The sequence below is a fragment of the Macaca fascicularis genome, chromosome 9, assembly GCF_037993035.2.
Source record: "Macaca fascicularis isolate 582-1 chromosome 9, T2T-MFA8v1.1".
Taxonomy (NCBI): Eukaryota; Metazoa; Chordata; class Mammalia; order Primates; family Cercopithecidae; genus Macaca; species Macaca fascicularis.
Genome location: NC_088383.1, coordinates 58,770,719 through 58,905,061, shown reverse-complemented (window position 1 = coordinate 58,905,061; position 134,343 = coordinate 58,770,719). Strand labels below are relative to the sequence as shown.

The 134,343-nt window shown below is 46.7% G+C and overlaps 3 protein-coding genes across 4 annotated transcripts; all 3 read right to left on the bottom strand.

Moving 5' to 3' along the window:
- Nucleotides 1-29,691: 29,691 nt before the first annotated feature.
- C9H10orf53 (chromosome 9 C10orf53 homolog) lies at nt 29,692-45,187 on the bottom strand. Its single transcript, XM_005565135.4, has 3 exons — nt 45,049-45,187; nt 30,723-30,842; nt 29,692-30,054 (listed from the first exon to the last, which is right to left on the bottom strand). The coding sequence occupies exons 1-3, from the start codon at nt 45,143-45,145 to the stop codon at nt 29,990-29,992; spliced, it is 282 nt and encodes a 93-aa protein (XP_005565192.1). The 5' UTR covers nt 45,146-45,187; the 3' UTR covers nt 29,692-29,989.
- Nucleotides 45,188-58,817: 13,630 nt separating this feature from the next.
- On the bottom strand, nt 58,818-113,171 carry CHAT (choline O-acetyltransferase). Of its 2 annotated transcripts, XM_045399879.2 has the most exons (15): nt 113,116-113,171; nt 110,998-111,100; nt 107,682-107,873; nt 106,984-107,102; nt 105,446-105,499; nt 101,891-102,071; nt 99,753-99,930; nt 81,224-81,393; nt 78,069-78,169; nt 77,049-77,177; nt 74,648-74,770; nt 71,509-71,650; nt 71,306-71,368; nt 63,939-64,076; nt 58,818-61,935 (listed from the first exon to the last, which is right to left on the bottom strand). In XM_045399879.2, the coding sequence occupies exons 2-15, from the start codon at nt 111,031-111,033 to the stop codon at nt 61,666-61,668; spliced, it is 1,896 nt and encodes a 631-aa protein (XP_045255814.2). In that variant the 5' UTR covers nt 111,034-111,100; nt 113,116-113,171; the 3' UTR covers nt 58,818-61,665. The 2 variants fall into 2 exon arrangements, with proteins under 2 accessions (XP_045255814.2, XP_015311497.2); XM_015456011.4 differs by lacking the exon at nt 113,116-113,171 and having other exon boundaries at nt 110,998-111,103.
- Nucleotides 113,172-114,901: 1,730 nt separating this feature from the next.
- SLC18A3 (solute carrier family 18 member A3) lies at nt 114,902-117,320 on the bottom strand. Its single transcript, XM_005565137.3, has one exon. It carries the CDS (start codon nt 116,879-116,881, stop codon nt 115,283-115,285), a length of 1,599 nt encoding a protein of 532 aa, XP_005565194.1. The 5' UTR covers nt 116,882-117,320; the 3' UTR covers nt 114,902-115,282.
- Nucleotides 117,321-134,343: the final 17,023 nt, after the last annotated feature.

The following is a 134,343-nucleotide window of genomic DNA, read 5'->3' as shown; positions in this document are numbered from 1 at the left end:
CTGTTCCTTTGGTCCATATGCCTGTTTTTGTTGTTGTTGTTGTTGTCGTTTTGTTTTTTTGAGACAAGGTCTTACTCTGTCACCCAGGCTGGAGTGCAGTGGCACCATCTAGGCTCACTGCAACCTCCGCCTCCTGAGTTCAAGCAATTCTCATGTCCCAGCCCCTCAAGTAACTGGGATTACAGGTGTGTGCCCGGCTAATTTTTGTATTTTTAGTAGAGACAGGGTTTCAGCATGTTGGCCAGACTGGTCTTAAACTCCTGGCCTCAAGTGATCCACCCACCTCGGCCTCTCAAAGTGCTGGGATTATAGATGTGAGCCACCGCACATGGCCTGTATGCCTGTTTTTATACAAGTACCATGCTGTTTTGGCGACTACAGTCTTATGGCATAATTTGAAGTCGGATAATGTCATGCCTCCAGATTTGTTCTTTTTGCTTAGTCTTGCTTTGGCTATGTGGGCTCTTTTTTGGTTCCATTCATGTTAATTTTGGGATTGTTTTTTTCTTGTTCTGTGAAGACCTAGACCTTTCTTATAAGGATTAATCCTATTCATGAGATCTCTCTCTACCTTCATGATCTAATCACATTCCAAAGGTCCCATTTCTTCATACTATCAGCTTGGGGGTCAGTATTCCAACATATGAATTTGGTGAACACAGATATTCTAGCCATCATAGTGTCCTAACTTAAAAAAAAATTTTTAAACCTAATGTTAAGATTTTCTCTTGTATTTCCTTCCATATATTTAATAGTTTTAACTTTAGGTATATAAACATACATTTTGAGTTATTTTGTATATGGTGTGAGGCGAGGGTCCAGATTTATTATTTTCTGAATGATACTCAATTGACCTTGTACCATTTGTTTAAAAGACTATCCATTACTCATGGAATTAACTTGGCACCTTTGTGTACATAATATATAGTCAATTACATAGCATAAAAATGAGAAAATATGTGCAAGACCTGCACACTGAAAGTATAAAATATCACTGAGACAATTAAAGAAACTCTAGTAAAGGGAGTTATACCATGTTCATAGATTAGAAGATTTAATGCTGTTAAGAATCAATCCTTCCCAAATTGATCTATAGATTTGACACAACCCCCATTTAAATTACATCAAACTGTTTTATAGAAATTGAGAAGTTGATTCTAAAATCTATATGTAAATATTTAGCTAAAACAACTTTGAAACGGAAGAACACAGAAGACTTTCATTACCTAATTTCACAATTTATTATAAAACTACCATAAAAGCCTGATGGGATTTTGATTTGTGTTGTGTATATATCAATTTCAGGAGAAATGATACTTTACAATCCAGCAATATGTTCTATACCTGCATTTATCTATATCTTTTAAAATTCTACTCAACAACATTTTAAAGTATATAGGAATAACACATATTTAGCTAAATTTATCTGTAAACATTTTAGTTTTTAAGCCACCATCAATGGTATTTTTAAAATTTCAATGTCTAATTATTAATTGTTAGTATATTAAAATGCAATTGATTTTTATGTACTGAGAACATGCTTACTAGTTCTAATGGCTTATTAAAAATAGATTCCCTTGGATTTTCTACAAAGATAATCATATAATATGCAAATAGAGTTTTATATCTTCATTTGAAATCTTTATGTGTTCTGCCTATATTATTATTATTATTTTTTTTTTTTTTTTTTTGAGACTGAGTCTGGCTCTGTCGCCCAGGCTGGAGTGCAGTGGCCGGATCTCAGCTCACTGCAAGCTCCGCCTCCTGGGTTTACGCCATTCTCCTGCCTCAGCCTCCCGAGTAGCTGGGACCACAGGCGCCCGCCACTTCGCCCGGCTAGTTTTTTGTATTTTTTAGTAGAGACGGGGTTTCACCGTGTTAGCCAGGATAGTCTCGATCTCCTGACCTCGTGATCCGCCCGTCTCGGCCTCCCAAAGTGCTGGGATTACAGGCTTGAGCCACCGCGCCCGGCATGTTCTGCCTATATTATTATTTTTACCTTACTGCCCTGGCTAGGATCTTCTGTAATGTGTTGAATAGAAGTTGTAAAAAGTTGCCTTTCTTAGAGAAAAGCATTTAGTCTTTCATTATTAAGTATGATGTTAACCAAAGTTTTTTCTTGGATGCTCTTTATCAGGTTAAGCAAAATTTTTCTATTCCTGTTTGCTGAGAGTTTTTATAAGGAATGGATGCAGGATTTTGATAAATTTGTTTCTTGTCTATTGCAATGATCATATAGTTTTTCTTTTTAGTCTTTTAATATGGTGGATTACATTGATTGACTTTTGAATATTAAATGTATTTTCCATTCCTGGGATAAACAACATGATCATAACATGTTACTTATTTTATATATTGACAGATTTGGTTTGCTAAAATTTTGATTAGGACATTTACATCTATATTTATGAGAGACATTGTTCTGTAGTTTTTTTCTTATAATGTCTTTGTCAATTTTTGATATCTGTTGGGAAGTGTTCCATCATCTCTTGTTTTCTGGAAGAGATTATATAGACATGGCATAATTCTTTAAACATTTGGTAGAATTAACCAGTGAAGCCACTTAGGCCTGGAGTTTTCTTTGTGGAAGGGTTTTAAATCGTAAATTCAATTAAAAAAATAAATTTAGGGCTATTTGTATTATCTGTCTTCTCTTGAGTGAGTTTTTGCACCTGTTATGGGCTTGATTGTGTTCCCTAAATTCACATGCTGAAGTCCTCACTCCCAGTATCTCAGAATGTGGCTGTATTTAGAGATATGACCTATAAAGGGATAATTCAATTAAAATGAGGTCATTAGCATGGGCCTGAATCCAAAATGACTAGCATTCTTAGAAGAAGAGAAGATTAGGACACAGACATACACAGAGGAAAGACCATGTGAATGTGAAGACAGAGAGAAGATAGCCATCTACAGACCAAGAAGAGAGACTCAGAAGAAGGCAACCTTGCTGACACCTTGATCTCAGTCTTCTAGTCTGCAGAATTGTGAGAAATTGTGAGGAATTATGTGATACTTTGTTATGGCAGTCCTAGTAAACTAATACAGAGTCTTTCAAAAAATTTTTCCATTTCAGTAAGTTGTTGAATTCATTAGCATAGAATTGTTCCTGCTATTGCCTTATTATTCTTTCAATGTCTGTAGGCTCTGTAGTAATGGCTATTCTTTCATTTCTGCTTTTGGCAATTTGTGTCTTCTCTCTTTTTTTCTGACAAGTCTGACTAATATTCATCTTTTTTTTTGGCTCTTTTCAAAGAACTTACTTTGGGTCTTATTGATTTTCTCGATTTGTTTCATTTTCTATGTTACTGACTTCTGCCCTCATCTTTATTACTTTCTTCTGCTTATTTTAGGGTTCATTTGCTCTTACTTTGCTTTTCTTCTCATAAGAGTAGTCATACACCATCAATTTCTCCCTACTTTTGGTTGATCTACAGTGCCTCAAACAGTTGTTCTTTTTACATTTTGTCCAGATTTTTGTAAATGTTATCAGCAGGAGGGTTAATCTGATATGAATTCCTCTTTCATTACCAGAAGCTGTTCCCTAGAACCACCATCTTTGAAGGAAGATTTGGCAATATGTATTAAAAATTTAAATACCTCCATTTCTTGGTTTCTATCCTAGAGATATTCTTATACATGTGTATACAGAAATGAGTACAAAGATTTTTCATTTCAGCATTATTCAAAATAGTGAATTAATAAATCCCTAAATGTTCCATAGCAAGGATTGGCAAAAGTTTTCTGTAAATAGCTAGATTGTAAGTAATTTAGGCTTTGTAGGCCATATGATTTCTATAGCAATGTCTTAGTCTATTCAGGCTGTTGTAACAAAAGACTATGGTCTGGGTGGCTTATAAACAACAGAAATTTATTTCTCACAGTTCTGGAGGCTGGGAAGTTCAAGATCAAGATGTTGGCAGATTCAATGTCTTGTTAGTGCCTGCTTCCTGGTTCATAGATAGCGATCTTCTTACTGTGTCCTCACGTGGTAGATGGGGTGAGAGAGCTCTTTGAGGTCCCTTTATAAGGTCATTAATCTCATTTGTTAAGGCTCCACCTTCATGGCCTAATCAGTTCCCACAAACCCTACCTTCAAATACCATCACATTGGGAATTAGGTTTCAGCATATTTAGTGGACACAAACATTCATTCTATAGCAAGCAGCAACTCAACTCCATTGAGGTAATGTATAGATAATATGTAAATGAATATATATGTCTGTGTTCCAATAAAACTTTACCTGGGGACTCTGAAATTTGAATTTCACATAATTTTCATGTATCATGAAACATCCTTTATAAAAATTTTTTAACCACTTAAAGATATAAAAATTATCCTTAGATTGCAGATCATATAAAAATAGGTGGTGGCCAGATTTGATCTATTGTTCATAGTTTGCCAACCCCTAATCTATAGATTTTATTTAACTTTATACACAAGTAAGTGATATTTTTCTTAAATTTTAATTTTAAAATAATTATAGATTCACAAGAACTTGCAAACATAGTACAGAGTACCTTTTAGCCAGTCTCCCTGAGTGGGTATGTTTTATATAATTACATTGCAACAGTACAATATGTGTATAGTTTTATGCCCCTTTTTTTTTTTTTTTTTTTTTTTTTGAGACAGCCTCACTCTCTGTCACCCAGGCTAGAGTGCAGTGGCACAATCTTGGCTCACTGAAACCTCTGCTCGCGGGTTCAAGCAATTCTCATGCCTCAGCCTCTCCAGTAGCTGGGATTACAGGTGTGTGGCACCATGCCCGGCTAATTTTTTTTTTTTGAGACACAGTTTCACTCTGTTGCCCAGCCTGGAGTGCAGTTGGATTATCTCAGCTCACTGCAATCTCTGTCTCCTGGGTTCCAGCGATTCTCGTGCCTCAGCCTCCTGCATAGCTGGGATCACAAACACCTGACACCATGCCTGGCTGATTTTTGTATTATTAGTAGAGATGGGATTTCACCATGTTGGCTAGACTGGTCTCGAACTCCTAACCTCAAGTGATATGCCCACCTTGGCCTCCCAAAGTGCTGGGATTACAGAGGTGAGCCACTGCACCGGGCCACATTTTTGTATTTTTTGTAGAGACAGGGTTTCTCCATGTTGGCCAGGCTGGATTTTAACTCCTGGACTCAAGTGATCTGCCCGACTGAGCCTCCCAAAGTGCTGGATTATAGGCATGAACCATCACGCCCAACCAATGCCATTTTATTACATATGTAGACTTGTGTAACTACCGCTGCATTCAAGATACAACACCATCCAGCACCACAAAGATCTCCCTCGTACTGCCTATGTATAGTTACAGCTTCTCTGCCACTGTCCCTAACTTCTAGCAACCATTAATCTCTTTTCCATCTCTATAATTTTGTCATTTCAAGAATATTATATACGTTGGGCGTGGTGGTGGCATGCACCTGTAATCCCAGCTACTAGGGAGGCTGAAACAGAAGAATCCTTTGAGCTCAGGAGTTTGAGGCTGTAGTGAGCTATGATTGTGACACTGCACTCCAGCCTGGGTGACAGAGCAAGGCTTTGTCTTGGAGAAAAAATTCATATAAATGGAATCACACAATATGTTACTGGTTGAGATTGAGCTTTTTTCATTCAGCAAAATGCTGTGAGATCCCTCCAAAAAGTACCTGCTTTGTGATCAATATGAAAGCTAGGCAGCGCTAAGTTGAACACTCTGATTGTATTGACATGCTTTTTGGTTTTAAATTGGAGTTGCTGGTTAAGTTGTTGCTCAAGGAGCAACTGTGTCTATGAAGCTTATAGACAAACAGTGTAGAATGTGGATCTGAAATATCCCATGGCTTGAATGCCACTTCAGTTTGCCGATCTTCCTCCTAACTGCTGAACTGGATTTCCTCATGTAGACATTTCTAGCCCAAAGGTCCTGAGGTGCTGGGGAGTGAGCAATGCTGAGAAGCCAGCAGAAAGGGGACTCCAGTTGGTAGCATTGTCTTTCTTCCTTCCCTGTGAGCCCCATGCAGCAGCCAGTGGGCCCCTGTTGCTGGTTCCCCAGGGTGAGGCCAACTGGAGGACCACACCCGCCACCCATGTGGCGGAGGGTCAGAGATCTCTGCTTGGCAGAGCTGAGTCCACCAAGCTCCCTGTCTGCACCGTCTCTGTCGGCTAGTCTCAGCGCTGGGACCATGGTTGGGAGGGGACAGTGACCACACTTGCTGTCTACTGTGGTAATTAAGGTAAAGATGGGAATCAAATGGGGATGTATTTGATCCTGATATAATGCTTACGGTTCTTTCTAATTCTTAAATAATATTATGAAATATTTAAAATATACAGAAAAGGAGGCCGGGCACGGTGGCTCACACCTGTAATCCTAGCACTTTGGGAGGCGAAGACAGGCAGATCATCCGAGGTCAGGAGTTTGAGACCAGCCTGGCTAACATGGTGAAACCCCGTCTCTATGAAAAATACAAAAATTAGCCACGCATGGTGGTGCATGCCTGTAGTCACAGCTACTTGGGAGGCTGAGGCAGGAGAATTGCTTGAACCCGGGAGGTGGTGGTTGCAGTGAGCCAAGTGAGACTCTGTCTCAAAAAAATAAAATAAAATATACAGAAAAGTGAAGAGGATATGAGAATAGATATCAGTATATCCATCAAGCACTCATCTTGATGAAATTCTGTCTTGCTCTACATGCTTTCCGTATTTTTACAACAATGAAGAATAACAAATACAGTGGAAGCTCTTTGTTACTTTTCTTTTTCATCTTGGGTTTTAGCAGTTGTTTATAAATTCTAGAATCTGAGCCTTGACAGTTACATGTGGTACAGGTATCATTTTCCAAACTGTAGGTTATCTTTCCATTTATCCCATATTTTGTTGAATAAAAGTTTTAATTTTCTTTTTCCTTTTCTTTTTTTTTTTTGAGAAGGAGTTTTGCTTTGTCGCCCAGGCTAGAGTGCAATGGCGCCATCTCCACTCACTGCAACCTCCACCTCCTGGGTTCAAGCCTGCCTCCGCCTCCCGAGTAGCTGGGATTACAGGCACGCACCACCATGCCCAACTCATTTTTGTATTTTTAGGAGAGACGGGGTTTCTCCATGTTGGCCATGCTGGTCTCGAACTCCTGACCTCATGATCCACCCACCTTGGCCTCCCAAAGTGCTGGGATTACAGGTGTCAGCTACCACACCCAGCTTAATTTTCTTATAATCCAAATTATCATCTGCTGGTTTGGAAGCAATACATATTAATATTCATTTTAGTATCCATTCTTCTTAATAATTCTTTTGTATGCATGATTTTATTTAGAAATCTGTTTAGTATTTCTAACTTCTTTAACAAAGGAACTTGTTGAATGACTCCCATTTTAGTCTTATCTAAAAATAATATTGTTAAACACAGAAATTATATTATTTTAATATGACTATATTCTTTTTTTTTTTTTTTTTGAGACAGGATCATACACTGGCATGATCTCCACTCACTGCAGCCTTGACCTCCCTTGGTTCAAGCGATCCTCCCACCTTATCCTCTCCAGTAGCTGGGACTACAGATGCAAGCCACCATGTCCTGCTAATTTTTCTACTTTTTGTACAAAAAGTGCAAGAAGAGATGGGGTTTTGCCATGTTGCCCAGGCTTGGCTTTAACTCCTGAGCTCAAGCAGTCTTCCTGACCCGGCCTCCCAAAATGCTGGTATTATAGGTGTGAGCCCACTGTGCCCAGCTATTTTTTTTTTTTTTTTGAGACGGAGTCTCGCTTTGTCGCCCAGGCTGGAGTCCAGTGGTGCAATCTCGGCTCACTGCAAGCTCTGCCTCCCGGGTTCACACCATTCTCCTGCCTCAGCCTCCCGAGTAGCTGGGACTACAGGCGCCCGCCACCTCACCCGGCTAGTTTTTTGTATTTTTTAGTAGAGACGGGGTTTCACCGTGTTAGCCAGGATGGTCTGGATCTCCTGACCTCGTGATCCGCCCGTCTCGGCCTCCCAAAGTGCTGGGATTACAGGCTTGCGCCACCGTGCCCGCCCATATTTTTTTATTGTTAATTAAATTTAATGATGTTTTATTCATCCTTGTGCTTAGCATTGTATTTTGAATCCCACAATTTCCCTCCTAGTTTGTTTTACTTTGGACTGAAATACAACTTTGTAATTGATCTTTTTTTTTTCTTTTAGAGACAGAGTCTCACTCTGTTGCCCAGACTGGAGTGCAGTCGTATGATTATAGCTCACTGCAGCCTCGAACTCCTGGTTCAAGTGATCCTCCTGCCTCAGCCTCCGGAGTAGCTGGGACTACAAGGCACCTGTTACTACACCCGTCTACCTTTAAAATTTTTTTTGTAGAGATGGGGTTTTGTTATGTTGCTGAGGCTGGTCTCAGACTCTTGGCCTCAAACAATCTACCCATCTTGTGATCATGTTTTTTATTTTCTGATTCTTTGACATCTCTGGTCATTGCTAACCCTGGAGGGACTGCCACTCCCAGGGCCAAACAATTTTTGGAGTTAGTAAACAACTCCCCTGAGAATAGGCTTTCTGTATGCAAACCAACCAATGAAGAGCCCATTCCCCAATCACAGGCCCTAATCACCCCAGGGCCCAGTACCAGATAATTAAGGACAGCCCCTTTTCATTCCCCATGAGGATTAAAAGCTTGCTGAAACCAATCAAACCAACCAGTCCTAAGCCTGCTTCCCCTCCTTTGTCCTTTTCTTCCCATAGAAACTGTAATAAAAAGGCTCTTACCCACATTTCCTCCTCACTCCCTCTGTCCCTGACCCACCATGCAATGCGTATTTCCTGTTTCTAGCTAGCTGTGAGTAAAACAAACTTCTTTCTTCATGACAGCCGTTTCTGTGTTTGTGTGTCTTACCACACCTGATTAAAGCAAAACCCAGTGGCCTTTTTTTTTTTTTGCTCTGTCGCCCAGGCTGGAGTGCAGTGGCCGGATCTCAGCTCACTGTAAGCTCCGCCTCCCGGGTTTACGCCATTCTCCTGCCTCAGCCTCCTGAGTAGCTGGGACTACAGGCGCCCGCCACCTCGCCCGGCTAGTTTTTTGTACTTTTTAGTAGAGACGGGGTTTCACCGTGTTAGCCAGGATGGTCTCAATCTTCTGACCTCGTGATCCGCCCGTCTCGGCCTCCCAAAGTGCTGGGATTACAGGCTTGAGCCACCGCGCCCGGCCCCCAGTGGCCCTTAAAATAAGCCATGCCTTTAGTGAGAATCTATAGGTGGTAAGCCCTCTTAGTCTTTTAGTTATAAAAACTCTTTTATTACTCCTAATAAATGATAGTTATCTGGCATAAAATTCTAAGTTGACAGTTTTGTTTTTTTTTTTTTAACCCTCAGTCCTTTGAAAATTGTTCTTCCATTGTCTTGGCTCTCATTTTGCTGATGAAAAGTCTTCTATCAGTTTAGTTGTTGTACTCTTAGCAATTTATAGTTCCTTTCTGGTAGGTTTAACGTTTTCATTTCATTTCATTTCATTTCTTTTTTTTTTTTTTTTTTTTGAGATGGAGTCTTGCTCTGTTGCCCAGGCCGGAGTGCAGTGGTGTGATCTCAGCTCACTGCAAACTCCACCTCCTGGAGTGGCTCTTCTCTTGCCTCAGCCTTCCCAGTAGCTGGGACTACAGGCACCTGCCACCATGCCTGGCTAATTTTTGTATTTTTAGTAGAGATGAGGTTTCACCATGTTGGCCAGGCTGGTCTGGAACTCCTGACCTCAAGTCATCAACCCACTTGACCTCCCGAAGTGCTGGGATTACAGGTGTGAGCCATTTCACCTGGCCTAACATTTCCTCTTTTACCCTTGATGTTCTTCAGTTTTGTTACAGATTCTCTAGGTGTAGATTTATCTTTCTTTGTCCTGGCTCCATATTCATAGTGCACTCTGAGAACCCTTTCTTCAATTTTATAAATTGAATTATTATCTCTTCAAATATATATTTTTTGCTATTTTTCTCATTCCCTGCTTCTGTAACCCTTGTTAGATAGGTGTTAGAACATCTCAAAGTAGACGTCAGGTCTCATAACTGTTTTTTTCAAATGAATCTTTTAATTTCTGTGTCTCTGTGTCTTGTCATGGGTGAATTCTCCAGGACTATCTTCCAATTCAGTCATATTCTTCTCTATTAGTTTCTATATAGAGTTTATCCTATCTAGTGAGTTTTTAAAAATGTCAATGACTATACTTTTCTAAGATTTTGAAATTGTTCATGTGTCCTTGATATCTCTCATTTTAGTATACGTTCTTCATTTCTGCCTGTTTAAAAGTATTTTATTTTTCATGGATGCTATTTAAAAAATCTCTTGGAGCAGCTTATAATTATGAAGCATTTGTCAGATTGCTTTATAAACCTAATTTTGTCTGGAGTGAGCTCATGTTCCAACGAGGTTGACTTTGTTGGCCGTCTTTTTTAGTACTTGCATTCTCCCTTATATTTGGAATGTTGATTTGCCGGCTTATTTAGAATGGAGTGTTTTAGGCCTTTTGTGTGTTTTGTTTCTCTTCTCTCTCCTGCCTTGTGCATCGGTTTTTCGTGTTTGTGGTGTCTTTACTAAGCCTCATCTAATCTCATTTGGACTAAACATTATAATGAAGTTTTATGGATTCTCTTCTGTGGTGATGCTAGACAGATGTTAGGTCCAGGCAAGAAGCCAGCAGGAGATCTTGATTAAGTTCTTTATCCAGCCTCCTCTTTAGGTCCAGAACCTCAAATAAACCAGTTTTCCAGGTGGTAGGTCAGAGTTTGTTTCTGCCATATTTCCTGACCTGTAGATCCACATCCCAACACCTGGTTTTAAGCAGAGAAACTGCTGCAAGCCCTCAGCCTCACGTGGGATATTTTTAGTCCCATTACCCTGTGAAAGCCAAGCTCCCGGGTTCCTTCCCTGCCCTGGTGCCAGTGCTCAGGAGCGTTGTAGCTTCTGTACTGCCACTCCTGTGTCGGGGCTTTTCCTACACCGCCTCAGTCAGTTCCCACCACAGTCTTATGAAGAAGCACCTGAGTCCAGAGGCAGCATGGCTTACGGGCTCAGTATACGAACTCTAGACCCAACTGGCCAGGTGTGAATCCCAGCCGTGTGACCTTAGGAAAGTTACTAGACATGTCTGACCTGTTATAAATTGCACTTCTGTCCTGTTTCTGCCCCCAAATATTTTTTTTTTTTTTTTTGTATTTTTTTAGATGGAGTCTTGCTCTGTTGCCCAGGTTGGAGTGCAATGGGGCGATCTTGGCTCACTGCAACCTCTGCCTCCTGGGCTTAAGTGATTCTTGTGCCTCAGCCTCCTGAGTAGCTGGGACTACAGGCATGCACCACCACGCCCGGCTAATTTTTGTATTTTTAGGAGCAATGGGGTTTCACCATGTTGGCCAGGCTAATCTCAAACTCGACCTCAACTGATCTGTTTGCCTCAGCCTCCCAAAGTGCTGGGATTATAGGGGTAAGCCACTGTGCCCAGCCAAGTTCCAAGAGAAAATACCTGATTGGCAATTTTTTGGGGGCTATCCATATCTTTCTTGGGTTCACTTGATTGACAGTTTACCCAAGACTGTGTACAATGAATGGGGGAGGAGCCGCCAAACGAAATTGGGGTATGGTTTCCAGAAGAAGGGGATTTGGATGTTGAGCAGAACACCTGTGGAGGCCCATTCTACTTTGCTACCAGGTAGGTGTGAGAACAATAATAGCAGCTGATATTTATCAAGTAATTTCAATTCCTTACCAGGGAGCCGCCATTGTTTTCCATCCCTTCCACCTAATCCTCACTATACCTTATGAGGCATGTCTTTACTTCTATGCTACTGATTAAGATGTTGAGGTTCAGACAGGTCAAGTAACTTTCCTAAGGTCACACAGCTGGGATTCACATCCGGCCGATTAGGTCTAGAGTTCGTATACTGAGCCCCTAAGCCACGCTGCCTCTTGACTGAGGTGCTTTTTCATAAGGCTGTGGGAAGTGACTGAGGCAGTGCAGGGAGAGCCCCGACATAGTGCTTGGTCCTTGCGGTGGCTCAGTGCCTGCCAGCTCAGTCAGTGTGGGTCTGTTGGGGCTCACTGGGTTTTCTCCATAGGTGGGGGGAGGGAGGGAATGATGTGAGCTGTTTTCTCTTTAAATACACAAGGGAAGTTTCCTGCATAACGAGAAAGAATTCTCAAAATTTGGAGGCTGGGGTGGAACTCCGTTACACATTATCTGCCTCTGCGTTCTGTCACCTCTCTCCTCAGGTGAAGTGTAAGATGAAAACATCTTGCAGTCACCTCCTTCTCAGGACTGCTGGGCCCAGAAGGAAAGGCCAAAAAACAAATAAACAAACAAACAAAACCCAAATGCTGCTGCTTTATTGTAGATGATCCTAAAAACCAAACTTCATGTTTTTCATGGTGGAAAAGCAATATATGTCCTTTGAGTAAAAATGAGAACCCAAACAAAAAACCCTGGAATGATGGTCTCTCACATTTACTGCTGGCTTAACTGTGTGCCAGTGGGCTCAGCTCCTTACAGTATTTCATTTTATCCTCATAATAGCCTCAGCAGGGACATGTTATTGCCACCCCCATTTTATAGGTGAGAAAACTGAGAATTGAGAGGCTGAGTACGTTTTCAATACTACAAACAGCAAGAGGGGAGCGGGCATTCACATCCCGGCTCTGCATCTCCACCCCTGAGCTGTGCATATTGTGTGGCTGACAAAGAAGACGGCAATCTTTTCTTTTTCCTATGCCCCCCTTCCATAAAATGACACACATATTTCCATCAGAGCAACCCTCTAAGCGTTTGCTTACACATAGGCGTGCCCAAGGTTGTCTTGTGCAGTAAAGGGATTTGGGGCGCTTTTTTGCTGGGATCTTAGAGCCTGTTGAAATGTGTGCTTTGAAGGACACAGCAGCTGTCCGTGCTGGCAACTGCACACTGGGAGGGGCCATAAGTCATATAACATGCAAGTCAAGCTGTCTGGAAAATGGCAACAGTCACTGTGACAAACTGAACAACATATTGGAAAAGGGGGTTATTTTCCCAAATATTTCACAGTTACAGTTTTTTCAGGACAACCTCTACAATATAGACGTTTGTACTTTGGCTAAAAGCCCTTACATGTTCTAGCACCTTCTCCACGTCTCATGAAGTGAATCTGTGTGTTCTCGGCTCCTCCGCTGCCTCCTCTTTTGCTCATCAGCACTCTGCTCGCCCATCTCAGCTTCATCTGGCTCACGCGGACCTGGGTGTGAGCCCTGACTCTGCCCCCAGCCAGCCTTGGGGCCATGGGCAAGCGACTTCACTCTCTGAAACACAGTTTTAAGAATCTGGATAGCAAGGCCTGTTAGCTCATAGGTTGCTGAGAAATTATAAACATCCATAACGCCCATGCCATGGTTTCCTCGCTCACAGCAGGTAACAGGGTGAAGTTTCCAGAACTGTGGTCTATGCCTGCCTGGAATCAAACACAGGGAGGCATTAGCTGTGAGGAGGCATTAGCCGGAGGAGAAAACAGGAAAGTGTTTACTCCTGAAAAGGGGGAGGAGGCAGAGCCCTGGGGAATGGGGAGAAGGAAGGAAGGGCTGGGCTGGGGTGGGTGAGACAGAGAAGAGCCTGGGGTGAGGGGGAAAATGTGGAGCTAAAGCAGTCAGCTCCTACAGCGGGGTGTGGGGGACTCAAGTCCTGGACTAGAGCTGGGTGTGCCAGGAGCTGCAGGGAGCCGCCTCTTTCCTGTGTAAGAGGAGGCCCACTTAATCCTGCTGGGCACCCACTGTTGAGTTTAGTGGCTGATGTAGCAAAAACCATTTCAGTTCTTATTATAAGTGGTAGGAAGTCTAACTCACACTGGCCTAAGAAAAGCTGATTGCTGTGGCCTGGACGATGTGCTCTGACTGGACAGGAGTTTCAGCTGCAGTAAGGCAAGGCGTGGAGTCCAGGGGACCACGTAGGCTGAGAGTGGGGAGAGGCAGGGAGGCAGCGACAGCAGCAGCCCCTGTCCACCACAGTGGCCAAAAGAGACAGCCACGTCTTCCCTGCTCCACAGTCACAAGGCTTTTCCAGCCACCAGAACCTGAGAGAGACAGCTTTCCCAGCCGGTCAACTGATAATCCCCAAGAGAGATGCCATGGAAATGTCCGCAATAATTTGTAGTAAGCACTCTTCCCCGAGACATTCAAACATTTTCCAACATACTTTATTAAGAATGCCACACTGGCCCTCAAGCAACTGTTGGGTGTTGTGTCCAGGGCTGGCAGGATGGAGCATTGATTTCCATCCTTTGTTAATTGTGTGTTTGTTGAGGGCTCACTATGGGACAAGTGCTGTGCTGGACTCTAGGGTAGGAGGCACAAAGACGTGGTGGGGGGCGGGGGGAGATGACATGCTGTTGCTTTGAGGAGCTCTATGACCCTCCCAAGACCACACACACACACACACACACACACACACACACACACACACACAGAGATATAGGGTGCCAAGCATTCATCAGAGCCTATGCAGAGCGAGGCTGCAGGGGACCAGAGGAGGGAGCCCACCATTCTGCTAGGAGAGAAGGGAGGAGGGGAAAGATGATGGCAGGAGTCGCTACTTGAGTTGGGCAGCATTTACCAGGTGGAGAAGGGGATGAGAGGAGGGTAGAGGCCTGTAAATGTGAAAGGCCTGCTTAGCTAATCACTTAGGGCTGTGGGGTGGGCAATGGGCCAGGGAACAGGTGAGTGAGGCTCAGATCATAAAGGGTCTCTTATGCCTGGCTGAAGTGTTTAGATTTTCTTCTGAAACCACTCAGGAGTGTCTCGGTCAAGGTTTATAGCTGTGAGCAACAGAGCTGGCTCTGGCTGAGATAGTCTCAAAAGGAATTGTTTGAGAGGAAAACAGGATCTCAAGGAATTGCCTAGAAGGCTGGAGAAGCAGGCTGGATAAAATACGGGGACACAAGGAGAGGCTCTGAATCCAGAGGTTCAGCCCATGTCACACCACAAAACCAGACCTGGAAGGAGCCCATGGTCACGCTGCTGAGGCCAGAAATGGCAGCTTACCCCATTAACCTTGCTAGATGCTGGATGTCGTGGCTGCCATGATTGCCCTGGCTGACCCCAGAAGCTGGATGTAGCTGCCGCTGCCAGACCCACAGAACACATCATTCATTCTCTTACCATCCATGTGCCACAAGCCCTAGAGTTGAGGTCTGGGGCCAGTGCATCCCCCTGGTGGAGCGTGTGTTACTTGCTCATGTCAAGACTGTTTCCACCAAGCTCACAGTGTGGAGAGGTCCCCAAGTAGAACATGACGATGGAAAACCAAAAAATAACAAATGCACAGGGAAGAAACAGGGGCAGATCAATGCTTGGGAAAGATGATTTTAGCAGCCATGTGGAGAGTGGTTTGCAGGAGGAGATAGTGGAGACAGAGTAAAGAGATAATGGAGACAGAGTAACGAGATAGGAATCCAGTGAAACAGCCTGGGGAAGAGACGCCAAATCCCAAAGCAGGGCGAAAGCACTGGCATTGTTGAGAAAAGGGCAGATAAGTTTACTTCAGAAGATGGTGAGGCTGTCCCCAAGTTTCCAAATTGGGGAAGTAGTTAATCGATCATCACTTCAACACGGGAATACAGTTGTAGAGACTCAGAGCTGGGAGAAACGTGTTCGGTTTGCCATAAGTTGTCTGTGGGACATCCAGCTGGAGAGGTTCGGGAGATGTGGGACAATTTTTGTTTTGGGGAACTCAGTATCTGTTCACCTTTATTCTGGAAACAGACCCACCATTTTCCTTTTGTGAAATGAACCCCTTTCCCACAATCTGTCCTGCTGATTTCAGTAGGGCTGAGTTTCCCTCTTTTCTAGTTCAGAAATGAGCATGTGATCCAGGCCTGGCCAACCCAGATCACAGAGATTGGTTTGGAAATGGACACATGATCCAATTGGGGCCAATATAAAACAATATAATACAATGCAATAGTGGGAAATATTGCAAAGGAAAGGCTTTCATCCCACACGGGCTGCTAAGCTAGTGAAATGTCAGCCTGGAGCTGCTGATGGTCCTCTTGTCACTACTTGGGGTGAGCTTGCTTGAGAACAAAGACAATAGAGAAGAAAGCAGCATCAAGAGATGGAGACAGAGTCCTGCTGTCATTGACTGAACACTCATATCCAGCTATGCCTATAGCTGGACTTTTCAGGTATACAAACCGATATATTTCCTATATTCTTAAGCCGATTGCAGCTGGCTTAAACTGCTTGAAGATGAACATTTCCTGACTTAACCTTTCAGATTTGGGATCTAGCACATAACAAAGAAATCAGGGCTGGAGAAAGATGTTGGGAAGTAGAGCCAAAGCTGTGGATATGACCATAGAGTGTGCAGGGGAGAACACATGAACAGAACCAGAAGAGAGGCCAATACTTGAGTGGTGTACAGAAATACATTTAGAAACACTTAGAACTCCGGGCACTAATACTGGTACCCTTCTTATAAAGCACTAATGTATGTAGCAAATTGAGAAAAACTTTAAGACAGTTAAAAATACAATGAGGCCAATGGTTTTTTTTCCTTCCATTTCTAAGGAAAACCACTGAGATACTATTAGATGCTTTGGAAGCATTTTCAAAACAGAGGAAAATGGATATCCTTCTGAAGACAGTTCCCAAGAAGCACACACTATTCAAATGTTGCATGCTAGCTGGCTTCCATGCTTGCTTCAGAAAAGACAGCAATCAACAAGTGGCTTAAGATACTTTTCCATTATGAATTGGGTATTTAGCTCATTTAACCCATTTCCCCAGTGATGCTGAATTTCTAATGAACAGCTAAATGACTGGAACATTTTAAAAACAAGAATCAGTCAAGTCTTGGAGCCCGATCACCAGCTGCTCTGAATCTTATTTGGTGTTATTTAGGCTGTTGCCTAAGTTCTGGTGAAACCTGAGAATTTTTGCATGAACCTGGTTAATTGTATATGGGCACTGTAGTTGGTTGTGCTTGTCATTGATTATGGTGAAGTAGACTTCCTAAGGTCAGTTTTGGGGAAATTACAAAAATAGCTTGAGTCCCATTCCAGCAATGGGAAGGGATGGAGTGGGAAAGCTTAGCACTGGGGTCCATCCTGTGGATATGGGTTGTGCTCCCAGGCTTGGCCACTTCTCTCCTGTGTGAGTGAGCTTGGTCAGGTCCCTCACCTCCACTAAGACCCAGTTTCCCCACCTGTTAAATGGAGAAAACACTGTATAGGGTGTGTAGGGCTCTTGTGAGGATTAACGGACAGGAGTTACATCTGAGATGGTCCATGTGAGGCACGTGACCAGGGCTTGATCATTGATGAATGCCAGCAAAGGAGCTCAATTTTTGTTTTTTATTAGTTTTTGTTGTGTGCTAACAAAGTAGCATGTGCTCATTGTAAAAAAAATCAAACAACATAGGAGTAAAGGAGTGTTTTCCTCCTATGCTCCTACCTACTCATCTTGCTTTCAGGTAACCTTGGGCAAGAATATTCTTGCTGGCATATATTTGCTTGTGCACACACTATACACACACCAGAAAATTGTTCATGTAAATGTGATATGGACATCTTTGCAAAACCAGTACATACAGATAGATGTAAACACTGTATCCGTGCCTTTAATGTTGTTCAAATAGTTTGGAGGGAGGAGGCAACTGACTTTTTTGACAGTTAGGTATAATTCACATATGTACAATTCATCCATTTAAACCGTACAATTCAATGGATTTTACTATGTTCATGAACTTGTACAACGATCACTATAATCAATTATAGGACATTTTCATCATGTTAAAAAAAAGAAACACCTTATTCTTTAGCCCTCATCTTCTCAGTCCCCCTTCCCCCAGTGCTGTGCAACCACTAATCCGCGTTCTGTCTCCAAATGTTTGCCTATTTGGACACTTCGTATGAATGAACTTATACAATACATGGTCTTCCTTTACTTAGAATGACATTTTCAAGGTTCATGCCTGTTGTAGTATATATCAGAACTTCATTCCTTTTTATGTTGGAACAATATTCTATTGTATGGATAGACCACATTTTGTTTATTCATCATTTGGTGGACATTTGGGTTATTTCCAACTTCAGCTGCTATCAATAAATGCTGCTATAAAGACTTGTGTACAGCTTTTTGTGTCAACATATGTTTTCATTTCTCTTGGGTATATACCTAGGAATAGAATTTCTGGGTCAAAGTTTTACTTTTTTAGGGGTTGCCAGACTGTTTTCCAAAGTGGCTACCCATCTACCATTTCACCAGCAGTGTATGAGGGTTCTAATTTCTTTACATCCTCATCAACCAACACTTGTTGACTATTTGATAGAACCCATATTTGTGGGTGTGAAATGGTATGTCATTGTGGGTTTGATTTGCATTTCCCTCTGATGATGCTGAGCATCTTTTCCTGTGCTTGTCACCATTTGTATGTCTTCTTTGGAGAAATGGTTTTCCCATTCTTTGCCTGTTTTTAAATTGAGCTATTTGTCTTTTTATTATTGAGCTGTAAGAGCTCTTTATTTTAGATACAAATACTTTATCAGATATATGATTTGTAAAAACTCATTTTGTGAGTTATTTTTTCATTTTCTTGGTGGTGTTCTTTGAGAGACAAATATTTTTAATTTTGATGAAGTCCAATTTATCTATTTTTTCTTTTGTTGCTTGTGTTTTGGTTTAATATATAAGAAACCCTTGCCAAATACAAGGTCATGAAGATTTAGCCGTAGGTTTTTTCCTAAGAGTTTTATAATTTTGGTTCTTACATATAGGTCTTTGATCTATTTTGAGTTAATGTTTGTATATGGTGTGAGGGAGGGGTCCAATTTCATTCTTTTGCCTGTGGCTATCCAGTTGTCCCTGCACCATTTCTTGAGGCAAGTGACTTTTGGATCTTTCTCCAAACTGAATTATCTTATTAGTCCAAACAGTCTTCCAGTTGATTCCTGTTTCTCATATCTTCCATGGCCCTCTGCTATGCTAGGGTCTGGCTTCTTTGTCAATCTAAACACAACTGCTTTATTTTTAAAACATTATTTTTGAATGGGTAATATATACAAATTTTCAAAGATAAAAAGGATGTATAGTGAAAGATCTCCTGCTCACTGCTGTCCCTCTCCCACCCCAGGCCTCCCTCTCTAGAGGTAGCTTCTTCCTGTTTCTTGCTATTTTAAGCAGATTCAATGCATACCCATATGTTCTTTCTCATTTTTTCATAAATCATAACAGTATATACATTCCTCCACACCATACTTTTTTGACCCTAGCAATATATTTTAGAGAACTTTCCATAACAGTACTCCAAAGGTCTCTCTCATTCTTTTGACTGGACACATAGAATTCCACTGAATGAATGAACCAGGGTTTATTTAATCAGGCCCTTGCTAGTGACACAGGGCAACTTTCAATCTTTTGTTATTGCAAGCATTTCCTTGTATGCACATAAATTTGTTGTATAGATTTAGATAGTATCTTTAGAACAAATCCCTTTAGAGAGGTATAAAGATATATGCTTTAGATTTTTTTGACAATGCCAGATTGCTCTGTAGACATTTTGTCAACTTACTCTGCCTCTATCAAGCACAAGTGCCTGTTTACCATATCCTTACCAACACAGAGTCCTATAACATTTTTTGATTTAGTATTTCCTTGTTTGTTTATTTATTTATTTATTTATTTATTTATTTATTTATTTTTGAGACAGAGCCTCGCTCTGCCACCCAGGGTGGAGTGTAGTGGCACAATCTTGGCTCACTGCAACCTCTGCCTCCTGGGTTCAAGTAATTCTCCCACCTCGGCCTCCTGAGTAGATGGGGTTACAGGCGTGCACCACCATGCCCAGCTAATTTTTTTGGTATTTTTAGTAGGGACAGGGTTTTACCATGTTGGTCAGACTGGTATCAAACTCCTGACCTCAAGTGATCCACCCACATCAGCCTCCCAAAGTGCTGGGATTGTGAGCTACTGCGCCTGGCCTAGTATCTCAGCTTCAATTTGCATTGATCTTATTAAGAATGAGGTTAAACATATTTTCCTCTGTTTCTGTACCATTTATGTTTCCTTTTCTGTGAATTGTCTCCTTACATTTTTGTCTTCTTTCTGTGGGCTGTTAGCCTTTTTCTTAGTGATTTGTGGGAGCTCTCTGTAGGTTAACAATATTAGTTGCAAATGCCTTCTTCCACAAGTATTTTCACTTTTGATGTGATTTGCTTTGTTTTTAAAAACACAAAACCACTTTTCTTCTTATGAGGTTGAATTTAATAATTTTTTTTTCTATGTCTTTGGGTTTTGAGTCATGTTTAGGAAGGCCTTCTTTATTCCAAGTTTATGAAAAATTTCAAGTTTGTGATTTTCTTTATTACATGTAAGTATTTGATCCATCTGGAGTTTATAGTAGGATAGAGACAGGTGGGAATGGAGTTGCTCCTCTAGATGGTGGTCCAATTGTCCTAACCACATTTTAAGAGTGAGTGCTCTTCTCTAGTGATTTGAAAGGCCCTTTATCATATACTACATTTCTCTGTTTGTCAATTTTTAGATTTCGATTCTAGTTTTGGCTGCTATTATTCATATTTCAATATAAACTTTATAATCAGGTTGTCTTGTTTTCAAAAAGTCTTGTTGGCATTTTTATTGGAATAACATTACATTTACATATTAATTAGGGAATGTTGATGTTTTATGATGAGTCTGCCTGTTGTATCCAGCAGGAAGAAGGAGTTATGATGAGAGGACTTTAGAACAGTCTAGAAATGTCCCCAGATCTAAAGCACTCAGTTTATCACAAGACCAGGCATCACAAGCCCTTAGTGGTGACCGAGTTCCCTTCACTGCATGTAGCAGGTATTCTGTGAGCACGTATCTTGTGCCAGTGTGTGGCTGGGGCTGCTGGCCACCATGCATGGGCTCCTCCCATCTGTTTACTAACAAGATATTTTAGCGGAATGCTGCTGCTTGGCTAAACAGCTCCAATTTTCAGTCCTTTTCATAGCTAGGTTTGGTCATGCAAATGGAGGCTCTGTGAGGATTCTGATAATTCTTCTTAAAAGGGAGGGGGTATTGCAAAGACCCGTGGTGGGTGTTGACATGATATAATTTCTGCCCAGTGCTCTGAATGCCAAAGTGAAGAAATTCAATGAAATGCAGGTAAAGGAGTAACTATGACTCTCTTAAGTAGCTGAATGCCTTGTCATCTAATTAGTGATGTGTGTGAATTAATGAAGTGGAGATTCTCATGGTCCCTACCTACTCTCCAGTGAAACCACAGCCAAGGGAAGGGGCTTGGTGGAATCGGCGGGGAAAGAAGACCTTGTTGAGCTTGACTCTAGTCTGGCATGGTGAAGAGACATGAGAGGTGTAGAGTAAGGAGGAGGCCCCCGGCACTCCCCCTCCCCTCGAGGGAGCGGGGCGGGGTACACTGTCCTTGTAGGCCTCTGATGAAAAAAGAAAAAAAAGGGGAGCAAGGCAAACCCCTCTTTTTGTCCCTTCCTCCTTCCAGATACCTGCAACATATATCTGGTGGCTGGAACTTGGTAGACATCATGGACCAGAACACTCCATGCTTAGATGGTGGTTAGCAGAGGTAGTTGGAGTCAGAGGCTCTGGGACTGAGGAGCAGCCTTAATTCTTGACTTCTGTATTAGTCAGAGTTCTCCAGAGAAACAGAACCAATAGGAGATCTATATGTATATCTATATAGTCTATATCTACATCTATAGCTAAACCTGTATCTGTATGGAATTGTCACAATTATGGAGGCTGAGAAGGCTTGCTAGCTGCTGGCTGAAAGCTGGAGACCCAAGAGTAGGTGGTAGTTTAAGTCCAAATATGAAGACCTGGGAACCAGGACAGCCAGTGGCGTAAGTCCCAGTTCAAGTGCAGGAGAAGACCAACATCCCAGCTTGAGGCCAGTCAGGCAGAGAAAGCAAATTTCCCCAAATCTCACCTTTTGCTCTATTCAGATTTGGATGAGGTATGGGCTGGATGAGGCTCCCACCTTGAGTGGGGGTGGAATCTGCTTTACTCAGTCTAGTGATTCAAATAGTAATCTCAGTCACAAACATCCTCACAGAAACTCCCAGAATAATGTTTGATCAAATACCTAGGCACCCCATGGCCCAGTCAATTGGTTACATACAATTAACCACCCCAACTTCCCAGTGGTTTTGACCACTGTCCCCCCCTCCCTCTCTTCCTTTCTTCTTCCTCCCTCCTTCCCTCCCTCCTTTGCTTCCTTTTCTTTCTTTTCTTTTGAGATGCAGTCTCACTCTGTGGCCCAGGCCGGAGTGCAGTGGTGCAATCTTGGCTCACTGCAATCTCCGCCTCCTGGATTCAAGTGATTCTCCCACCTCAGCCTCCCGAGTAGCTGAGATTACAGGTGTCCACCACCATGCCTGGCTAATTTTTGTTAGCAGAGACGGGGTTTCACCATGTTAGCCAGGCTGGTCTCAAACTCCCTACATCAAGTGATCCCCCCACCTCAGCCTCCCAAGTGCTGGAATTACAGGTGTGAGCCACCACACCCGGTCGACTACTGTTATTTCTTCCACCATTATTCAACGTGCTGCTGATTTTGACCCTTCTCATCCAGAGCACAAAGGCAAAGAGAAGAGATCGTCATTGATGGGTTCATCACACAGAGTCACTGGAGAGACCAGCAAGCCAGTGTTGCCGGCATGTGATGCTCCACCAAGGTCATCTGTGGTGCCACGGCAGTGGGAGTGGTGGGAGGGCAGTGCAGGCTTCAAGGAGGGCCTGATAGGTGACAAGGGACCTGAAGGCTGGGTAAGAGTCTGTCAACCAGAGAACACAGCATGGCCTTCCATGAGGAGGAAGCAGCACAAGGAAGGCAGAGAAGAAACTATGTTTTACTTTGAGGAACTATGACAAATTTGGGGTACCCTGATTGTATGTGTGTAGAATAAGGTCTGGGTCAGTGGTCAGACTTAAAAGGTATGAAAAATCACAATGACTTGGGGAACAATTTGTAGTACAATAGTTATAGCAACTCAGAAATATACTTCTAAGTGTAAAATAAAAGTTAATAAAAAACGCAGCAATTTGTACAAAACATATAGCTCTGATTCTCAACCTAGTTTTCCAACATTTAGCACACACTCACATCAGTGATAGAGGTGCAGTTAGCTGCAGGTTCCCTCCCCGGGTGACCATATCAGCCTCTGCTGAAAGTGTCTGCAGATTGAATGAGCCGAAACCTGATACACCCTTAGGGAGCTGTGCCCTTTCTCTCAATTCCCCTCCTCTCTCTCAAGAGTCACGTTTGACTGCTGCCCTCCACTGGAGCACACCTGTCTGTAAAGTGAGGAGTACCTGTATTGCTTTGTATCCAAAGAAAAAGACCCACTAATGTAAATGCATATTTTAAAAAATAGATATGTCAATAAAGGCACATCATTTATGTGCATATATATATACACATATATATATCCCAAATGCGGCCTGACTCTTCCTGGTTCAGGGTACAAGTGGCAGATTAGCAATAAAACCCCAAGTCCTCCTGTGTGGTCAAAGGACCAGCCTGCATCATCTAACGTGCTTTCACTCTGGACAGGAGTGGTGGGGGCTGCATGCCCAGTGGTTTCCCTCGTAATTCTGGGCTCTGGGAGTCCACACTGCCTGGATTCACTTCCAGCAGGTTCCAGGGTGAGACTCTGAAGGCCATTGCTGCTGCTGCTGTGCTCACCCTGGGAGTATATTCTCTTCTGCCAGGCCTTCCTCCACCCTAGGAGTAGGTGCAGATCTAGTAGAAGAGTCGATCTCTCCACATCAGAGCTCCAGTGGTGCTGTGACTGTTAGCAAGATATAAGAATCAGGGAGAAGTTGATATGCCCATGGGGTACTGGCCATGCTCTAGAGACCAGCTTCTCTCAAAACCGCCAACCCAGAGTATTTCTAAGCCCTTCTAGTGTCCCTGGAATCCAGGCCCAAGAACATGAGGCCCAGAGGGAAGAAGCATCCCATTTCCCTGGTCTGGGTGGGGGATAACCTTCCTAGCCCTTCCCAGAATGACTGACAGAGGGTAGCCCCATTCCCCTCGGGGGGAAATGCCCACTGCTACCTACAGGGACAACATAGTCCTGTCCTGACACCCTGATGCCACTTCTTTCAGTGCATTTGGCCTGTGTGCGCTGGAATCAGGTGGCTCACATGTGAAAGAAGCAAATTCCTGGGTTGCTCCCAGACCCATTAAATCAGAACATGGGAATGGAGCCTGGAGTCTGCTGACAAGAGCCTGCCATACCAGTGCATTCCTTGGATCAGAAGCTTTGGTGTTCAGTATTTCTTATGGAGACATCAGTGGTGCAGTCTGGACTGAGCCTCACCTGCCAGGTTCCTCCCATGTGAGGAGGGGCAAACTCACCATTCTTGAGTCTGCTGGGTCTCAGCTCTTGACTTCCTCTAAACAGAACATCCACAGAACAGGGACACAAATGCTCACAAAGACCTGTGACCATGCAGGCAAAGTAGGCTCACATCTTCCTGGAGGCTCTTCCCCTCAGAAAACCTGATCTGGGGGACGAGCTCTGCCTACAGCTGGGCCACCTTGTACCTGATCACAGGAACAGTCAGGCTTTTTAGGTCGCAGCTTCTCAAGTGTCTTTATTTCATAGATCTGCAAAGAGTCTTTGCTTTTTCATTTGCATAACTAAAAGGTTGGGTCAAGTGGTTTCCTTAAAACAAGAGTAGTCTGCACACACTACAGCTGTGGACGGGAGAGCCAGGGGCCTTGTGGGAAAGGTGATGGTGGAATTCATGTGGAAAATGACTTTCCTTTGGGAGGCCGAGGCGGGCGGATCACAAGGTCAGGAGATCGAGACCACAGTGAAACCCCGTCTCTACTAAAAATACAAAAAATTAGCCGGGCGCGGTGGCGGGCGCCTGTAGTCCCAGCTACTCAGGAGGCTGAGGCAGGAGAATGGCATGAACCCAGGAGGCGGAGCTTGCAGTGAGCCGAGATCGCGCCACTGCACTCCAGCCTGGGCAACAGCGTGAGACTCCGTCTCAAAAAAAAAAAAAAAAAGAAAATGACTTTCAGACCAAAGGTATAAACTGGAGTGTCCCATGCAAGGGGTGTCCCATGCTCCTTGATCAGGAGCAGGTGATCATCATAGTAATGGGCCACAAATGTGGTTGTTCTGCTTTTTCAGTTGGCACCATTTTTTTTTAATTGAGCCACCATACTGGGTGTGGTGGCTTGTGCCTGTAATCGCAGCACTTTGGGAGGCTGAGGCAGGAGGATTGCTTGAGCCCAGGAATTCGAGACCAGCCTGGGTGACATAGAAGCCATCTCTACCAAAAAATAAGAAAAAATATCCTGGAATGGTGGCATGCACCTGTAGACCCAGCTATTCGGAAGGCTGAGGCAGGAGGATTGCTTGAGCCCAGGAGTTTGAGACTGCCGTGAGCTGTGACTATGCTACTCACTCCAGCCTGGGCAATAGAGCAAGGCCTTGTCAAAAAAAAAAAAAAAAAAAAAAAGATCAAGCCACCAAAATAAAAAGTTAACACGAGAAAAAAAATGATAAATCTTGACATATTATTGGGCTGTTTTAAAAATGCCTTTCAGTAAAATTTTACTGTTGGCTAAAAAGAAAAATTGAACAACATTTCAAAACCAAAAGTTTCTAATAAAAATCCAGATTTCCAGCTTTTCTGGAACAATTCAGAAGATTGATACCCTGCACAGCAGCATCACTAGAGCTGAGCTGCCGCCACCGCTGTTAGCCTAGCTGCCTGCTCCCCACGTCCCTGGCACTCACTACGCTGTCCAGCCTATTGTTGTCTTACACCAGTGTGGTGCCCTCAGTCTGCTGCTGTCTGACTCTGGAGGCCTCGTGTGTGTGCTCTGATTTGCACGGGGCAGAAGTGCAGTACCCCATCCTATGAGTGGGCGCATCCACTCACAGCTGCCACTAGAGCGCCTGATTACACCGTCTCACAGGAAGCTCCCTTCCACCAGCCTTTTCAATGTTCAGACAGTATGGGAAGAATAGTTCTCCATGCCTTATGTCCAAGACCTGGGCTAGCATTTTCTTGTCTTTTACCTGGATTTGGCCAACTGTTGTGTTTTTAGTGGAAATCTTACACCTCCAGGGCGTTTGTCGGTTGTCACCAGTTGAGATGTTCTCTTTCTCTAACTGTAATGCTTGCAGGGCTGGGGATGAAGGTCTGAAGCGGGGAACCAGAGTAACAAATCCCAGTGTGGTTTTGTTCAGGACATGTGTCCAGTCCTCCCTCAGCACCATGTGTTCAGTCCTCCCTTCGTCTCCACACCACTGAGACGTCCCAGCAACCTACCTGGGAGCTGATTTTTCACACAGTTCCCTTATATATGGCCCTCTTGCAAGGATTATCAGGGTTTTTTTGTTTGTTTGTGTTTTGAGACAGGGTCGCACTGTCACCCAGGCTGGAGTGCAGTGGTGTGATTGTAGCTCACTGAAGTCCTGAACTCTTGGGTTCAAGCCATTCTCCCACCTCAGCCTCCCAAGTAACTGGGACTATAGGAGCATGCCACTGTGCTCAGCTAATTTTTTACTTTTTGTAGAGATGAGGTCTCACTATGTTGCCCAGGCTGGTCTGGAACTCCTGGCCTCAAGCAAATGTCCTATCTTGGCCTCCCAAAACACTGGGATTACAGGTGTGAGCCACAGCCTCCAGCCAATCGTCAGATTTTAAGGGCAATTCTACCAAGGGAGCAGATATAGCCAATAAGGCCCCAGGCAGGAACCCAGGAAGGCCCCTTGAAAATCTGTTCTTTTTAAATTTTAGAAGTAAATGGAAAAAGTTTAGAGATTCCAAATTTCATTTAAAGACAGTTTAGGGCCAGGCTCGGTGTGGCTCATGCCACGCTCATGCTGGGCTTGGTGGCAAGTGCCTGTAACCCCAGCTATTCAGGAGGCTGAGGCAGGAGGACCGTTTGAACCCAGGAGGCAGAGGTTGCAGTGAACCATGGTCACGCCACTGCACTCCAGCCTCGGTGACAGAGCAAGACTCTGTCTCAAAAACAAAAACAAATAATTAAGACACAGCTATGCTTCTAACTTTATTCTAAAAGACACTTTCTTTACATGTTAATAATAATGACATTGACTTGGCATCTTATAAAACTTAAAATGTGATTTAATCAGTGGTATTTTAAAAGCATGAAGGCACCCGAATGTCTAGCACGTTGAAGCACAGGGCACTTTTGCCTTTGATGGGGAGCAAGCTGTGTCTCCTGCTTCTGGGACGGGAGGTGCGTGCTCAAGAGAGAGGGAGGCGAAGGAGGAGGATGACAGTACATTCTTCAGACATTTCCAAAGAGAAAGTTCTTCTTAATCAGTGACAGAGGAGGATAAGGCCACATAGACAGGTGGCTTCTATGTCAAAATCTTTATTTTCTGAGACACGGTCTCACTTTGTCACCCAGGCTGGAGTGCAGTGGTGTGATCTAGGCTCGCTGCAGCCTCTAGCTCCTGGGCTCAGGTGATCCTCCTGCCTCAGCCCCTCGGGTAGCTGGGACTACAGACGCATGCCACCAAGCCTGGCTAATTTTTGTATTTTTTGTAGAGATGAGGCTTCACCATGTTGGCCAGGCTGGTCTCGAACTCCTGTGTTCAAGCAAATCCACCCACCTTGGATTCCCAAAGTGCTGGGATTATAGGCAAAAGCCACAGTGTCCGGCCTTGATTTTATTTTAAGTTTTTGTTTGAAAAGTACTCCTAACACACACTTACATACGAAGTAAAAATCAATTCCACCACTAAAAACATTAATAATACAGAATACGAAGTAAAAATCAATTCCATCACTAAAAACATTAACAATACAGAAGGCAGAATAACCCTATAATCTCCTCCCTCTACCTCACCTGTCCCCCACACTCCCCAATCCCACGGCTCAGAGGAAACCTCAGTGATTTTTCCCAGCAATGCTGATTCAGGCATCATTTGCCTCTAATCCGAACTGAAACACAGGGCTCTGGGCACAGGCATCTCCCAGAAGCTTCTCCGGTTTTTCTTAGAATCCGTGCACTAACTCGCCTTACCTGCCCTTCAGCTCTGGTCATGAAGCGAAAAAGGGCAGGTCCTCTTCGCTTGTGGTGCTACCCTGAAGGCACAAATACAACCTGGGGTGTTGAGGGGGATGCTGGAGGAGGGCATGGGGCTGCCGAGGGAAGCACTTGGTACCAGTTTAATGCTGGGGTTGCAGGGCTAGAGGAGACAGGATTCCACAGCCTTTGGAGATGAAGTTCCCACTCCAAATGCAGACAGGGGAAGCTAGCAATTTCAGTTCTCAGCATTGAAAAAGTTTTGGCCATGAAAGTAGAAATCACTGCTCAAGGGAGAGATTTCCTGATTCAAGACAAAATGCTCAGACAATCAACAAATCACGTGGGAAGAGGCTCTATGTAAAATGTTACGTTTAAGAAAAGATTCAACATACCTGCCCATGTACCCCCTGTATCTAAAAGTTGAAAAAATTTTAAAAACTTACAAAATTGTGCACAAATCTCAAATGGATGAAGTCGATTTCTACATGTCTATCTCTTTATGAATATTTAGACATAAATAGAAGAAACCCAAAATGAAATATATAAAAATGTTACTAAAGTTATACTTTATTTTTACCTGTATTTTTCCATTTTTCTTTAATGAGAATGGATTTCTCTTGTAGCAAAATGTTATATTGAAACAAAGATTGAATGCTACATCTATAGTAACTTAAACTGGTCTTTGACAAAAAGGGACTAAATCTAGGGTTACAAAAGATATGTGAAAACCGGCACCAGATACTGGGAGGAAGAATCTTTTTTGAGCCCCAGTTTCTCAGTAAGGAGATGCTTAAATAGTTCCATAGAGTTCTAAGTGATTCACAATCCCTGAATCAACGCTGACAAGTGAAGCTTGGGCTGGGGTTTTAAAAATTATATCCCCTACTTTGTCCTGTGTGAGAAAGAACATGTGAAAGCAGTTTTATGGTCCCCGGTGGCCTTTGAAGTTCTGGGGTGCAGGAGGGTTTGAGGTTGCCTGGGGCAATGGTTAGGACTGCTCTCAGAGGGGGCAAGGCTGCAGCTCTCTGAGCGATCCTGAAGGCCCTGCTCCTTCAGCACAGGTGCCCTGGGTCCAGAGTCTTCTGTTAGGGAATCTGATTTTCTCTCATAGGTGTGAGGCCTTCTTACCATGACCTCCCATTTGACGTCTTTCGATCAGTATCTGCATTTCCCCCTCTCCGTTACTGTATAGTTAAGAATGTATATCACACATTGGTGCGTAAGAGTAGAAAGTAAAAATATCATTTTGACAAGACTGATTTTCACACTGAACATAGCGAAAACCCTCTTTAACTCTGTGGGGCGGTGTTCTACTCCAGAGGGACCAGGGAACCATCTCACATTCTGCCAAGGACTCTTTCGTGCCCTCCTTAGACAATCTTAATGCAAAAGAAGGCAGGTCATTTTCTTGTTTTAGATGAGAGTAACTGAAGATTTGATTTCAGCTAATTTTATATCAGCAATTTAAAATATTTATTCCCTCAGGAGTCGAAATAAATCTGTAGGAATAACAAAGTTTCCAAATATTAACATTTGCTTTTGGTTCAGACTTTCAAAAGCCTTTATTCCCACCCTTCCCCCAACCTCTCTTTAATTTTACCTGTTCTGAGCAATTTGAGTACTAAACAATGGAATCTCAGATGCTTCTGGCAACTATGTGTTATTAGTCAGGAATGGCACCTTGTTATTTGATTGCATTTTATTGTTTCCTTCAGCTCAATGTGTACCTGATATTGGAGGGCTCTCCCTATGGGTTGGGATTGAGAGATGTTACAAATGATGTGGTTTTTATTATTTCTGTGAGCTCCTGTGCAGCCGGGTGAGATTCCTGAGGCTGTGTAAGCTGGAGATCAGGCCCGAGTTGCCCTGCCTGACTAGTAGAGCCCAATGTCCACACTGCAGCACAGCCACTTCTCCCTGTATCATAGAATGGCTGGGGCAGCTGCTGTTCTATCAACTTGAGATGCCTGTTCCACGAGGAGATCAGTAGGAGTTCAGCACGGCTATCCTGGCCTTTTCACACAGTGGGTCTAGTTTACCATCGCCTCCTAGGGAAATAGATATAATTGTCTTTTGGTCAGCTTTATATACAATTGGTTATCATATCAGACATACCTATGGCTTCCACTCAGAGTGCATTTTCAAAGGCCACGGGCTGGTAAAATGTTAACTAGTTTTTAATAGAGTGTTAGTGGATTGCAAAGCTTTAACTTCTGAGCACAGAGAGGCATGCACGGTGCCAGCCTGCCAGGCCAGAAGCTCTCCAGGACAAAGACATCACGTGAATGTTGCTGATAGTGTCATGCACTGCTGGCATATCAACTCAAATTATCTTAGCAAGTCAGGATGGAATAAACAAGTGAAACAAAAGCAGCTTCAAAAGCAAATAATAATAGAATGTATATTATTAAAGTACAAAAAAAACTGTTATCCCTTAATTCCATCACATCCCTTGAAGTCCAGGGCTTCACTTCATTTTCCTTCCTCTGCTGTTTCCAATGTTTGGGAAGACTCAAACCATCACACACTTTACTGTGTGGTTTTGGATGTTCTCCTGTGTGTGCCACTGAAAGCACAGGGCTTTCAGTAGAAGTTTCAGCCTCAGAAAGAAACCCAATTTGAATTCAGGCATGACATACTGATCATTTCAACTAGAAATTGAGGGACTCCTCAGAGGAGGCAAAATCCTGGCTGGAAATATCGCCAAAGGGCTTACCGAACTCCAAGTCCTTAATGTTGCAGTGGAAGACGACTTCTTCATTCACCATGAGTTCCACCACATTCCAGTCTTCTATCTTCTCTAGGATTACCTCGTGTCCATCTCTGGCCAACACAGCTGGGAAGGACAGAAAAGGAGGTGAGTGACATGGGATCAGACTTCAAACTAACCTGATTGGTAGCAGTCTTCATGATGACAGTAGTTTGTCTGTCATCTAGCTGCTCATGGGTATCACTTAACTGCCCTGGTAGGCACTTTCTGGGTGCTGGTCCCAGGTGCCCTCACCTTTGCTGGGAAGCACAGCCAGAGGCCTGAGTAATTCAGGTTACAATTGCTATTTGTCCCACACCAAAGTGATCTGTTAAACAATGAGCTTTCTCTAGTAAAGGGCTATTGGGCTTTCCAGAGGCTCAATCTCATAGAGACCACACTCAGTGCTGGAGAAGACTCGGGGGAACAGGCAACTTCTTATCCTGCTGATGGAAGTACACATTGAGCACCTTTTGGAGGGCAATCTGGCAGTACCTACCAAAAGCCTCAAAAAATGATTCTAACCTTTAGTCCAGGAAATTACACTTAAAAGAAAGCTTCCCAAAGAAAAAAATAAAACAATACAGGCAGATTTTTGCAACAAGATGTCTTTTCTCTATTATTATGATAGCAAAATACTGTGAATAACTTATATATCCAATAATGAGAGGATGGCCAAATAAATGGTGGAACGTCCATTTGGACATTTATAAAAATGTTTATGATCTTTTTTAATGGCAAGAAAAATACTTGCAATATAAGCAAAAACTTAGGATACAAATATGTATAATACATGTTTAAAATATATAGTCAATATGAATTCAAATATGTATGTAAGGATGAAGAAAATAACCATTGAATATCTGTCTGTGGTGAGATTATGGGAAATTTTTTTCTCTTTATTCTTTCAGCATTTTCCAGATTGCCTATAATAATCCGAAAAAAAAGTTTTTTAGAAAAGCTAATGAAGTAACTTTTATTCTTACCTTTGGAATCTGCATTTTGGTTATCACTTACATTCAATGGCTCCTTCCCCAGAGATCAGTCATGGAATAATTGTTGGATTTAATCTTTTTATTGTGGAAATGCAAAGGTGTGTGGCTTAGATGAAATGATGTACATTAGACAGCCTACAGCTCTATTTTTTCCAATGTATTTCTCTCCAGTTTCCTGGATATATTTATCCTATAACATCAATATTAGAGTGAGTGTGCCGATCATTACCTTTGTTGGTCTTCATATGTTGGTGAGAATTTTGGTTAGGATGGAAAGAGAAAACAGACGGGGGCATACTCTTTAAAGTCTTGCCATTTCAATCAGTTTTACACGGAGTAAAGCAAACAGTTATGTCAGCTAATTGCACTTAATTACAGAGACAATTGCTGTTTCAAAATGTTGGTGTGTCCACTTCTTCATCTTTCAATCAGTTCAAGAACATCCAGCCCCAACTGTGAACATTTTAATTCTGCAATTTTAATTTCACTTCTGGAAAGGAACTTCAGAAAAAGACTCAGCAAGGATCTCCATTAACAAGACAGCACTCCCTGGGTACCCAGAGGTGGCCCTAATTGACCCGCATCAGCTAATGCGTCTCTAAAAAATGGTTGCATCTTTTTCGTTGGCATATTTATTGTATCCTGTTTAAGTGTTTTGTTCTCAAACGTCTTTGAAGAAGACACTCAGCTTGGACCCATGACTTGTTTAAATGAAGTGGTCCAGCTCGTGTGGAAAGGCAGCTGATCATCTAGGGAGACATAAAGGCAGTCCATGTGCAGAGATTTCTGGGATCCCACGTTCCCTCAGCAGCAACCCCTCAGGACGGGGGAGCTGCATTTGTCTGACGACAAACTTCAATTTGACAGGAAGAAATCAGGAGCAAAACAGCTTCTCCATTCCCACCTTACACCAGCCCTCCACCCCCACCTGTGAGGCAAGGTGCTGCCACTCTGCAGGTAAAATCCAGTGCCAACTCTCTAAGGCCTGGAGAAGTGAGGGTGCATGGACTGTGAGCGAGGAGCAGCCCTATGGGAGGAGGCCCCAGGAGGCAAGCACGCTGTAACCTGCCCCTGGCCCTCCTGCAGGGCCTGCTGACTGAGCCTCATGTGACATCTGAGCTTGGAGTTCATTTTAAGAGGACAGTGGCACTTACACGGCATGGTGTAGCTCAGAAACAGTATTTGATCCACCGAATCACTCACCCTATAGAGTTGAGGGGTGCTGAATAGTGGGGGTCCACCTCATCTTCGGGCAAATTAAGTCCAACAGGAAGAAACCCTCTTAAGAGACACACCACTCATCACTCTGCCCTCTACAGGGGCGCAAAGTACAGGCTCTCATGGTCTTAAAGGGCACGTGTCTTCCTCACTGACCAGAATTCTCTCCAAGTGCCTGGTTTTAATACAGGCTCACTGAAGAAGCAAACATAGAATGGCCCCGGGCACTGCCCATGACACTTTTTGACCCACAGAGTGACCTAAGTCTGATTCTTGCTAAAGTGACAAGCTGCCTCAGAGTCTACATTGAATATTCAGCCCCAGGACACTCCCTTCCCATCACTCTGGGAGGTGTTGAGCTGGCTCTAAGGTGGCCAGTGCAGGCTTAAGGGATCAAACACTAGACACCCCGGAATTCCTGCAGCTCATCCAAATGCCACCTCTCTAAATGGAGCACCCATTTCCTCCCATGAGCTGCTGTGGGGTTGTCTAGTCAAAGAAAGGTCAGATAAATATACTCCCTGAAACAAAGCCTGTGCAAAGGCAGTGGGTAAACTCCAGCATAAATCAACCAGAAGCTATAAGGCCACCTGCAGCCCGCCTGCCTCTTTGAAGTGGCACCTCATTCTTCAAGGGGGATCTAAATAAACGAAAGGGACATGGAAAAGGCTCCCTTCTTGCCGGTGCTGGTGGAATTGCGCACCATCTGCGAATGATTTAAATGCCACTGGTCAGGAAGTAAAGGTAAACAGACCTCTCTCCCTCCTCTACTCAGCACAGAGGCATACTCACGCCCACGAGCGAGGGCCGCCGATGCATAGCTAGCACAGGAGAATGGCACACAGGGTGTCTCAGCTACGTAGGGTGGATTCTATTTTCTGGATTGGTTTCAATTCCTTCCAAGCCCTTTGAGTGGGTCATTTGGCAAACTTAAGTACAGCATGCAAGGGGCAAGCGTGGCCAGGGAAATTACTTAGAACTTTTTGTTAAGCATTAGTTTAGCTTCACCAGCATTGAGGTCATAGTGGAAACATTTTGCTGAGTTATTATAATTCATGGATAATAAAGAGAGAACAAAAATTTTCAGATTGCTAAAGGCATGGTAAGTTCAGAAAAGATCAGGCCTATTTCTAAAGCCAGCAGGGCTTCGGGAAATGATAAAGAGCTGTAATTTTAAAAGAAACACAGAATTCAGATGCAGATTTTACAGAGGAGGGCCTGCAAAGGTACCACTCTCTGCCTGCTGGGTCTACAGTTGTGGGGGGTGCAGATGCTCCCTGCTTCGCTGCGGTGAACGCCCTGGCCCTTGTTGGCTGCCGGTATTCCATGACTTATCATTCATCGATATACAGAACTGACTTTACAAATCAACCACCTACTGATACCTTGCAACCCTCAAGTCTCCTTCAGCCATAAAAATGCTTCTCTTGCTCTTCTCCAAATACTCTTCCCCTCCTCTACTGTGGGAAGTGCCGCCTGCGCCTGCTGCCTTCCTTTTTGCTGTGTTTCTACCCGCCCACCTCCTGGAGGGAAGCCTTCAGCTCACCAGGTCCACAGCCTGCCCTCTCAGAGGTCAGGAAACCATCGCAATTCAATGGCTTCCCAGAGCTCCCCACCCCTCTTGGACCCACCTCCTTTCTTGGTTCTTTAAAGTACTTTTGATGGTAAAAACAAATATGTTTTTTGAACTCTAAATTTAAAAAATCAAGTTATCAATGTAATGCAGATTCATAGTATTTTAAAAAAAACTTTAAAATTATAGAAAAGGACAAAATTTTAAAAATCACCCCTAATTCTTCTCTCCCTCTGTCTTTTTCAGTGGCAGGAAGACCATGGCATTCAAGACCACGCTTTGTTCCCTTCGCACTGCATCGTGTGGCCCAGTCCTGTCACACACATGGAGCGGCTGCGTTCTTCTTCAGTGCTGTGTAGCATTTTACATGATGTATGCACTACAATTTATTTAGTCATTCCTTTTTCTGGTTGTTTCCAATTTTTTGCTATCACTGAGAATGTTGTAGAAAAATTCACAGCATGCATCCTTGTGTGTGCGTGAGGTTTGTTTTTTCTTTTATAAGGAAGATACTGAGAAATGGAACAGCTGGATTCTACAGTATATGATCACATTTTAACAACACTGACAAGTTGTCCTCTAGGATGACAGTTCAATTTACTCTCCTGCCGAGGGCAAATTAGGAAAATACTCTTTTTCTCAGTCTTTAATCAGCCATGAATTCTTCTCTCCCTAGAAATCACCTCTGCTCAATAGTTTGGAGCCCACTGGTCATTTTCTTCTCGAAATGCCATCACCTGCTCCCTTATGCCTCCAGTTCTCTCCTCAGTCTGCGCCTGCTCCTCCACAGGCTGCTCCTCTTAACACACCTTGCCCTCAGGGGGGCTGTCTCGTCGTCCTGCCAACTCCAGTCCCGTCTGTCTTTCCTTGCTTCCTCTGCAGTCTCGCCTCCTGTGGTTCTAGCATTCGGCTTTATGCAGGTTGATTTTCTTAACTAAGGTTTATTCTTACAATATGCCAGGCACAGCTCTGGGCTGGGACCCAGCAGAGAACAGAACCAGACAAGAACCCCTGCTCCTTCCCTCCTCAAAGCATGCCTCCAGGTGGGGGAGAAGGGTAACAAGGTATACAGGTGAGTGCGTGCTGAGGTAGGTAATCACGAGCACGAAGAAGAAATAAGGAGGGAAGGGAGAGCAGGAAGAGGGAGGCAGAGGGAAGTGTTGACGTTTTTGGTGGGATGTCCAAGGAAGGCCTGCCCATGAAAGTGACTTTTGAGGAATATCTTGAGACTGAGAGAATGAAGCTGAAAACCACGTGGGAAAGAGCATTCCAGGCAGAGTGGCTGTGAAGCCCCAAGGTGGGTGCTGGCTAGGAGCACTGAAGGACTGCAGGAGGTGGCTGTGGCTGCAGCAGCGGGCCAGGGAGAGGATAGGCAGAAGCAGGAGGGGGTGAGATCAGAGGGGCTATAAGGAGCCTGGGGGGCCATAAGGAGCCTGGAGGGCCATGAGAAGCCTAGGGGGCCATGTGAGCCTTTGGCTTCCCCCCGAGTGAGCTGGGGGCCCCTGGAATGTTCTCAGGGGTAAAGGCTGTGCTGTGATTCAGGTTTACCAGTATCAGCTGGCTGTGGTGCTGAGAACAGACTGCAAGCAGATGAGGGTCGCAGGGAACAGAGTCAGGAGGCCATGGCAGTAATCCAGGCAGGAGATGATGGCGAGTGGACAAAAAATGCAGAGGGGGTAGTCAGGAGGCCTAAGAGGGATTAATTCTGGGTGTACTTCGAGGGCAAAGCTGACAAATTGTGTTGACAGACTAAACAGGGAGTGTGAGGGAAAGAGAGGAGTGAGAGGTGCCTGCAGGGTGTCAGCCCTGAGTAACTGCAAGATGGAGCTGCTGTGAGCAGTGGAGAGGGGAAGTGGGCAGAGCTGCTGGTGGGGGTGAGTGCTAGGAGTCTAGTTGGAAATTTGGGGCATACTAAGTCTGAGATGCCTACTCAACATGCCAGTGGCAACGATAGGTCCTGATTAAAGACATAAATTTGGAAGTTCATCAGCATATAGATGTCATTTAAAGTCATAGCTACTCTTGACTCAAATCTCCTGCCTTCATCTTTCTTCCAAACTCCAGAACGTAATTTCTAGCCACTGGCTTAATATTTCTTAATAGCTCATTCCACCCCACACCCTGCCACTTCTCCTTAAATTTCTTCTTCCGAAATTGGACTCTTAAGGTACATCCCTGATTTCATCGTCCTTTAGCTCAAGAACCTTCGCTGGCTTCCTGTTGCCAAGGATGAGACAGGCTGGACTCCCTTGTTGCACATCCTCCTCCAACCAGACCCAATAGCCTGCTGCTCCCCAGAAGTGCCCAGGCTGCCTGCACCCCCCCTTCTCAATGAACCTTCCTCAGGAACAATAAGAATTAATTCTTGCAGAGCGCTTACTGTGTGTAGTCATGGAGTTCATTACTTTACATGCACTTGCTCATCAGAATCTCACATCGGTGACGCAGGGATTCACATTCCTCTTTTACAAACAAGGAAACTGAGGCTCATAAAGGTAAAACCACTTGATTTTCACCTTGACTACAAAGCTACTAAATGGTGGAGCCCAATTCAAACTGTAGGTGTTGACTTCAGAGTCCCTGTGCTTATCCTCTGCTCATGCCATCTCTCTGCCAGAAGTGCCAAGAATGTAGGCAGGAGATAAGTGACCAGGGAGAGGTGACAAGTAAAGCTGACAGGATTTGTGGACAAACTAGATGGGGAGTTTCCCCCAATACTGTTAAGTTGTATATTATAACAAAACGTTCATTTATGCATTCTGCTTTAATAAAAATTTTGGTATATAAATGATCTAATGGAACTCCTACAATCATCCTGGTTGTGGCAGGAGCAAGGAACATAAAACTTCCACAAAACAGCGGAGCAGACAGCTCCAAATTCCCATTCCTCTGAAGATACACAAAAACAAACAAACAAACAAACCCAGAAATGGTCGGAACCAACATTGTCAAAACTCTAGAAAATGGTCAAAGGTCTACAGCAACCAAGTGAATACTGAATCAAAGAAAAGGTAGCTTTAAAATGGTAGGAAAGCTTTGTGGCATATTTGCCTGCCCTTGCCGCACCTCTTCCCTGACCTGGTGGCAGTCTTGAAGATAGCAGCCTGTGTTCCCAGTATGGGACTCTGGTTCTTGATTCCAGAGGGAGCAGAGTGGACCTTATTTACAGATTACTGTGTTTGTCTGTTCTAAGGCATCTGTAGGCTTCCTGAAGAACTGAATCAAGGCACTTGTGTTTGTTTGCCTAACTTGGAATTCACACAGGGTGGAAAAACTGTGGGCAGTGCTCACAAACATTGTAAGGCAAATGAAAAACCTGCAGCTGCCTGGGTAAAAGATTACAGTTGAGACACACAACAGATCTCATAAAGCCTAAGAGAAAATCTAGACAGAGTTTCTTTGAAAAATTAGGACATTCAAAAGCACTCATGTATACTGGGGAATTTAGAAAGTCAGTACAGGCTCAGATCAAGATGCACGCTCAAAAAAGACCATGAAGATCCTGCAATTTCATCACTGGCTGATCTATAGGTTCGTGAAAGCAGGAAGTAAAGGCTGAGGCAAAATTGTAAACAGCCTAGCCAAGTTTTATAGGAGTGTCTCAAAATGGAGCAAATACACAAATAATGGGAGAGGGTTTTTGTTGGTTTGATTTTAAAGCTCCTTGCGTTCAAAACACTGACTGACCACAAGCTAAGCCTTCAACAGTTAGGAATGGCAAGCTCTGGGGAAGGAGGGGAATCTGATTTCCAGAAATTATACATTATAATATTTGAATGTCCAGTTTTCAACAAAAAGTCACAAAACATACAAAAAATTAGGAAAGTATGGGCCATGCAAAGGAAAAAAATTAATTAACAGAAACTGTTCCTGAGGAAGCCCAGGCATTGGACTTACATTAAATCAACTATATTAAATATGCTCAAAGAGCCAAAGGAAGCCAGAGACAAAGAACTAAAAGAAATTAGAAAAATGATGTATGAACAAACTGAGAATATCAATAAAGAGAAATTCTAAAAAGGAATCAAACAAGTCCTGGAGTTGAAAAGTATAATAACTAAAATGAAAAATGTACTACACGGATTCAACAGCAGATTTGAGTAAGCAGACGAAATCAGCAAATTTGAAGACAGGGCAATTGAGACTACTCAGTCTGAGGAGTAGAAAGGAAAAAGAATGAAGAAAAATGAACAGCCCTGGAGACCTGTGGGATGCCCTCAAGTATAACAACATATACCTAGTGGAAGTCCCAGGAGAAAAGGAAATAAGGGGACAGAAAGAATATCTGAAGAAATAATGGCTGAAAACATCCCAAATTGGATGAAAGACATGAAAATACCTACCCAAGAAGCTCAACCAACTCCAAGCAGAATAAACTCGAAGAGTATTATATTAAGACACATTAGAAACAAATTGTCAAAATATAAAGAGAGAATCTTGAAAGCAGTGAGAAAGAAATGACTCATCACACACAGATTCTCTGTAAGATTATCAGCTTTCTCACCAGAAGCCATGGAGGCCAGAAGGCAGTGGGATACATATTTAAAGTGCAGAAAGGAAAAAACAAGAACCTGTTGTATTGGTCAGAATTCTCCAGAGAAAGAGAACCAATAAAATAAATATGTGTGTGACTGTGTGTGTGCGTGTGTGTACATATACATACACAAATATATATATATATAATCCATATATACACATGTTCCTTAACTCACAATGAACTTAAGTCTTGATGAACTCATCGTAAGTTGAAAATATTGTAAGTTAAAAATGCATTTAGGGCACCTAACATACTGAATGTCATAGCTTAGCCTAGTCTACTTTAAACATGCTCAGAACACTTACATTAGCCTACAGTTGGGCAAAATTATCCAATACAAAGTCTATTTTACAATAAAATGTTGAATATTTTACATAACTTATTGAATACTACACTGAAAGTGAAAAACAGAATGGGGTTGTATGGGTACTCACTATTAATGTACACAGCTGAAAGCATCAGCATATAGTCAAAAATCGTAAGTCAAACAATTGTAAGTCAGGGACCAGCTGTGTGTGTGTGCGTGTGTGTGTGTGTGTATATATATATACACACAAACATACTATATGAACTATATGACTTGTTTGGTTCCTTTTTAGAATTTCTCTTTATTGATATTCTCCTTTTGTTCATATAATTTTAATTATAAATCTATCTATCTATCTGTCTATCTATCTATCTATCTATCTATAGAGAGAGAGAGAAAGAGAGAGAGAGATTTTGAGGAATTGGTTCACAGGCTAGACTACAGATAGAAGTAGAGTTTCTATGTTGCAGTCTTGGGGAGAGTCCCTTGTTGTTTGAAAAACATCAACATTTGTTTTCTTAAGGCCTTCAACTGATTGAAGGAGGCTCACTAAACGTTTCCCCCCTAAGATCAAGAACAAGGCAAGGACGCCCCACCTTTGCCACTTCTATTTAACATAGTATTAGGAGTACCAGACAGATAAATTAGGCAAGAAAAAGAAATAAAAGTCATCTAAATTGGAAAGGAAGAAGACTACCTCTATTTGCAGATTGCATGATCTTATATCCCAAAACTGCTAGTGTTCTTAAAAAAAAAAGTTGTTAGTGCTAATAAATGAAATTGGCAAAGTTGAAGAAATTAACAAAATTAACACACAAAAAGCAGTTGTATTTCTACACACTAGCAATGATTGATCTGAAACAGAGATAAAACGATTCCATTTATAATAGTATTTAAAAGAACAAAACACTTAGGAATATATGCAAACAATTAGGTGCAAGTCTTATACACTGAAAACTATAAAAGTTGCTAAAAGAAATTAAGGAAGATCTAAATAAATGAAAATGCATCCTGTGTGCATGGACTAAAAGGCTTAACATTGTTAAAATAACAATACTACCCAAAGGATTATACAGATTCTATGCAATACCTATCACATTCCCAATGGTGTTTTTTGCAGAAGTGGAAAAACCTATCCTAAAATTCATAGGGAATTGCAAGGTACCTAAAATAGATAAAACAATCTTGAGAAAAAACTAAGTTGGAAGACTCACATTTCCTGATTTCAAAACTTACTAGAAAGCTACAGTAATCAAAATCATGTGATACAGACATAAGGATAGACATATAGAGCAATGGAATAGAATTGAGAGCCTAGAAATAAATGTTCACAATGACTGATATGAATGAATAGTTGATGCTTGACATAGATGCGAAGACCATTCAATGGGTAAAGAACAGTCTCTTTAACAAAAGGTCTTGGGATAATGGATATCCACATGAATATCTTTTGAATGAATTTGGACTCTTACATTACACCATATACAAAAATTAACTCAAAATGGGTCAAAGATCTAAATTTAGGAATTATAAAACTCTTAGAAGAAAACATAGGGGCAAATCTGCATAATCTTAGATTTGACAATGGTTTCTTTCTTTTTTTTAGACAGAGTCTCTTCCTTGTCACCCAGTCTGGAGTGCAGTGGCACAACCTTGATTCACTGCAACCTCGGCCTCCAGGGCTCAAGCGATCCTCCCACCTCAGCCTACTGAGTAGCTGGGACTACAGTTGCGTGCCATCATACCCACCTAATTTTTGTCTTTTCTATAGAGATGGCTGGTTTCTACAAAAAAAGGCTGGTTTTGAACTTCAAACCAGGTTGGTCCTGAACTCCTGGGTTCAAGTGATCCACCTGCCTCAGCCTCCCAAAGTGCAGGCATTACAGGTGTGAGCCACTGCGCCCAGCAGACAATGGTTTCTTAAACAACATATCACAGGTAACATAAGAAAAAAACAGATAAATTGGACTTCATTAAAATTAAAACTTTTGTGCAGCAAAGGACACTATCAAGAAAGTGAAAAGCTAATTTACAGAGTGGGAGAAAATATTTGCAAATCATTTATCTCTTAAGGGTCTCATATTCAGAATATCTAAATAAATTTTCCAACTCAGTAACAAAAAAAGTGCAACCGAATTTAAAAAATGGGCAAAGAACAGACATTTCTCCAAAGACATACAAATGGTCAATAAGCACATGAAAAGATGTTCAACATCACCAATTATTAGGGAAATTTAAGTGAAAACCACAAGTTACCATTTCACACCTACTGGGATGGCTATAATTAAAACCAAAGAAAATTGAAATCCTTGTGCATTGCTAGTGGGAATGTAAAATGGTGCAGCTGCTTCAGAAAACAGTTTGGTCATTCCTCAAAAAGTTAAATATGGAATTACTATATGACTCAGCAATTTCACTCCCTTGAAACATAGGGATTCAAACAGATATGTGTTTACCAATGTTCATAACAGCACTATTCACAGTAGCGGAAAGGTGGAAACAACCCAATTGTCTATCAACAGATGAATGGATAAACAAAATATGGTATATCTGCCACAAAAAGGAATAAAGTCCTATAATACATGCTGTAGCATGGATAAACCTTGAAATATTATGCTAACTGAAATAAACTACAAAGTAGATTGCAGGTTACCAGGGGCTGGGGATGGAGGTGAGAGGTGAAACCAGCTGGGCTTCTGGTTTGGGTAGGGACTTGGAGAACTTTTCTGTCTAACTAGAGGATTGTAAATGCACCAATCAGCACTCTGTGTCTAGCTAGAGGATTGTAAAAGCACCAATCAGCATTCTGTAAAAATGGACCAATCAGCAGGACATGAGTGGGGCCAAATAAGGAAATAAAAGCTGGCCTCCCGAGCCAGCAGCGGCAACCTGCTCGCATCCCCTTCCACGCTATGGAAGCTTTGTTCTTTTGCTATTCATAATAAGTCTTGCTGCTGCTCACTCCTTGGGTCTGCACTACCTCTAAGAGCTGTTAACACTCACCGCCAGGGTCTGCAACTTCATTCCTGAAGTCAGCCAGACCATGAACCCACTGGGAGGAACAAACAACTCTGGACACGCCACTTTGTGAGCTGTAACAGTCACCGTGAGGTCTGTGGCTTCATTCTTGAAGTCAGCAAGACCAAGAACCCACCAGAAGGAATACATTCTGGACACAGAGGGACAGAGTGTTATTGCTTAATGAATACAGTTTCTGTCTGAGGTGTTGAAAAATTTTAAAAAGAGAGAACAGTGATGGTTCCACAACATTGTAAAGATAATTAATGTCACTGAATTGTATGCTTAACATGGTTAAAATGGCAAAATTTTAAATACATATTTTACCCACGTTATCTTTAGAGAAAGTGAACATAAACTAAAGGTGGATTATGAGGTGAGGGTGAGTAGGTGTGGCTCATCAGAGGGGAAGGAAGAGAAAAGTCACTTATTTAGGCTGTGTTCTTAGCCAAAACTTCAAAACATTTTAAACATCACCATGCAACACTGCTATGAATTGAATTGTTGCCCCCTTCCCCCAACTTCATATATGGAAGCCCTAACTCCCAGTGTGACTATTTGGAGATAGGTCCTTAAAGAAGTAATTAAGGTTAAATGAGGTTATAAAGGTGAGGACCTAATCTGATAGGATTAGTGTATTTCTTCTTATAAGAACTGATACCAGAGAGCTTGCTCCTCGCTCTCCCTAAAAAATCCCACCAGGTGAGGACAAGAGAGAAGGTGGCTGTCAGTAAGCCAGGAAGAGTGCCCAGAGCCCTCACCACAAGCTAACCTTGCCAGACCTTGATCAGGGACTTTTAGCCTTTAGACTGAAAAAATGTATTTCTATTGTTTAAGTCCCATAGTCTATAGTATTTTGTTATGGCAGTCCCAATAGATAAATACAAACATGGAAGTATTTGCAACACAAATTTCTCTATCAACTGTTCTCTCACAGAAAGCAACTTCCTCTGCTGATTGAAATCCTACCCATCCTTCAAACTCAAACTCAAATGCCATCTCCTCCAGGAGGCTTTCCCCGATTGCTCAGTTAAAACTAATTTTTGTGTCCTTTGACTTCAGGGTATTTTCCCTGGAAGATTCTTAGTTTGGGTCATATGATGGGAGTTCATCAATGCTGATTCCTGGGCCGTCATCTCATTCTATATGTTCTCTCCAAGTCAATGACTCACGTCTTTCTATCTCCATTTCAGACTTTTTCTCTGAACTCCAGAACAACAGAGCTGATTCAGCACCTCTGTCAAGGTAACTGAAAGCACATGAAGCTTAATTCAGATGCTCCTTGACTTACGATGGGGTTAGGTCCCAATAAACGCACTGTAAATGGAAAGTGGGCTTAATACCTGGATAAGCCCATCATAAAGTGGAAAAAATCATTAAGTAGAACCACTGTAAGTTCAGATTTGCCTCGACTTACGATAGGGTTACCTCCCAGTAAACCCATCCTAAAGTCAAAAAGTCTAAGTCGGGGACTATCTGTATGTCCAAAATAGACTGTTCCTCTGGAACTGTTCCACATATTCCTCCAAATTGTGGTCCATCTTTGGTGTCTTCGATTTTAGTGGACAGTACGTCCATCCATCAGCACTGTTTCAAGCCAGACGCTGACTAGATCCGGATAACATTCTTTTTACCCTTACCTCACATATCTATCCTCTCAGGAAGTACCATTGCTTTCACTTTGATCCATGGTCTCCTTTATGGTCCAAGCTACTTTCATCTCAGCCCTGGACCACCCCCAACAGTCTTGTTTTCCTTGTTTCCACTCTTGCCCCACTCTAATCTGTTCTCAGAGTGGTAACAGCTTCATCCCTGCCTAAAACTTGTCTGTGGCCCTGCAGCATTTGGCCCCTGACTACCACTCCAGCCTCATCCCCCATCAGTTTAACAAATATTAATACATCATTTGTTGAATGCCTCCAGGCATTGCCTACATTATTAGTCTCCTCTGCCTAGGAGGCATTCCTCTCTTTACCTGGTTAGTTTCTACTCATTCTTTAAAGGTCTGCTCAAATGTGGGCTCATTTAATGCTCCACTTAAATGAGACTTTCCAGACCTCTCCCTCTCCCCTCCCATTATAGCTAGTCACAGGTCCCACTATGGTTAGTTCCCATGGCACCACCCTAGCCTCAGTTAGAGCTTAGGCACAACTGTCATTTAGCAGTTAACAAGGAGATTACTTCAAAGACATGCATCACCGTTTAACAGTGTGTCCTCAGTCCCTGGAAGGGTGTCCAACACACACTGGGTGCTTAATAAAAGTCTGTTGCATGAACGATTAAGAGATGGAATCCCAGCAATGCTACTTCCCAGCCATTTGACTTGTTAAAGTCACTTAATATTCTTGATCGTCAGTTTCCCAATTCTTAAAGCAGGGTTATGTAATTTTTTCTAGGGAGGTAATTTCTGTAATTTGCTGGGCACTGGGTGGGCCCACAGCTCACTCTTGGATAGAAGAGCGTTCCCACGCTTTTAGCCCAGCCCTAGAAGCCACAGGTTGCTACATCATCCTGCGGAAGACTTCCTGGAGAGGTGGCGCTTCGTCGGAGTCTGAGGCAGGAAGGCCTAGGCACGGGGCACCACCTGCACGGATGCTCAGAGGCTGGGGCGCTCAGGGGCGAACGCGGCGGGCGGGGAGGCCCACCTTGCAGGCCCTGCAGGCGGAAGGTGTGGTGCTCCACCGGCAGGCCTGCCGCGCTGTAGGGCCCATACCGCAAGATGACCACTGCGTTCTTGGGCATCGCCAGGCCTCGGCCGCCGCAGCCAAGGCTAAGGAGAAACACACGCTGCTAAGCAACCTCTCTTCCGGCCCTGGCGGGTGGGCGTGGCTACGCGCGGGGCGGGGCCGGAGTGGCGCTAGGGGATCCTCCCCGCCCCCAGCTGCTCACGTGACCCTCAGCGCCGGGTCCGCAAACGCGCGCGTTCGACCTGCTGTGGCAAGTGTTAGTGATAAATAACAGCAGCAGCCAGGCACAGTAAGTTCGTGTCAGGCAGCGTGCTAAGCACTTTCCCTGCGTTGTCTGGTTGAATCAGTTTACCATCCCTCGTCAGTATTTTATGTTTTCTGTTTACAAAACCGAGGTTCAGGGAGGGCAAGTTGTGGTCCCAAGAGTGACAGCGGTGTAGTATGGATTGGAAACCCTTGCATTTCTTCTATTTTCTTGCCTGTTTTTGATTGATTGGGAGTATTTGTTCATCATTCCTCTTCCCCTACCTCTTTTCCCCCTTCCCGTTCTGTCACCAGTGAGGCTATTTGGTGGGGCCAAAACTGTGAATTCGTCCAATTCCCTTTTAGTTGCTCAGCTCTGCTGATTGGAATTTGGACATAAAAGACATCCACTACTTCTAGGCATGGCTCCTTAAAAGTCTCCTCCACACCTGCTGTCGCCTTCTTATCGGTAGCCAGGTATGAGATCCCAGGGAGGACCGGAGGTTCCTGGGGAGACAGACCCAAAACGTGGGAGGAACCTGGACCACTGAGTAGCTGAGCCGAATAGAGCCCCACCCATCTACATTTGTTGGTTACCGAGGCAAGAAGGAAACATTTATTCCATAACCACTGAGATTTTGGGGGTTGTTTATTACAGCAATTAGCCCAACCTAACAATCGCAATACCCTTGCAATTACAGCACTTCTTTATTTTCTAAATATTCAATTGTAGTTGATATTTTTACCCTCCTTTTGAATAGTAAAGGATTTAAAAAACCCTTTCTCACTAATTCTCCCAACGTATGCTACTGTGTATTTTAATTCTTTCCACGTGTACAGTACATTCTATGATACATATTTCTTTGACGAGAATTGGTTTATACACGATTGGTAAACAGAGGAATTATATCAGTAGAAGTTTGACATTATTATGGGTCATAAATAATTTCCCCCAACACTTAAGAGTTTTGCATCATCGGACAAGAACTACTGAATTCACCAACACAGCTGAACCCAGCAGACTATGGAGGAAGGCAGGACTGTACATGATGCCATTATTCATCCTCTTGATATACTGATTTGTTTGCTTTGGACAGACACTCAATAGTGGGGTTGCTGAATCAGATGGTAGTTCTATTTTTTGTTTTTTGAGAAATCTCCATACTGTTTTCTATAATGGCTGTACAATTTGCATTCCCACCCACCAAGAAATATGAGTTCCCTTTTCTCTGCATCCTCACCAGCATCTGTTATTTTTTATCTTTTTAATAATAGCCATTCTAATTAGGGTAAGATGATATTTCATTGTGGTTTTGATTTGTATTTCCCTAATGATTAGTGATGATGATTAGTGATGTTGAGCATTTTTTTTTGTGGGTACCAGTTGGCCATTTGTGTGTCTTCTTTTGAGAAAAGTCTATTCATGTCCTTTGCCTACTTTTTTAATGGGATTATTATTATTATTTTTTAACTATTGAGTTGTTTGAGTTTCTTATATATTCTGGATAATAATCCCTTATCAGATGAATAGTTTGCAAACATTTTTTCCCATACGACAGGTTCTGTCTTCACTCTGATGATTGCTTTCCTTGTAGTGCAGAAGCCTCATTCATATATTTTTGTTTTTGTTCCCTGTGCTTTTGAGGTCTTAGCCATATCTTTGCCTAGACCAATGTCCTAAAGTGTTTTCTCTATGTTTTCTTCTAGTAGATTTATAGTTTTGAGTCTTACATTTAAGCCTTTAATCCCGTCTTGAGTTGGTTTTTGTATATAGTGAGAGATAGGAGTTCAGTTTCATTCTTCTGGATAAGGATATCCAGTTTTCCTAACACCCTTTATTGAAGAAGATGTCTTTTTCCTAATGTGTGTTCTTCATGCCTTTGTTGAAAATCAGTTTGGCTGTAAATATGTGGATTGATTTCTGGGTTATCTGTTCTGTTCCATTGGCTTGTGTGTCTGTTTTTCTGTCAATACCATGCTGTTTTTGTTACTATAGCTCTGTAATATATTTGAAGTTAGGTAAAGTAATGCCTCCTGTTTTGTTCTTTTTGATCAAATTGCTTTGGCTATTTGGGCTCCTTTTTGGTTCCATAGGAATTTTAGTATTATTTTTTCTAATTCTGGGAAAGATGCTGATATTTTGATAGGAATAGCATTGAATCTGCAGATTTCTTGGGGTATTATGACCATTTTAACAATGTTAATTATTCTGATCCGTGAGCATAAGATGTTTTTCCATTGTTTGTGTCATCTTCGATTTCTTTCTTACATATTTTGTAGTTTTCCTTGTACAGGTCTTTCATTTCCTTGGTTAAATTTATTCCTTGGTAGTTTGGTTTCTCATAGCTATTTTAAGTGGGATTGCCTTTTCCATTTCTTTCTCAGATAGTTCATTAATGTTATATAGAAATGCTACTGATTTCTGTAGGTTGCTTTTGTATCCTACAACTTTACTGAATTCATTTATCAGATCTGAGAGGTTTTTTTGATAAGTCTTTGGATTTTTCTAGGTGTAAAATCACGTCATTTGCAAAGAGCAGCAATTTGACTTCTTCTTTTCCAAGTTTGAAGCCTTTTATTTTTCTGTTATCTGATTGTTCTGGCTACAACTTCCAGTATTATGGTGAAAGGTGAAAGTGGACATCCTTGTCTTGTTCCAGTTCTAAGAAGAAAGGCTTTCAACTTTTCCCCATTTAGTATGATGTTAGCTGTGGATTTGTCATATATGGGCTTTATTATTTTGAGGTATGTTCCTTCTACACCTAGTTTGTTGAGGGATGTTGAATTTTGTCAAATGCTTTATTTGCATCTATTGAGATGATCATGTGGTTTTTATCCTTTATTCAGTTGATGTGATGTATCATGTTTATTGATTTGCATGTTTGAACCATCCTTGCAACCCTGGGATAAATCCCACTTGATCATGGTGTACTATCATTTTAATGTGTTGTTGGATTTGATTTGCTAGTATTATGTTGAGGATTTTTGCATTTATTTTTATCAGGGATATTGGCCAGTAGTTTTCTCTTTTGGGTGTGTGTCCTTGTCTGGTTTTGGTATTAGGGTAATGCTTGCCTTGTGGCATGAGTTAGGAGGAATTTCTGCCTCTTCAATTTTTTGGAATAGTTGGAATAATTGGTATTGGTTCTTCTTTGTAATTTTGGTAGAGTTTGGCAGCGAAGCCTTCCAGTCCTTGGCTTTTCCTTGTTGGGAGACTTGATTACAGATTCAATCTCATTACAAGTTATTGGTTTGTTCAGGTCTTCTGTTGCTTCCTGATTGAACCTTGGTTGTGTGTGTCCATGAATTTATTCATTTCCTCTAGGTTTTCCAGCTTGTTAGCATATAGTTGTTCATAATAGTCTCTGATGATCTTTTGTATTTCTGTGGTATTAGTTGTAATGTCTCCTTTTTTGTTTCTGATTTTATTTGGGCCTTCTCTCTTCTTTTCTTGGTTAGTATAGCTAGCAGTTTATCAGTTTTGTTTATCTTTTTGAAAAACCAGCTTTTCATGTTGTTGACCTTTTGTATTGTTTTTACATCTCTATTTCATTTATTTCTGCCTTGATCTTTATTAGTTCTTTCCTTTTATTAATTTTGGATTTGGTTTGTTCTTGCTTTTCTAGTTCCTTGAGGTGTACTATTAGATTGCTTATTTGAAACCTTTGTACTGTTTTTAAAAATGTAGACACTTGTTACTATAATACTATAAATTTGCCTCTCAGTACTACTTTTGCTGTATTCTATATTTTGGTATGTTTTGTCTTGATTTGCACTTGTTTCAAGAATTTTTTATTTCCTCCTTGATTTCTTCATTGACCCAATGGTCATTCAGGAGCAGGTTGTTTAATTTCTATGTATTTATACGGTTTTCAAAGTTTCTCTTCTTGTTGATGTCTAATTTTATGCTACTGTGGTCCAAGAGGATACTTGATATGATTTCAATTTTAAAGTTTGTTTTGAGATTTGTTTTGTGTTTTAACATATAGTCTGTCTTGGAGAATGTTTCATGTGCTAATGAGAATGATGTATATATTCTGTAGCTGTTGAGTGAAATGTTCTGTAAATGTTAGGTCCATTTGGTCTAAAGTGCAGTTTAAATCCAATTTATTTGTATACTGAGTGTGGGGGACTTCAACAACCCACTATTACTGTACTGGAGTCTTCTCTCCCTTTAGATCTGATAATATTTGCTATATATATGGGTGCTGCAGTGTTGAGTGCATATATATTTACAATTGTTATATCTTCTTGCTAAATTGATGCATTTATCATTATTTAATGAACTCCTTTGTCTCTTTTTATTGTTTTTGGCTTAAAGTCTGTTTTATCTGCTACTTCTGCTCACTTTTTGTTTCTGTTGCATGGAATATCTTTTCTACCCCTTTACTTTGAGTCCACGTGTATCTTTATAAGTGAGTTGAGTTTCTTTTAGGTAATATGTAGTTAGTCATTTAAAAAATTCATTCAGCTAGTTTATATCTTTTAGCAGGAAGATATATGTAGGAAGTTTAATATGTTTAGATTCAAGGTTATTGTTGATACGTAAGGGCTTATTTTTTTATTCTATTAATTGATTTCTGGTTGTTTTGTATATTCTTTTTTCCTTTCTCTCTTATTGTTTATCATTGTGGTTTGGTGGTTTTCCATAGTAGTAACATTTGAGTCCTTTTTTTCCCTTATTTGTGTGTTTGCTCTGCTAGTGGATTTTATACTTTCATGTGTTTTCATCATGACGGTAGATATCATTCTTTTGTTTTCAAGTATAGGGCTCCCGTAAGCATTTCTTGTAGGGCATGTCTACTGGTGATAAATTCCCTCAGCTTTTGTTTGTCCTTCATTTATGAAAGATAACTGCTGGATGTAGGATCTTTGGTTGATAGTTTTTTTCTTTTAGCAGTTTGAATGTATCTTTACATTATCTCCTGGATTATAAGGTTTCTGCAGAGAAATCCATTGTTAGTCTGATGGCAAATCCCTTATAAGTGACTGGATACTTTTCTCTTATTGTGTTTAGGATTCTCTTTTTGTCATTGACTTTCAACAGTTTGACTATGATGTGCCATTGAGAAGACTTTTTGAATTTTATCTATTTGGGATCTCTGAGTTTCCTGTATCTAGCTGTCTAAATCTTACTACACTAGGGAAGTTTTCAGCTATTATTTCATTAAATGTATTTTCTATTCCTCCCTTTTGGTTTTCTCTTTGCCTTCTGGGGCACCAAGCATTCGTATACTTGGTTACTTTATGGTCTCCCATATGTCACATAGGCTTTGTTCATTCTTTTAAGTTCTTTTAAAATTTATTTTTGTCTGACTGAGTTATTTCAAAAGACCTATCTTCAAGTTCTGAAATTCTTTTTTTTCTTCTTGATATAATCTGTTGTTGAAGCTTTCAAATATATATTTTTAAATTTCATTCAATGAATTATTCAGTTCCAGGATTTCTGGTTTTTCCTTTTTATGATAGCTATCTCTTTGGTAACTTTTTTGTTCAAATCCTGCAGTGTCTCTCTGATTTCTTTGTGTGTCTATCTGTGTTCTCTTGTGTCTCACTGAGCTTCTTTGATATCATTATATTTTTTGGTATTTTATAAATTTCTTTTTCATTGGAACCTGTTGCTGGAGAATTATTACTGTGGTCCCTTGGACATGTCATATATTCTTGCTTTTTCCTGTATTTTTTTTCTTTTTGTCCTTACATTGATATATGTGCGTCTTCTCTAACAGTCACTTCTTCCAGTATTTTGGGTCTGTTTTTGTAGGAGAAGACTTTTTCCTGAAGATGTATCTATGGTGTTGGGTAGGGCACTTGGTTAGGTGTGTACAGAAGTGTAGTCTTTGTTTAAGTTCTTTAGCTGTACACAGTATCGGTAATGCTTGTGATTTCTTCAGTGGCTTAGTGTGCAGTTGTTCATGGAGGCCATGGTGAAGTTTTTCTGGGGACAGGAATGTAAAATGGGCCTGTCCTTGGGTCCCAGGGTGGCATACCCTAGCACCAGTGTTCGTGGGTACAGGCAGGACTATTTTGGGGCCTCCCAAGCAAGGTGACTTGCTTGGATGCCAGTATTGGCTGCGGTAGGTTGGGGAGGTGAGTGGGTCCTCATGTCCTCAGGCAGTGAACATGGTGTGGGAAATGGCTGTAGCATGTAGTGGGACCACCCTTTGACTCCCAAGCAATCCATACTGATGTTGGCAGTGGCTATGATGGGCTGAGTGAGCCAGTCCCCAGTCCTGCAGGTGGCATGGTGTGGGTGGGTGCCAGCTGTGGTATTTGTGGCAGGTTCAGTGGGTCTGTTTACAGGTCCCTGGGAGGAGTGCTTAGTTGTCAGTGAAGGTAGACTGGGCAGGGTGATCCTCAGGTCCCCAGATGGTGTGCTTGGGAACTGGTGGGGTGGTATGGAGCTGGGTGGGCCTCTCCTCAGGACCTCCAGTTGTGTGTGGGGGCAGTGGATGTGGTGGGCAGGGGTGGGGTGATCTTCAGGTTCCCAGCAGAGTACCTGTGTTTGGGCAGCAGTGGCTATGCTGTAGTCCTGCTGCTGGGAGAGCAGGGTCACTTTCAGTGGCAGCAGTTATAGGCAGATGGCTGGGGGGCATGCACTTTGCCTGCAGGTGATGGCTGTGGGCAGGGGAGCCTGTCCTTGTAGTGTGTGAAAATGCATGGGGACCCCTCTGCTGGGGGAGATAGGGTTGCTGCCAGTTGGGCACACTTTAGCACCCAGTGACAGCAGCCTGCCATGGGGGTCAGTGGCTGTGGGTGAAGTAGCGTGTTCTCAGGGTCCATGAAAATGCATGGTGGCCCCGCTACTAGGGGAGACAGGGTTACTGCTAATGACTCATGCTTTGGCCCTGACAGCAGCAGCCAGCAGCAGTGGTGACCATGGGTAAGGGATGTCAGTGGGGCTCTGGGGATATGGAAATGCAGGGGCTGTTGAGACTCCAGCAGGATGCAATATGGTGGGGACTGGGCTCTCAAAATGGTGCCTTGTTATAGCTGCTTAGAACTCGGAGAGGTGTATGGGAGTTGGCATGAACTCCCTCTTTGGAGCAATGCTGTTGTGTGGTCTTTAGGCACCTCCCTATGGTAGTCTTAGGGCCCATGGGAGTCAAGGGGCTCTTCCTTGGCTAGAATTAATGGAGCCCAAGTTAGAAATATGTACTACTGGGGATCTCTCACTTACCGCTTCCCCACACTGGGGAGCCTCTCTGGGGTCCCAGCCAATCCTAGCTGAGCAGGCTCTTTTGCTTCCCTCTCTTGGTGTTTCATGTCACTTCTCTGTTGAATTCTCTTAGATGCTCTATTTGAAGTGTGATTATCTATTTGCTATTTGCATTCTTCTATGTGAAGGAGGCGGCAAGTACAAGGTGGCTCTCGTCAACGACCTTGAAGTCCTCTTTCTATGGAGGTTCTTTTAAAAAATTAAATTAGGGATGGTGAAGTTTGTTGAATGCATTTTAATGATTAGAATGATCCCATTATTTTAATTCTTTATGTTGTCAATGAGTAAATGACAGTTAGCTATTTTCTAATATTAAACGATTTTACATTCTTGGAGAAATTGAATTTGGTCATAGATGTGTTATCTTTTTAATATCTTAACATTTGTTTGCTTATATTTTGTTTAGGATTTCTTCATAGATATGCATGAGTGGAATGGGTCTGTAATTTTTCTTTCTTGTATGTCTTTGTTTGGTTTAGGTATTAAAGTTATAGTAGTCTCAGAGAATAAATGAGAGAGTATAGAAAAAGAGAGAATACCTCCTTATTTATCTTAGATACAATGAAAATGATCACTTCTTTGAAAGGTTGGTAGAACTTGTGTATAAAACTTTGCACTCCTTTTTTTTTTTTTTTTTTTTTTTACCAAAGGGATTTTAAACCTTTGCTTCAGTTTATTTATGATTTTTAGACTATCCAGAATTTGATTTCTTCCTGCACCAGTTTTGACAAATAATATTTCCCTAAGAATGTTTCTATTTGTGTCTACATTTTGAAATTTACTGACATAAAGTAGTTGATCTTTTTAACGTCCACTTTATTGAAATATGTCAACTTTTTATTGATATTATTTATTTCTAACTTTCTTTTTATTGGTTTTATAAGACTTGTCTATTTTGTTAGTCTTTTCATACAGCTAACTTTTGTTCTGTTTAGCTTCTCTGTTTTTTTTGTTTGTTTGTTTACTCTTTCATGATGTTTTTATCTTTATTATCTTCTTCTGCTTTCTTTAAGTTTACCATTTGGTTCTTTTTCTTCCTTTTAAGTGACACTTAGCTCATCAATTTTCAATGTTTCTTCTTTTCTGTTGTGTTTAAAGCCATATATCTTCCCTAAACACTTTTGCTATATCCCAGAGATTTTAATATGAGGTACCTTTATCTCTCTGCTCTAAGTATTTTAAGATTTCCATTGTAATCTCTTCTTTGACCATGAGTTTTAGAATTATGTGTTTCTTCAATTCTGGAATATTCTTATTCACTTTCTGTTTGAATAGTCTTTTAGCCCCATTTGCTGTCATCTCTCTTTCTGGAACTCCTGTGTGTATGTTGGAACTCCTTATGTTATCTTCCTTGTGTTTCTTTAATAATTTCTTTACCGGGGCAGACTTAGTGCACAAGTAATGTTTTCCACACCCCTATGATTGCATCCCCAACCAGTCAGCAGCACCCATTCCCTTGAAAAACCTTAACCTCTGGGCCTCTGGAGAGACTCATTTGAGTGATAATTCTGTCTTATGCATGGCTGGCCTTGCTTTAATTAATTTCTGATGCTTTTCTTCAATGTGAGTTGTTTCTTGTGTTGTTTGTATGTTCTGCAAGCTCATTTTTAATGGAATGTTTTCCTATGTGGGTGTTTGGTGTGTGCAGAGTGGAAAGTGGTTTTGTATTTGAGTCTGATGAGGTCCTTTGGGTCTTACAGATCCGGGCCAAGTTGGCTTTTTAAAATTATTGGGTTAGAATCCTACTGAAACTATTCGAAAATATTGAGAAAAAGGGAATTCTCCCTAACTCATTCTATGAAGTCACCCTAAAGCCAAAACCAGGAAAGGATATAACAAAAAAGAAAACTACAGACCAATATCCCTGGTGAACACAGATGCAAAAATCCTCAACAAAATACTAGCTAACTGAATCCAAGAGCACATCAAAGAGATAATTCACCATGATCAAGTGGGTTTCATCCCAGGGATGGTTCAACTTATGCACGTTAAGAAATATGATACGTCACATAAACAGAATTAAAAGCAAAAACCATATGATCATTTCAATAGATGTGGAAAAAACATTCAATAAAATTCAGCTTCCCTTTATGATAAAAACTTTCAACAAACTAGGCATAAAAGGGACTTACCTCAAAATAATAAAAGCCATATATGACAAACCCACAGCCAACCTCATACTGAGTGGGGAAAATTTGAAAGCACTCTCCCCGAGGAATGGAACAAGACAGGGATACCCATTTTCACCAATTCTATTCAACATAATACTAGAAGTCCCAGTCAGAGCAATCAGCTAAGAGGAAGAAATAAAGGACATCCAAATTAGAAACGAAAGTCAAACTATCACTGTTCACTGATGATATTATTGTAGACCTAGAAAATCCCTAAAGACTTCTCCAAAAGACTCCCAGATTCGATAAACAATTTCAGGAAAGCCTCAGGTTAAAAAAAGTCAATATATACAAATCAGTAGCACTGCTATACACCCACAATGACCAAGCTGAGAATCAAGTTAATAACTCAATCCCTTTAATAACAGTGGCAAAAAAATATAAAATACCTAGGAATATGCCTAACCAAGGAGGTGGAAGAACTCTAAAAGAAGAACTACAATACAAAACACTGCTGAAAGAAATAATAAATGACAAAACAAATGGAAACACATACCATGCTCCTGGATTCATAGAATCAATATTGTGAACATGACCATGCTGGCCAAAGCAATCTACAGATTCAATGCTATTCCTATCAAAATACCAACATCATTTTTCCCAGAATTAGAAAAAAGGATCCTAAAATTCATATGGAACCAACAAAGAGCCCAAATAGCCAAAGCAATCCTAAGCAAAAAGAACAAATCTGGAAGCATCATATTGCTGAACTTCAAATTATACTACAAGGTGATAGTTACCAAAACAGCATGGTATCGGCATAGAAGTATACACATAGACCAATAGAACAGAATAGCAAACCCAGGAATAAAGGCAAATGCTTAAAACTATCTGATCTTTGACAAAGTGTACAAAAACATAAATTGGGGAAAGAACACCCTATTCAACAAATGGTGCTGGAAAAACTGGCTAGCCACATGTAGAAGAATGAAACTGGATCTCTCTCTCTCACCTTATACAAAAATCAACTCAAGGTGGATCAAAGACTTAAATCTTAAGACCTGAAACCATAAAAATTTTAGAACATAACCTAGGAAGAACTCTTGTAGACATTGGCCTAGGCAAAGAATTAATGACTAAGACTCCAAAAGCAAATACAACTAAAACAAAAATAAATAAATGAGACCTAATTCAACTAAAAAGCTTCTGTGCAGCAAAAGAAGGTAAACAGAGTAAACAGACAACCCACAAAATGGGAGAAAATATTTGGAAACTATGCATTCAGCAAAGGACTAATATCCAGAATCTATTATACAAGGAACTCAAATTACCAAGAAAAAACCAAATAATTCCATCAAAAAGTGGGAAAATGATATGAATATACATTTGTCAAAAGAAGACATACAAATGGCAACAAACATATGAAAAAATGCTCAACACCACTAATCCTCAGGGAAATGCAAATTAAAACCACAATGAGATACCACCTTATTCCTGCAAGAATGGCCATTATTAAAAAGTCAGAAAACAATAGATGTTGGCATGGATGTGGTGAAAAGGGAACACTTATACACTGTTAGTGGGAATGTAAATTAGTACAACCTTTGTGGACAACAGCATGGAGATTTCTTAAAGAACTAAAAGTAGATCTACCATTTGATCCAGCAATCCCACTACTGGGCATCTGTCCAAAGGAAAAGAAGTCATTATATCAAAAAGACACCTGTGTAAGTGTATTTATTACAGCACAATTTACAATTGCAAAGATATGGAACCAATCTAAGTGCCCATAAACCAATGAGTGAAGAAAATGTAATGTGTATACCATAGAATAATACTCAGCCATGAAAAAGAAGGAAATGTCTTTTGTAGCAACTTGAATGGAGCTGGAGGCCATTATTCTAAGTGAAGTAACTCAGGAACAATAACAAAAAACATGTATGTTCTCACTTATAAGTGGAAGCTAAGCTATGGGTATTTAAAGGCACACAGAGTGATATGGACTATGGAGACTCAGAAGGGGGAGTGTGGGAGGGTGGTGAGGGATTTTAAAACAACTATGTATTGGGTGCAATGTACACTACTCAGCTGACAGGTGCACTAAAATCTCAGACTGCACCACTATACAGTTCATCCATATAACCTGAAACCACGTGTACCCCAAAAGCTATTGAAATAAAAATAAATAAATATGTTTGGCAAGAATAAAAAAATTATCGGCTTGGAGTGCCTGCTGTACATATAAGCGGTATGAATTCAAGCTCCTCGTCCATGTATGGCATGAGTTTATGGTTTGACTTTCTCATGGATGTCTTTTCCCCCATCTACAGCCCTGTGGATGGCAGGCTTTTTTTCTCATCTCCTGCACTGATCAGAAACGTTTTTCTAGTTCTTGTCACATGGTCGGCATGCCTCTGGGAGGTCCCAGTTTGTGCAGGGAGTTTAGTTGCTTCTCCTGCCTTGCATGAGCTGTTATGTCTTCTCTGCTTGCAGGGACGGTGAACCCAGCTGGAGCCACTGAGGCTCTATTCTGCTTCACTTTGGGCTCCTGCTTAGTGCTGTGCTCTGGACATCTTTCTCTTTTCTGGAATGTGAGGACTTGCTTTCTTTCTCTTGAACTTGATTATATATTTTAAAACGTTTCCCTTTTTTTGTATATGGTTTTGCAGGTGGAGAGGCCCTTCTGCCTCACCTCAGCCCATATTGCTGCACCTTAATATAAGAAACAGAGACTAAGGGGTCCATTGGGATGTACACTGCAGAAATAGGAAGAGAAAGCCCAGAAGGAGCTAGGAGGAGCACACAGTAGAAGAACAAGGAGAGAGCTGGTCCCTGGGAGCCAAGAAAGAACAGCTTTTAGAAAGGTCCTTTTGCGGGATGTGTGGCCAGCTTGTCCCAGATGTGGCATATTGTTCACCTTGCAGACTCAAGAGGCTTCTTTGAAATGAAAACTCAGGAGCACAAAAACAGGGAGATAGGCTGAATTTATAAAGGGAACCCAAGGTACTGCACACTGTGTCTCTCAATCTCCCTCCCTCCACCTAGCGCTCTCTCTCTCGCTCTCTCTCTTTTTCTCACATAACTCTCCAAGGAGAACTGCTTAGGAGTAATTTGGAAACTTCTAGCTGCTCTTATGAACCTGGGAGGGACTCTTCCCTGCTTCTGTACCAACACCCACCCTGCAGGGAGCTTCCGAGGCTGCAGGAGGGTGGCGTGGTTTTGCATGCTGCGGGTCGGCTTGCCTGCTCTTGCCCTTCTCTCAGTGTCTGCATCTGGTTACTTCGAGGATGCCTGTGACATCTGTGGTAAGAGCAAAACCCACATTGCTCAGATCTTGTTCTTTCCTTTCCCCTCCACTCCTGCTGGACTACTCTTAGCCATTATCTCTTTGAATAGTGCCTTTCCAGCATCCTGAATCCCACAAACCCAAACACTTCAAGGTTCTTTTTTAGGGTCCAATTGGAAGGCATTTGGGCTTCCATTTGGAGGAATCTCAGTTCGGATTTTGTGGATTTTCATGGCTATAAGGACATCTTGCAGCTTGGAATGTATGTCAGCTGTGCAGGGCAAAAGAAGCTGTGTGCATATGTCTGTGTGAGCATGCAACAAGAAGGCTTGGCTTTTACACCACTTCCTAAGTTTTCAAACAGGGACCATCTCATATCATCTCTCTACAGCCCTGGAACTGAGTAATGCTGATATCAATATTCCCATTGTAAGGATGCGGAAACTAAGCCTAGAGAGGAGAAATGACTTACCCAAAGTCCTCAGTAAGTTAGAAACAGAGCTGTGTTTATTGTCCAGGCGTCTGACCTCTGAGCCTTGTGCTCTTTTCTCTGCTGCACATTGTCCACACATGTTTGTGCAGGCTTAACTGGAGACACCCACTTTCTGTCTACACCCAGGTTTCTGTCAACCTGATCACAAGCATCCCATGAAGCCTCCCTGCCCCTTGCCCCACCCCGTGATGGCATGCCGTAGGAGAGACTTCGTTCTCTCCTCCCTTTTCTCTCCTGGCCCCTGTGTCTTTTAGATATTGGCTACTGCTGCTGGCAGACCCCAGACAAAGGCAAATGAATTGTTGACCCAGCTGAGAGAATTTATGACGTTATATTTTAAAGCGAGTCTGGGTAGAAACAATGGCCAACATCATCTTTCTTGGCATTACTTTTTATTGAATATAGGCTTACAATCTTTAAATAATTTGAATATAATGCTTACAATATACAGTTTTTTAATCATACATATATTTCTTCAAAGCACAAAACTAGAAATTAAAATTGAAAGGCTATACGCGTATATATTGCCATAAATCTAGAACTATTTTATAAAAATAGAACTCAAATATTAACTTTATGTATTTTAGCAACTTAGCAGTATTGTAAGGTGGCCACATACATATGCATCACTGTTCCAAATGACTATCTCATTTTCCATCTCTTTGGGGACACCTGGAGCAGGCTCCTTTCCCAGGATCCCTGTAGAGATGCCCTTGGCCATGGCTCAGTGTTGCCGTTGCATAAAGACTCAGTGCACCCGTGTATTATTGGAGGGGGAAGACCAGCTTCCAGCCTCTTCCTCAGAGAGAGGAAGTGTTCCCTCCTGCCAGGCATTTACTGTTTGCGTTTCTTATAGCCCTCACAGTGCATGGTTTGATATCCGAATGTGCAGAGTGAGTTACCTTTCCGTGTGCTTGGAGCAGATATGAGTTTGGGTCTGTCATATCAGTGTAAATAGTTTAAAAGAAAACCACTCAAACAATGTCCACTGGGGTAATGTCATCCTAAAGGTAGGCCCCATGAAGCCTCCCTGCCCCTACTCGACCCCGTGATGGCATGCCATAGACTAGGAGAGACTTAATTCTTTCCTCCCTTTTCTCTCCTGGCCCCTGTGTCTTTTAAACATTGGCTACTGCTGCTGGCAGACTCCAGACAAAGACAAATGAATTGTTGACCCAGCAAGGTCCTCAACACACATGCCCTCCAATCCTCATAGTCTTGCAAGTGGGGACATTCTTGTTCTCATTTGACAGTGGAGGGAATTGAGTCTCTGGGCATGCGTGTCATTTGGCCAAGGTCGGTGGGGCTGCCTGGTCCCATAGCTGGAGCTCTCTGTCTGCCCAGACATCCATGGAGGGAAAGAAACCAGAGGAGAACTCGGATCTGCACTGTGGTCATTTGGAAAGAACAGACAAGTAGCTTTGGGCCAACTTACAGCAAGTGGGCTGCCTTTCCCCAGAAAACCGCAGGACCCTTGTGCTGCAACTTCCTAAGCAGAGCAGGAAGGTGGCTGTGGGAGGGAAGGAGCATCAATCTACAGGCCAATGACTTAAGTTTGTATGTTCAAAGGGCGGTGCCCAAATCTCTCACAACATGTAATAGAGATCCTCCATCTAAAACCAGGGGTTCAAGGGACTCACTTCTTGAGGCTGCTTGTGTTTTCAAAGAGCTGAGCAAAGGTCAAATGCCCACCCCACCTCTGCTGGCCTGTGACAGTCCAGGTCGAAGTATGGAGAGCCTTCACAGTGGCCCAAAGATGGGAAACCTATAGGATTCCTGGGCTAGAGCAGAGTGCTCAGCAGGAAGCAGCAGGATTGGAGGGACGTGCAGCAGAACACACAGGCTCTGTGCTGTAGATTTCTTTGGTTGCTTTCTCACTCCCTTCCCCTGCCCTTTAGACTTCCCATAAAAATGTGCTCCAAAGGGAAGTGCCTCTTGCATCTCTTCTATGATCACAGTCTCTCCAGACATCTCAACTCTGCCTGGGCTGACCTGTCTATCCTGCCCATGCTGGAGCTGGAGCTGGGGGTGGAGCTGGAGCTGGAGCTGGGGCTAGGTTTGACTCTGGATGAGGTTGTGCCCTCCTACCAGCCCTGCCCCCTGCCAGCTGTCCCCTCAGTCCCTGAGGCCAGAAGAGAGCCCTGCTCTAGGCTCTACCACATGGGTTTTTGTCAGAGTCCCTGGATAGCCTGCTCCAAACAAAGGAGCCCAGCTGCCTAAGGATCCTGCTTGAATCACTAATATTTTCTGAAATTAATGTCAGGGTGGTTTTCTTAAAAATCTCTGTCCTAAAACAGATAACAGAAAAACCCAAAGTAACCATCTCTCTTCTCCACCTACTGGAGCATGTAGGAGGGGAGGAGAGGGGAAAAGATGCAGAAAAAACGCAAATGGCAGGACCCCAGGAAGGGGCCAGGTCCTTTGCAAACCCACTGGCACCAGGCGCCATCTGCTTGGGGCTGTGCAGTTTACTTTTCTTGGACTGGCCCTGATGCCGTCTGCTAAGCAGAGAGTGGCAGCAACTCCAGGGCAGTCACAGGTAAATTTTTTTTCCTTTCAGAATAGCTGGACACAATTTTCTGAGCTCAACAGAAGGCTGCCCCTGGGCACAAAAGCAGAAATGTGTTTGTGGGCCCAAGTCACTATATTTTAAATGGACTTGGGCTCTGTGGTGTGTTTAGGAGGAGCGGGTGCTCACAGGACTGTACGGCTCAGTGGAGGCACTGAGAATGCCACGATTGGAATGCTCTGAATCTCAAAACACAGCCTCCTCTCCCCACAAAAAGAAAAAAGGTAATGACCTGGAGTTAGCCTCTTCCTTCCTAACTCATTTAGGTACATTGCATGTAATAAGGTGACTCATCCTTTCACTGGGCAGAAGCATCACCTGGACACACTAGGTCCTGCTGGAGAAGGAGACATGAACACTAAGCTTCCGAGGACCACAGGAGTCCTCATTGTGGCTCGCCAGTGCATCCAGGCTGCCTCCGAGCCAGGCTGGTCCCGTTTCCCAGTGCACAGGCCCAAAGGCACCTTGAAAATGACGATTCCCATACATAAAGAGGGGACCCTTTTCTCCTAACACTCCAACTCTGTGTGATCTGTGGGTTGGACTCTGAGGACAGGGAGCTGTGGCAAGCTGGGGTAAGGGATGGGAGTGGGGATCGGCAGGGTCTGGCTGCTCTAGAGGCTGAGTTTGGGAGGTGAAACCTAGTGGCAGGAGTTAAGGTTGGTGTTCCTGGCTGGGCCTCATGGCTTTTTCCTTTGTTGCCAATGGCTTGCTCTTGGCAGGTGGCGGCAGACTGCAGAGGTCTCTCATGTCAATGAGACTTTCTTCCACAGCTTTTGCAAACTTGCTAGAAGAAGTCTCTTTGCAGCTGTGAAAGCTGGAGATGCAGAAAAGGATGGTCTCTGGCTGGGGGTTGTAGCAGGCACCATACCCATTTGGGACCACAGGACCATAGCAGCAGAACATCTCCATGGTTGTGGGCACCTGGAGGAGAGGACAGGTCAGAAGCTGCTTGTTCTGGAATGCAGCCTGCCAGCGTTGACTGGGCTTGGCTTCTCTGACTGTTTTCCACCTGGGGGTTTGACTGAATTAACCAAATCAAGTGATTGCTTCAGCATGGATGGACACAGCCAGAGTCATAAAAACAGACCCATCTAACTGCATGATATCAGAGGACGAGGGGCCCCAAGCCCACTCCCTGGTGTGCAATCTGCTCTACTTGTGGAGTTGGAAGTTCCCATCATGACCTGGTGCTGGGTCTTGGGCTGAGTCTCCCCTTCACCTGGGGGCCATTTGAGGCATGGAGGCAATCAGGTAATTTACTAAATGGTCCCCTGGTGGCACCCCACAGTTAGATGCTTTCCGGAGGGAGGAATTTATGAACTGGAGGAAATCTGGCCCATCCTCTCTGTCGATTTTCCCCAGATCCTTAATTACTGTCAGTATTGCTTGGCTGCTCTGATTTCTCCCTGCAGCCTGGCCATGCCCAATTACCCAGCATTGGGTGTTTCAAAGATTGCCATCAACTGGAGTTTTACTTATGCACCTAGTATGTTTTGAATTCAGAGTGCTGAGATTTTGTAATCCAGATCACAAACCAAGAAAGTATGTTTCTGAAAGCATTCAAGCCATAAATGCTACTTTCCAGTTGGAAAACAACAAAACCCCCACACCCCAGATTAATTTTATTAGCTGGTCCTATGGAAAAAAGTAGAAAGGATTCTCGGGCAGGTGCAGGGCCTGGTTTGTTTTAAACCTACAGGTTCCTGGTGTTGTGTGCTTAGGCCTTCGGAAGTGACACTGGCTGTTTTAATGGGGCAGAACAAACCATTAGTCTTGCTAATAGAGTCACCGCATTGTCAGATAAATTTGCCGTGCAATAGCCGAAGGCCATAAAGCCATTCCAAAGCACTTTTTGCCCATGGATGATTTCCTGAGAAATTTATGGTGCTGTGTTCTGTCCTCGTTTATTCACGTCTGCACGCTCACTGCCATAATGACAACATCCAATTACTGAGTGGGCTTCTGTCCTCAAACACAGCTCATCAACCCCAGTACTGCCCACGTCCAGCTTTTCGCAGATGAGGTGGCATTTTAGTAAATTGATGGCTGTGGGGCATTTCCCCTCCTAAACCACGACCTCTATCTAATGGATTGCATTCTGTCTTTGTGGCAGTGGCCCTCACACAGGACACGCTGCCGACTGGTTAGATGTTGGGCTGGCCACGAATGTTCTGCTGTTGGTCGCGTGGCCCTTTACAATAATATCTGTGACCTATTTAGAGGGCCCTGTCCATGCCAGGCCCTGGAGTGGGCTTTCTCCCTACATCATTGAATCTGGCCGAGCCAAGACTTCACTCCAGACCTGCTGGGTGTCAGAGCCCATGGAAACCGCGGTAATAGATGGAAAGGTAGTAAGATGTAACGGTTAGGGCACCAGAATGGGTGTGTTCCTGTACTGTCTCCACCTTGGCTAAGTAGGGTCTGCTGATTACTCTCGTTTAGGAGATGGGAAACCTTCTTCTTTTTTTCTGTTTTTTGAGACAGGGTCTCACTCTGTCACCCGGGCTGGAATGCAGTGGTGCAATCAAGGCTCACTGTAACCTCCACCTCCCCAGCTCAAGCAATCCTCTTATTTCAGCCTCTTTAGTAGCTGGGACTTCAGGCACGCACCACCATGCCCAGCTAATTTTTTAAAATAGGGAGATGAGGTCTCTCCATTTTGCCCAGGCTGGTCTCAAACTCCTGGGCTCGAGCAATCCTCCTGCCTCAGCCTCCCAAGGTGTTGGGATTATAGTTGTAAGCCACCAAGCCTAGTCAGTAAACCATCTTCTAATGAACATTCAGATCATTTTGCTGACAGTCACGTAGTTCAGAAAAAGCAGAGGCAGGATTTGCCTGACTCCAGCTAGTGGGCTTGTTGTCACTGTTCTTTAGAAAGCTTACTGACTACACTACGCTTGGGCGATGGCTGCACGGGGCTGTACCTGGCTGGTGGAGAGGACAAACCGGTTGCTCATCAGGTAGGTTTCATCCATGAACATCTCGGGCATCTCCTTGCACACGGCTCGGGCCAGCTCCCGTAGCGCCAGCAGGTGGTTGTCAATGGCCATCCCTGTTATGGCCTGGGTAGTTGGGGGCAAAGAACAGGAGATGAGAAGTGGGCCCCCTGCAACTCCTTGTTCCCTCCTCTGTAGTCCACAGGGCTACTGGTGACTCCAGCAGCCACGGCTCATTCTTATCCAGTGCCTGCTGCCAACAATGTGTGTGAGTGGCTGCTCAGGACTGACCGCTGTACCATGCGGCCTCTGCTCCTGGGCCCTTGCACATTTCCACGTGCACTGAGTGAGTCCAGAGCAGGTTGGGTTCTAGCTTGAGATATCTGAACTAAAGGTTAGTGAGTCTGAGCATCCCCTACACACCTACGCCTGGCTGGTTCTCTAAGTGGAAAGAATGGGGCTGGCCTGGACATCTCAACTACCAACTACTTGGGCAGGGGAGAGAGTTTGGGAAGAAGGCTGTGTGCAGGGCTTGGGGACTGCTGGATCCTGTGCAAGCATTGTGAAGGGCATCCCAGGCTGTCCTGAACGGACTGTCACCACAATCAGCGCTGTCTCCTCCAGTAGGAGCCCAGGGAACAAGAGATGGAGGATAGAGGTTGTGAGATCTGTTCCTGAATCTTGGCTGCTATTTCATGGCTCAGGATCAATTCATTTAAACTGGATCCATAATCTAAGAAATCGTTTTGAGACAGGAACTAGACCCCTTAGCAGGCTCAGCTGACATTTTCAAGGGGAAAGAGGCAGTTGAATGATAAAAGTTCTTTTTCTTATTATCACAATATATTTAAACTTTCATCAAAGGATAGAAATATAGAGAAAGCTCCAGGATGTCAATGTAGGAGGGGTTCATGGAAGGTGGGGTGTCTGGAAGTGGGGCTGGGTACTCATTCTATGGCTCCCCCACTTGAGGCTGGGTATGTAGTATGCACACTGGTTTTTTTGGACTACATGTTTATTTGGAGCAATTCTAGGGGCTGATGGAGACTCAGGGGGCCACCCTCACCCATAACAATCACTTTTGGGTCAACATCAGGGTAACTCTTGGGGTTTCACAGTTCTCTAGGATGGCCACTTAGCTGTCAAAGCCCTGCACAGGAAGAAACTTCCCATTCACAATGAACTTGGTATAGGTTTACAAGGCACGTTTAGGGATTTGACAGCTGTTCTCTTTCGGTTGCGAATGAATGCATAAAGATGACAGGCTCTGTTCTCTATGAACGTACCCAATTAGAGGCTGAAAAGACAAACATTACACAACCACAGCTTACTTTAGATGTGCCCTGTTAGGACAGAAGGAAAGAACGGTGGGCCTATCTGTGAAGGAGACTACTCTTTTAATTTCTCTGGTTTCCTCTATTTAATTCTTGATTTGTGTTGGTTCATAGAAGCAGCTGCCCTGTGAACAGTCAACTCACCCCTCTTTTTACCACCTTGGAATAACTGTAGCAAGAGAGACTGAGTTCACAGGTTGTTTGGCTCAGAGCCATGAGTAATAATGAGTGAAATGACTTATAATTCAGTATTTCATTCATTCATTTAGGGAATCTTAATTGAGTGCCTACTATGTGCCTAGTGCCGCAGGTCCTGGAGCCACAACAGAGAACGAGACAGTTGTAGACTTAGTCCTTGTGGAACTTGTGGCGTAGTGGGGGGCAGATTTCATCAACCATGCAAAAAAACATGATCATAAACTCAAGTGTGAGGAAGGAAAACTACAGAACAGTGGGAGAGTAAGTGATGGGGGCTCTGGACCACCTTGCCATTGGAACTTCCTTTCTCCATGACCACTGGCAAATATGCTTACCAGTTATTAGGTTTCCTTGCTTCTTTTCCCCTTTCCTTATCCTCCGTGTCCAACCACACACCAGATTCACCTCGTAAGCGTCTTTGTATCTCTCCTTTCCCCAAACCCATATCTGATTTGGTTGTTTTCATCAACTTCAAATTTTTAACACAACCCTATGGCAATGCTTTGGAGGGTGTTTTCCTAGACATTTTAATAATTTAAAGTTGTTATTGTCATATATTTATATCGTTTAGAAATCCAAATAAGCCAAAAGCCAAGGTCATTTTGCCAGCACGGATTCCTACCCCAAGGAGGTAATTCCTTACAGTCTTTTAGCTATTTCTTTTGGGCATATACTTTCTTTCCTCCAAATATATGCTTAGGTTACCACTACTGAATTTCTCAGTTTTACCTATAATCTTCTTGTTATAAACAGTGAAATTTCAGCTATTTTTTTTTTTTTAATGGAGTCTCTCGCTCTGTGGTCTAGGCTGGAGTGCAGTGGTGCGATCTCAGCTCACTGCAACCTCTGCCTCCCAGGTTCATGCCATTCTCCTGCCTCAGCCTCTGGAGTAGCTGGGACTACAGGTGCCCACCACCACGCTTGGTTAATTTTTTTGTATTTTTAGTACAGACGGGGTTTCACTGTGTTAGCCAGGATGGTTTCGATCTCCTGACCTCGTGATTCACCTGCCTCGGCCTCCCAAAGTGCTGGGATTACAAGCATAAGCCACTGCACCTGGCCAATTTCAGTTCTTTTATGACCCTGCTCCCCTAGCACACTTCTACTCTCCCATCTTCCCAATAAGATTACATTTTAACTCTTTGTAGTTAGATCAAGATACAGCATAATCATGTATACAGAACAATATACATAAGTATAATTAAGCAAGTATTCACAGCTGGGTCATGTACTGTACTATGATTAGATTTCCTTTCTTACTGAATTTTTTGTTTCCTCTAGAATTGACAATGTATAAATTGTTTTTTTACTTCCTTTGCTTTCCATGTATCTATTTCTTTTATTTATTTATTTATTTATTTTTGAGATGGAGTTTTGTTCTTTCGCCCAGGTTGGAGTGAAGTAGCGTGATCTTGGCTCACTGCAACTTCCACCTCCTGGGTTCAAGTGATTCTCCTGCCTCAGCCTCCTGAGTAGCTGGGATTACAGGTATGTGCCACCACACCCAGCTATTTTTTGTATTTTTAGTAGAGATGGGGTTTCGCCATGTTGGCCAGGCTGGTCTTGAACTCCTGACCTCAGGTGATCTACCTGCCTCGGCCTCCCAAGGTGTTAGGATTACAGGCGTGAGCCACCACACCAGGCCCCATGTATCTGTTTCTAATTGATTCCTAAACATGCAGCAAGAATTTCATTCATCCTCTCACTTCTTGCTTCTTTATGGACTGATTGCTCTCTAGGTCTACTCAACAACTGTTGATTTGTGATCTCCTTTTACTATCATCCTGGGGACAACCCTCTATCTTTTTCTTGTGTTAAATCTTCTGATTTTTTTGAGCCTATGATTTCCTCTTTTATGTTTTATTTTCTCACTTTAGAAGTCTACATTCTCCAGTAGCTTTATGAGAAATGGTGCTTAATAAGTAAAATATTTGAGACTTTCTCTGTCTAAAAATGTCTTTGATCTATCTTCAAATTTAATGATAGTTTAGCTGGGTATGAAATGTGTGTTGAAGGTCACTTTCTCTCAGAATTTGAAGACACTGCTCTTTTATCTTCCACATTCCAACGATGCTGTTCAGAAATTAATTACATCTTTTTTATGGATCTTTGTATTTGATTTTTTTGTCCTCTGATAGATTTTAGAATCTTCTCTTCATCTTTAGTGTTGTGAAATTTCCTTTGCTATGAGTATTTTCCATCTATTAAGCAAGGCACTTGATGAACTCTCTAAATATGGACACTCATGTTCTTCAGTTCTGGGGAAATTTCTTAAATTATTTTGTTGAGGACCCCCTCCATCATTTTCTCTTTCTTAACAACAATTATTTGGAATATTGTTCTCCTGGACTAAGCCTCTTTTCTCTCTTGTATTTCACCTCTTTGTTGTGTTGATATTTTGGGGATATTGTCTCAGATTATCTTCTAATTCTTCCACTGAATTTTTTTCTACCATATTTTCCCCCAGAGTTATTTTTATTTCCTGAAAAATGCTTTTAGTTTCCTATCACATATAGATGAAGTAACTCCTTTATTTTTCAAAGAATCTCAATGATCACTTTTAAACTGTTCAGTTGTTTCTTGTACTTTTTTCATTTCAAGGTTTCTTTGTTTGTTTGTTTTTTGAGAAGGGGTCTTTCTCTGTCACCCAGACTGGAGTGCAGTGGTGCAATCTCAGCTCACTGCAACCTCCGACTCCTGGATTCAAGCATTTCTCCTGCCTCAGCCTCCCTAGTAGCTGGGATTACAGGCATGTGCCACCACACCTGGATAATTTTGTTGGTGGTGGTGGTGGGTTTTTTTTTTTTTTTTTTGAGATGGAGTTTTGCTCTTGTTGCCCAGGCTGAAGTACAATGATGCAATAATCTTGGCTCAGTGCAACCTCCACCTCCCAGGTTCAAGCTATTCTCCTGCCTAAGCCTTCCTGAGTAGCTGGGATTACAGGCATGCGCAACCACGCCTGGCTAATTTTTCATATTTTTAGTAGACACAGGTTTCTCCATGTTGGTCAGGCTGGACTCGAACTCCCGACCTGAGGTGATCCGCCTGCCTCGGCCTCCCAAAGTGCTGGGATTACAGGTGTGAGCCACCGCGCCTGGCCTTTTTTGTATTTTTAGTAGAGACAGGGTTTTGCCATTTTGGCCTGGCTAGTCTCAAACTCCTGACCTCAGGTGATCTGCCTGCCTTGGCCTCCCAAATTGCTGGGATTACAGGCATGAACCACTGTGCCTGGTCCATTTCAAGTTTTTTTAAAAAGATATTTTTTAATTAGCAAAAATGTTTGTTGGTGTTGGTTTTACTCTTTTGTGTCTTCTCAATGTCTGAGGGTCCATGGCTATTTGTATTTAAGGATAAAGCACTGAAAATATGATTAGAAGATTTATGTGTGAAATGTATTTGTTAACCTGAGGGCTTCACTGGCCTTACAGTAGCTCTTCTTCAATATTAGAATGGTTCTTAACTAGCAGCTCTGCCTCTTGACAAACCACTACCTCGTCTGCTGACTAGGCTCTTTCACTGTGGGCCCCAACTATCAGTTTCTGTGAGTGTTCTCTCTTGGCCCGGTTAATTTTACCACAGAGGAATCTTCTAATCTCTTGCTTGGTGAGGGGTGGTTACAGAGCTAGTTCCCAGTGTGTATGGAGCTGAGTGGCTGGAGGGCTTAGTAGTAAGTAAGAAGACTTTAATTAACCAATTAATTTCCATACAGTATTCCCTCCCTCAGCCGTGCCTAGTGTTCTCAAGTCTAGAGTCCTTCTGCTTCAGCCTCTCCAGAGAATGAACTTCTAGCTCACCACTGGGGAGAGGGGCTAGTAGCCTGGCTGCCTGGGGTGGTAGAGAGGAACTGAGGGTCTAACTGCTTTTTATATAGATCATCAACTGCTATGGTTTGGATGTTTGGGTCCTGTCCAAACTTCATGTGTTAAAGCTTAATGGTATGATAGGATTAGGAGGTGGGACCTTCAGGAGGTGATTAGGTCATGAATGGGTTTAAGGCCTTCATACAAGAGGCTGCACACAGTGTTCAGCCCTCGGCCTTTCCACCTTCCACTATGTGAGGACACAGTGCTTGACCCTTCAGGAGAATGCAGCAACATGGCGCCATCTTGGAAGCACAGGGCAGGCTTTGGCAGACACTAAACCTTCTGGCACCTTGATCTTGGACGTCCAACCTCCACAACAATAAAAAATAATTATCTGTTCTTCATAAATTACCCAGTCTCCCAAGCTTCTCTCACTGTTTGCTGAGTCAGTCGCCATGTGTTCTGCTTTCCAGCTCTAAAACGTTGCTGCCACTCCTTTCCAGTTCCCTTTGCCCTGGTGTATTTATGGCTTTCAAAAATCCCTTGCTGTTGTTTTTGGAGGGTTTCTGAGAGAGTGACAGTAACCCTGTGTGCAGTCCACCATGCAGGAGGAGTTTCTTCCACCAAGAGGAGGAGTTTACATCTTCCCCTTCACCCTGCCCCTGTCCTGCTCCAGTCCAAACACCAGCTCTCCCTCCATATTAGAAAGGTTCTTAACCAGCAACTCTGCGTCTCAGCAAACATTCCCACCCCCAATTGCAACCAGTCCTTCTTCTACGCAGTCACCGTAACACACTTTGTAACAGGGAAATCCAACATCTCCCCTGCTCCACGGTCCTTTGCAAGCTGTGCTCTGCTTTTCCTCGAATGGGTCTTATTCTCTTAAGGCTCTCAGCCTTTGCACGTGGTACCCTTCTTGAGCCATCTTTCCCTCCTGTGTCTGCCTGACAAGCCTCTCTTCATCCTTTGTGGCTCACATGAAGCACCACTTCCCCTGGGAATTCTTCCTGGCTTTCCCAAGCAGAGAAAACAGTTGGCTTTTCCATGTCCCCTGCTACTTTCTGAGGGCTCTTTTCACATGGGATTGGTATTCACGTTGAAGGGCCTCTTCTCCCAACTACACGGTAACCTCCCTAAGGACAGGGCTTATGGACTTCATATTTTGTTTCCTAGCACCCAGCACCTTGCCTGGCATAAAGCATGAAGACCAAAAAAAAAAAAAAAAAAAAAAAAAAAAGTACCCACTGAATACATGAACGGGTGCTACATTTTCCCCAAATAGAACAAGCACTTAAGTATTTAGATGAATTAGGGATCTAGCAACTGTTTTCAACTATCTAGAGTGAAATTTGTTCAGCTCCTTCTCATAGATTATATGATCCTTCAAAGACTGTATTAGAATGACTTGCAATGAAGGTATTAATGAGTAGTCCAAGTCGCTGCTTATTCTCTATTTTGCTATTGCAAACAATAGCTTTGCAGTACCAGAAAATAAATTATTTCTCTAAACTAGGGAAACATTTCCCTTACAAGTTTGATTTCCCTATTAATTTTCAGCAAAGACTTTTTATTCACAGGTAGTATAAATGAATATACAGAGAATAAGAGGCAAAAGCAGCCCTAGGTGGGAACAGATACTGCCTTGCCTGCGATTGGGGAAGGTATGTGACCCCCACCGCTTGCCAGGCTTGAGCCCCTTCCCCTCACAGTTGACTCCTCTTGTATAAACTGCAAGATGCTATACATATTAGGTGCTATTATTATCATTATGGTTGTTTCAAAGGGTTTGAAAAGTGGTAACTCATTGTATTCTTGTAAAATCCATGTCAAAAGCAGGAATGCTATGTTACTTAGGTTCTAAAACGAAGAAACAAGAGACTGGGTGGTGAAGTGGCTTTGCCAAGTCCCTGAGTAACAGGTGGCTGGGCCCTCACACAGGGTCTCATGCCATGGTGCCCATTCTGGCAGGCCCCAGGCACAGCTCAAGTGCAGTGTTGTGAGGTGGTGCGACATCACTCACCATGACTGTGTACGCAGTCTGGGCACGGATGGCATCCTTCAGGAGCAGAAGCTTCTCAGAAGCCTGTCAACAGAACACAGAGGCAGCGCAGGGTTTAAAAGGCTGCTCGGAGCCAAAGCGTCTGGTGGTCAGAGGGCTGAGCCCAGGGCAACCCACAGCAGCCTCACTGGTTTCCTGTGGCCATGGGATGGGGCAGGACTTACCAGCACAGCAGCCTTGTGGTCAGTCATGGCTCTCACAAAAGCCAGTGCCTCTGGAGTGGCTGATCTGATGTTGTCCACGCGTCCCTCCTGGAATCGGCGGATGGACGCACTCTCGTAGGTGGGCACCAGTCTTCGGTGGAGCCTGCGTGGGATGAAGGATGAATGGCACGTGGTAATTTATTCTTGGGAAATCATAAACTCGGAAAGAAAAACCGCCTCAGCAAGCTTTATTTTCACAGCCCTGACTTGACTTGTCAGAATATTTCATTTTAATATTAATAGAATTCTAGAGGGAATTCCCAAAGACGACGCTGGGGAGTCTCCCACATGGAGAGCCACGTTTGCTTGTATACAGCCGGGGATGCTGCACTAACATAAAATAAAGAAGTGATGGGTAGCGCTTCAAAAATAATTCCCCACCTGGTGGAAAACCTAGAGTTTACTGTGAGACCTGAGTGTTTGAGGAATAGCACAGAATGGAATAATTGTGTAATTAATCATTCCCACCCATGAGGGAATCCTGTTTTATTTAAACTGATTCAAGCATGACCTCTGGAGGGAGGCGGGGAGGGGCCTTAGTGCTGGTGAGCGTAAATGGCTGTCCAGGCCTTCCAGGGGCGGCTGGGCTTCTGACAGACCCATGGGCACCATGGCTGTGCCTCACCTCCCTGATGACTATGACCCAAGCAGCAGTGGCCACTTCCCCACCAGCCAGGGGACCCCTCTTTCCTTATGCATGGGAACTGGGCCAGTGTCCCTGGGCTTGCACCCCTGGCGGGCACACTTCCTTTCTCAGCACTCAGTAAGGTCCTTGGTGTTGGGAGTAGGGGAGGAAAAAAGACACAGAGCTTGGAGAGAAGCAGTGACAGCCCAGTGTCACCCAGCAAGTCATGGCCCCACATCTCAGCCCTCTCAGGACATGTCTCTCCCTCACTGGCTGGGCTCCTTGAGGTTTGGGAAGGCCGTGTCCAGTTCTGCAGGGTGTGTGATACTGTCTTGCTTGGTGAGCAAGGGAATGACCTTCCTGTACACTCTGACATATTTCCCCAAGACTCTGGCAAGGAGCTCCTGTCCTGGTCCCTGGAGGCAAAAGCCATCACTGGCCAGTCATTGACCAACCCCAATTCAGGCAGCTTCTGGGTTTCTGCTGAATCTAGGGACAAATAAAAACAATTGTGATTATTACAGCTTAGAGCCTGAAGAACGCTGCTCATGGGAAGCAGATCCTCTTTGGCCATTCGATGAACCCAGGAGCCTCTGGCTATGTCCATTCCCGGCCTTGAAACTTGGAAGTGCTCACAGTAGAGAGGTCCTGAGCAGCTGGTCTTGGTGGCATCCCCAGTCGAGGCTCCGGCAGGATGCTGACCTCATGGCCTATCTCGGCCCCATGCCCTCTGCGTATCAGAAGGCACTGACCACCATTCCAAATGCCAGGTAGGTCCTGCAAGCATCTCAGTGCTGGTGAGGTTTCTGCCTCTTCAGGTCTCAGCGGCAAGCCCAGTCCTCATATGGGATGACATTGACCTTCCCCAAGGTGTCCAGACAGGACAGACACTCAAAGCAACTGCACTCACTTCCTTGAGAATTACAGCCCCGCAGGGGGACACTGGGCTGCTGTGTCCACACGAGTGCTGCCTGCTTGTTAGTGAGAATGCCTTGCCCTAGCTTTACTGCAGGGTCACTTTATGCCTTTCATGGAAGTTGCAAACTGAAAGCAGGTTTGAGGGCAGAGCTTTACCGTTCATAGCAGGCATTGATGAGCCGCTGCTGCTGGAGCCCTGGAACTGTCAGGAGCTGGCCCCATCTCCAGGAAGATCTATTTCGAATTTTGGTTTCTTCGCCTCCTGTAAGGCTAATTCACCTCTCTCCCTGCCTTCACTCCTGATTTCCCTACTGTTCACCCCTTCACTGACACACAGCTACCTGGGTCACCAGGTCTAAATCCCAGACCTGGCCGAACCACTCCTGGCCAAACCTTCCATCTGTGATTCAGTCTCTGGCACCTACTCTGTGCCAGGTATGGTGTGGGTGCTAGGGACTCAGAGGCATGCGAGATGCCCAGAGTGTCAGGGTTGCGGGGACAGTCTAGAAAACAAAGCCAGCAAATCTGCAAACAAGATAATTCACATGAGTAACAACTGCCTGAAAGAAAAAGAAAATTCAATGTGGTATGATAGAGAATGGGTGGCAAGGGGGCCAGAGGGGGCTGCATTAGATAAGGGGGTGGGGAAAGGCTTCAAGGGATGGAACCTGGGCTGGAAAGGGCTGGTGCGTGTAGAGGGTGGTGACCCCAAGCCCACACGCACACCTTCTGTGGGTGGCAGAGGTACAGCCAGGGCAAAGGTCAGGAGGCAGGAGAGAGCTGGGGGTGTGGGAAGGCCTCAGGTGAGACCAGTCCACAGGGGGCACTTCTAAGCCAGGCTTTTGTTCTAATCCTGATGTAAAGGCACTGGGAAGTTTCATGTGGAAAGTAATCGAGTCTGATTTGCATATTTCAAAGTTCACTCTTCATGAAGACAGTATTATCAGGGGTAATGGTGGAAGCAGTGACCTTAGGGAAGTGCTGCTGTTGGCTAAGCATGAGCCGATGGCGGCCTGGGAGGGGCCGATAGCAGTGGAGGTGGAGGGTAGGTGAGAGACATTTGGAGGAGAATGGATATGGCAGTGCGTGGGGATACGAGAAAGGACGGAATCAAGGATGAGTCCAAAATCTTTGTCTTGATCAGCTGGGGGGCTGCTGGTTCCATTTCCTTAGCAAGATTGGGAAGACTGGGGAGGAACAGGTTGCAGCAATAGAGCTTGGGTGAGGTGGGGGAAGTTGGGATGGAGGGTAGCCCCTTGACTCCAACCATGGTCCGTATCCCTTCCTGGCTCTTCTCAACTCTACAGTCCAGCCCTCTGGAGCTCTGTGTCCCTGTGCCATCACCCAGGCAGTTCCCTGATGGCACATCCTTCTCGTTCTGAGGTTGGATTTGTAACCCAGTTCAGTCTGCTCCTCCTTCAGGCAGCCTCGGTCACTCTCCAGTCTTCCAGACTCACAGAACGCTGTTCCTCCCTCCAGGATGCTTCTAGACCCTAGATCCTACAGCACCGTGTTTGTCAGCCCTCCCGGGTACAGACTCACTCCTCCTTCACTCACCTGTAGAAGGCCAGCTGGAGAGCCACCTGGATGAAGGCATCAGGGCTGCATTTCTGCTTCTTAATGAATGTTTTCCCGTAGTTGTCAAACTTATAGACAATGAAGTCAAGGTTCTTTACTATTCTGAGAAAGGAAAAGAAAAGACGTTTTCATTGCATGCGAAACAGTATGCATGCACCATGGGGCTTCCCTGGGCTTCTTGAGCCTGGTCTGTGTCCTAGCATTCTGGAAGGTGAGGACTTAGTCCCTGCCCTCCAAGAATGCACTGAAGTGTCAGAGACATGCCTTGACCTATGAAAGTGTCAGAACACACACCATGCCAGGACTACCATGACCCAAGGTGAGCTCAGCTGAGCAGGGTGTCGACTCGACTCTGGAGAGTGGGTTCGGAGGTGGCCTGGCTGTGTTAGTGAGGCCGGGACTCACTGTGTCACAGGTGACATGCCCGGGATTTTGTAATTCACTGTCAGAGTAACAGGAACATTTTCCAAGTCTGCACTGAGACTCTTGAGCACTGGCTGGCACCCATATTGAATCATCTCCTCCTCCATTAGGAGTCTGGGGTCCGGACTAACTGCCCACTGGAGCAGTGTCTGGCAAGGTCTATGTGCCTCCCCACCGGAGAGCGCATAGCCTGAGTGGGCACCCGAGCCCACATGCACAGCTTCCGTCGGGACTCCATGCTCCCTGCCTGCCTCTCCTTGAAGTATTCCTCCTGCTCACAGCAGATCAGCTCTCAGTGGGGCCGGGTGCTGGGAACACAGGGGAACTTGGAGGAGACCCAGTTCCCACGAGTACTTGCCCCTTAGACCCACCTGTTGACAGACTCTTGGGACAGACTGAGCTCACTATCACCACGGCCACCTGGAAATCTCTCCCCCAAGCTGTGCCCACTCGGGCCTCACTCCCTTGTATGGGCCCCCCTTGTATGGGTCCCTCAGGACAGCCAGGGAAAAGCCTCCTGCTTCCCCATCCATGGGCCTCTCCTGGCTCTCCTCAGCCTCTGGAGGGTGGAGCTGGGGGCTTTGGGGAACATGGGGTCTGCTCAGGTCCCTGGAAGTGAGTGGACTCCTTCACCCGCTGAGGACTCAGCAGCCCACCAGCTCACTGCCCTGGCTGCTGACTTAGCTCTGGAAAAACCCTGCAAAGCTGAAATGTGAGCACCACTTTATAGAACACCTGAGGCCCCTCCATGCCCACCGAAGCCAGGCGTCCTCTCCGGCAGCTCCCGGTGGAGAGGTCCTTCCCACTCTTCAGCTTCCCAGCCTGGTCACACTCTGTCCTGCTCACATGTGCCCTTCCCACGGCCTCCTTCGGGGCGTCCCCATACCCCCTGCACAGATCTCTCCAGCGGCTCCTTACCATTGGCAGGGCAGGCTCTAGGCCCATAACAGAAGGACAGTGACACTCATCACAGTGCGGCCCAACTGCCTTTTTGTGGCCCAGCTCTGGCCATTCTCTCACTTGCTGGTCTCCAAACCAGCCTTCATCATTATGAACCTGTACAAGCTTGAAGAAGCTGCCTTTCTGCCTCTTCCCCGTCTGCTTGCACCATGAACTCCTATCCATCCTTCAAGGCCCATCTCTGCAAGGCCCTCCCTCACAGTCCTGACAGAGTTCAGCTTCTATATTTTTGTGGGTTCAGGTCAGCATGGTTGTTTCTTCTTTTGGCATTAATCTTACTGTATCACACGATTTGGCCTGGGAGTCTACTTATTCCACTCAAATATGGAGTGCAGGTCCCATGGTACTTAACTTTCTGTGTTCTCAGAGACTTACCACAGGCCTGGTGCACACTAGAGCTCTGCATATGTTTGATGAATGAATGAGCAAACCAGTGAATGAATGCATTGATGTTTGCTTACTGAATGGGAGAATCAACAGCTACAGTGCAGACATGGTTGCCAGGATGCGGCTGCCACCACTGCTCCCTGCTGCCCCAGACCCTCCTCCCTGGGTCCCGTTAGGGCCTGAATGGCCCCCTCCCCTTGGGGAAAAAGACCCCCTTGTCAAGTTGCAGTGTAAATTCAAGCAAATTGAAATAGCTTGAATTCAAATGACCTATTCAAACCAGTTGTTTTTTACTCCCCCCGAAAGCAGGGGATGATCTCCCGGCCTTGACTCTGCTCAGTCAGGTGAAACTAAAAAAAAAAAAAAAAAAAAAATAGCCCTGCGTTTGCATTTTATGGAAATGATGGATACTTCAGCAAGGTTATTTCCCCAGAGTTTTATCTCTCCTTTAGTTTGACTACATTTCCATGAGGGATGGGGAAGAGGTGGAGCCCAAGGGGAGGCAGAGGAGCCGGGGTCTTTGGAAACTTCCAGGGAGCCCTGGGAGCTAGTGGGCAGGGGCAGGGCGGTCCCTAGGTGACCCCTTGAAGGAGACTTCGGTTGTCCTTACCGTTGAAGGTTTTCTGCCGAGGAGGCTAAGTGGCCTTGAATTTCCGGGGAGCATTTCCACCGCAGCCTCCGGGGGGCGGGGAGCTCGCTGACAGAGTCTGCTCGGATCAACTTCCTGCTGCTCTGTGTCCTGCGGGCACAGAGGCAACCTCCTGAGGCTCTGCAGCCAGAGAGCTGTGGGAAGCATCGCTTCTTTGCTCTCTGCAATCATCTTAGATGTCGGTGTTTGTGGCCACGGAGTTTCAGGGGGTACGAGCTGCCCCTGAACCACTGTGCAGATGAATAAACTGAGGCCTCCACCAAAATCATTAAGTGGCAGGGCCGGGGTTCCATCCAGTTTCACCTGACTCCAAAACCCATTATTTCTTTTCATTGTTTTCCTATTAGACCATGTTACACCCTTACAGAAGACTTGGAGAGAAATTTAAGAGCAAGCTGTGTTGTTCTCATCTACCAGGTTTGTGCCTACTAGGCTTGGTTTAGATTTCAATGACCCTAGAGTTTCGTGGAAGAAATTGAAGACTTGGATGCAGGGAGAAGATTCTAGGAGAGAATGGGTAAAATTGGGAATGGAGGAAGGAACACCGTGTGTTTAAGGCATAGAGGAGCCCTGCTGGGAAGCTAAGGAGGGACCCATCCTTGGGATTTGGAAACAGTGAGGCTCAGAGAACTCCCCGTGTGCTGGGGCAGCCGTGGGCCTGGCCCTCACTCAGGATAAGCAATAGGTGTCGATGTAGGCTTCCCCTCTCTCAAGGCAGAGGTTCCTGAGAATTCCTTGCCACACTTCTCCCTGACTGCCGTAAATCTGCTGCCTCCTATCCATGGCCCATGAAGCACATGATGTCTCATTCAAAGCTGGGTTTCAAATTCATCGTGTGTGTGTGTGTGTGTGTGTGTGTATGTAGTACACAATTTTTTTCAAATTCATCTTTTGCTAAGACACTTTCCAGACTGACACAGCCCCCAGCGACCACCCATATTTTTTTCGGCCCAGCATGGCATCCCTGGGCTCCAGACTCACATGTGCTTGAGCAGATGCTCGGTGCACTGCACCAGGACGATGCCATCGAATGGGGAGTGTTCGCATACCACACCACAGGTGCCGTCTCGGCCCACCACAAACTGCAACAAGAAACAGGTAGTGGGCGACCATGGGAGAGAGTCAGCATTGCAAAGCAGCCCCTTGGCCCCAGGTCAGGCCCCTGGCTTCTCAGGGCTCCTCTCCTCCAGGGACACCAGAGTACATTATTTCCTGAAGAGAACACTGCACATGATTGCAGTGGCCTGAGAATATGAGAATCCAAGACTGCTCTGCACTCGCGACCTCTTTCCCATAAAGGCTCTGGGCAGTGAAGGTGGAGCCCCAAGCTCAATCCCTGAGCAGTCCAGGGATTCCTGAGGAGCTCATCCCGCATCTGCGCAGCTGCCCTTGGGGGGATGGGCAAGGCCCTTCAGCCCTGTTTCCCGTCATAGCTCGCATCGCAGGCACCATCCTGCAGTGCTTTATGTGACTATTTGTCTGATGGACCCTGTTTGTTTTGACCACCATTGATGGTCAATAATTGTGTGGAATGAGTGACAATGAAAAATAACAGTCTGTTTTGGATGGTAAGCAGATTCCTAGGGAGAAATAAAATATCCCTTGACAGTAGTGAAAGAAGGATGAAGAAGTAAAGAAGGTGCGAAGAAAGGATGAAGAAGTGAAGGAAAGAGATACGGAAGATGCTCCACGAGTTGCCGCCTGGGCTTCGAGTCAGAGACCCACATGAAGTTTTGCAGCCATGAGAGCCTAAACGAGACATGTCAACTCTCTGGACTTCAGTTTACTGTCCTTGAAAGCAGACCCGGTAAGGCCCAGCTCATGGATTGAGAAGCGGATTGGAGAGGAGTTGTATGAAGGATCCATAGGAGCTGTAGAGATTACTTACGACTTTTTTTGTGTGACTTTACAAAGACTCTATTTAGCTGACTTGAGAAAGGAACATACCTAGTGCACAAAAATAGTGCGAGAAAATAATGAGGACAAATTTTGTTTTTTTTTAAAGCATCATTATCTGTGAGAGCTTTATTTTGAAGTATTGGTAGGTGAAATTATTTGCTTTAACGTGATTCAGCAGTAAATAAATAATAAATAATCTGGAGGAAACAAATGAACCAAGGTTGGCAATATGTACATGCTGCTTTTGAATATGCTTGAAAATGTCCATGATAAAAGTTAAAATATCCAGAGCTTTTGCTGTCTTTATCAAAATACTCTTTCCTCTGGAAGTCCTGTGGCTTCCTTTCCATAGGCAGAAGCAGCAAGATGAAGGATTAAATGCAGAGAATATGACTTCTTGTCATTATTATTATTTTTATAATGAGGAAGTTAATTGTCTCTCTCTTCCAACAGCACACACTCATTGTGACTTGTTTACCTATGTAGATAATTTATTTTCATAATTTTATAATTAAATTTTACAATAGAAAACTTAGGAAATATTTTAAACATCTAACAGAAAATTTAGGATTTTTAAGTTTTAGAAATTTATTTTCAAGTTTTATGTTCTGTCACGTTTCTTTCTTTCTTTCCTTTTTTTTTTCATTTTATTTAAAGTGTAATGCAAATAAAGCAGGCTGCCTAGTAGCCCACCACACCCAAGAGATACTCATTCTTTATCTCTAAATGAACAAAACAAGCAACCTTTGGAGTTTTACTAAAGTCTCTACCAGGGCACCATACCATTCCACATGTCCCGAGCTGCCTCTCTCCTGGTCTCCTCTCAATCTCTCGCCTTGTGTGTCAGATCCCTGGATCTTTACTCCCATTCTACAAAGAAACTCACTTCCACAGCTTCTCCCCAAACTCACCCCTTGCAGACCCTCCCCTCCCACCCCCAGTGTCCCCTGCCTTGCTGTCCTGAGACCAGCTCTCCATCATCTTGAATTCGGGTCCATGCAGCCCTGCTGGCTTCTCCGGCTCGCCTGATAATCTGTCCTGCTGACAAAAAGAACCTGGAGGTCAGCATAGACTAACCCATGAGAGACGGTGGGGAGGGCTGTGCCCACCCCCACATTAGTACTTATCTGTGCCTGTCACTAAAAGGAAGGAAGGAAAGAAGGAAGGAAAGCAGTGTCTTTTAAAAACTGCTACCAAGGCTGAGTTCCAGATTCTGTGTATGTATTATATCGGTTCACCCCGACAGCTGCTCCGTGAAAGATGATAAGCCATTAGCACCACTGTGGAGGCTAAAACAGCTGGCCCAGCAGCCGGAGAGCATATCAGAAATAACGGAACCAGTATGCAAACCAATAAAAAGGAAAACCTGCAGAATGTAGGGACAGAGAGAAAGGAAAACGAGATGTTGTCTAGATATGCTTATCAATGTGAGCTTTGCTAACCCAAAGTAGAGAGATGTTTTGTTTTTGCGTGCTGTTTTATACTATATGGCATATAATATAAAAGTGTAGTGACTTTAAAATAAACAAGACTAGGTTCAGGATTGGCATGTTGGGGGAATAAAAGGAAGATGGCAGAACGGGAATGAATGATTTGACCTTGACTTCGTCCTGTCTGCACGGGTATTTTTCTCTAGGCCAAAATAAATTTCTTGCTTCTAGGCTGACATCATATAAATGAACATATATGAGTTATTTTATCTCACTTATGATCTTTCTTCCATGGAGATGCTGGGCTGTTCTACTTCTCAGGGACTAAGGGAGGTATGTTGAAATCGCCAGGCCATGGGGGTGGACATCCAAAAAGCTGACAGCTCTGGGCATCAGACATTATTCTTTCAGAATGCATTAAGGATTTGTTCAGTGGGGCTGTTGTACTCTCCTACTTCTGGCACACCCCCACCTGACAGGTGTGATGGGTGATGGGAAATGGGCCTCAGGTGTGGCCCAGACCTTCCTGGCACAGGCGGCAGGAAGGTTACGGAGTTTGAGTTGAGTTCAGCCACTGGTTCCTGAGAAAAGTTCTGGCTGGTCCAGAGATTGACATCAACAGCGCATCTCAGACCCCTCCGGCAATCCTGACCCTTCAGACCCAGCCTCTCGGGCAACAGAAGCCAGTGAGTGTGCCTGCCAGATGCAAGCACGTGCGGGCCTAGGCACCGAGCTGTGCCCGCTTGCCTGCTCACTCTCTTGCTGGGGGCATGGCTGTGCTCTTGCAGGGCCACCTGGACGGCTTACCTGCAAGGACTTGTCGTACCAGCGATTGGCCCCGTTCTTGCTGTACCCTCCGCCGTGAAGGAGCTGGAGTGCCCTGTGGGTGTCGCTGAGCTCCACGCCTCCTGGCGCATCCAGACACACAAGGCAGATGCAGCGCTCAATCATGTCCAGCGAGTCCCGGTTGGTGGAGTCTGCAGGGGAGGCAGGCACAGCCCTAGCACCTGTCCCACTCCAGGCCAGGCTTCCCCGCTCAGAGCCCCAGACAGGACAGGGCAGCCCCATCTTCTGGGATCACACCAAGACCCAGGTCTTGAGTGGCCCTGACCCCCACCCTGCCCCACTGTGGGTGGGCAGTGACGTGAGCCAGAGTGTCCTGAGCCTCTGTCCTATCCCAGGATCCCAACTTATTTGCATGGTCCCTGCAGGAGCCCTGCCCTCCAGCTGTGACTAGCTGTCCCCCAGATGTGTGGGCTATTGGTCCTGCATGCCAAGATGAAGTGGGATGCTTAGACCCTCAAGTCAGCCCACATCAGTGGAGGGTCCCCTAATCCCCCACCCAACAGCACCCTCCACTCGGGCTCCTGTGAGCCACATCTGTGTGTAGGCATGCTTGTTTGTGCTGAACTATGACTTTCAGACATCTAAACTGCAATTTCAAAACAGTTGTTGCAATTTTAAAATTAGGCAATTTCACATTAAAACCTGAAGGAAGTGTATTGCTCACCTCCCTGCCCTCAAGCTGTTGGTTCGGAGGCAGAGCTGTAGACAGAAGGGCCAGGCTGCTCCGAACCTGCATGTGGATGAGCTCATAGGAACAGTTTTGGACTAATGGATCCAAAGGAGCTCCAAGCCTGGCCCACAGCTGGCTTTTGTGTTAGCCTCTACCAATTCCCAGGCTCCTCTAGACATTCTCCTACAGGAAGCAGGTTTCAAAAGGGAATCCCCCTCCCCGGTGGCACTGGAAGAGTACAGACAAGGACGGTTCTTCAGGAGCGGGAGTCAGGCACAGAGGATGTGACTTCACCAAGGACACATGCGTTCCTCCCAGAGAGCACCAGAAGCTGCCCTCCCTGGCAGCTTCCTCCATGGGGCAGAGGGAGGTTCACTAAGCCCACCTGGCAGGACCTGTTGGGGCCAGGCCTGCTCCCGCTGCCTGTTCCCGTTTCTTCCAAACAGGAGTCCATTGTGCTGACGATGTTCTCTCCTCTGCTCCGTACTGGGTGTGGGAGTGCACAGCCTGCCTCTTGGTTTCAAGTTCACCAAAAGTTAAAAAATCCACCCAAAGTTTAACATATTGGTTTAAAATTCCAAGGAGTCACTTCAAGACCCAATGGTGAGGACTGCATATCACCAGGAGAGCTTGACCTTGGGGCTGGATGCTGGGACAGGATGAGGCAGTAGGGGTGAGAGTGCTCTGTGTGTGGGAAGATGGGGTGCATGGCATTTGCAGGCAAAAGTGCATTACATGGTAGAGACTCCTAGTTGCACACTACATGTCCTTTCCTTGCTCGTAGAACCCCTCCCTGGTTTTTAGCTTGGTACATGGGTAATCAACTAGAGCTATACTTCGCAGCCTCCCTTACAGCTAGGGGTAACCAGGTGTCTAAATTCTACAAGCAAGATCTCAAAAAACTACACAACAGCTTCCGGGGAACCTCCTCAAAGATAACTAGCATGTGCTCTTTGTCCTGCTTCCCACCTTCCTCCATCCTGCTGCCTGGATCGCGGATATGACGGTGGGAGCTCTCGCCTGCGTTTTGCCTTCCTCGGGCGTGTGGACAGCTCCCCTTCCCAGGGTGGTAAGTCAATCTTTAAGACTATCCCCTAGGTCTTCTCAATGCCTGCTGGGTACACAGAAGCTAACTGCACTGGTCTTTGCTCTGCCCAGGTGAATTCTCCAAGTTCACCAGGAGTGTCCACAGATGCCTTTGCCTGAAAGGAGTCTCCAGACCCCATGCATCCCCTTTCTCTCACTTTTTGCAAATTCTGGGGAACGAGATGTTTCCCACAGCAGACCTTCCACTCTGGGAAGCCAGCCTGGCCTTGGGACATCCTCTCTTCCTTCCTGTCGAGGATGAGGCTTTGGGAACCCTGTGCTTTCAGAACCCCTCCTGGTCCCTATATGGGCAGGACGCCTCCTCACTCTCTGCATGGCCTCTTGGACTTCCCTGCCTCAGTCTCATCAGCATCAAGGATCTGGCCATGCCCTGAGGATCTAAGCATAAATGAGAGCCAGCCCAGGCCCTGGTGAAACTCCCCTTCTTGTAAACTCCTTAAGCGGATGCAGTCACCACATTACCCTCTCAGAACCTGAAACCGCTTCTACTGCCCACAAGGGAGAATCCAAATTTCTAAACACGGCACCGCGGGCACCATGGCTTACCTCTGCTGCCCCTCAAGGCCACCTCCTTCCCTCCCCAGATCCCTGCATGGACCTCAGAGACAACCTCCTGCCCCTCCCTGATCCTGTGCACATCCCATCTCCTCCTCATCGTGCAGGCTGTGCCCAGGACAAGGCCCTTCTTCTCCTCCTCTGCCAATGAAAGCCCTCCCTGAGCTCCCTCATCCTCTGGCAGTGCCAGCCTTGCCCTGGAGGACTCCTGACACGCAGAGCATGTGGCCTCCACAGCTTGCTCTGTGCAGATGTGGAACCTGCACTCTTGTCAAGCTAGCCTTATATAGCACCAGAGCCCAGAGGTGCTCCCCAACCCCTGCCCACCATTCCCTGCTGCACAGCACATGACCCCACTGCCATTCCCAGACCACCATGCTTTGGACAGTCAGCACTTGCAGCCTCTGGACCCCTGGTCTGGTCCCCTTCCCCATATCAGCACTCAGCAAGGGTGGAGCCTGGTCCCTCTGCACAAGGCAAGCACAGCACATGCTGGGTAATGGACTTTAGTGTGCTTCCCTTGGCCTGGCCCAGGTAGAGTTGGGATCTGTGGACTCAGTTCACAGAGGGGGCCTGGAGGTGCCCAGCTGGCTACTGGGAAAGGGAAAGGCCATGTCCTTATGAAGGGCAAAAACCAACTACTTTGAGGCTTTGAGCTTCATGGGTTGATGTGGGAGTGGGGGTAGGGTGAGGCTGGGACAAGGTAGGGCTTCTTCCTCTCTGCAAGGCCCCCTGCTCTGCCCTTCTCCCCTCCTTAGGCATCCCTGCAGATGGCCATGGTGCTCAGCCCTGCACTATGTGCTGGGCTAGGGGTCCCTGCAGGCTGCTAGGCTAGCCAGTGCCTTCAGAGCCTTGGGGAGGCTTTGGTCAGGTCTGGGTCAGGCTCAGATCAGCAAAGAAGAAGGGAGAGGCATGCCAGGAGGTGTATAATAGTGCAGGGTGGTAGTGGGGGGTGGGACAGTGGTTTGGATGGCCAGGGAACAGATCCCCGGGCTTGTAGGCAGAGCTTGTGAGTGATCGGCTTGACCTCCAGCTTATGGGTGAAGGCATGCAGGATTTAGGTGGGGCTAGAAGAACATAATGATGTGATGCTATTAGTTAACCTTTGTTGAGCACCTACTATGTGCCAGGTATCAATCTAAACATGCACGTTGATGCATATGAGATAGGTGTCATTGTCATGCTTCCTTTATAGGTCAGGAGCAGAGAAACCAAATATCTTGACCTTAGGCCATTTATAAGGTTTCTCTTGTAAACAGGGATGATAATAATCACCCACTAAGTGGAGGGAGCTGGATTTGATCTCAGGCATCCAACCCCAATGCTCAGGTTCATCAACAAGGACTATGAATGCCCAGCTCAGTCATGTGACTTTAGCCAGCAACAACAGGGAGTACTGAAGGATCATGGAAGAGCTCAGTCTGGTCAGAGCAGAGTCTAGGATACCTGGCAGCTTGGGAGGCCAGCCAAGCCGGGGCCATGGGCAGCTTGAATGCTGCACACTTCATCCCTGTTAGTCGTACCTCAGGGTGAACTCTGAGAGCCCTGGCTCGGTAGCTGCCTTCACCAAGGGCTCCTTAAAAATAGCCCCAAAGCCAGTGCAGAGTGGGCAGACTGCAGCTCCTGAGGCAGCCCACAGCATGCCTGCTCAGCCAGGTGGCTGGGAGCAGGCCTTGATGCAGGCTCGAGGCAGGAGGGTGGAGGCCTGGCACACTCCTTTTCAACTGGGCAATGCAAGGAAAGAATGGCTCCCTGGGCATCACTGCCCTCGTCACCTACAGGCAGGAGAGGCAGATTGTGAGGAAGCACTGAGGCCTTGCCATCACGTGCAGGCTCTGCAGGGCCCAGGATCCCAGCACTGCCCAACAGGAACCAGGTCCTGGCTCAGGGTGAAATGGGAGCAGGACAGCAGAGAGGGAAGCCAGGTGGCCTTGCAAATGAACTCCCTGCATATAAGTAGCTGATCAGTCAAATGCTGACAAGTTTATCGTGTAAGGCAGAAAATGAACACTACACCCAAGCTCATCCACCATGACTGTGGCCCAAATGTAATGGAAACACGGGACAGCGGGCTGAAGGCACACGGCAGGAGCCATTTGTCTTGTGGCATCCTCATTGAGCACATCGAGGCTCCTTTAAAGTGGTGAATCAATCTTCCTCAGGGAGCCCTGCTTAACAGTGAGAGATGGGGATTGAGTAATAGGAGGAGCTTGCTCTGACACCCACGCCCAAGGAGGGAGCTGACAGCTTTGGTAGTGTGGAAATTCCAGAGGCCAGGAGGCCTTGGGGAGCCCTGAGGCTAGCGTTAGAGGTTGGAAACTTACAGGCTGAGACTCGGGTGAGCACAGATAAAACAGCACCTGGTACCTCTGTGCAGGGCTGCAAGACTCAGGTGCAGTTCTTTAATGTGCACTACTGTGCACAAGTACCCCCAGACATACACCACCCTCTCTGGGACACTTGCCTTTGCTTGCTGTGATTTATTCCCTGAGGAGTTAGCACAAGTCAGATTTCTATGCCATGCCCAGCCTCCTTCTCACAGTCCAGGAGATGGATGAACTGGGCTCTTTCTCGGGGGCTTAGACCTTCTTAACCTTTCCCAATCCCATCTGAGCATCTTTCCTCCCCAGATGAAGGAGTACGTTCTTCTTTTGGGAGGTAAATCTGCCATTGCACATCTCATATTCTTCCCGACTCTGTGGCCTAGGGGGTGATCTTTATGCTGTCGGTCCTCAGAGACTATAAGAATTCAGACAGAAGTATTTCTTACTCTTGCAAAACAGAACTGCTTTGACTTGAGTTACATCAGGCCCCTTTCAAGAGCTCTGGATGGAGAGTCTTCCGATTCCAGGAACATACACTTTTCCCCATTCTTCCCCCTAAAAACTTGGACGTTTTATTTCAAACAAAAGTAAGAAGACTCTGAAAGATGGAGAGAAGAAGGCAGACCAGCCAGAGACCTCAGAACCCAAGGAACATCGTAGCAGCAGATTCTCTGGGTATTACAGACTGAATTTTGTGCCCTGAAAAGTCATACATTGAAGCTTCAGCTCTCAGTGTGATTCTGTTTGGAGGGAGGGCCTTTACAGAGATAATTAAAGTTAAATAAAGTCTTAATCTAACAGAACTGGTGTCCTCATAAGAAAAGAAAGAGATACCAAGCATGTGTGCACAGAGAGAAGGCCATGTGAGGACCCAGTGAGAAGGTGGCTTGTAGATGTCTACCCTGTGACACCTTCATCTTGGACTTCCAGCCTCCAAAACTGTGAGAAATACATGTCTGTTGTTTAAACCACCACTCTGTGGTATTGTTATGCCAGCTGTACAAACTAATACACTGTGGGGTTTTGTTTGTTTTGTTTTTTACCTAAAATATCCAACTTGCAGTTGAAGAACCCAGCAACGTAAAAACACAAGTGGGTATAGTTAAAAACAAACAATCAACAAAAGCCTGCTCTCTCTAGTCAAAGGATCAGAACAGCAAGACATAAAACTTTTAGGTAATAACCGTTCTACTTCAGCCAAACACCATAGAGAAAAACTGTGTCATCCCTCCCTCCCCCAACACCCTCACCGGCAAAGGCCAAGTGGAGAGCCCAGATGTCTACCATCACCAGTCAGTAATGAGGCATCTCAACTTCTGGGGGCATCAGAGAAGACATGGTCTCAGATGGAAGCTGGCACTTCCATCTCCATTGGGCAATAACCAGCCCTCCCTCCTTTTCCCCACACAGCTTTAATAGAGACCGTGTAGGGAGCTTGAACTCCTCCCCCCAACCCTGCAGTAATAAGGAGCCCCCTCCCCCAGGGTGTCAACAGAGACCCAGTGAGGAGCCTGTGCTTCCATCTCCACCTGGTTATAACCTCCCCCATTCTCTTGCTGGACCTGTGTCAGAGGAAGCCAGCTAAAACATGCTTAAATAAGATCCCAAGTCTCATAACACAGTATATCCAAGTTTCAACAGAAAATCACTCATTCTACCAAGAACTAGGAAAATCTCAGTTTGAACACGGGAGGTGGAGGCTGCATTGAGCACGCCACTGCACTCCAGCCTGGGCAACAGAGTGAGACTCCATCTCAAATAAGTAAGTAAGTAAGTAAGTAAATAAATAAATAAATGAAAATTAAAAGAAAAATAAATAAAAAGCAGTTATAAAAAAGCCTCAACAAGCAATTTTAACACATTTGAAACAAATGAAAAAAGAAAAAGAAAAAGGAAGTCTCCACAAAGAAACAGAAATTCTCAGCAAGAAAATAGAAGATATAAGAAGAACCAAATAGAAATGTTAGGACTGAATAATAGAATAACCAATATAAAAAGCACAGTGGATGGACTCAGCAGCAGAACCTCGGGAGAAGAGAAAAGAATCAGTGAACCTGAAGACAGAACAACACTGATTAGACTGGGGGAGAAGAAACAGAGTCTAAGTGCCTTTGAGACAAAAGATGATGTTTATGTCACCAAATTCCCAGGAGAGGAGAAAGAGGGCAGAGCAGAAAGGACTCAGAGAAATAATGGCTAACACATCCCCAAATTTGGCAAAGGACACACATCTAAAGATTCAGGAAGATAAGTTAACCCCAAACACGATTAATTCAAAGAAATATACACCAAAACATACCATAGTCAAACTTTTGAAAACTAAAGACGAAGGAAGAATCTTGAAAGCAGCAAGAGAGAAATGAGTATATATATATATATATATATATATATATATATATATATATATATATATATAAAATATGCACACACACATATATATGTGTGTGTATTACATATACATATACACACATATATACACGCACATCCATATATATATACACACACACACACACACACACATACTATAGGAGAAAACAACTAGGACAACAGCAGATTTTTTTTTTATCAGAAACCATGAAGATCAGAAGGAATTGCCGTAATATTTTGTAAGCGCTGAAAAAAAAAGAACTATCAATCCAGAATTATGTAAGAAAAAATATCCTTCAGAAATGAAGAGGGGGAAATCAAAACATTTTCATATGAAGAAAACTAAGAGAATTTATGCCAAGCAGACATATCCTGAAAGAATGGCTAAAGAAAGTAGGTTTCTTTGTTTGTTTTTGTTTTTGTTTTTTGCGATGGAGTCTCTCGCTGTCGCCCAAGCTGGAGGGTGCAGTGGCCCAATCTTGGCTCACTGCAACCTCCGCCTCCCAGGTTCAAGCAATTCTCTGCCTCAGCCTCCTGAGTAGCTGGGATTACAAGTGCCCACCAGCACACCAGACTAATTTTTGTATTATTAGTAGAGACAGGGTTTGTCTCTACTTGGCCAGGCTGGTCTTGAGCTCCTGACCTCATGATCCACCCACTTCAGCCTCCCAAAGTGCTGGGATTATAGGCGTGAGTCACTGCAGCTGGCCCCTAAGAAAGTTTTTTTTTTAAAGAAAGGAAATGATAAAAAGAGAAACACTGGAACATCAAGAAGAAAGAAAGAACAATAGAAAGGGTAAATATCTGAGTAAGTAAATTCATTTTCATTCTCCTTTCAAGTCTTCTAAACTATGTTTCAGTGTTGAAGCAAAAATCATAAAATTGCCTGATGTGGTTCTAAATGTATATAGAGATAATATTTAAGACAAGTGTATTATAAACAAAGAAGAATAAAAGGTGGTAAGCTTTCTACACTTCACTAGAACTGGTAACATTTCAACACTAATAGACTGTGATAAATTATGTATATACAAGGTAATACTTATAGAAACTGTTAGAAAAAGCTATACAATCAGATAATACTAAAAAAGTTACAGGTAAATCAAAATTGAATTCTAAAAAATATTCATGTAACCCACAGGAAGGCAAGAAAAAGAGAACAATAATTGGAAAACAAAAACTAAATTGTCAGAGTTAAGCCCTAACACATTGATAATTATGTAAAGTGTAAATGTTCTAAATACACCAATTAGAAGACAGAGATTGATGGAATATATTATAAAGCATTACCCCAGCTATATGCTGTCTACAAGAAATGCACATCAAATATAATGATATAGATTGGTTATAAGTAAAAGGAAGGAAAAACATATAGCATGCAAACATTAATCAAAAGAAAGCAGAAATGGCTATCTTAACTTCAGGTAAAGTACACTTGAGCAAAGAAAATTTACCAGAGACATAGAAGGGCATTATATAAAAGTAAAGGATAAATCCTCCAAGAAGACATGGCAACCCTAAATGCATCTGTACCAAGCATACTATAAAATATGTTAAACAAACTCTAACAGAACTGAAAGGAGAAATACACAAATCCACAATTGTACTTGGAAACTGTAACACTGCTCTCAACAATTGTTAGAACAACTAGACAGAAATTCAGCAAGGACGTACAAGAAATCAACAGTATCATCAATCATTCTCTTCAAATACCCATGGAACATATGCCAAGATAGACTATATCCAGGGCCATAAAACAACCCTCAACAAATTGAAAAGAATTAAAGTCATTCAAAATGTGTTATCTGACCACAGTGGAATCAAAGTAGAAATCAGTAACAGAAAAATAACGTAAAAAGTTCCAAACATTTGGAAACTAACCAACATGCTTCTAAACAATTAACGGGTCAAAGAGGGAGTCTGTATTAGTCTGTTTTCACACTGCTATAAAGAACTACCTGAGACTGGGTAATTTATGAATTAAAAGGTTTATTTTACTCACAGTTTTGCACGGCTGGGGAGGCATCAGGAAACTTACAATCATGGCAGAACGAGAAGGGGAAACAAGGACCATTTTTCCATGGCAGCAGGAGAGACAGAGAACAAGGGGGGAACTGCCAAGCACTTTTAAACCATCAGATCTCCTGGGAACTCACTCACTGTCATGAGAACAGCATGGGGGAAACCGCTTCCGTGATCCAATCACCTCTCACCGGGTCCCTGCCTTGGCATGCGGGGATTACAATTCGAGATGAGATTTGGGTGGAGATTTAGAGCCAAACCATATCAGAGTTTTAAGGGAAATTTTAAAAAATACACTGAAATAAATGAAAACTAAAATACACCAAATGAAAATTTGTGAAATACAGCTAAAGTATTGATGAGAGGAAAATTTATAGCATTAAATGCTTACATTAGAAAAGTCTCAAATCAATAATTTCTTACCTGAAGAACATAGAAAGAGAAGAGCAGAAAAAAACCCAAAGCAAGCAAGATGAGGGAAATAATAAAGAGCAGAAATCAATACAACTGAAAACAGGAAAAAAATCAACAAAAAGAAAGGTAGTTATTTTAAAAGGCCAATCAAATTTATAGAGAGACTGACAAACAAAAAAAAAAAAGAGAGAGAGAGAGAAAGACACAACCACCAATATCAGGAATGAAACAAGATATTACTACAGATCCTGCAGACATCAAAAGTATAATAAGAGGATACTATGAACAATTCTATACACGTAAATCTGACAACTTACATGAAATCCCTTGAAAAGTATAAGCTATCACAATGCATTGAATATTATGATTATTTGAATAGCCCTATAATTATTAACCCATTTATGCTGGAGGTTGCAAATTTTTTTGTGAAAAATCAGACCTTGGTGATGACCTTAAGTAGTAGGATATAAATAACTCCCACAAGCTTAGCGTTCTAATAATGGAACACTAGGCATAAATGAGTTAAGGATATTGAATTAGCAACATTAAAACTCCCCAAAAAGAAATCTCCAGGCCCAAATAATTTCACTGACGAATTCTACCAAACATTTAAGGAAGAATTGATACCATATTTATACAATCTCTTTCAAAAAATATAAGAGGAGGGAACATTTCCCAATTTATTTTATGAACCTGGTATCCTGATACCAAAAGAAGAGAAATACAGTACAACAAACAAACAAAAAACCGAACCAACTATAGACTAGTGGCCCTCACAAATATAGATGCAGAAAATATTGAACTACATATTAGCAAGTAGAATTAAGCAATATATGAAAAGAATTATACACCATGACCAACTGGGGCTCATTTCAGGGATTCAAGGCTGGTTCAATATCTGAAAATCAATCAATGTAATCCACCACATTAACAGACTAAAGAAAAAAATAACATGATTATATTAACTGATACAGTAAAAACATTTCACAAAATTCAACATCCATTCATGATAAAATCTCTTATTAAACTAGTACCAGAAGGGAACTTCCTTGACTTAATAAAGAACATCTACAAAAAGCTTAGAGCTAACATCATATTTAAAGGTGAAAGACTATAATTGAGTTTTGTACGTTAATCTTTTATATTGCAACCTTGCTGAATTCATTTATTCTAGGCATTTTTGGGGTTGTAGATTTGCTACTATTTTCTACATACATAATCATGTCATGAAAATAGGGATCATTTTATTTTTTTTCTTTCTGATCAGTATCCCTTTTATTGCCTTTTCTTGCCTTACTGCACTGACCAGAACTCCAGTACTGTGTTAAACAGAGTGGTAAGAGTAGGTATCCTCTTATTCCTAATCTTAGGGGGAAAGCATTCAGTCTTTCACCTTTAAATAAGATGTTAGCTATAAGCTTTTTGTAGATGTTCCGTATCAGGTTGAGGAAGTTCCCTTCTGGTCCTAGTTCTCTAAGAGATTTTATCATGAATGGATGTTGAATTTTGCCAAATGCTTTTACTGTATTGATTAATCATATTATTTTTTTCTTTAGTCTGTTAATGTGGTGGATTACATTGTCTTCACATCTATCAAAATGATTAAAATAAAAAATAGTGACAACACCAAATGCTGGTGAAGATGCATAGAAACTGGATTATACATATATTGCTGACAGGAATGTAAAATGGTACAGTCACTCTGGAAAACATTCTAGCAGTTTCTTAAAAAACTAAACATACAACTATGGTGTGACCTAGAAATTTCATTCCTGGGCATTTTTTCCAGTAAGTGAAAACATAGGTTCACACGAAAACCTGTACACAAATGTTCACAGTAGCTTTATTTTTAACAGCTCGAAACTGGAAACAACCCAGATGTCCTTTGATAGGTAAATAATGAAAGAAACTGTGATACCTAGCACTGTGGAATATCACTCAGCAATAAAAAGGAAAGAACTGTTGATACATGCAACAATTTGGATAAATCTCCATCCAGAGAATTATGCTGTTTGAGAAAAGCCAGTCCCTGCATCATACATGCTATATGATTTTGTGTATATAATATTCCAGAAGCAATAAAATTATTGAAATAGAGAACAGATTTGTGGTTGCCCAGGAGTTAAGAAGGGGGTGAGGTGCTTGTGGTTATAAAAGAGCAGCATGAGGATCCTGGTGGTGATGGAATGTTCCATATCTTGACTGTATCAATGTCAGTATCCTGGTTGTGATATTGTACTATAGTTTTGGAAAATGCTACCGTTGGGGGAAGATGGGTACATGTGAGATCTCTGTATTGCTTCTTACAACTGGATGCTAATCTACAGTTATCCCAAAATAAGTATAATTTAATTTAAAAAAAAGAACTTAAGAAACAAGAAGTGCTCTTTCTTCTGGGTTCTAACCACTCTTCCCACAAAGGCAGAGGATATAAAGAGCTGTAATGCTTCCAGAACTGGCAGAAAGGATGGTGGGGGAGAAAGGCAGGAGATATAAAAACATAGACAAAAAGAAACCCACCTCCCAGCTGTCTTGTACCCCAAACATTATTGTGCTGCACATAAAATGGAAAACGAGGGCCAGAGAGATGGTGACCAGGAGAAGGTAAAGATAGAGGAGCCCAGTGTGTGTGCATACAGAGAGTGGTATGTGGATGGCCCAGGAAAAGCAAAATGCATCTCAGAGTTCATAGGGATTAGGATTCCATGCAAAGAGCAAAGCAGCCCGAGGGCCCATGGGCCCCTGCCTCTGACCACAAGGACAGTACTCATGTTCAAGTTCACCAGATTTTTCCAGAGGGCTTGTGGGCATTGGGCAAAGCATCCCCAGGGTGATCCCCAAATCTAATAAGAGCTACCATTTAGCCAACACCCTCTGTGTGCCAGGCGCCAGGCCATCTGCTTTACAGCCCATCCCCTTGGTCCTGCCCACAGGGCAGACTGCTATCTTCATATAGACTAGGAAGCCCAGGCCCCAGGCCCCAGGAGACAGCAGCCACGGTAAGTCAAATGCAGGCCTCTTGCCCTGGACCACTTGCCTTTCCTGCCTGGATGCTCTTGTCCCCAAAGGCCTTCATTCTTCTACTGACGGAGGGAGGCATTGGCCCAGCCCTTTCCCAGAGCAAGAAAATCACATTCAGTCTTGAGAGCTCGGGAGGTATTTCTGGGCCAATTAAATCAGGGAGGCTGTTAGTGCTAATGTGTAATTGGTTTTAAAATCAGCAGACATGCCTAGCTCTGGATGACAATATGTAAATAGCAAAATGCCCCCATCCTGAATGGTTCTTGTAAACCATGACCATGGCCTTCTGCAGCTGTAGCCGCCTTCTGTCAGTTCCCTCCTTGCAAGCAGTGGCTCAAGTCTAATTGACTGTCGGGGATAAATATTTACGGGACTGTGTAAACGAAGAGCATCTGCCTCTGAGGTCTGGTCGCAGGCTCTTCATGGCAGCACCCGGGAAAGCTAGCGGGCTGGGGGGCTCTCCAAGCGGCCATCCTTTTCCTACAAATTGACAAGTGCTGTAGTCTCCCAGACTCGGGGCCGAATGTCTAATTAAATTTCCAGACCAGGATAAAGGGTTGGCTCCTCCTGGGTTCAGGAAGGCCACAGCTTCGAGGCGGTGGGGAGGGAGGTCCTAACAGGGTGTGTAGACTCCCTCTGAGGCCCCAAGCCTGTCTTCAGAATCCCACCCAGCCTCCTTGGCACTGCAGATCTCAGGCTGTCTAGGTAGACGCTCCCTTCCAGTGTCAGACACTGCTTCACCACCGGCCACCCCTAAGGGAGACAGACGCAGCCTCTTCCTTGGTTCAGTGGGAATGAAATCCCACCTCACAGGTGTAACGAAAGACAGAAGGTGCCCAGGACAGAGCAAGCACAGAGGGGGACCTGGATGCACTCCTAATATCCGAGTAAGCAGGTCCCAGGCTGGGCTGCACGTGAAAACACCAGAGTACTATAAAAATAGACTCCTTGGCCCCACTCTGTCCCTCTGGAAAATCACTGGGGCCCGGGAATCTGTTTTATTTTGTTTTATTAAGGAATGCCCTAGACAATCCTGATGTCATCATCCAACCCCAGTCTGCAATCAGGGCTGAGTCACACTGGCCTCAGCACACCTGGCTTTAGCCCCAAGTTCCTCTGTGGACGTGGCCTCCCAGCCCCTCAGGACTCTGAATTGCTGCTTTGGTTTAGCCTGTGTAGCCTGGTGCTTTGGGCCCCCACGAGGCTGAGAGGAGCTCAGCTTGGCCAAGGCCTCCTGCCAGCAAGTGCTTGCCTGGACTCTGTGCCCATGGGCACTGTCCCTGTACCCAGGCTCCAGGAAGTGGGGGCAAGATCTTAGGGCTTCAGCTGAGAGGGTTGGGAGCTATGCTCCCCTAAAATAGACCAACCCATTCCATGGAGTTAATCAGGATACTGCTGTGGGTCAGAAAGCACCTAAGCCCCAACAGAGACAGCTGGGCAACCACTCTGGGGGCTCCCTGGCTCCCCCATCACCCCACTCCCCAGGCCACGTGTCCCCTAAGTGCACGCAGTCCTCACACCTCTCCTTTCCTCCTTCTGGAGCCCTTCATGCCTGTCTCAAACAGGCCATTCCCCTGCATGGCTAAACTCTTCTGTAGGTGTCCCGCCTAACTTTGCCTCAACTGCAGTGTGACACTTCCCGAGGGGCTGCTCCCCTGAGGTGCCCACTGCCCTGCCACCCTCTCAAGCACGCTGTTGTTTTCCTTCACACTTATGCACCCCAGGGCCAGGTGGGGTAGACAGCTTCCTTCTCCCTGTTGCTGCTTTTAAACAACTCCCCCTCCCTCATCCCACTTTGCTTTGGAGCTGGAGCTGTTAGGCTTTTACCCCCCATCACCATCATCCCCCTTGTTTCTGTGCTGCGCCCATCTCTTCCTAGGTCCCCATCATGAATATCTGGGCTCTCAGTTCACCTGCTTCCCCCATGCTACTGGAATCATCGTTATGGTAACATGAGCATTCATGTGGACACCCAGACTCCATCTTCTCCCAGCTCCACCACCTCCACACCTTTGACAGTTTCACCCCTGCGCCCATGGCCAATATCACATCTGGGAACTTCTCCCTACCAGGAGCCCACCACCTCTAAAGTCTCAGTTCCAAGCATCTCACACTCTGACCATATTCCTGACTTTCTAGTTCACATCCTCTGATACCCACTGAATACATCTCATGTCACTGAGACAGCCAGACCTCTTGGCCCTGTTATGCTCTCACCATCTGTCATCTACCCTGTCTGTCACCTCATTCCTCTTATGGGCCGAATTGTGTCGTTCCAAAATTCCTGTGTTGAAGTCCTAACTCCCAGAAGCTCAGAATGTGATTGTATTTGGAGATGGGATTGTCTTGATTGTCCCAAATTGTCTTTAAAGAGACAAGTTAAATGAAGCCATTTGGGTGAAGCCCAATCCCGTATGACTGGTCACCTTATAAGAAGAGATTAGGATGCAGATATGCACAGAGGGAAGACCACAGGAAGACACAGGGAGAAGGTGGCATCCACAAGCCAAGGAGAGAGGCGTCAGGAGAAACCCACCTGCTAAACTGTAAGATAGCAAGTGTCTGTTATTGAAGTCTCCCAGTCTGTGGTACTTTGTTATGGCTGCCTGAGCAGACTTGAACCTGCCTGAGCAGACTTGAACACACTTCCTTACTCAGCTCAGATTCCAGCATGACCATTCCCTGCCACACCTTCACCATCCCCACCAGTTTCACTCACCAACTCTGGCTTAACCTGAGGAGCTGAGCATTGGTGGGGAAGATCACATAACAATGTTAATTAGCCTCTCCTAAAATGTATCACTTTGAACCTTCATATATGAGCTCAACATAGTCCATAAATTTTATCAAGTTTTTCAAGTCTTCTTTCCCACTTTGCAAGAGGCTATTTCACACATTCGATTTTGTCTTCAGAATCCAACTCCCTGCCTCTTATCTCAAGGTAGTGATCTGAGACCAGGAGGTACCAGTTGGGAGCCTCTGCATGCCCCTACCTCTGCAGCCTCAGGCCCAAGCTTTCCATTTCACCCTGTACCAACCAAAGGCCTCTTATTTTCTGAGTTCCATCTCCTTTTGCCTTTGCAAGAATTCCACCCCTCCATTTATGTCCTATCTCTTCATCAATTTCTTTTACTAAATTCCTTCCATACATTTGTCTCTCCTCCTAAAAACACCCCCCTTGACCCTCGTCCTCTTTCAGCAACTCGCTCATTTTTCTGCTCCTTTTAGTATCAAAATGTCTGGAAAAAGTCAACCATACTCCCTGGTTCAACTCATTGACTGCCTCATCGACAATTTCTTTCTGCTGTTGGACCACTGCTGTCAGTGTGCAACCATTTGTTCTCCTGCTACTCCAGTCTGACCCTCAGTAAGCCCAGTGACAACTTCAGGGTTGCCAAACCGGGTCTTCTGTGTCCTGTTCCTCCTCGAGCTCTCCAGAGCATTCCACGTGGCTGGCCGCTCCCTCTGTCTTGAATCGCTGACTCTTCTGGCTTTCCTTTACTTCACGGGCTGCTTTCTCAATCCTCTTTGCATCTTTCTCTACCTGACCTCCAGGCCCCCTCGTCTTCTGTTTCTAGATTATCTCACCCAGGTCCATGACTTTAAGGATCATTTATGTGCTGATGGCTCTCAAATTTATAGCTCTGTACTGACCTCTCCCTTGGGTTCCAAACATATATATCAAGCTTGATGTCTCCACCCAGATGACTCAAGCAACTCGAGCCCAACATGTGTGGCAATGATTTCTCCATCCTGCACCCACTCCCCAACGCTGTTTCCCATCTTACTAAAAGGCACCAACATCCACTCATGGCTTGGATAAAAAGCCCAGGAATTGTTCTCGCTTCCGATGGCCTTGACCCCACTGGTCTCTCCAGCTTCACTCTCAGCCCTGGCCCAAGCTACCATACTCTTTGACTGGGAAAACGAAATCATTTTGTAAATGGTCTCTCTGTTTCTGTTCCATAGGCAGGACTGCTCTGGGGAGGGGGAATCTGTGAAGAATTGGTTTCCTGTTGTGTAGATGACACAGTTGACGCTAACTGGATTAATCAGATTACCCAAGGGGAGGTGCGTGTGTCCCCTCCTTTCTGTCGCATTTCCCTCAGAAACAGCACTTCCATTCAGAAAGCCAGATCAAGTGCCATTAACAAATCAATTCTGATCCGCAGTCCAAGTGCTCAGACCTCAGGGCAATCCGGCCAGCCCTGAAGGGTGTGTCTTGGGCCTGGCCTGCTAATAAAGTAGAAACTATGCTGGAGGCAGAGGCGATTATTTTCATGCCTGTCTCTGTCCCTGGAGGGGAGAAGAGTGGGATTTGATTACACCACGGTCTCCTGAGGGAATTAACTCACTTCGGAATGCTAAGTTATTAATTCTCCAGCACAAGGTTAGGTCCGGGAGGGCAGTCAGCTCTCACACCCCTCTTTGGCTCCTGCAGCCCCCTATTTAGGACAGCATTCAGGAGGTGCCCAATAATTGAATGAGAGAATAATTAATTGGTAAGTGGGGGAATAAGACTGGGGCCTGGCATTTTTAATCACCCTGCACTCTTTTATTTAATAAATGTAACTGGGCCCCGACTGTGTTTCTCAGAAATTAAACCAAACAGACAAGGCCCCTGTCCTTCTGACCTATAGGCAGGGGGTGGGAGGTGAGGGAAAAGGCAAATAATCAGCATCTGTCAAACAAATTCAAAACTGTCCTCAGAGAGGGAGCAACAGAGTCAAGATAAGAGAATGGGCCACAGTGACAGAGTGTGTGGGAAGGATGCCCAAAGAGGGCCTGAGGCTGGACACCTGGGCTGAGCTCTGCATGGGGCAAGGAGCCAGCTGGATCTGGGGGAAGACCCTTCTAGAGAGAGACCAGAAAATGCAAGTGGCTGTTGTCAGACAGCTAGGCCCAGTACATCCGGCTCAGGCCACCTTCACTGGGCAGCTGCTCTCCTCCTCACCCTGAGGGTAAGGTGGGTGTGTCCCTGCTGGGCGGCGGGCTTTGCCCAGGGTGGGTCTGCCTGCCTGGGTACCATCCTTCCCTCCAGCCTTTCTCACTCATGGCATGGGGCTTTGTTCCATTCCCACCTCTTCTAACAGAGCCTTTCACAATCCCACTCGGAAGGGCTCCCTCCCCTCTCTGAAGTCCTGGAGCACGTTTTTGGCGCCTGTCTGAAGTGGGTCAGCACTGCATGCCCCTGGATGTGAGTCTCCTCCCCGTGCCCTCTCTTCCCGTTCCCATCACGGGGCTGCTCCTGGGTTGAGGCCTCATCTCCTTTGTCTCCCATACTCCCTGGGCCAAGCCCAGGGCCCTCAGTAACAGATGTGGAAAGTCTGAATAGATTACCTGGCCCAGTAAAATTCTGAGGGGCAAATAAAGACTCACAGAAGTCTTGCTTCTCATTCCAGTATCTCTACCATGGGCAAGGAAGGAGGGCATTCCATCAGCTTCTGGAATAGGACCAGCTTTGGATTTGAAAAGTAGTTTCCAGAAGGGTGATGAGAAATTTTCAAGAATATTCCTGGCTTTCTTATGGGAATGCTTGGACACTTTCATAAGAACAGTGCCACAAGATAAGGGGCAGCTTGAAGAAAAAGAGTCCCAGGATGGAGAGATCAGGTGAAAGACACTTTCCCGGAGGCAGGCTCCATCCCACACCATCTGAGGGCTCCCCCAGCCACTCTGTGAGCGCCGCCCACCAGGAAAACACACCTGCTGACTTGCAGCCAGCCTTCCCCCTGCTAACTCCCCCGCCCCGCCCAATATTCCCAGACATCCCTAGTTTCAGCACCAGTTAGTCCCACCAAGAAAGCCAGATACTGTCAGATGGAACACGAAGGCATAAAAGGTGCCTTCAGTGGCAAGGCACCGTGGCTGGCTGCAGGACATGCTGTGGGCCCTGAGCTCCCGCACTATGGTTGATGGGGATGAGGCCCCGGCCCAACCCTGGAGGGGGGAAAGCCGATGGGCACGAGCATGAGATGGGCATGGAGATGTGCTGGGCACTGCGGCTGACCTTTCACGAGGACTGTCCTGGCCTCGGCCCACTCGCTCCTCCCGTCGGACGTCAGCAGGCCAATTGGAGGCAAGCGCTCGTCCTCGTTGGAAGCCATTTTGACTATCTTTCTCAACTGAGTGAACAGATCCCCCTCACTGAGACGGCGGAAATTAATGACAACATCCAAGACAAAGAACTGTGGGGTAAACAGGTCAAACATGTCACTTGTTGGGTGACCCGTGGCACCAGGCCTTCACTCAGCCTTCACAGGTGAGCTTGGGACAGGGATGCTCAGGCCCAAGGTTCCCAAGGTGTTTGGTGGTTCTAAGCAGTCTCAGTTTAGGGACCAAGCCAAGGCTGTTGACTGTGCTGGATTCCTCGCTGCCCCCAATCAAAAAAGGCAACATTAAACTTAGCCGAAAGAAAATGTGCTTTTATGGTTCACGGAATCCATTATGTTTATAGGGAATGGAGGATAAATTGGCACAGCTACTCTTGGAGGGCAGTGTCTATCAAAACTAAAAATGTGCATGTCTATGACTAAGCAATTGCACTTATAAATGCATATTTTATCCTGAGGCTTAGAGAAACATACCCGTGTGTACCAGAAGACACGAGGAATGTGCCTCTCAACCTTGTTTGCAACAGCAAAATGGTAGCAAGAGCCTCACTGTTCTCCAGAAGGGGAATGGCTAAGTGAAATGTGGTGTATATGTCTGAGGCATGTCTACCCAGCCATTGAAAAGAGTGAATTAGCAATAGATAGAGCCACAGTGATGGGCCTTAAACACGCTGGTGAGTGGAGGAAAAAAAGCAAGCCAGCAATCATATGCAGAGGAAGATTAAAATGGAACACCAACACACACCATGTGTGCATGTGCACCTACACATGTGTGCGTGTGTGTGCGCCTTCACATGTGTACCTACATGTGCTTTGTATGTCAGCCCTGTGGTTCTATCATTTTGTAGCTTTGAAGGCTAGAGCCTCAGGCTTTGTGAAGGGTCTATTCCTAGATCCAGGTCAAGATACCCTTTTCAGCTGACTGACATGAGTACCTTGTTTTCCCTTCCCCTCCAATCCCTAGCAGTGTCTCTATGGCCTGGTCCAGTACAGGGTCCCAGAGCATGTCTGGAAGAGGTGGATACGGTGGCCTGTGGGAACTGGGAAATATTTGGCTTGACTTTTGAATGAAGATGGGGAAACTTCCTTGGGCTATGGCCAGGGTGTCAGGTGGGCTACAAGAGCTCCTAGATGGCCTTCAAATCTAGGAAAAGAGGTCACAGCCACCCTCAGATGTCAGGGCTCCACAGAGCTCCCAACTTACTGAAAACGTGAGGTGAGCCCAAAATCACATTGTAGAGCAAGTACCACAGGGGTCCCTGGGATGGCTGCCAAACTTGGGTTTTAGCAAAGCAAAACCAAAACCAAAAACCGTTTGTCAGAGGAAATATTTATGTGAAGCTCAATATATGGAATATATAGTGCAGTGGGTCCAAGGAAGAGGTCAGGAGCCCTCATGCTCAGCCTGTCCCCCAGGACCCATGGGTCCTTGTTGGCTCTGTGGAACCCAGTCTGAGGACCCGAGCTGCAGCAGGTAGACCTTGACCTTGGGGTACTGGCCAGACCTAGGAGTCCTTCCCATTCTTGGGCAGACCACTTAACTTGTCTGAGTCTCATGTCCTCAACTGTCACACGGAGATCCTAAGGCCCCCTCTGCAGGGTCACTGTGAGGATTAAGTGGGATGAATGCATGTTAAGTGCCGAGCCCACAGGCTGGCACATGAAAGGTCCTATTTGTCAGTCTGTAACACTGTCTGCCCGTGTGTGGTCTCCAGAAAGGCCAGGGCCTGGGTGACTGCATGGAAAAGAATAGATGTGTAGGTGGAAGGTCTGGATCGTGACCCTCAGGGCATCAGGGCTGAAGTGAGAGTCCAGTGAGGATATTCTCAAACTGACGGCTCTCATTCTTAGAAGCCAACTGGTGGAGAGACATGGGACTGACTGGAAGTGGGGACTGCATTTTGGAGACATGGTGCCCCAGCTCCCTGTATGACTCAGGGAAGAAGACTGAGCCTCCTCGGAGAAGGTAATGGATGTGAATGCATGGCCACTGCATGCTCTGTGCCTTCCCTCACCAAGACAAGGGGCTTCTTACCTGATTGCAGCAGGCTACGATGACGTGCTCAGGCTCCGGCATGATGCTGCTGTTCTGGGCCACCAGCGTGTCCTGGGTATGGCCGGGGAGCCGGTAGGAGGAGAAGAGCCCATAGTATTGCTTCATACAAAGGGGCTGCCCTGACAGCTGGCCTTTGGCATAGTCAGTGGGAATGGAGTGGCTGAAGAAGAGGAGCAGGAAGGGAGGCAGCCACGAGGGGATGGCAGGGGTTGAGGGGAGACAGAGAATGGGTTTTATTGTAACTCGATCAGGCAAAATGGGGCGCAGAACCCAGAATTGCATCACCGTGGCAGATGCAGAGCTCAATTCTCCACTGTTTAAAGTAGTAGAGGGCCCCATTTCCGCAACCCATGGAGACCCTCAGAGTTTTCCCAAACCTCTGCCTCATGTGTGGCATGTGTAAACCCTGCCAGTTAGCCTTCTGTATCTTTGCTTATGCTGATCTTCTCTCAGCACGCATTTGCCCCAACCCCAGAACTCAACTGTTCTATTCAGAAAACTCCTTCAAGAGCCTACTCCTTTATCATCTCTTTTAGAAGCCTCTTCTGAGGTCAACGCAGGAAGTTCTTTTTCCCTGTGGTCTCAGCATGCCTTTTGCCTGTCCTTCCTCTCTCCCTCCCTTTCTTCCCTCCATCCACCCATCTATCTATCCATCATACATCCATACATCTACCATACATCCACCACTAAACATCCATCCCGCCTTCCACCTACCACCCACTCATCCATCCACCATCCACCCATCTATCCACCATCCATCCATTCTTCCATCCACCCATGCATCCACCAAGCATCCATCCATCCTTCCATCCACCATCCACCCATCCATCCACCATCCACTCATCTATCCACCATCCATCCATCTTTCCATTCACCCATCTTTCCAACCATCTATCCACCATCCATTCATCTTTCCATTCATCCATCCATCCATCCATCCATCCATCCAGCCAGCCAGCCAGCCATCCTTCCACTCTTTCAGCCAACAAATATTTGTGAAGCACATCCTCTGTATAGGCCAGGCACCATTCTGGGATATGGAGATTCGGCAGCAAATAAGACTGCAGCTCCTGCTCTACGGGGGTGCAGGTCCTGGGATATGTAGGTGGGGAGTAGACCACAAGCAGCAAACCAGTGAACAGGAGACTTTCAGGTAGTGAGACAGAGTGTTGGCAGGGGCAGGAGGTGGTGACCAGGGGCAGTCTCACTGAGGCAGGTTGATTGAGCTGAGCCCTAAGGGTGAAATGTCCCACAGTACTGCAACTCAAAGTATGAGTATTGCACTGAACTGCTGTGACTGACCCATGACTTGGTGTAATGCCTGAACCCAGAAATGTTTGCAGCAATGTGATGGGAGTTTTATGTCTGCTGAATCCTGTAATAAAATATTTGGTCTCATATTTCATGCCATTTTTCTAGTAATCAATTTTTTTGTTGTTTTACACAAATTTTACAAAATGAAAGAAAATATATTGGTTCTTCCCCAGAGGCAGCTTGAGAAGCACTGGTCAAAGGCAGAGAGAAGCCAGTAGAGCTGAGGCCCAGTGAAGACAGGGCCAGAGAGGCGGGCAGGCAAGGTCTTGTGGGGCTCCAGTGGCAGTGGGGAGGAGCTATCACCTTATTCTTGGTGCAGTGAAAGCCCTCGGGAGGCTTCAGCACGCAGGGGCACGACTGGGTTTCCATTTTGTTGTTTTACTGACCCTACTTATATGGGGAGAATGGACTGAAAGTTGTCACAGGAAGAACAAGGAAGGAGGCTGCGGCAGAGAAGGAAAGTGATGTCTCAAGTGAGGGCAGCAGGGAGGGAGGAGGGAGCTTGGGGACACGGTGGGGAGGGAGAATGACCACATCTGAGCACCATGGGTCACATGAAGGTGCAAGGGAGAAAGCAGAACACGCACAGGTGACTTCTAGGTTCCCAGACTCACCAACAGGGCATGCGCTAGTGCACTTACAGAGATGGCTCAACAAGGTATGGGAGGAGTTGGGGAGCTGGGAGGGAGAGGCAAAGCTCTCTTGGCTCATTTGTAATGACTGAGAGACACCCCAGTGGGGATGGTTGGGGCTTGGATGAGCGAGTGTGGGACTCAGGGGAAGGGACACAGCTGTATTTTGTGTCTGTTTATGTGACTGTCTTGCCCAATAGCTTAAGGACATTTTGAAGGGAGGATGAGGCCTTATTTCTCTTCATCTTCCCAGCATAACTACATTGCAAAGTGAATAAGTGAATTAATTAATTAATTAATTAAGGGTTCAAAACAGGCACTCAGGAAAATGTTCCAGTCTTAAGTCCTTTTCAGTCATTGGACATGGGAACCTCCATGTGGATATGCATGGGTATTCGTGTTTGTGTGAGTGTGCACACAAAAATGTGAAGTCTGGGATCAGAAGGAAAGTGAAGTCTTGTGGGGGCAGTCAGTGATGAATGGGCACCAAGTCCCCAGGCCCAGCGAGACAAGGCTATTTGAAAACAGGCAGGATAGTGAGCTGGAGGGGCGAGTTCTGGGAGGAAATGGAGCACTGTCCACGAGGAAGGGAGAGACCGAAGACACACCATGAGGAGACAGCAGTCCAGGGCCTAGTGACCCATGGCATTTAGAGAGGAGTGAACAGAGCACCCAAGAGCGTGTGGTGCAGAAATGCCCTGGACAGCCTGAGCTGCTCCACCCTGAGAGTCTGGGAGCCCTGCCTGCCCCTCTCCAGAGGGAGTAGCCCTACCCTGGAGGGGCTGTGGGTCTGAGCCTCTGTCCCAAGGCTAGGTAAAGACTGAGTTGAGTCAAGTTGAACAGAGAGTGAAGTTTGCCCCTTGTCCCCTCCTTGCTCTGCCACCACCCAGCTGTGTGACCATGGATGAGTTACTTAACCTCTCTGAGTTGCAGCTTCCTCATCTGTGCAAGGGATGCTTCTTTGGGCCTCTCTGTCTCCTTCCAGCTTCTAATGCCCTTATAGTCTGTACTTTGAGAGACTTGGGTCCTCCAGATCCTTTTACTCTCCCTGCTGCTCTCAGATACCCTCCTGCTCTCCTAAGCTTGGCCAGGAGAGGGACTTTCCTCCTAAAATCAAAGAGAGCCTGCGGTGCTTTAGCAGCCCTCTCCATCTGTCAGAACAGCCTCGTGTCCACTGAACTTGGGGGGATTGAGGACACAGAGGCTCTGGCTGGAGACACCATTCCTCCAAGTGGCAATCAGGACTCCCATCACCTTACTCTAACAACTGTTTCTTCCCCGCCTTCCTATGTGTTCACCAGCTTCAAATGAATTCACTCCACCTGTGCACATATATGTGGAGGGAGGGGGCATTTTTAAAAGATCAAGGAAGGATAGCGCTTGCCCCAGGAAAAGGAACAGTTTACAGTCAGGCCAGCTGGGCTAAAGATCATCCTGATGGTGGGGGAGTGGGTGAGGGCAGGGACACCTGCTCCGTGCCAGGAGCCAGGAATGGGAATACAGAGTTGGAAAAAGACAAGGTCCCTGCAAGGGAGATGGACGCATAGGCAGACTGTGCTGGAACAGGGCACCACCCTCCCAGTCCTACCTGTCCAGCAGGGCCTTGTAGCTGAGTACACCAGAGATGAGGCTGGCTGCAAACCTGCAGGGAGAAGGGAGGCCTGAGCCTTTCCTCCCAGGGCCTGGCTTCCTCCCTCCCTCCCTCCCTCCTTCCATTCTGCCTCCCCTCCCTCCTTCCATTTCCCTTCCATCTCCTTCCTCATCCCTCCCTTCTCTCTCCCTCCTCCCCGCTGCCAAACTCTATGATCCCCCATTGTATGCCGGCTTGTGTGCACTAATCAGATGTGGCTCCTGCACTAATCAGATGTGGTTCCTGCCCTCCAGCCCAGTGCCGTGAGCCCACCACAAGCCTTGGATTCAAAATGGTCCTTTGGTGAGAACTGGGGGTGGAGCAGCTCTTGGGGAGAGGAGAGGAAGCTGGAATCACCTTGAAGAGGAGAGGGAGCAGAGAGGGAGATGGAAGCCAGGAGAGGCCACAGAGCAGGTCACAAGGGACGAAGGGTGAAGGGTGGAGTTCTTCCTTGGAAAGGCCAGCCCTGGGGCTGGACAGGGCAGGACTCCTGGTCTTGTGGAAATGTTCTCCTGGGAAAAGCCAGTAATTTGGTCCCTTTCCCCCTACCCCCCAGTACTAAGGAAAAGGAAATTGAGTGCTTGGGGAAAGGCACTGGAGAAACGAGCAGCGGGAACTGTCATCCTGGGATGCTGGGCCTGGCTTAATTGCACCGGGATGAAAATACTCCTCAGATGCAGTTGTGAGAACTGTTTTCAGAAGTCATTCATCCGTCCACACCTTCCTTCTTCCCTGGGGAGACCCCAGCTACAGTGGGAGGAAAGGCTGGCCAGCTGGTAGGATGGGATGGGGAGGTCTTCCTAGCGTGGCTAAGCCCGGCCCAGAGGTGAGGTGGGCCCTGCCTCTTGCCCTTGGGCCACTTTGGCCTGCCCTCTGCCCTCCCTCTAAACTGTCCCCACCATTTGTCCCACTCAGGTCTTAAGACCAGACTCTGAGAGACTCCAGAAGGGAAACCCTTTCTCCCTGCCCCCATCCTCCATCGTCATCAGCGGCCAGAGGCCCTTCCAACGGCTCAGTGAGCTCTGAAATTACAGCAGATGGCACAGGCTCTGGCTGCTGGCAGGGAGGAATTGTTTCCAGCCTTCTGGGGCCTCAGTTTAGAGCTGCAAGCTCTGGAGGGAAGCAGAGGCCCTCTCAGACAGCCTGGGGCAGTGTTTCCCAGGGACAAGTACTGGTGTGGTCCAGGGCCACATGCCTCCTCTCGGGGCCTCAGCCAGGTGGAGGCTGTGGGGATATTTGGACCCATGACCTCCATGAGTGCCCATTCCACTGCAAGATAAATACAGACTAAGGCTGATCGTGTGATTGTCACTCGAGTGCAGCCACACCTAACCTTGCTCCCCACCTGATGGGCTGGACGTCCACTGTCTCAGGGCATTTGGCCACAGGAAGCTCAGCTGAGGCTCCAGCTTCAGCCTTTCTTTGCTGGCGCTGGGGTAAGGGCCCCTGCCTTGGGTGGGTCCCCAGGTTATGAGCTAGGAGCACCAAGGCCTCACCTCAGCTGGTCGTCGGTGCCAGGGAAGTGCTGCCGAGCAAAGATCACGGCGGGGCTGGAGTTGACAGGCAGGGCCAGGCGGTTGTTGAGATACATGTCATTCAGCCAGTACTCAGACACCTGCCAGGGAGGGCGGGAAAGGCTGTCACATCCCTCCAAACAGTCCTATCCTGACAGCCCCAAGAGAAAATCAGGACACTTCACCAGAGCATTAATTCATTCATTCCACAAATATATGCTAAGCCCCAGGTATGTGCCAGGAGCTTCCCAGTCCACCAGGCCTGTCCTTCACCTTTGCACCCTCCTGTCTCCTTTCTTCTTTCCCAGTCCCCATCCTGGTGGCTTGGTGCTACATCACTGTCCTCTGCCTGTCCTTATAGGTGTCTCCTTCCTGCCTTTCACCCTCTCTTCTTTCCTGATGCGATCTCTGTCCCCATCTGTCCCCTATTCCTGTCCCCGATTTGTCCTCCTCTTTCTCTATCCATATTTCCCGTTCCTCATCTTGTTTGTTTCCCATCCTTGTCCCTTCCTGTCCTCCAATCCATGCCACCTGCCTGTTCCCACCCCTATCCTCCATCCTTGTCCCTCGTCTCTCCTTCTGCCCTGTCTTTGTCCCATACCTGCCTCTCACCGAATTCCCTCTGTCTCCAGGTCTGCCTCCTGCCCCTCTTCTATGGGTCCCTTGTCTGCCCCTCTTACCCAGTTGGCTGTCTTCTCCTGCCGCTCCAACAGTTTCTGCTGCAGGGTCTCACCGAGGCCACCAGGGGCCCCAAACCGCTGCACAATGGCCTGGCTCTTCCTGAACTTCTCCTCAGGCACCAGGTGTCGCATGCACTGCAGGTACGTGGCCAGGGTCTGCCGCAGGGGGGGCACGGGCAGTTTGGGCAGCCCCTGGAGAAGAGGGTTCATAGGCATTGTGCCTCTCATATGTGCGCCCCATGCCTGTCTCCAGGTTGGTCCCTAGTATCTGTGTCGTTCTGCCCCTGTGTTGTTCTCTACCCTGGGGTCTGTCCATTTCTAGAGCTCAGCTCAGCAAAATTATGAATTTAGGAAGTTTTGGTTTGGTCCCTGACCTCACTGTGCTCTGTCCCCAGAAAGGGGTAAAGTGTAGAGGAAAATATGGTGATATTGGCACCAGACAGACCTGGGTTTGTACCCTGACCCTGCCACTGACCAGCTCTGCAAACTTGGGCAAGTCACCCTCCCTCTGTGCCTCAGTTTCTTCCTCTGTAGAATGGGAGTAGTAACCCCTATCTCTCATAGGATCAAACAGATAATAGATATGAAAGGGCTTTTAAGCCACAAAGGATGGATCTAAGATGAAATAGTCCTGTTATTGATATTGTTGGCTACTGGTGACTCTTAATTTAGGATTGTTCCCAGCTGGGGCTCCAGAATCTGATTGATCTCTGGACCTGAAGGGGGCACTCTTAAGGAGAGATTTGGAAGGATAAAAGATGGTTTTGGATGAGAGACAATTCAGTGCTGCCCTAATGACTAGAATCCTACAAGAGGTTTCCTCAGAAGATGATTCATGCCCTGAGCTGCTTATAAGTCCCTCCTACTTATAAAACCCAGGCAGGGGATTTTGTTTCATGTGGGTGTTAGGGGCAGTGGGGGGGATGCAGTGAATGTCCTTCCTCTCCGAATCTCTCCAAGCCTCTGCTCCTCATCCATAGGACATAAATAATAATTCCTACCTGAGAGGAACACAGAGAGAATTAAATGGGGGAAACAACTGGCCTCGGATAGGCACATCTAAAATGTTACGACCTTGCTGTCTTATACTGCCAGAAGAATTCCCAAGTGGAAACTCATACTCTTTGGGGGCCCCAAAGTGTGGCTAGAGCCTGGGAAGAACCCCCCCCGACTCCGCCTTCCTATACGCATGCTGTGCCTCTCAGTTTACTAGCAGCTTTCACCACAGAAGGCTTCTGTGTGGCTTCAGTTTTGTGACTTCCAATTTATTTATGAGGAAACTGAGTCCCAGAGAGTGGAGTAGCTAGTCCAAGGTAACATACAAATCTGATGGCAGACAAGGAGCTAAAATCAGTCTTCCATGTCCACTCTGCTTCTTTCTCCTGGGTCGTTCTCTCCCTTCCCTTTCACTCCCTTTTCCATTCCTTTCCTCTTCTTGTCCCTCACTTGGCCACTGACAATAGGAAGGCAGAACTTATAATAATATTGCTTAAATTGTCCAATTTCTTCTCCTGTAAAATGGGGGTAGTGAGCCCTCCCTCTCATAGGATTAAAGACCTAATGCATGTGAAAGTGCTTTTAAGCCATGAAGGATGGATCTAAGATGAAATAGTCCTGTTACTGATATTGTTGGCTGCTAGTCACTCTTAATTTATAAACTGTTCTCAGCTGGGGCTCCAGAATCTAACTGATCTCCAGACCTGAGGGGCGGGAGGCAGACCTGGAGAGATTTGGAAGGATGAAAGATGGCTTTGGATGAGAGACATAATTCAGTGCTGCCCTAATGACCAGAATTCTGCAACATGGTTCCTGGGACACGCTGGTAGACAGTGAGGCACCTTCCTTCAGGGGCTTCTCCTCTGTGCAGTGATGAGTTTCCATGAGACAGTAAAGGTTCCTCCCCGTAGGCTGCAGAGTGAAGGGGCCCCTTAAAAGCACCTCCTTCTCTGCCCCTGCTGCTGATGGATGAATGGCGGCCTCTGCCTGTCTGATCCTGCCTCTAGGGTTCACTTCTCTGGTAGGGGTGGGGTGTCAGTGCCAACTACGGGCTGCTTCTGCCCTGGGGAATGATGTGAGGACAGATCTGGGCAGCATCCCAGGCTGCCCTGCTCAACCCCAGCGAGCCAGGTCTGGGCCCCCAACCCAGCTGTTCTGGTTGTTCCATCTCTTGCGGCGGGGGGTGGTCTGTGTGATGGGTGGGTGGGTGGGTGAGCACCTACAGAAAGCCCAGCCCAGTTAATGGCCTGGCCAAAAGGGCCCACAAGTCTGGCTAGAGCCTCTACCAGACACTGCCCGCCTTCTTCTAGGCTCTGACAGTGCACTGTGACTTAGCCTGGCTAACAGGGAATCAGCAGTGGGTAAAAAGAAAGCAGGAAATCGCAGCTCAGACATCTCAGCCCCCCCCCCCCAGGGATCTTCCCCAGACTCTCCCAGACTTCTAGCCCTGTACTAAGAGGGTCTTTGGACCTGGGAGTCTCAGGTAATACTCCAAAACTCCGTATTTCCTGGGCAGTTCATGGGAGTCAGATCCTGGGCTGAACTGAGAGACGATGGAGAAACAGAGCCTGCTCTTAAGGAAGCCACAGCCCAATGGGGTGGGTGGAGAAGCATGCCAGTGGACCAGAGGTGACAATAGATGTTTGTCAGCTGCAGAGGTCAGGGCAATGGAGTGAGCAGCTTCTTGGGGAGAAGCCAGAAAATTCTGTTCAGGGTTTCAAATGAGGGCTTGGGGAAGGGGGAACAGGGAAGAGGAGTGGCAAAAAGACAAGTGTGGGAAAGGGGAAACACATGCAGCAACCTGAAATCAGGTGTGTTGCTCTGCCACCCGAAGGCTGGCTGGGGTGGGAGGGAGGATGCCTGCCCAGGGAGGATGGCATTGTCTCAGGCCAGTGGAGAACATAGTGCCTAAGGCTCCAAGGCTGAACTAGAGACAGCAGCTGGAGCTGGGACTTGAGGGGCTTGGAGTAGGAATTCAGCCCCACCCTAAGGCAAAATCACTGGGCTCAAAGCTATCAGAAGTGGAAGCTGGGATGAAGAGAGGCCCTGAAAGGAAAGATAGTGCCTAGCCTGGCCCAGGGATTTGGAAGTTTAGCTCTTAGCATTCCCTTGGCACCCTGAGGCCCATCTCAGCCCCTCCAGGCCCTTCTGGGATCCTCAGCAAGCTGGGGGCGGGGCTGTAGCCTGGGCCTCGTGCCAGTAGAGGACAGGGCTGGGGCCAGGCAAATGCTAGGGGCCAGTCTCAGTCAGGACTGTTCTGCAAGCAAGGGCATGTGGGTGGGGAAAGCAGGGTTGAGATAGGACTCCAAAAGTCACTCACAGACTCCTCCTCACTGCTGGGAGTTTTTGCTGCCATGTTATGGGGGACCTTTTCCAGGATGGGTGTCTTGGTGAGTCCTGATCCAGGGATGCAGAGTGTGGACCTGGGGACCAAGAAGTGAGAAGCATCAACACAGCAGCCACATAGACCTATCACAAACCCTCCACCTCCCACCAACAGACCCCTACCCCAGCTCCATGAGGAGGCCAGAGCCTGACAGTTGTATATAGGGGTCTCATTGTAGGCCTGGCCCCAGTCTCGAGTTCCAGCTGTGTGTGCTGACCACAGTGTTCTCTCTGGGCCCCCATATGGGAGACAGTGGTTCCTAAAGTGAGGGTCTGCTCTCATGGGGCTGTTGCCACCCAAGGCCAGCTGACCACCCCAGGGCAATCCAAATCCACCAGGGGTTGCTGGCGGAGTGCTGGTTTTGTTCCTGCCTGGAATCCAATAGATAAGTGCTTTGCTGATCAAGCTCTCTCTTTCCCACTAGCTTCTGAAGGGTAAGACCATACCTACTGTGCTCAGGGCTTCATCTCTGGGGCCTGGCCACATCTCTGGTGTGGAGTAGGGTGAATTTCCTCAGTTGGTTGACTGAGGGAAACAAATGCATGTGTGGGTGAATGGAGGCCTTTAAGGCCCTGTGCTCCAGGATGCATCTGGGCTAATTGGGAGCCTGGCCTGTGGCCAGGGCAGGGAGACTCTGGGCCTGCTGGAGGGACTGTGACCTAGGCAGTCTCGGGTCTGCAGGCTGCCAGTGTAGATGCCATGGGAGTGCCCAGGGAGGTATGTAGGGAGGCAGGGCAGCCAGGGCCCCTAGGGGTCACCAGCCTTAGTCTGGGGAGAGGCAGATTAATTTTGAAGGTACAGTAGAAGTGAGCCAGGCCAAGAGGGCAAAGACTGTTATTATTAGGCTGTGGGTCACAATTGCTATCCTCTGAGATCCCCCTGAACCTAAGCCTCCACAGGCACATACTGATGTTTTCCACCAGCCCACACTCTATTCTCTCTCAAGTCTAAAGCTGATGTTTAGCTCATTTCCTCACCCCTCTCCCCGCCCAACACCACCCCTACCCAGAGGCAAGCATGGTCCACGTATGGGCACATGGCAGGGTTGTTGCCAGGAACAGAGAGTCGAGAAAGATGGATGAATCAGGCCCAAAGATGGAGAAGCCTGGGGCTGCCTTGCAGTGCTGGGCAAAGAATGTAAAGCCCTTGCTGGCACAGTGCAGGGACACTCTCGACTGGCTGGTTCCCAGGCCTCCCAGTGCTGTGAGTTCATAGGGGCTGCCCCCAACTGCAAAGTGAAAGAGGTGGCATCCTGGTGAGCATTCACCAGAGCATGGCAGTCTTTTGAGGGGACAGCAAGGACAAGGTCAGGTTGGAAAAGGACCTGCAGACAATGCAGCCAATGCCTCCTTTTGCTCTGGCCCGGACCCTCCCACCCCCACATTTGGGAGACACTAGTCAGGCCTCAGGGACCTTGAGCTTGAAGAAGAGGGCAGAGCTGGGTGGGATGGTTTCCTGGTGGTCCCACCTGCCAGCTCCTCTTCCTGCATCACTACTGGGCGGATGCCTAGAGGGTGTATGTGTGAATATGTCTGTCTGTCTGTTTTGTGCCTCGCACCCATGATCCTGCCAGCCTGGCTTTCCAAGGGCTGCCTGCTCTGCCCGGAAGGTCCAACCCCAGTCTGGCCGGTCATCACAGGCTGTCATCGGCTATGTCCTGGCTCAGACTTGCCACCAGCGGCTGATCCTTCCTTCTTCCCCACCCCCTGCTCCCGGGAGAGGCGGTTGCGAACCAGCAATTCAGGCGAGTTGGGTCAGACCCGCGGACCCTCCGACTAGACACAGAAAGTGCTTAGCAGATGCTGGGCCAAGTGAAGTGAGAACATGCGCTTGGAGTCCCGAAGCCCTGATGGTCAAGCCTCCCCAAGACCAGGCAAAGAAGCAGTGCAATCCTGCAGCTTCCCAGCTGACCCCCGACGGCCGCTGCTGCGCAGGACTCGGAGGACTCCACGAGTCCTTGGGCCTCTCGGCCCCGATGCTGTCCCTGGGTAGAGCCCCCGACCGCCGCCCTTGCTCCCGGCACCGCGCTCCGCCAGCCCAGCCCAGCCCTGCTTCTCACCTGCTCTCCTCGGCTCTGCTGCCTTGGCCGCCGCTGCACCGCACCACTCAGGAGTGTGGGCGGGGGTGTGAGCCGGAAGGGGTGGGGGGCGTGTCGCAGCGCGAGGGTGGGGGCTGCCGCCTGGGTTCTGGGCAGGGCCTCCGACGTCGCCCAGGTCCCCGCGGCCACCCGACTGGAGAAAGCAAGCTGGCCGCACTTCTCTCCTTCCTCTTGTTCCTCCTCCCTCCTCTCTCTTGCATTTCCTCCCTCCCTCAAGACCCCCTTCTTCTCTCTTCTTCGCGGTCCTCAGTCCCCCATCCCTTCCCCTGCTTCCCGCCCAGGGATCCCAGCTCCCGGCCCCCAGAATCTACCTGGAGGGCTTCCTGGAGGAACTAGAGCAACAAATTTAGGCTCTAGAAGGGGTCCAGAACACTGTCCCGCCCACGACCCCTGCCCCTAGCTCACCATTCCCCAGTCACGGCACTTCCCCAACCCCATTATTCTAGCCCTGGGGTGCTGCTGCTCAGAGTCCTGGAGAGGGTTGGGTCTGAGGAAGTCTCTGCTCTCTGCCCTCCTCTCCCCACCATCCAGACCAGTCTCAAACCCTACTACACCGTCTTTCAAAATAATAAGAAGAAACAATAACTGGGTTCAATGTTCATACAGGACTTCCCTTTCTGTTACCATCCAATTCCTGCTGGCTCTATGGGTGGGGAGCAGAGGTGGGTGCTACAGACTTGGGACAATTCTAATGGCAGACATGGGAATGCTTAAGGACTGAGGCAGGAGGCAGACTTTCCTTTCAGACCAAAGCATCCCCCACCCCAGATAGAGACCCCCACACACAAACAGCACAGACAGACTGACAAAGGCAGACTCCGCCCAGGCACACACAGCCCGACTGGCAGATCGAGGACAGACATGCGCACAACAGCAGAGCAGACCCCCACAGAGGCAGCAAACACACAGGCGACCCTGACCTGCAGCATCTTCACGCTGGGATGGGAAGACTCTGCCTCCATCATCAGACTACAGTCTTCGGAACAGGGAGTGTTGCGCAAACGCTGGCCTGAGGCTCTCAGGGCTGGGACTAAGGATGGGAAACTTTCCTGACAGTCCTGGGCCGCTGCTCCCACTCAGGATAGGGTGGCAGTGGGGGTTGGCACCAGGTCGCACACTCGCATCTCTCCCTTCAAGACTCAGACCCTCAGAACTGACAGGGACACAGCAAACACCGACCACGGCTCCCCAACTCCTCCTAGGACAGAGCCTAGTTCTCTAATAAACACACGCATATCACATCATACACACATTTCCAGAGGTCAGACTCTAAAAGATGGGCCGTTTTTCTTCCTCTGCTGGAATGCTCGGCTCCTACTCCTTTCTCAAAGCCTGAACGGGGCGGGGATTCTGGTCTGAAGGGAAGCTCAGCCCAGGCGCCTCAGAGTTCTGTGGATGGTTTGAGGCGTGTCCTCAAAGGGCGGGGCCTGGCGTGCCCAGCTGGAGCGGGTCCTCAGGCTACTCCGGGCGGCACCCCCGGGCTCTGCGCTGGGCCTGGAAAGGAGGATCTGTCCTGGGCCCACGGGAGCGTGGTGCTCCTTGGTGATCGTGGGTGACAGCCTTTGTTGGGTTTGCTTCCTTCCTATTCCCTTTTCCAGGTAGAAAAAGAGCTACAGGCACCTGCTTGTTAGTTTGGCTCAGGCCTGGTTTGGGACTTGGAGACGCAGTTCACCCTCCCCTCTGCTCTGGCCCTGCCCCCCACCACGCACCCCCCCCCCCCCCCAGTAAAGAGACTCGGCCTCCTGGGACAGACACGGTTTATTGATTTGGGCGGAGGCACCGCGGTGCAGCGGCCCAAGTTTGGCACTGAGAGCAATGGAAGGAAGGACAGACAGATGCAGGCTCTACACAGGGGAGCCGCAGATGGGGACTCGGGGTCCTCATCACCTCTGCAAGGAGCGCGATGGCTTCGCTTGCCTCGGTGCTCCAAGCCCCACTGGACAAGAGAGAAAGGGATATGGAATGGGTCACAGGGAGGGGATTCGGGCAGAAGTCAAGGTTGAGGAGGGGTTGGGGTACTGGCTGGAGGAGGTGGACCCTGAGCCAGAGCTGGCCCGTGGGCTTGCAGAGCAGCCGCCTTGACCCAAGGCGGGTGGGTGGGCTGGAGGAGGAGTGGGGATGCTAGCTGCGGGTGTAGTAGTAATTGTAGTCGTCCTCGCACTCGTCAAAAGGGCCAGGCGGGCTGCGAGGCTCGCCGTCCTGGCCAGACACAGGACGCTCACGCAGTCGCACCGCATCGTACAGACCTTGCGGTGGCTCATCAAGCAGCACATCGCGCTCGGACCGGGAGCGCGTCAGGAGACCCACGTTGCGGAGCAGCAGCAAAACGGGAGCATAGAGCAGGTTGGCCAGACCCATGCCAAGGCTGAGCTGCTCAAAGCCCAGCGAGTGCACAATGTGGCCCGCCACTATGGGCCCGAGCGCGTAGGCCACAGAATAGGAGATGTCGGCGATGGCATAGACGCTGCCATACACTGAGACGTGGCGCACGTCCACCAAGAAGGCGAGCGTGGGCAGCAGTGCTGTGTCGACTAGGGCTATGCCAAAACAGAGGCCGCAGAGCGAGACCACTAGCGGCGCGAAGGAGCGGCAGGCGGGCACGATGCACGAGCTGGCGCCGATCACAGCCAGCCCTAGCGCGCCGTACAACCACTGCAGGTGTGGGTAGCGCGCCGCCAGGCGCACGGTGAGGTAGACGCCCAGCACATGAGGCACGAAGGCCGGCAGCCAGGCCATGCCCATCTCCCACTCGGAAGCCGCCATCGTATGCTTCATCCACGTGGCAATGGTGGGCTCTAGGAAAGCGAGGGGAATATTACAGGTGGTGAGCGCACCGGCCACCACGGCAATGTAGGGGTCCAGCATGAGGCGGTGGATGGGAGTGCCCACTGGCAGGTTGGCCCGAGCCCGTGCAGCCGCTGAGAAGGGTTTGGCCACCGCCAGCAGCAACAATGCGTCAAAGAACGACACGGCAGCTAGCACCAAGAAGGGCACGCGCTTGCCGGCGAACTCGTAGAGAATACCCCCGAAGGGCGGGGCCACCAGGCTTCCGAAGCTAATGAAGGCCAGAGCCACGCCCAGTGCACGACTGCGCTCCGGCTCCTCCGGGTACTTGTCGGCGATCATGGCTATGCCAGACGTGTCGGCGAAGGCTGAGCCTAGGCCCTGCAGGCTGCGCGCGGCGAACAGCGTGGCGTAGTCCTCGGCGAAGGCGAACATGACCGTAGAGGCGAACATGACGCCCAGGCCGATGAGCAGCGGCACGTCGTAGCTCATGCGGTCGATGAAGGGCCCGCTCAAGGGGTTCACTAGCAGCTGCAGGATGGCCTTGGAAGCAAACAGCACCCCGATCTTCACGTCTTCGCTCTCCGTAGGGTAGCGGGGCCGAAGGGCTGAGCCCGCTGGCCGCGCAGCCGTCGGGGACGCCGAGGTGTTGGCCGCGTAGGCGCTGGCATTGGCCGGAGTGGGCAGCGGCAGGGTGGGCTCCCACACCTCGGGGGTCCGGGTGGGGCCCTCTCCGCCCCCGCGCATGTGGGCGATGTAGTCGGGCACGATGGGCACGATGACCATGTACAGCATGTTGTCCAGTAACAGAGCCACGCACACGATGACCAGCAGCAGGCGCCTCTGCCGCCGGGGCTCCCGCAGCGCCGAGCCCACCGCCTCCGACAGCTTGGTGGCCGCCGCCCGGGCCTGGCCCGCAGGTTCCGCGGGTTCCATGCCCCCACCCCGATGCTCTTCCGAGGACGCCTCCGCCAGGGCCGAGCGCTGGCGTCCCGCAGTGCAGAGACGAGGGCACGGTACTTCGGGGAGGCGGTCCTGGCCGAGCAGACCCCCCGTGCCTCAGGTGGCCGCGGGGCTCATGGCCCAGCGTCCCGGCAAAGGAAAGGACTCCGTCCGGCTAGGCGTTGCCGCTACTCTTAGCGGTTCCCGGGACCCGCGGCTGCTGGGCTCAGGGGCGGCCGGGAAGGCGGGCGCGACGAGGGGCCGGGGCCGGAGACTGGGCGCACTGTGCCCTGAGCGCGCCCAGAGCAGCCCCCACCGCGCTGAGAGGCCGCCCGCGCTGGCCGAGGGGCATGCTGTTGCCGCCCGCCCGGTTGCCCGCCCGTTAGCCCCGCCGCCGCGCTCCCCTCCCCTCGCGTCGGCTCTTGCCTCCTCCGCCGCCTCCTCTTTTTTTTTTCCCTTCCACTCGGGGCTGTGACGCGGCGAGTCCCAGCCCCCGAGTGGTGCCCGGGCCACTTGCGTCGCTCATGCTAATGCGACGTCGGCGGGGCGGGGGCCGGGGGCGGGGCGTGGCAGGACAGGGGTCCGCTCCCCAGATGCTCCAGGGCTGAAGGCCCAGGAAGGGGTCTCGGTGCGGAAGTCCTGAACCAGCCCCTGGGATGGGTGTTCCGCGCCCGGAGCCGACCCTCTGCCCTCCCCCTGCCCGCCCCCCGCCCGCGGTTCTAGGACCCGCGGGGTCAGCGCCCACTCTTCTCCTCCTGGGGAGGGAGGCGCGGCAGCCTGTTCCTCGCGGCCCCTCGAGAGAGGCGGGAGCCGGAGGCTCGCGATCTCCGCCTCAGCCTGGACCTCGGCGCACAGCGGGCAGGAAGCCCCCGAGGTGAGCCGCCGCTGCGTCCATCTGTTTTCGCAGCTGGATTGTGGAGCGGCATCTGGAGGAGCGCTGGACACGGACACCCCCAACCCTTTCTCCGACTCCGCCCCCTGGCCCCTTGCACACACACCCCGCCGGGAGGGGAGGGGAAGGCTCAGCAACTGCCTGGCCTGGCTCTGACCCACCGGCCCCTCCGCAGAATTTCTCTGCAGCGAATCCCGGCCGGGAGCTTGTGGGGACTGAGGGCAGAAGTTGCCTCGCCCCCACCCGGGGTCGCGAATATCAGCTTGGCCGCTGCCGCCCTCTCGCACTGCCTGGCCACACTCCCCCTGCCTGGAATCCCCCTTTCCGCTTTAGCGGTCGGGTCCCCCAGCTCCGCCTCTTCTCTCCCCGCCACCGCACCCCCTCCCCACTCTAGCTCCTCCCAGGCACTCTTCGCACCCGACCGAGCCCTCCCTCGGCTCCTGCCAGCCTCCGCCCCCTGTTCTGCACACTCCCCATCCCTCCTTTTCCAGAGCCTCCTCCAAGCCCCGGGTGGGCTCTGGAGTGACTGTGGCTGGGGTCCTCTCTTGGAACTGTAAGAAACCCTTCTTGGGTGCCGCGCCTACTCCCCGGAGAGCGCCCAGCCACTTCGCTGTCGTCAGAGGCTCCAGGGAGACTCACCTTCCTTCTGGGAGGGCCGCACCCCTTGAGGCACCCGTGCTCAGCTGGCAGGCCGAGCTGCCCAGGCTGTGCGCTGGGCCTGACGCGTCCCCAGAGCGGCGTTGACCCTGGATGGCACATGGAGGCCGTGTTCCAGTGGGCGGACTGGCGGGAGAGAGGCTCCAGGGTGGTTGAGGTTGGAGGTGGGGGTTGTGTTGTTGAGATTACAGTTTGCCTCTCTCTTCCAGAGTCAGAGGGGAGCCTTCTCATTTTTCTGGCCTCAAAAGCAAAGCAGCATTAGACGCAGATGCTTCTCCCATCGTGCCCCCCACCCCGCAGGAAGTGCCGCCATGCAGTGCAAAGAGTGTGGGCTTTCGAGGCAGACAACCAGGATGGCTCCCAGCTCTGTCATGTACTCATTAGAGTACCTGCAGGGAATTACTTTGCCTCTCTGTCCCTCAGTTACTTTCTTTGTAAAATGGAGTAATAATAGTACTTACTGCTAAGGTGGCCAGTCACACAGTTAAGAGCAGTATAAGGACTTCATATGTTGTTGTAGTGTGTAGAATATGCGGTTTATCCTCATTTTTCAGTTGTGGGTCTTGTGAAGAACAGATGAAAGACACGGCGGGGAGGGGCACTTGGCTAGCTGGCTGATCCCTCTGGTTAGGTGGGCATTGTGATTCCAGGCTCTGTCTGGGTTGGTGGAGGACCCAGAAGACATTGGAGTGTCTCCAGCTGTCCCTGAGATGGCTGTGGGATGAAGGGATGGGGACCACTGTGTCAGGGTGAGAGGGGGCAGCCTGGTCACCTGTTGCTCAATCCCTCCACCCACCCAGTCACCCTGGGAAAGGAGGAGAAACTCATCCACTGAAGGGCTGCTAGCACCTGCTCTGCAGTGGCTGAAGTGCCCGCTGTCTGAGGGAGGAAAAGAGTCCCAGTGTGGGCACAGGCCTGGCCCTGGATGACCTTGGACAAGTCACAGCCCCTCAGTGGGGCCCAGCCTCAGCCTCCGCCTGGTTCAGGTTGAGGTGAGAGCCCACTCACTGCAGCCCTTAGCAGAAGTGTGTGCTGCAGAAGGGCTCTTTGGGGGTGGGCTAATTATTTTAAATTTTATTTGATAGCCTTTAGTCAGTACATGCACACTCTCCAGCGCATCCTAGTCTCGCCCCAGCTGACTTCACACACTTATGCCACTTGCTGGTTCTCTATTCATTTGAGTTTGAGACCTCTGGGCTCTTCTGACTCTCCCATTATGAGGCTCTTAAAGGGGCAGTCTCCCAGCCTACAAAACAATTATTATTTATGCACATGCTGTTTTCCCTGTCTGATTAAAGAGAGGAAGACTTGAAGGATACCTTTTTTTTTTTTTTTTTAAATGTCTAGTGGCTGAAGAACAGAGGAATCTTAGAGGAGAGAAATTTTCCCAGGGTCTTCAAGGTGCAGACCACATCTCCAGCCCTCTGGCCCACATGGCTGTTCCTGAGCATGAAGCCAAGTTGTCTCAGGGCTTATGACTAGCTCTCCAGTCCTCAGTTCCTGTGTGGCAGGAGGCACACTCATTTACTACTTGCTTTGTGCCAGGAATATTATGTGTGCTGTTTACTCCATTCTCCCACAATCCTGGTGCAGTGTAGGTGCTATTCCTCTGGTCTTACCAGGTGAGGAAGCTGGGCATGGAGATGCTGGGTTGCTTGGTCAAGCTCCCAGCAACAGATCCTGGAATTAAACCCAGGCTGGGGGACCTGTTTTGTGGTCCTTACACTACTTCCCTATTCGCAGCACTGCGTTGTGCTCCTGCTGCTCCATCTCCAAGGTGGCCGCACGCTGACAGTGTAGGGGTGAGGGGCAGATGAAGATCCATGGGAGGAGGAAGGTCCTGGGCTGGCTCCCTAAGGAGGCTCCAAAGACACTAAACTCCCTCATTCTCTAACTTCCAGATCAGAGGGCAGCCCCCCACCACCCCAATCCATCATGGCTCCAAATACTGGGGTGCCCGGGTTGCAGGGAGGCGAGAGGCCCCTGCAGCAAAAGGCTACGGAGGGTCTGAGCCGAGATACGAGCTGGCAAAAGCCTCCTCTCCCGGCCAGCTGCGGGGAGCTGTCCAGGGTTCTGGCCCCGGCCCCACTGCAACCAAGAAGCCTCACACGGAGACCCCGCCCCTCTGGCGTCCCCTTCATTCGAACGCTTGGTAAATTCCTTTCCCGACTCCTCTATCTGAGCATAACTTGCAGGCAACAGAGAACTTCCCATCCAATCCTGTAGGAGAAAATGGAAGCATTTTTCTCTCCTTTCTCAACCAGAAATAGCAGTTGTTAGGGCAGCATTCATATCTGGTGCTCAGTGAAAGTTGAATGAGCAGAGGAAGGAAAGAACGTGTTTACTAGACACACAGAAGAGCTTATAAGGCATCAGGCACCGTTCTAAGCATTTGATAAGCATTAACTCATTGAATTCTCTCACCGACCTTCATATTACTTTCTTATAGGCAAAGACTCTGAGGTAAAGTAATGCATTCCGTCAGAGAGCTCACAAGTGGTAAAGATGGGATTCACATGCAGGTGATTTAGTTCCAGCATCCTGCTCCCGGCCGCCATGTGGCCCTGCTGCAGGATGGCTAAAGACTGCGAGATAGCTCGCTTGAAAGTGTCTAGCCCAATGCTTGATACCTAGTAGAAGCTTAATTGTTATTATTTTGTATGGATCGGGACAAATTGGTGATTTCTAGCTGACAACCCTTCTTCTCATTTTATCCACAAGATACAACTGTGTCCACAGTCTGATGGACTAAAATTTCTTCCTTGCTGGATCAGTGCCATGTTGGGGGTGGGGGGCTTGCTGGGGACGGGGGAGTCCTGGTGTGTGGGAGTTTGGGAGGGGTGGAAGGATAGTCATGCTGCACCAGTGCCTGGGTGAGGTCTAGGGCGTATTTGGAGGTCTTGGGTGGGTTGTGGTGGGGGGGTGCTGCTGTGGAGGGAGGTGCCAGCCCAGCCTGGCCTCATTTCTGAGAAGGTCATGGGGCCATGTCAGTTCCAGGGCTTTGCCATTTGTTGCTTCCCTGAAACATCTGGTTCTAGAGAGGTGAAACCACTGTATTTCTGTGGAGAAGCAGGCTGGTGTTGGTTATGGCAGTGTGTGGGTGGGGCACCTGCTCCTGATTTATTATTTCTTTGTCTCTCTGGAAGCACTTAAGCACAGGCTTCATTCCAATCAAGCTCATGAGCCTCTCTGGATTCCAGCACTGGGGGCTGGGGGTGCAGTTTGCTCAGACCTCCATAACCTGTCCCCTGTGCACTGGCTCAGGCGGGCCTCAGGGCCTCAGCATCATTTAATTAATTTAGGCTTCCCCAGTCATATATTCTCAGATTCAAAGGAACAAAGTGGCCCGTGTCAGCCTTTCCCAGAAACCTGTGAGTCTGGTGGCTGGAAGCCAGAGGACTACGTGCCTGCCTGCCTGCCCTTGGCCAGCCTGTCCTCAGTGCCCAGACTTGCTTTGTGTACAACATAGCTGAGCTTCGATAGGGAAAGAGACTGCAGGTGCTGCTTTGTGAGTGGGCCCCACGGCTCCTCTCTACAGCTCCCAAGGGACAGGACCTTGCTCACTTGCTATTTTCTGGCTCCCTGACACTAACTATGAATCATTTGTTGAAAGCATGGCCTCCAAATCCCTTTGGTTTCTGTTCTCTCCACTTTCTTTCCATCTCAATCCAATTAATGTCTCAGATTCGTTTCCTTCCTACGTTGAGACCACTCCCTACCTGCCCCCAGCCCAGATCCTACATCTTCCCCCACACTGGGACAGTTAATCCCTTCACTTGTCTCTTGCCTCCCGACCCTGACAATCCACCCCTGCAGGGATGCCAAGCTTCTTTTCTCTGCAAAGTTTCAGGCAAGCTTCTAGCCTGTTCACAGACCTCTCAGGGTCCCCTGCTGCCTGGGACTGGAGTCAGCATCATCTCCCCACATGGTGGCCTTCCTTCCACAGTGTCTCCCACCCCTCCCATCTTCATCTTCCCTGACAGGCCCCTGGAGCTCCTACCTCCACACCTTTCAACCAGCGTTGCCTTGGTTCCTGCCCAGCTTTGCATCTCCTTGGTTGCCATATTCTTCCCTGATTCCTGATACATTGTGAACATGCCCCCATCCAAACAGATTTTCTACTCCTCTTCTGAAATGTGTCCCACACCATGTTGGAGGTGTTCCCGTATACCTCAGAGCCCCTTGCAGACAAGATCTGTATTCTGTTTGGTAGGCATTCTGTACAGCACTGGCCACAGCATTTTGCATGAGAACTGATGTGTCAGTGGTTTTTAAAATCCATCTCTACATTTATTAGAATGAAAATTAATCATGTAATTCATATATATATGTATTCTTTTCATAGAAATCAGAGCACCATGAAAGTTCTGAGTGGTGGCCACCTCTCAGATGCCACCACCCTTATTGTTTTGGTGTGTGTTTTCCAAACCTTTTCTAAATTTGTTTCCATACATACATATGAGCTCATATAAAATTTAACATAAGGGACATTATACTTAAACAAGTATATATTCACATAAATGTTGTTATATATGTATCATTCTGTATTTCTCTCCTTTTCCACTCAACATTATATCCACTTTAGCCTACATAGAAATAGTTGGATTTTCTCAGCTGCTGCTGCAGAATATTTCTGGTTATGAACATGCCCCAGTGTTTTCAGCTGTCCGCTATGGATGGGCATTGGGTCAGGTCTGATTTCTAGGCGTTAAACAGTGTTGAGATGGATTTCCTTATGCTTGTATGGAGGTACTTCCCCAGGTGATACAAAAACAATGGGGACTGCTGGGTCAATTCTAGCAGTCTCCACATTTCAAAGTTTAAATCTCCAAATGGTCCTGTAAAGTGGCGGTATAAATGTATCTCCCTTGTCCTCCCACAAACAGCATATGGAAGTACAGATCCTCCTCCACTTATGATGGGGCTATGTCCTGATAAACCCACTGGAAGCTGAAAATATTGTTAAGTGGAAAATGCATTTAATACACCTAATGTATGGAACATCATTACACAAAGGGGTTGGGGTTAGCCTACCCTAAACATGCTCAAAAAGTTTCCATTAGCTAACAATTGGGCAAAATCATCTGGTCACAAATCATGGAGTATTGGGTGTTTTCCCTCATAATCGCATGGCTGACTGGGAGTTGTGGCTCATGGCCTCTGTCCCAGCATCTTGAGGGTATAGTACAGCATATCACTAGACGGGAAAATGTGAAAATTCAAAATCTGAAGTATGGTTGCTACTGAATGCATATCACTTTTGCACCACTGCAAAGCTGAAAAACCATGTCACACCACGTGTAAGCGGCGGATGTTTGTACACAATTCCCCATACTCATGCCAACACTTGGTCTTGTCTGTCTTTTTCCATTTTGTCAATCTAGCTTGAGAAAAAATGGTATTTATTATCATTTTAATCATTTAATTGTTTAATTGGCTGAGTACCTTTTTATATGTTTATTGGCCATTTGTATTTTCTCTTTTGAGAATTGCCTGTTACTTGTTTCTCTATTAGTCTTTTTCTCAACATTTTAAAATAGAATGTCTTTGCCCAAAATATTTACATTGTGGATGAAAATTATTGCTACTTCTTCACTAATAGATTCTATGGCTAATACTTATTGGGCTGGATGAATTAGAGTGGATGTGAGGTTGCTGCATCAATTAAAACCCTTCAGAGCCTCTTCATCATCAATGGGAGAGTCCAGATTCTCAACATAAAAGATTCTCTATAATCTGTCCACCTCCACGCTCTCAATGTGATGCCTGGATTTGACTCCTGATTCCATCACCTTCTGTCTATCTAACCTTGAACAAATTTACTTTCATGCTCTGGGTCTAGGGTCTGTTAGTTAAAAAATCTTACAGAGTTGTCCCTTCTTTGCAAGTTTCTAACTCTGACCTTGTGCAAGTTACTTAACCTCTTCAAACCTTACTTACACATCTATAAAATGGGTGCATTGACAATACTTTGTAGGGTTTGGTATGAATGGAATGAGACTACTTGTAATGTAAGATAATCCTGTTGTAAATTATACCACTTCCTGCCTATGTGAATGACTCCTATTCATCTTTTATGATCTAATCGAGCTGTGTCCCACCCCCACCAACCCCTCTGTGTTATGACCATGCATCCACTACTGTACTCATCACACTGCATGGTGGGGATGTGTTCACATGGCGGTTTCCTCGCCCTGAGTGCAGCGCTGAGGGTAGGGGCTGAAGTGGCTAGGCTCACTGCCTGGTACAGAACACCCTGAATCAATAGCTGTGGAATGGAGGAACAAGCCTGTTTGTCAGTTTTGAAAAGAATTAGGGCTTTCTCATTACGTCAAAGTTCTACTGAGCTTGGAGTGGATGGAGGGACACTTAGAAGGAAGTTGAAGTATTCTTGACAAACACTCCAGACACACCCTGGGGAGACCAGAAAACAGCTACCCTGGTTGACTAGTTGGGTAGGCAGAACAGATGTTTAAGGGAAACTGCATTTTATAGTCAGTTGGCTTTGTTGGGAAAACCAAGGAGACAGATGAAGGCTGCCAGCCATCTCTCCTGAATTCCGAAGCTTGTCATGATTGGAAAGGTCAGCACTGATCAGCCAGGTCACTTTCTTTTTCAGACTGGAAAAGTGTAGGTTTGGTGCAGGGGTCTCCTAGGACACCAGGGCAGAGGGAGGGTGGGGTCGTGCACAGGGGACTGCCTCGGAAGGATGCCCATGGAGACACATGCTGTGCCTCTGCTCTATATCCCAGTGCCTGGCACACAGTGGCAGAGGAGGGCTCAGTGAAAATCCAGTGGACAAGCTTGTTTAGGAGCCAGTTGTTCTGGATGGGTAGATAGCAACCATCTACCTTGTGTGCTTGGTTAATGAAGCCATGGGTTCAAAATCATCTATCCTGAAGTAAACAGGCACCTGCTGAGAGGGGCTCCTGGATGCAGACGGGGGAGACACAGGAGGAGGCCCCATCTAGTGGGAAGGCTGAGCCCTGAGGAGCACGCACACTGTGCTTGCATGGTCACTGCAGGCTGGGTCCAGAGAGGAGCAGCAGCGCCCGCAAAGTCCCCCAGTTTCAATGACGTGTGTCTTCCCAGGCTGTCAGTCACTGCCGTGTCTAGGCAAGTCTGATGTGAGAGAGAGAGGTCAGGAGATGTCGCAGTGCCAGACGCAGCGGAAGGCTTTTACTGTCATTAGCTTTCGCTCTCAGAACACCCCTGTGAGATCAGTCCTCTTCTGGGCCCCATTTTATCAATTGAAAATTGGCAGCACAGGCGGGTGAGTAATGTGCCGAGACACAGGCCGTCTGACTCACGCTCATGAGTTCTTCATCCACTTGGCTGTGTGGCTTTGGTGCTTGGAGGTCTGAGGGGTTCCTCTGTGGCCTTCTCTTTCCATAATCCCTCCGATCTGTGTGCAGGGTCAATGCAGGTGTCCTCCCTTGGGTAAGGGGGACCTTTCAGCCCCAAGTACAGAGGGTTGGGCACCCTTTATCTCTTCTTTCTCCAGACATACTGACCTGGGTCCTTATGAGCTCTTGCTGGGGCTATTGCAGTAACCTGTTGGCAAATCCCCTCACCCAGTGTTGACATCGGCTCCTGATTCCCCAAACTGCTCCCTGAGTCAACCTTTACAAAGGTAGCTCCTCCCTGTAGTAGGAACTCATTAGATAGTTGTCTAATGGATCGTTCTCCTGCTTTACATTCTCATTGCCTGGGGTCAAATGTACCAGTGCAGCTTGGCTTTTGAGGCCCTGGGTGTGTAGTCCTTGTACTCTCTGCCACACACAAGGGTGCCTTCCCAGGACACATGTGTCCTGCTGTCCTGGCCCCACTGCTGACTGTGTTTTCTTTCCCCCTTTCCCAGAAGAATGGGGTCCTCAACACAGGCGAGTGCTGGCCCCTGTGCACACGCCTCCACCCCGGCCTTGTCATGAAGGGCTATTGGCCTGTGTTGAATCCATCTCATATCTCCCAAGCCCAAACAATGGGACCTCAGGCAGAAAAACACCTGGAATGGTTTGCGCCACACATGCATACCAACCTCACTGCATGCTCTTTTATTCATTTATTTGTTAAATGCTGTTCACAACCCACTAATTTGGTTTTATAACCTAAAGCTCCTCACAACACCCTTATCATGTTCATACTATTATTCTCTCCCGTTTTATATGTGATGAAACTGACACAGAGAGATGAAGTAATTTACTGCACCACTAGGAAGTGACAGAGCCGGGATCTGAACCCAGGCAGGTGGCCCCAGAGCCTGTGTGCCGAGCCCCCATGAATGTAGCTTTAATGATTGATCAGGGCTCCAGGGGCTGGGTGACTCATAGCACAGGAGGCCATACTGAGTGGCTTCAGGGGTGACTTCAAGCTCCTCCCCACCTTTGGGAAGTGGCGGCAGGAAGAAAGAGCTGGAGCACTTACCCTCCCTTCCAGGGTCCAGTCTCAGCTGCAGGTGGCTCTTCCCAGAGCCCTCCTCTCACCTCTGCAGGAGCCAGGGGACGGTGGGCTTGTGCTGAGGCGAGAGGTATTGGGATCGTTACCTCACTTGCGATTTGTGCTCAGGGGTGGGGCTGGGACCTGGACAGGAAGCTTGTCAGGGAGAGCAGGGAGGACACCAGAGCAGTATCCAGGAGGAATGGTGGTCACGTGGGCAGTCCTGGGGCACGAAGAGTGGGCTGCCAGGCAATGCAGCCCCATCATTACCTGCGATCACACTCCAACAGTGCGTCACACACATGGTCTGTGACCCTCTCAGATGTGTCATCACCGTGTCCCAGCACCCAGTGCCGTGCCTGACCCATGCAGAGGGAACATACCAAAGGTGGCTCTGTTTGGAGGGTCTCTCAGGAAGCTAAGTGACCAGAGTTCTGATTCTCTCTTGTTGAGATACAGGATGTTAAAACACATCTGAGGGAGCTTGGTAGCCTACACAGTATCCACATGCAAGATGAAGTCTCCATGAGAGAAAAAGTCTGGGCTGTTGACTTGAGAGCCTGAGAAGACAAGATCCCAGACTCCTGGTGATGTCATGGAAGGGGCCTGGGGAAAAGGCCTACTTCGTGCTGGGAAGAACTGGCTCCTTGTGGACAGGTGTGACGGACATCCCTGACTGACCCTGACTCTGTCCCACTGGCCATATTGGTCAAGTTCTGCAGGAAGGCCTGACTCATGGCTGTCTGAGCAGAGGAGGGTGTCCTCTGGATAGGCCTGGAGCTCCAGATACTGACATGGTAGGGTCTTGGAGACTTTGTAGCTAGAGATAGGAATTCAGGTGTAGCCTTCAGCTGTGTGCACCCCACAGGTGTGGGGGGATGTCTGTGGGGCTGGTCAACCAGGCACTCTAACCCAGTTGAAAACATGGTCTGCTTTGAGTGCCAAGAAGAATTACCAGAGCATTGTTTTCCCGGGTAATTAAGATGCTATTAATTAAACTGCATTTAAAGCTAGTTTCAAACTAATTCTTGATGACACATACATGTATCTTTCATAAAGGAGTGTGCTTGTCTCCCCTGGGCTGTGCGGCCCCAGTGAGATGTGTTTGAGCATTGGTGGGCTCCATTCCCCACCAGGCAGGCACAGAGTGGGTCATCCATGGTTTGTAAATGACCGAGTGATAAACGGGCAGGAGCCATTCCTCATTTGAACATCTCAGACGCCATCTGGATGCAGACTGCATGACCTGGGACATTCTTCTCATCTGACCCCAGATAAGGAGCAGATTCCAGACTCTCTGTGCAGTGTTTAGTCTGCATGGTGGTTGATCGACTCAGAAAGCCTCAGGCCGGGCACAGTGGCTCATACCTGATCCCAGCACTTTGGGAGGCTGAAGGTGGGAGGATTACTTTCAGGCCAGGAGTTTGACACCAGCCTGGGCAACAAAGCAAGACCCCATCACTACAAAATCACCCAAGTGTGGTGGCATGTGCCTGTGGTCCCAGCTACTTGGGAGGCTGGGGTGGGAGGACCCCTTAAGCCCAGGAGGTGGAGGCTGCAGTGAGCTATGATCCCACTACTGCACTCCAGCCTAGGTGATAACGAGACCCTGTCTCAAAGAAAGACTCTGTCCTTCCCCTGGTGGCTGGAGGGAGACAAGCTGGGCCAGGCCTGGCCCTGAGTAGCCTTGCTCAGCCATCTGTGGTGAGGGGTGGGGCCCACTGACCAGGCACTGGGGCCAGGTTATACCCACATGAAGACTTCCAGACAAGACCTCCTACTTGTGGCAGGAGGGAGAGGCTGGCCCAAGTTGTCCCCTCTCCTGTGTCAGACAGGCCCATCTTTAGAGCCCATTAGAAGGGATGTCAGAGAGGCACCTGGCCCAGGACTGAAGACATTTAGAAAAGAAGGGTGAGGAAGATGACTTTTTCCTGCACTGGGGGGAGGGGGGGCAGATCTAGGTCCCACCCCAGAGAGGCAGTTCAGGTCCAGATGGGAGACCAGGTGTGTGGAGGGGGACGTAGGACTGCAGAGCCCTGGGGACTGGAGGGAAAGTGTGCCAGGCCCAGGAAGTCACCTGCCTTCCCATGGCTAATGAAAGGGATCAAGCTGAGGGATCTGATATTTGGGCTTATGTTAAGGATACAGTCCCAGGTGTGTAATTACTGGTCCAAAAGGTAGAGGTAGAACAATTTTTATACCTCTTAGTGCAGAAAGCCAAATGTCATCTAAAACACGACGCTGGGCTTCACCTCACCTACTATGAATGGGGCCTCTTTAAGATAATCACTTTTAAAACACCAACAAGCTAAGGTGGGATCCTAGCCAACCTATTTAGTGACAGCCAGGTGATGGTTGGCAGTGTCGTCCCTCCCTCCCAGGCCCTCTCCTGCCCTCACCTTTCCCAGCGGCTCCTCAGCAGATCCCACTGTCCACCTCAGGTCCTTTGCCTAGGCCCTTCCTCTGCCTGGAAGGGAACCCATCTGCTCTCTCTTTCCCTCACCTCCCTGCCACCTGTCCTTGTTAATGAAGGCTTCCAGGATGGCCTTGTCTAAAACCCCAAACCAGCACTTCTTAGCCACCTGGGCTGCTTTACTTTTTTCCAGCGCTTGTCCCCATCTGATGTGTGACATAGGTTATGGACTATGTTTACTCTCTGTAACCCCTCCCTGGAATGGATGCCACACGAGGGTACAAGTGGGGAGGTAAAAAAGTGGGGGTGGGTGAGAAAACAGAGCTGGATGTCAGCTGGAAAGAAGGGAGAGTCTGGCCATGTGGGCCCAGCACCTGCTGCTGGCTGGAGTGGGGCAGGGCCTGAGGACCCTGCAGGAGGATGAGAGAAGAGATGGGGATGCTTCCAGTGTCTGACTCTCTGCTGGTCTCAGGAAAGGGGAGAGGAGGGAGAAGTACGCCCACAGACCCACGCGTTAATGCAGAGGAGGTCTCTGGGTGTTCTCTGCCTCTACTGGAGCTGGGTAACCATCCACTCCATGATATGTAGCCAAGTCGGGATACATGGTCCCCTCTGATGGGGACCAGGAGGTGGCAGGTGCTGGCATTCAGAGGCCCTGGAGGGGCTACTGAATTAACCCAGAGGGAGGGCAGGAAAGGGATGATGTCCCCAGAGAAAGCCAGGATCCTGGCCAGGCACAGTGGCTCATGCCTTTAATCCCAGCACTTTGGGAGGCTGAGGTGGGCAGATCACTTGATGTCAGGAGGTTGAGGCTGTGGTGTGCTATGATCGCGCCACTGTGCTCCAGTCTAGGTGACAGAGAGAGACCCCGTCTCCGAAAAACAAAAAGCAACAAAACAAAACAAACAAATACAGAAAAGGAGATACAGGATCCAGGAAAGCACAGAAGTGGAGGGCACATTTGAGGAGGTGGGGAATAGAGGTGGGTGGCTGCTCACAGCAGTGGGAGCAGGAGGGAGTCGGCTGAGCCGGCTGCATGCAACTTTGAGAGGAAACCTGGACGGTGCTGGAGGGGCACCTACTGTTGTTAGGACCTCACATCTGTAGAACCACAGAGGATGAGGTGCTGATAAACCTTTTTCTCTGAAATCTTAGACAGCCAGAGACTGAGCTGCTTGGAATCCTAAGTGAGAATGGGACCTCCCAGTCGTCTCTGGAGGACCTGAGTCAGGGGATCACTGTGGCTCAGAGAAACAGCCTCCATTTCCAACCCAGCTGCAGATCTCCAGGTAAGGGGCCTCAGACACAACCTTCCACACTGATCTTAACTTTGTAGCTTCCAGGGGCACAGGAGCCAAGGTCCGTCTCTCAGCAGAGCCCTTCCCTACAGCCCTGTTTTATGTAAATCTGCCCCTGTGCTCCGCCCTTCCCCCCATCCTGTAGTGGCCTGTCACTCCTCTTGGAGGATGCTCCATGCTCCCCGGTGTGCTGTGTGCAGTCTCTCTCATTGTATCAAGGTAACAAACCTGACCGTGTTGGGCTCTAATGGTGCCTTGCTGGGAGTCCTTATCAGATGCGCTTTGCTCTCCCTGGTTGACAGGAAGGCCCCACTATGGATGCAGTCTCAAAGTCCTTTCACAACTGCCATTGCACTGGTAAAGTCAGTGTGAAGAGTAGCTCCCTTTACAGATGGAGAAGAGGCTCCTAGATCTCTTGTAAGTGGGTGCTGGAGTCAAGCTGCAAAGCCCGGGAGACTCCCAGCTGCAACAGGCCACAGCAGGAGGGACCTGGGCCTGGGTCCCCTCTGCTACAGTCGAGTAGAACAGAAGTGACGGGCTGTAGCCAGGGCTTCACACCCACATCCACATTTCCAGCTTCTCTTGAAAAACAAGAAAGTCTGGTGCCTCTAGGCCCCATACCAGCCTGGTAGCAGCCCCACTGAGCCCTTTAGACCAGGCACACACCGTCCCATTTCTCATAGTCCCCATCCAGCTACTGGACTGGTTTCTGTGATTCTCCTGCATCCTGTAGCCATTTGAGTTTGTAATCTATGCTCCACAATGTTTCTGACAAAATGGGGGGCCCTTTCTGCTCCTAAACTGCGAGGCACAGGAAACTTACTGCTTCCTGAGGGAAGCGAAGGATGTCCATGTGCTGGGACCCTACCATGTGTGACTCACTGTGCTGGGCATTTACATGCTTGCTCATTTAGTGAACTGCGAGAAATGTAGGTTTGGCTTCATTTCACAGATTTGCAAACCGAGGCCTCAATAGCAATGGAGTCTTGGTGACATTTGGTGACTTGGGTGAACCCTGCAGAAAGTGATAGACCGAGACCGGGCCAGATCTGTTCTCCTCCACAGCCCATGCTCTGTCAGCTGCTGTATCCAGACTTCTGTTCTAAGGCTTTGGGGTCATGCCATCATCTCTTCACCTCCCTCCAGGCATCCCAGGTGGAACACCCTCATGGGGTGTGACTGAGGGTATCACTCAACCTTTTGTGGGAGGAACCAGGACAGAGCTGGTGGAGTAAGAGGGCCGGGTTTGGGTTTTTCCTCTAATTTATCGGCTAGGGACCCATGGAAAGAGAGCTCTGTGGTGCATAACGTTTGACCTCCAGTGCCGGGGCTGGGAGGAGCCAAGAGCCAGAAATGCAAACCCCATTCCCCAGGGTAGATTATGGGGAGGAGACCCAAGACCAACAGAAAACTAGCAGCTCCAGGGAATCAATGTGAGAAGCAAGAGGCAGGAAAGGAGACAGGTGGAGACGGCGGCCACAGTGCCCAGGCCGGCAGGACAGCTAGGGCAAGGGTGACCAGCCTCAGGGCTGTTCTTGCAGACACGGGGCTTAGACCCTGCCTGTCCCTGTTTCAGACTGGACTCAAGGTTGACTGCAGCAGGCACCTGAGTCTCACAGAGAGCTGCCTGTGTTTTGTTTCTTTCAAAAAAAGCAGTTTAGTGGCTAGGCAGAAACTGTTTGGTAAAATAAACACATAATCAACTCCTGGAGTAGCATGTGCTACTGTTGGAGAACATAACCCCGAGCTTGGCTGCAGGCTTTAACTCTTGGGTAAACCTGAGTGTGCACCAGAATCACCCCGGGAGCTTCTCAAAATGCAGATTGCTGGGCCTCACTCCTAGCAGTTACTGATTCAGTGGGTTAGGGATTTGCCTTTCTAACACGTTCGCAGCAGCTGTTGTTTGTTCTTGCCTGGGGTGATTCTACACTTTCCGGTACTGGTGGGAAGACCACACTTCCAGAACCTTGGCTGGGCTGATTCCATCACTGGTCTTTGCTGCCACCATCTGGTCATTCCTGAGAATGACGTGCTCTTTCTCGGGTTTGCGTCAATCGCGTCCATTCTGGTTGTTCATTTTAATTTTTATTTCACTGAAAGTATCTTCAGTAGGATAAATTATCTTTCTTATAGGTCTCTCAGTGAAGATTTGATTTATCCATTGGACCTTAAGAATCCATGTCAAATTTTGCCAATATAACTTCTGCAAGTTTTCTTTATGAACTATTACTTTATCTATGGTTTAGTCAATTTAAAATGTTATCTGTGATTATTTACCTATTGTATTTTGTATTGATTAGTTCTTTTTTCTTCTTTTTTTTTGAAATGGAGTCTCACTCTGTCGCCCAGGCTGGAGTACAGTGGCGTGATCTCAGCTCACTGTAGCCTGCTGTAAGCCACTGGGCTGGGGGTTGTTTGTGTGCAGAATGACTGTGGGGCAGCTCCCTGTTGGTCCTTGGAGATAAGGCAGAGAGCATTGTCACTCACTGACTGAGTGCCTGGGCCCTCATCTCAGACCGGCTGCTGTCCAGATCTTGGCCATGCCACTCAGAGTGATGTGACTTGGGTGTGGTGGGACAGACACTTGAATGTGAGAAATGCAGATTGTTCTTTGAGCATCCAGGAAGTGGCAACTCCTCCAGTGTGGGAGAATCAGGGAAGGTTTCCCAAAGAATGATGGCTAAGCCGAATATCCCCAGAAAAGTAGAATAACCCCACATGTTCTAGAGGGGAGAGAAGAGAACAGCTACAAAGGCAGAGAAGCAATCCCCTAACAGCTGGGCAGTGGTAGGGAGGGGGCACCCATACAATAGAGTGAAGACTCCCTTTTGGGTCCCCAAATGGATCGAAGAATAAATCAGACTTCAGTGGACATGGAGAGGGCAGTGATTTTCCAGGAGGAAGGACGGCCCCTATGAAAGGAGTCTGCCAGTTCAAGATGCACGCGGAGTTGAGCAGGGCTGGGTGTGATGGTGCAAGGGGTGGAGGGGAGGCTGGGCTGAGCTGAGGGCTGTGCATCCACCACACCATGCTGGCTCTCGGCCTCAGCTGGAGCTCATCACACTGAGCCATGGAGCAGGGCACTGCACACAGAAGGGCAAGCTTGAAATGAGGTTGAGTTGGCACCTCGGCTGACTGTATTATAGACTTGAACTTGCTTCTTGTGTTTCTTGAGTCTTCTCCACCTTGCTTGAAATAGCCATAGTGCAACCATCCATCCACTGACTCCTTTACCCATTTATCTGACTATCTGTCCTCCTTCGGTCGATTTCTCTGCTGGGTGATGGGAACACAGAGGAAAATGGGCCATGGCCCTTCTGTCCAGATTCCAGACCCAACAGCCTTTCCTCATGTGTCTGGATATAGAGCCACTCACCTTACCCTGTCTTGTCCATGAAATCCTGTTCACCTTTCAAGGTTCCCCTTTCAATGAATCACTCCTCTGTGAAGCTCCCCCTGGTGGTGCCAGGAAGAATCAGCACCTCCCTACACTGCTGCCTGGGACGTCGTTCCTTGAATGAATGGATAGATGAGCCAGGAGTGGTCACTTCCTGGTTATTTTACTGCATTAATCCATTCATTTGCTGTTGGGTCAAGGAAATGTGAAAAAAGAAACAAAAAGGTCTTGGCAGCCTCGCTCTTGTTCTGCAACTCAGAGCTGAGACCAGATGTCAGCCTAACAGATGCTCAGAGCATCCCTTCCTGCCTCACCCCACCCCAACAGGCTGTGGGAACCTTGAGAGGTGTGTAACTCTGGAGA

Excerpts from the sequence above, each read along its gene's own strand:
- CHAT (XM_045399879.2), bottom strand. The coding sequence starts at position 111,033 with ATGGCAGCAAAAACTCCCAGCAGTGAGGAGGAGTCT. Across the intron at positions 77,178-78,068 it reads GAGCATCTGCTCAAGCACAT|GACACAGAGCAGCAGGAAGT; the intron begins GTGAGTCTGGAG and ends CTGTGCCCGCAG. Across the intron at positions 64,077-71,305 it reads AGACTGCGTACACAGTCATG|GCCATAACAGGGATGGCCAT; the intron begins GTGAGTGATGTC and ends CCAACTACCCAG.
- SLC18A3 (XM_005565137.3), bottom strand. The coding sequence starts at position 116,881 with ATGGAACCCGCGGAACCTGCGGGCCAGGCCCGGGCGGCGGCCACCAAG.
- C9H10orf53 (XM_005565135.4), bottom strand. The coding sequence starts at position 45,145 with ATGCCCAAGAACGCAGTGGTCATCTTGCGGTATGGGCCCTACAGCGCG. Across the intron at positions 30,843-45,048 it reads CCGCCTGCAGGGCCTGCAAG|CTGTGTTGGCCAGAGATGGA; the intron begins GTGGGCCTCCCC and ends TGTCCTTCCCAG. Across the intron at positions 30,055-30,722 it reads CATTAAGGACTTGGAGTTCG|GAGGCGATGGTAAACTAGAC; the intron begins GTAAGCCCTTTG and ends CTATTTCCCTAG.